General features: G+C 34.6%; 5 protein-coding genes and 1 non-coding gene across 11 annotated transcripts; 3 read left to right on the top strand and 3 right to left on the bottom strand.

Annotated features, from left to right (window-relative positions):
• Nucleotides 1-4,131: 4,131 nt before the first annotated feature.
• On the bottom strand, nucleotides 4,132-17,189 carry LOC128209132 (sorting nexin-6-like). Its single transcript, XM_052913012.1, has 14 exons — nucleotides 17,129-17,189; nucleotides 16,983-17,030; nucleotides 12,566-12,670; nucleotides 11,285-11,395; nucleotides 10,888-11,009; nucleotides 10,002-10,125; nucleotides 9,479-9,574; nucleotides 8,787-8,892; nucleotides 8,312-8,387; nucleotides 7,889-7,928; nucleotides 7,350-7,532; nucleotides 6,969-7,032; nucleotides 5,890-5,975; nucleotides 4,132-4,810 (listed from the first exon to the last, which is right to left on the bottom strand). Exons 1-14 carry the CDS (start codon nucleotides 17,132-17,134, stop codon nucleotides 4,754-4,756), a joined length of 1,224 nt encoding a protein of 407 aa, XP_052768972.1. The 5' UTR covers nucleotides 17,135-17,189; the 3' UTR covers nucleotides 4,132-4,753.
• A 157-nt stretch (nucleotides 17,190-17,346) lies between these two features.
• LOC128209133 (solute carrier family 35 member F6-like) lies at nucleotides 17,347-33,692 on the top strand. Its single transcript, XM_052913014.1, has 13 exons — nucleotides 17,347-17,473; nucleotides 17,597-17,667; nucleotides 18,156-18,223; nucleotides 18,770-18,834; nucleotides 21,333-21,394; nucleotides 21,978-22,057; nucleotides 22,643-22,781; nucleotides 23,757-23,851; nucleotides 26,154-26,198; nucleotides 26,497-26,677; nucleotides 27,291-27,373; nucleotides 27,661-27,703; nucleotides 28,072-33,692. The coding sequence occupies exons 1-13, from the start codon at nucleotides 17,352-17,354 to the stop codon at nucleotides 28,281-28,283; spliced, it is 1,266 nt and encodes a 421-aa protein (XP_052768974.1). The 5' UTR covers nucleotides 17,347-17,351; the 3' UTR covers nucleotides 28,284-33,692.
• A 75-nt stretch (nucleotides 33,693-33,767) lies between these two features.
• LOC128209134 (membrane progestin receptor beta-like) lies at nucleotides 33,768-37,782 on the bottom strand. The gene is made up of 2 exons (XM_052913015.1): nucleotides 37,653-37,782; nucleotides 33,768-35,149 (listed from the first exon to the last, which is right to left on the bottom strand). Exon 2 carries the CDS (start codon nucleotides 35,111-35,113, stop codon nucleotides 34,001-34,003), a length of 1,113 nt encoding a protein of 370 aa, XP_052768975.1. The 5' UTR covers nucleotides 35,114-35,149; nucleotides 37,653-37,782; the 3' UTR covers nucleotides 33,768-34,000.
• Nucleotides 37,783-45,766: 7,984 nt separating this feature from the next.
• Trnas-gcu (transfer RNA serine (anticodon GCU)) lies at nucleotides 45,767-45,848 on the bottom strand. Its single transcript has one exon. It is a non-coding gene; the product is annotated as a tRNA-Ser (tRNA).
• A 3,118-nt stretch (nucleotides 45,849-48,966) lies between these two features.
• Nucleotides 48,967-91,070, top strand: LOC128209131 (protein dispatched homolog 1-like). Of its 5 annotated transcripts, none has more exons than XM_052913009.1 (6): nucleotides 48,967-49,043; nucleotides 59,763-59,834; nucleotides 70,784-71,075; nucleotides 83,197-83,320; nucleotides 85,185-85,419; nucleotides 86,644-91,070. In XM_052913009.1, exons 3-6 carry the CDS (start codon nucleotides 71,068-71,070, stop codon nucleotides 89,532-89,534), a joined length of 3,258 nt encoding a protein of 1,085 aa, XP_052768969.1. In that variant the 5' UTR covers nucleotides 48,967-49,043; nucleotides 59,763-59,834; nucleotides 70,784-71,067; the 3' UTR covers nucleotides 89,535-91,070. The 5 variants fall into 5 exon arrangements, with proteins under 5 accessions (XP_052768969.1, XP_052768967.1, XP_052768968.1 ...); XM_052913007.1 differs by having other exon boundaries at nucleotides 48,979-49,043; nucleotides 59,763-59,839; XM_052913008.1 differs by lacking the exon at nucleotides 48,967-49,043 and adding an exon at nucleotides 59,201-59,269 and having other exon boundaries at nucleotides 59,763-59,839.
• A 2,100-nt stretch (nucleotides 91,071-93,170) lies between these two features.
• On the top strand, nucleotides 93,171-107,306 carry LOC128209378 (DNA mismatch repair protein Mlh3-like). Of its 2 annotated transcripts, none has more exons than XM_052913402.1 (14): nucleotides 93,171-93,263; nucleotides 93,795-94,063; nucleotides 94,259-94,437; nucleotides 94,637-97,771; nucleotides 98,033-98,082; nucleotides 98,530-98,637; nucleotides 100,787-100,859; nucleotides 101,281-101,352; nucleotides 102,000-102,128; nucleotides 102,466-102,575; nucleotides 102,868-102,891; nucleotides 105,928-106,006; nucleotides 106,542-106,696; nucleotides 107,037-107,306. In XM_052913402.1, exons 2-14 carry the CDS (start codon nucleotides 93,846-93,848, stop codon nucleotides 107,094-107,096), a joined length of 4,392 nt encoding a protein of 1,463 aa, XP_052769362.1. In that variant the 5' UTR covers nucleotides 93,171-93,263; nucleotides 93,795-93,845; the 3' UTR covers nucleotides 107,097-107,306. The 2 variants fall into 2 exon arrangements, with proteins under 2 accessions (XP_052769362.1, XP_052769361.1); XM_052913401.1 differs by lacking the exon at nucleotides 93,171-93,263 and adding an exon at nucleotides 93,591-93,613 and having other exon boundaries at nucleotides 93,803-94,063.
• Nucleotides 107,307-111,950: the final 4,644 nt, after the last annotated feature.

The following is a 111,950-nucleotide window of genomic DNA, read 5'->3' as shown; positions in this document are numbered from 1 at the left end:
CTTTTAATCTCTGATATACTGACCAACATTATCCTTGACCTTTTACACACTGGTTAACAGTATCATTGACCTCTGACACATTAACTTAACAGTCTCCCTGGCCTCTGACCCACAGTATCCATGGCCTCTGGCCCACAGTATCTCTGACCTCTGACCCACAGACCCACAGTAGCCCTGACCTCTGGCACACAGACCCACAGTAGCCCTGACCTTCGACACATTGATGACTATAACAAAGCTGATTACCTTCAATGTCTAATGATGTTCCCTATTGTTTTCATACCAAAATGTTGCAATGTTGAGTTCAACCTGTTCCTTAAAAGCCCGAAATTGTCATATCCTGATCAAGTGCATATTCTGATTAAGTCATATGATTCATGGTCAATCTACATATGTACCATAAATGCAAGCTGTGTGCATTATTCTAAAATGATGTCTAATTTATAATAATAGTGAGTATGTGAAACATTACTTGTATGGGTATGTGTACATGTTGGCTATTTTGTGCACTATGTAATGGTACATTTTAAAAAACATGTACGATAGCATGTGGACAATGATTGACAAAAGTATCGGCCCATACACAAGTGGAAGTTTTAAGTGACTTTTCGCAAATAACTTAAACTTTACATGTACATCTAGCTACACATTGTGTTTCTATACCTCTCTATTATTTTTTGAAGGATTTATACTTCACTAACTCTACTCTTCCATTTCTTACGTCATATTCAAAATTAATAATGACCAAACTAAAGCTTTTGTCTGTAAAAATTCAAACAATGTCAAGTCTGCTGCTGTTGAACAAAAGTAATATGCAACAGTTCTGAGAAAGGTTGTTGAAGTATTCATGAATATGGAAATAGTATTGTTTCATTTGTATTGTTCTTAATTTGTTGAAACTGGATGGCTCTGTCAGACAAGGTCCTTCATACAACACGTAGAATCATCAAGTTGCATTTGTGCTTAATTATTTTTAGCTCTCCTTATGCATGGACATGTTTGAAATAGCACATAAAGACCAATGTAAATTAATTTTGTCAAATGTGTGACCTTGACCTTAAAACTAGACACTGGTCATGCTCTTAGCTCACTGTCTTCTTAAATGAACATTTGCACCAAATGATTTTTATACCTCCCAATGTATGGCAAATTTTCTGACATGACAAGCAAACATACAAAAAAAATTAACATTGACCCTTAAATTGACCTTGACCTTTGACCTACAGATATCACATAACACGCTGTCTTCTCATTGTGAATGGTTGTGCCAATCTATGTTAAAACCCCCAACGCATGGCTAAGTAACAGACTGGACAAGCCAAAATTGAACTCAAGGTTTTTCATGGAAGTTATTATACCCAAAATGTATGACCATGTTACAGTCCATACAAGCCGAAATACAAAGGATTTATACAAGAGCATTGCCAGTATTTGAACTGCTATTTCTACTAGTGCCTATTTAACCGTGACTATTGTCAACAATAGCAACAATTAAACCAAGACTGCTGTTAATGAAGCCAGTGACAATTAAATTGAGACTGCTGTCAATGAAGCCAGTACAATTAAATTGAGACTGCTGTCAATGAAGCCAGTGACAATTAAATTGAGACTGTTGTCAATGTATAGTGACAATTAAACTAAGACTGCTGTCAATGAAGCTAGTGACAATTGAACCAAGACTGCTGTCAATGAAGCTAGTGACAATTAAATTGAGACTGCTTTCAATGAAGCCAGTGACAATTAAATTGAGACTGCTGTTAATGAATAGTGACAATTAAACCAAGACTGCTGCCAATGAAACTAGTGACAATTAAATTGAGACTGCTGTCAATGAATAGTGACATTAAACCAAGACTGCTGCCAATGAAACTAGTGACAATTAAACCAAGACTGCTGTCAATGAAGCTAGTGACAATTGAACCAAGACTGCTGTCAATGAAGCCAGTGACAATTGAACCAAGACTGCTGTCAATGAAGCCAGTGACAATTAAACCAAGACTGCTGTCAATGAAGCTAGTGACAATTGAACCAAGACTGCTGTCAATGAAGCAAGCGACAATTAAACCAAGACTGCTGTCAATGAAGCTAGCAACAATTAAACCAAGACTGCTGTCAATGAAGCTAGCGACAATTAAACCAAGACTGCTGTCAATGAAGCTAGCGACAATTAAACCAAGACTGCTGTCAATGAAGCTAGCAACAATTAAACCAAGACTGCTGTTAATGAAGCGAGTAACAATTAAATTGAGACTGCTGTCAATGAAGCTTGTGACAATTAAACCAAGACTACTATCAATGAAGCAATTGAGAATTAAACCAAGACTGCTGTCAATGAAGCCAGTGACAATTAAATTGAGACTGCTGTCAATGAAGCAAGTGACAATTAAACCAAGACTACTATCAATGAAGCAATTGAGAATTTAACCAAGACTGCTGTCAATGAAGCTGGTGACAATTAAATTGAAACTGCTGTCAATGAAGCAAGTGACAATTAAACCAAGACTACCATCAATGAAGCAATTGAGAATTAAAGCAAGACTGCTGTCAATGAAGCAAGTGACAATTAAAGCAAGAGTGCTGTCAATGAAGCAAATGACAATTAATTTGAGACTGCTGTCAATGAAGCTTGTGACAATTAAATTGAGACTGCTGTCAATAAATAGTGACAATTAAACTGAGACTGCTGTCAATAAAGCTGGTGACAATTAAATCGAGACTGCTGTCAATGAAGCTAGTGACAATTGAACCAAGACTGTTGTCAATGAAGCTAGTGCCAATTAAACCAAGACTGCTGTCAATGAGGCAATTGAGAATTAAACCAAGGCTGCTGTCAATGAAGCTGGTGACAATTAATCCAAGCCTACTGTCAATGAAGCAATTGAGAATTAAACCAAGGCTGCTGTCAATGAAGCAAGTGACAATTAATCCAAACCTACTGTCAATGAAGCAATTGAGAATTAAACCAAGGCTGCTGTCAATAAAGCTGGTGACAATTAAATCTAGACTGCTGTCAATCAATAGTGACAATTAAACTGAGACTGCTGTCAATAAATAGTGACAATTAAATCGAGACTGCTGTCAATGAATAGGGACAATTAAAACGAGACTGCTCTCAATGAATAGTCACAATTAAACCGAGACTGCTGTCAAAGAATAGTGACAATTTAACCTAGACTGCTGTCAATAAATTGTGACAATTAAACCAAGACTGCTGTCAAAGAATAGTGACAATTAAACCGAGACTGCTGTCAATAAATTGTGACAATTAAACCGATCTGCTGTCAATGAGTAGTGACATAGAGAAATTGAGACTGCTGTAAGCGAAAAGTGACAAACTGCGGCTGTTGTTTCCATACATAGGCTGTTTTTCCAAAGCATTTCTTTTTAGGTTGTTGTTTTCTTCCAGAAAGAAGGACACACACAAGTTGTATCACAAAGTTTTTTTATTAATTTCTGTACCTATTAACTTTGCACAGAAAAGTAATACATGTATATAAATATACCAATAAAATATTTCTTATGCCATGTCCTTAAGAAGCATAATGAATCAAAATTACAATGATCCTTCTTACAGAGACACAGCTTTCATATTTGAATTAAAATAAACATACATACAAAATGATTTAAATATAATAATACATTTTAACAAATGTTTTAAATAGAACACTTAAATCTCGATGAACACTGAAATAATAAGTTTCTTACAAATTGAACATTTATATAACTTAAAGGTTATTTCTATTTTAAACTGATAGTGTTCTAAAATCTATTAACATTCCATACCATCACAAAATGAGTTAAAATGATAATATTTAACATTTCATACAAGTGTATGTAAAGAAAATGCAGCCTCATTATGAATTACTCAACTACTATTTATTAAATGCAAAGCATGATTAATTGTGATGTGATTTTAAAAACACATACATGGTTATGATGGTATATAAAAGATGGTCCCATTCTAAAAAATACCTTTCACAAGGTCCCTTATTCATTTTTTACAGTGTACCAAAATATTCTGAACAGTGATGTATGATGTTTAAATATCGAAGTAGAATGCAAAGAAAAGAATAATTAAAAAAACAACAAACATGTAGAATGCAAAGAAAAGAATAATTAAAAAAAACAACAAACATAGCACTTTGTTTATTTATGGAAATGTATTTCAAAAAAGAAAACAATATATGTCACTATTTATAAATATTGCACTTAAAAAACAACTCAAAAGTGCTATTCATTTGATCACTCTCCTTTATTTTAAAATCTAACCTCACCGTCATTGTAAGCTTAGCATATGAATCGTATGCAAATCAATTGAAAGATGTTATAATGTTAATGAAACTACACACACAAGTGTTGCACTGCAATTCAATTTCAATTTCTTTTTTTCTTTTTTGCAAGAAATAACCTTTAGTAATGTGATAGAGTGATCATTAATAATAACATGTTTCTTCTCAACAAACATATCAGCTAACAAACAAATCTCATTAACCACATATTCTCAACTGTAATCTAATCTGCTTTAGATTGATTAACTTTGCAAAGGCATATTATTCACAATTGTTTCTAGAAATAGGTTAGCTCACAATATTAAAACTAAGCAAAACATCAATTTACCGATCTATGAAGATATCACTGATTAAATCTAAAAACTCAACAAAAACACACACAAAATTGAAACATTCTACAGTAAATGATGAGTGTGTTGACAATGTTCTTGAAGAATGTTGATGCAGGTGAGCTAACTGGCTGGCTATTCCATGTCCTCCTTCAGAGCTGCTATGCAACTGCTGTACAACTGCTGCTGGGCCTAGGATAAGATGATTCAAAAATTAAATAAGACTACAGCTATCACAGATTGTGATTAACATCCCCAAACACTGCCCCCTTAGGAAATGGCAGTGAAATATTTAGAAATCCCACCTAAAATTGACATAGTTGTGGATAGTGTTATGATTATTGTACACTGCATTTCATCTTATTGTGCTTGACCATTAAGTAGAGTTTAATTTGATTTCATCCAGACTTTGTCCAGAATACTTATGCTGCGGACAAGGAAATTAAAAAAGGGCAATAACTCTATAATTATCTAAAAAAGAGTTATAATTCATGCGCAATGCACTTCCTCTGATTGTACTTTATCATTGTATGAAGATTTATTAAATTCAATGTAGCAGTTTCAAGTTATGCTCCGGACAATAAAAAAATAAAAAAGGGCAATTACTCTGTATTTTAGTAAAATTTGGTAAAATAGAGTTATGGTTCTTGTTAAATGCACTTCTTCTCTTTGAGCTTAACCATTGTGTGAAGTTTTAATAAATTCCATGGTAGTTTTCAAGTTATGCTGCCGACAAGATCAAAATAACAAGGGCAATAACTCTGTAATTGACTAAAATAGAGTTTTGGTTATTGTACACTGCACTTCCTCCTTCTGTACTTTACTACTGTATGTTGTTTTAATACATTCTATTCTTAAGACAACAAAAATCTCAACAAAGGGCAATACATCTGTATTTGGCTAACATAGAGTTATGGTTCTTGTTCTATGCACTTCTACTTTTTGTGATTAATGCATTATTTGAAGTTAATTTAGATTCAATCCGGTCGTTTTCAAGTTATGCTCTGGACAAGAAAAAGTATCACTGTAAAAAGCCTTAAATACAGTAACCTTTCTTGTACGCTGCACTCTATGTTCTATGATTGCATGAAATTTTGTTTTCAAATTATGCTCCAGACAATTAAGATTGCAGAAGACCGACTGTTAGGTTGATTTCTTAACGTCTCTTATAAACCTGCTGTTGAAAAAGTAGAGAGCACAACGGCATATAAAAATTAGCAGTCGAAATAGTCTAAATTTCCATAAATATTAATGTATCTAGTAAAACTAACCTTTGCATGTTTCAGTTCTAATTCTACTAAATCCACGAAGTTCTTCTTAAAGTATGCTATCCTTCTCTGTTTGAACTCTGTTAATTCTGTAAGAGAAAAAAACTTTATGTTGGAATTTTATCACAAATCTTAAATCGTATCACATAAACTATAGTCCAATGCTAATTACGTTATACCAAATAATTACAGAATAATTATGCATAATGTTAAGAGTTATACCACACAATGTTAAAATTATATCACACAACCCAGGCAATATCTCCTAGTCCAGTGGCTTAATCTCATTAGATCGCAGTTGGTGGCTGCTCTATTAAGTATGACACCCCGAACCAGAGCTAGGTCATCAACAGATGATTTAACACCCCACTGCTTTCGCATGGGATGGATCAAGTGTGGGTTTGTTGGTCGTTTAATAGCATTGTTTATATTACTTTTCAGAATAGGGAATAAACTGGTAATCTAGGCTGTATTGGTTCATGTTTAATGGAAATAATTGTGAAATGTAGTTTTTGAAAACTGGGTAACAAAATTGTATAATTACTTTAATGAGATAACAGACATAAAATCGGAAAAAATACTTAATTGGGAGAAAAAATATGGCTAGAAAGCTGCAGAAACAATAAGTTTTGTTCCAAGCTGGGTCGTACAAAAAAAAATAGCAATAAAACTATTAAAGCCAGGCCAATAAATTCAGATCAGCCCTTAAAGGGAAAACATTTCATACTTCATTTTAGGCCTAATGTGTTAATTTGTAGAGTTGAAATATTTTATTATATACTCATATATTTAAAAAGAAAACAAGAACAGTTGAACCACTTTGGTAGAAATACTGCAGATCACATGTGTATCCATGAACCTTCCAGAGCAGTTAAGATTTGAAAGTAAACAAAAAATGACCCATAATGTCATGAATATTCTAAATGCATCATATTACCAACAAAGAGGAGGTTGATAGGTAATGTAAAAAGTTCTTCATTTTTTTTTTTAATGAATTTAAAACAAATTAGTGTTATGATCCCTTCAAACACTTTTGAATGCATCCAGTTTTAAAAAAAGGTATATAAACAAATAACATGTACCTTTCTTGGCCATTTCTGATATTTTCTCAAACTTCTCACAGCAACTTTGTTGTTGACTCTCAGCCTAGTGAAGATAAAATATTCATGCATGTACATGTACATAATATACATCGTATACAGGATTATTCTTACTAATTCAGAATGCTGAATAAACTCCATCAAATAAATAGTTTAAAAACCACACATGTACCGGTTTATTACAATTATTTTCTTTAGTTTGAAATATTTTCAAACTTTTATAATCACTCATATAAAATAGTAGCTGCCTATATTGTACATAAATTGTAAAAAGAAATCAAAGCCACATGAAATCAAGTCTCCCATCATTATTAGTTTCAAACTTTATCAGCAATTTATCCCAATCAGTAGACTAAGACTTACTGTAGGAACATCTTTGTTCTTTGTTCTAGCCTTCTCCAGGTTCTTGTTTGCGTTCTCATAGTCGGCAAGTGAGCGCGTCCGTCTGTACAGAAGGTCCTTGGCCGCCTCCGAATCCCGCATGTAGTACCGTACTGTATCACTCAGCTTGAGGTCCTCGTCTGACGCAACACGGCCTTCTAGCTTCTGTAATGGGAGGTCAAATTTAAATGTCAAGAGTGTAATGTTTAAAAGAGAGGGTATAACTCTTTAAGATAGCTAAGTTTTAACACATGCCACTCAACTTGCAGACCCCACATAATTCTCTTGCTTTTGTAACAGGAGGCCAAATTTGAGTTTTTTGAGTTTATAACAGAATTACACTTTTCTTGAAAGACAACGTGTACATAAATCAACCAAAAGCTTTCAATTATATCCAATGACTCAAATGACTCCCTTTCTGTACACTACTGGACATGTTTTATGTATGTGAAAATATAATCTCTAATATACTGAAAATGAATATTTTGATAGACAAATTTACACACATGTTATCAACTTACCCTTGCTTTTTCTAATGCCTCTGCTAATTTTGTAAATACTCTGAAAATACAACAAAGTGAGACTTATGAAAATGGCTGACCTTGTTTAAAAAGCATATGCAATTTCATCAATTTGCTTTTAAAATGCATATGCATTTTCCTAAATTTGCATTAAAGTTCATACCTAATTCAGGCCCATTCATATCATATAGAAGAATAAACAATGGCACCTTTATAGAGGATTCTAATATTTTTCTGTTGATTTTTTTCAGTTGATTAAGGACATATCTTAACATTCATTAAAGCCTTAGCTAAATACCTTGATACACCATGATTGTATTGTCGCTGGTAAATGTGTTTTTTGAGGCTATGACAATACCTCTTCTTGTTTCAAACAGACAAGCTATATCATAATATCAGGTGAAAAAAGACAGCAACACTTACTTATCTAGTTCTGTGTTTTCTATTGTGGCCAGCTGTACAAAGCCTGAGGAAATCTGAATGTAGTTGTCTGCAACATCTGTAAAATATGATTTTACACTATTATTATTTACATGTGTACTATTAAAAGTTCAAAGGTAATATCTTCTATGTTTTTGAGGTATAGAAAATATCCACCTTTTGAATGCACAATAATACCAACAACACCAATGACAGGAACAACACCAGCACAATGACCACCTCTGGTCTTGTTTGTTTAAAAGAAAACAACAACAAATAATGTGAAACTATTTTGAACAAGACTTTTCACAAACACTGTTGGTATTTAAGCATATCTGTCAAGTCACATGCATTTATCACTTGTGCTGATTGTGAAGTCAGAATTCGGCTCTTATCCTGACCCTCAGAAACCTCATTCAGTTTTAATACTCCTCTTTGTTTACGCACAGAAACAGTATGTGTAAGTAAAGAGTCTCACTCTTATGAGCCTTCGTCATCTTATCAGACTTTTGAGTGCAGTCTTTGATCTTGTTGTGGTAAGCCACCAGGAATGTTTTCTCATTCTCGAAAAAGTCATCCACATCCTGAAACAAAGAAATATTGGAAGTAAAGTCAGATTTACTAACATCACATTAGTCCGATTGTTCAAAACTTTGCTCAGAATAACAACATTGTTAATGTCATTGTTGTTAACTTTCAAATCTTTACTGCTCTGGAAGTTTAATGGATTCACTTGTAATCTGCAGTATTTGTAGCAAGTTTATAGACAATTGTTTCAGCAGGTCTTGTTTTATTTTAATATATGAGTAAATCATTAGAAAATCACTTTTTAAAGTTAACAAAGCTGTCGTTAACCATGTTGTTAACTGTAACAAAGTTCTAAACAATCGACTCAATGATGAACATGAAACATTAGCTCTAGAGAGTTTTATATTGACAAACATAAAAACAGTTTTAAAATCTGCTCTATACATGTGATTAAGAACCATTTTTAATAAATGAATAGATGAAAACCAATAATGAACGTCACCAAATTTCTGAGCAGGGATCAAACCTGGCACTAATCAAGAGTCTGATAAACTAACCACTCTGCCATCACCATTGATTATCATATATCCACACAGTGTTAATCTGTTATCTCAACGTCGTCAGGATCTAAAGTGTGATTACCTTTTGGCTGGATAACAGCACTTCATCGGCAGATTTTGTGATGCTCTTGAAAAATCCACCAAGCTTTTCCTTCTTTGACCTGGTCTTTGCATTGAGCTAAAAAAAATCAGTAGATGTTTGATTAGGTGATTAGATTAGTAGTATGTTTTAGATACTGTAAAAATTACCTGGGCTAATTTTGCAATCGCCTGCTTTTCTGAACAAATTCCCATGGGGAGGTCTCAAGAAATATGGCATGCGTGTTAATGTCATGGGACTATTAATTTCATTTGTTTCTATTTATGTAAAATGAACCCATATAATGACAATTTAAAACATTCATGATAATACCTTTTTCAGCAAGTCATGGTACAAATAAACTATACACGATGCAGATGGTTAAACTTTCTGCCTTTCTACCTAGAATATCTTCTCCAAATACAAGCAGGATATTCATTCCAAAATTTTATTAAACCCCTGCAAATTTAGAAATCAACATTAATTTTATTTATAAACATTTTGTTTATATTCTTGTACAACTTACATCTTGATCATAGCTCAAAAACACCTCAAAGTTGACGTCTCCTCTCAGAGCAGGATGGGCAGCTATCCTCTGGAGGAACACTTCATGCATAGCCACAGTCTTCTTGAATGTAGCCAGGTATTCTCTGGAATGTCATGCAAATGTATTATTTGTATATAACCAAAGAAAAGCGATAGCAAATAAGTTGTCAAATGGAAGCTTTCATAAATGTTATGTCATCATATATAAGGTGTTGTGGGGGATCCATAGTCTATTGTTCTAGTGGTAAGAAACTTTACATCAACCCAGGGGTCAGAGGTTTGATCTCGTGTCCCACCACCAAAAATACTAACAGTCCTCTGGGAGGGATGTTAAATGGGGGTACCGTGTGACAGAGCTATACACTGGCAAACTTAAGAACAAGGGGTAGCTATAACTTTCACTGGGGCCAAGACCCATGTATAGTCCAGTGGCTCCATAATATAATTGTAAACCCCAATAATCCCCCCCAAACCACAGGGGACAAAGGAGTGCTGACCAGTTGCCAATGTTCATCTGCTGTTGTTTAATTCAGTCAAACAAGGAACATAACTCAAAGTTAAAAGGTCAGAGTTGTGGCCCTTAAAGTTACTAAACATATGGTCAGAGTTGTGGCCCTTTAAGTTACTAAACATATAAGTCTCTGGCAAAACATGTAACCAACTTTCATCTGAATATTTTTAATGTTTAACAGTCCAGGTTATACATGTATATTGCATGCGCAATGACACAAACCTTGACTTTTTCTCTTTTAAAAACAAACTAGATAGAAATGCGCTCTGTGAAGAATTATTTCTGGATAACATGACTCATCTTTGCAATCAATTTTTAAAAATAAGAAGGACTAAGTTAAACCACAGAGACTCACGCCTCTAATTCCTGTTTCATCTTGGTGAACTCCTCCTTTGTCATTGTACCCTCCCCTTCTCCCAGCTTCTGTAGCTTCTCCCGCGATGCATCAAAGTCTGGACGGGGTGGGGCAGGCGGAATCTGTAGAAAATGTAAAAACTTATCATTCCAAAGATAAAACTTAATAACAAATTACTTCATTAAAGAATACTTGCAATATGTTCAGATTATTTGGATGCTTAAATTATCGTTAAGTTCAACCTGCCCTTACATATAAAAATCTGATAAAACTCATGCACAAGTTATCTCTATAAGAAATGAGAAAATAAAATATGTTGAGTTTTCACTAAATCTCAACTAATTCTATTTATTACACTTATATGACTCATAAGACTGGGTACATCAGAAATACTCACAATAATTCCAGCATATTCTGGGTTCTCTACGTATCTATCATGAAGCCAGAGAAACTCTTCATGCTGCCGAACAACAGAGAACTCAGTCTCCTTGAACTGCTGCAGTGAGGTCTGGAAAAAAGAAAAACACCGTAATGTAGCCATAGCTGCCATAAATCAAAATCAATATTTTGAAAAGGGCTTAAGGCTTTACTCTAGAATTAAATGCATGGCTGATTTTTAATGTGTCTTCCTGTACTAAGCCACTATGTGTTACTTTATACAGCCCAAACTCGCTATGTCGACGTTGGATATCTCGACTTTCTGGTTGTGTCGACTTTTTTCTCCAGTCCCGATTTTATTCCTTCTTATTCTATATAAAATAAATCTGCTTGAGTCGATTTTTCTCTCTCGATTTGTTCACTATGTTGACCTCATAATTCAGTCCTTGTGGTCAAATTTCACACATTTTCCTTGTTTCTTATGTTGAACTGTAGATTGAGTTGTAGGTGCGAAAATATTTATGACAGTTTGCGGCATTACTGTGCGTGTCAAAAAAACAAACTGTCATAATTGGAGGTTTATTGGTAAATGTAAATAATTAAAGTTGTTTGTTATGTTTTTGATTAAATAACCATTTATTGCTCAAGCTATTCATTGAACTGTACAAGGACGCCGATGACATCTTCGGAAAGTTCGACAGAATTGAAATTACGTGACAAAGAAATTTCTCTATACTGCATGTACAAAACAAACAGTCATAACTAATGCACTATTTTAATTTGTTGTCGTATGTGCTATACTGTTTTCTTACAATGTACAAGTGTATGTAATTGTGGTTTTATATCTGTTCTGTGTAATCAATAAACGTGAATTTAATAAATTTGACACAAATAATTCATTTTTTTTCCCTTTATGTTTCAATAATACGTTTGCTGTTTTCACGACTGTAACAATAGCGTTCAATTGAAGAAGTCGGATGGCGGGCATAAATCAAACTCAAATGTGTTTGGATTGGTGATATTTTTTGTAATTTGTTTGTGTCGATTGTTCGTTATCTCGACTTTTTTCCCTAGGTCCCGACAAAGTCGACATAACGAGGTTTGACTGTAGTAGAGTCTAACTAAGATCATGCAAGAATAAACCAGTCAAATGCCATTCATATCATAGCTAGTTTTCATTTATATTTTTCTACATGCAATGTTTTCAATTTAAATCATTTATCACCATTTTTCTAACCAAACATTGCGTGACAACAATTGATAACTAACATTAATACATTAAACACGCAAGTTAACTCACCTTTGTGTGTACAGTGAACTTGACCTTGTCCCTCTCGCTTAGAGCATCAGATATGTCAACAGCCAGGCTCCCATCTAGCGACAGGTCAACAGTGTCAGAACGCCCCTGAAAAGTTTCATAGATAAGTTCTCATTGTGCTCTTCCTTTTATAAAATATAATATAATATAATATAAGTACCTGTAGATTCATTGTTCGTTCCAATAATATAATGAACATATTACCCAGCCCAGAAAAGGATTTGGTGCTTAAATACCCAGCCTAGTCATGAATATCTCTGATGATAGCCACAACATATACAGTGTTAACTATTTTTAAAGTTTCATTTTAAGTACTTAAATACAATGATAAGCGTAGTCAGTGGATGATTTAAGTTAAACGCTTTTCATGGTACAATATTTTGATGAGAGGATGTTTGTTTTAGAGATGCAGTGATTTGGGAAACTTGAGGACGAATTTCAACCAGCAGGGAAGAATGTAACGACCTGTTCTTTTCATCAATTAAAACACAAAATTCATAGTTAATGTATCGTCTGTTCTGTGAACTGTATGTAAAGGTTTATATGTGTGACATATATAAGTTGTCATCCAGTTTATGTGAGCGAATTATTTAAGCTGTCTAAGCTTAATTGAGGGCGCTCTTGACTAACCATCAATTTACCGGAGCTAATTTTCCCAGCATTTCACTGATGCTATGACCATCGTATAAGACAGATGAATATAAAGTTGAGAAAAATACGCTAAAAAATTTATTCTCACAAGGGAATATTGAGCTGCCAGTATGTTTTATTATAATTATTACTATTCATTTTTTGTTTGTTTCATTACTTTTATTCATTTTTCAATTAGTATTCTTGAAATATGTAAATTATTAGTTTCTGAAAGATATATGACATGTTGTCATTTATTTGCAGGCTTTCTGTTTTACTACATCTACCCAAAATAAAACTACCGACCCGTAAGTGGCTTTCTCAGAACACTATACCCCAGTTAGCAAAATCATTAAAAAAAAAATTTGTATCAACCATGTTGTGCCCTTTTAAAAGCAGCTGAAAAAACATCTGAGGTTGTTAAGCCGGTATATAGTCTATATAAAAAGACACAAATGAGTCATTTTACGACTTTTGTATAGGCAGACTTGTGTGGCATTAATCACTGCCAATAATTTAGTGGTGAATGCAGCCAGGTGCGTAGCTTACTGTACTCAAATACACAGTTGTGTAATGAAATTTTGACAGGTCAAAGTTTTTGTCATACCTAAAACCCCGAATTTGAAATACCCCCTCCCACACCTACCCCCAAGGCATTGATCTGTTAATCCCATATTGGCCCAAGCTGGCAGCACAGCAAATTTCAACACTGCCATTGGTCCTCATTCAAAGGTTAAATTGATATAAATCACTTTATCATGGACCTATAAACCATGGATTGGCAACTCTCATCTGTGTTAATGCGATAATCTCAAACTCACGCGTGCAGTGGGATTTCACTCCGAGATCTTACAGTGTGGTCATTTTCAAGACGTCCGACATCAGCCGAATATATACATGTAGGAAAACAAAAATTAAAATTGACTCAAATGTGCGGTACTTTCATTTGAGTTGATAATAGTCCAATTGAATCTGATTAAAATCACAGTTATTAATTATAATTAAATCTATAACAAACAAGGCATAATTAGCAGAGTTTGCGGAAATAACCGAAGATCGCCGTAAATCACCGATCAGAGATTAGGCGGAATTTTCGGATATTTGCCGAGTGCGCGCTAAAGATTGTGGGTAAATTATTATTTCTTATTGTTTCACCGACATGGGCCAGTTGCCAGTCCATGGTTTATAGGTCCATGACTTTATCAACCCTTTCGCTAAATGTTTCTTCAAGAAAACAACATTTAAAGTGACACTCTTATTCAAAATCAACACATACATATGCATAACAAACATAAATTTTGAGTGATAAACCTTTGACTACTTACTAAATAATGCATTTATGGAAAATATTAATTACTGATAACAAGATGGAAACCGTGAATTTAATATTTAATAGCGTAAAGCGCAAAAATATTGAATGATTGGTGAATGCTAAAAGATTAACTGTGGTCTGCTATAGTCTCATAAGCTAGAAATACCGTGATTTATGCTCATTTCTTTCAAAGTAAACTCGGTATCCTTTGTTTTCGACATTTATTCATCCATTTTGGACTATTAAAACAATAATATTTATTATTATACTAAATTTTATTTGGGAGTAAGAGTGCATCTTTAAATAAAAACAAGAGCTGTCACAGTATGTGACGAATGCCCCCGAATGTGACATTGACCTACGAACAAGGTCAGTACATGAAAAGTTGATCTTGCCTTTACGTGTCAAATACATATGGCAAGTTATTTTAAATTGCCTCTGAACATAAAAAAATACCACCCATACTTGACAACCTACACTGTTATGTCCTTATATTCAGAATTCCCTTGTGAATAAACACTTAGTGTATCTTTCACCTTAGAGGTAGGGACATGGGTCTTGCACACGACACGTCGTCTTCATATGTGGAACACATGTAGCAAGTGATTTTAAAATCTGTCCATACAACCCTGACACGACAACCTATACTCTATGTCCTTATATGCAGCACTCCATTGTGAATAAACACTAAGTGTGACCTTGACCTTTGAGGTAGGGACACGGTTCTTGCACACCACACGTCGTCTTGGTATGTGGAACACATGTGGCAAGTTATTTTAAAATCTGTCCATACAAGAGAAAGTTACAGCCCGGACACGACAACCTATACTCTATGTCCTTATATGCAGCACTCCATTGTAAATAAACACTAAGTGTGACCTTGACCTTTGAGGTAGGGACACGGGTCCTGCACGCAACACGTTGTCTTTGTATGTGGAACACATTTGGCAAGTTATTTTAAAATCTGTCCATACAAGGGAAAGTTACAGCCCTGACACGACAACCTATACTCTATGTCCTTATATGCAGCACTCCATTGTGAATAAACACTAAGTGTGACCTTGACCTTTGAGGTAGGGACACGGGTTTTGCACGCGACACGTCATCTTGGTATGTGGTACACATGTGGCAAGTTATTTTAAAATCTGTCCATACAAGGGAAAGTTACAGAGCCGGACGGCCGGACAGATGGTGCGATTTTAATATGCCCACCTTCGGGGGGCATAATAAACATACATGCCATATCCCCCGGCGGGAGGAAAAATCCCCCGGAATTTCGATCCATCCCCCGGTCTCCCGGCGGGAGATAAAAATCCCCCGGAATTTAATTTTTTTTTTTTTTTTTTTTTTTTAAATTTTACATCAGGCAATAATGACAAAGTGAAACCACAGTATGTGAGTGAAACTCTCCAAAAGGAAACTTTTACAACAAGTGATCAATTAATTTGTAGTAATTATCAAAGGCAAAGAAATATTACTCTTTTGGAAGGAAGAAATTAATAATATTTATTCTATTCTCTTATTGTCTGAAAGTCATCAAAGCTGATAGAATTAAGCACAATTTTTTTAGAAGACTTTGGAGAAAGGTAAATTTAATTTAATTGTCTCGAAAACATATCTTTCCAATGATATATTTTGTTCTGCAAGTGCATTACAGTATGACATGACAGTGTATCATAAAAATATGATAAATCATGACATAAAATAATTCTGTATAATGAAAAAGTTTAGTGGTTTTCAAAGCAAACTATATGTGAATACATTTTTCATACTTGCGTCTAAAAATACTTTAAAATTTCGCCAACTTAGACCTGCTAAAAAAATCCCCCTGAATACAACCAAAATCCCCCTAAATTTTCAGCCTTTTGAACAAATTCCCCTGAATGGTCTCCAGAAAATATGGCATGTATGAATAAATGTCTTATATATATGAAATAACCGACAGGTGATAATGATAAATCAGTTGATTTCCTGCAATAATGTTTACCTACATGTTGTAACAAATGAATATCTGTTTAAAAACTGTCAATTGATAAAACATACTGATTATCGGCAGGGTTAAATTGTGTTTCTGTGTATATGTTTCTGTGTGTTTTAAAACAAGTTATTGCTGTTTGTGAAATTAAAATGGAATATAACCTAACATTATACTTGGTATTCCCAGCCCGATTCCAGGATTTGATGTAAGAGGGGGCTTAACTTACGGGTAACCTTTTAAAAATGTGCCCCTCCCTCAGAATTAATATTTATGTGGCTAGTCCTGAACAATATTAAATCATGAAATATGCATACATTCTTCAAGTTAAACTTATGTCTATTTTAATGCCAAATGGTTTTTAGACGATTTAATGTAATGTTATCATGGCAATTTATTGAAATATCATTATTAATGATCATGAACTGATGGACTGTCAAAAATGACATGTAGAAATATTGACATCCTGTTGTTGAAAGTACCTTGCTGTCGTCGCCTGCAAGTAGGTCAGGACTCTCTTCCATACCGGTCTGAAATAGAAAAACAATGTCGAGCAGTTGAAGTAACAATTGAATAAGCAACACACCATTTACAAATTATTTCCGGAAGAAAAATATAATACACCCACCATCATGGCTGCAGGTATCACGTGATCAAAACTAACAAATGCAAAGCTAGTATGTGTTGTAAGGAATTTGTTTCGAATAACCAATGTCATCAAACAACTGTATATAAGACATTTGAGTATAAGTACATTTTTTCTTAAAACTTATATTTAAGATTCTCATACGCATTTAACTTGTCTTGTGGACTGAAAATACCCAATATACTTGTTTCAATATATGAGTCACATGACTTTGTCACATGACATCAAAATGGCAGCACTCAGCTGTCTGCAAATATTACTCATGATTGGAATGCTTGTAACTGGAAGCATCAACACACTAAGTAAAAAGGCACAAAATGACTGCAAGTAAGAAATTATCATTTCAAATTTAGACTTGAATATCAAAAAGTCTTGTTGGAGCTTGGTGTCATTTTTTGGTATTCATATTTATATATTTGTACCACTGTAAATTTATTTCTTATCTTGCAGAGTGAAAGGATATAAGTCTGATGAACATAGCTTTGATCATCCATGGTTTCAAACATGGATAATGTTCATTGGTAAGTTTTGTAAACGATAATTTACACTTTTCACCCGGCACCTGAAAAGTAAAAACACGGCCCATTTCCCCGGCTATCCCCGGTATACCCCTGGACCTGGGGGGGGGGGGGGGTGTTACAATTGACTGGTGCATAATGTCTTCAAGTAACGTAAGAGCCCTTATAAATAGCAGTATAACGAGTATGATGTTATTTCATTGGTACCATTTTGGACAGTGTTTTCTTTGTTTTCATTTATCAATACTTTAAAGGCCATATCGGAATGGTAACCAAGTATGAGGACAAGTATGAGGAGGCTTTACCATGCCATAAGAAGCACTATTGCATAAAATTAAATTACAATGATATTCATCTGTACACTTGCTACTGTGGTTATTTAATGCTGACCTTGTCAATATGGCAGAAAACAGTAACTGCAACTGATACTCTTTAATTTCAATAACTCTGTAAGTGGGTCCAGTAACTATTACTTTGCTTGACCCCTATAGGCGAGTCACTCTGCCTGCTGGGCCTCTGTATCCACCGACGGAGAGAGTTACAAGCCTACAGAAAGCTGGTAAGAACAGTTCATTTAACACTGTTAGACCTATTTTTTATTGTTGAAAGACCACACCAAATTGATGTTTCAATTGACAGATTTACAGCATCTATACTACATTTATATTATAAAAAGAGAAAACTCCGAATGGTAGACATATCTGAATGCCAAAGCAATGTTGCAACAAAACATTGTTCAACATTTTCATCATGAGTATTAAGTGTATACGAGTAGGGGAAGAAGCCTTTTTTCACAAATGAGAAAATCTTTCACTTTCTTGCTCCTATTTTTGTTGGCCAAAATCTCTAGAACAAGAAATTAAGTTGGTGCCGCCTAAGGATGTTCTTAAAAATTCTCACATCCTATTCAAAATTTCTGCTTTATAAACAACAGTCCAAACTGTACTCAACAACATTCATGTAACAACATGTCGAGAACAGAAGTGTTTGTTTTTTATTATGGACGTGATCTGTTATTTTAAGAGTAATTCTTATACTATGAATTTCTGCTAAAAGATTCCCCTTAACATCTAGGCAATGTTTCATTTTGACCATTCATTTCCAGGTTACTGAGAATGAGTCTTTGATGGTTCAGACAGCCACAGATATAACTCCACCTGTGCATGCAAGGTACATATACGATGTTGTTCGCTGACTCAATACCTGAACCATAGAAATTTGGAAACAGTTAAATGTGCTTGAATTGATGCACAAAATTTATGTATAAGTTTCACCTATTATTGTTTTTGAACTTTTAAAGTGATTTCTAAGCATGAAAGTGAGACTTACTTTGCCTGTATATAGACATAGTACTTCAGCCTATCATTCATGTTTTTATGTTGACAAAGGACTTCAGCATATTGTACTTGTTTGCATGTTTTCTGATTATGGCAGGCTATCCTTCTTCTTTGTATCTTGACAAAGAAATGCAGCGTACCATTGTTTAAAAATTTTCACAAAGAACTTAAGCCTATTGTCTTTGTTTGTATGTTTGCTAATTATTGCAGCCGATCAATCTTGTTAACCAGGTTTTCACATAGTGAAACCTGGTTATTAGAATGGCGAACGTCATTGTTCGGGCGGGTGGGCGGGCGGGCGTTCGGGCAGGCGGCGTCAAACTCACCTATGAAACTGAATAACTTTAGAAAGGATTGACATATCTTGACCAAACTTGGTCTATAGAAAGAGTTTATGGATACCTTTCATGGGATTGCGTTTGGGGTCAAGGTCAAGGCCACTGTTACTAAAAATAGAAAAACGGTTCAAACTGAATAACTTTAGTTAGGGATGACATATCTTGACTAAACTTGGTCTATAGGAAGAGTTTATGGAGACCTTTCATGGGATTGTGTTTGGGGTCCCTAGGGTCAAGGTCACTGATACTAAAAATAGAAAAAAGGTTGAAACTGAATAACTTTGATTAGGGATGACATATCTTGACTCAACTTGGTCAACAGGAAGAGTTTATGGAGACCTTTCATAGGATTGCATTGAGGATCCCTAGGGTCAAGGTCACTGTTACTAAAAATAGAAAAACGGTTGAAACTGAATAACTTTGATAAGGGTTGACCTATCTTGACCAAACTTGGTCAATAGGAAGTGTTTATGGAGACCTTTCATGGGATTGCGTTTGGGGTCCCTTTGGTCAAGGTCAAGGTCACTGTTACTAAAAATAGAAAAAAGGTTGAAACTGAATAACTTTGATTAGGGATGACATATCTTGACTCAACTTGGTCAACAGGAAGAGTTTATGGAGACCTTTCATGGGATTGCGTTAAGGATCCCTAGGGTCAAGGTCATGGTCACTTTTACTAAAAATAGAAAAACGGTTGAAACTGAATAACTTTAGTTAGGGTTGACCTATCTTGACCAAACTTGGTCAATAGGAAGAGTTTATGGATTCCTTTCATGGGATTGCGTTTGGGGTCCCTAGGGTCAAGGTCAAGGTCACTGTTACTGAAAATAGAAAAACAGTTGAAACTGAATAACTTTAGGAAGGGATGACATATCTTGACTAAGCTTGGTCTATAGGAAGAGTTTATGGAGACCTTTCATGGGATTGCGTTTGGGGTCCCTAGGGTCAAGGTCAAGGTCACTGTTACTTAAAATAGAAAAACGGGGTAAACTGAATAACTTTAGTAAGGGTTGACCTATCTTGACCAAACTTGGTCTATAAAAGAGTTTATGGCTACCTTTCATGGGATTGTGATTGGGGTCCCTAGGTTCAAGGTCAAGGTGACTGTTACTAAAAATAGAAAAACGGTTGAAACTAAATAACTTTAGTTTGGGAATACATATCTTGACTAAACTTGGTGTACAGGAAGAGTTTATAGATACCTTTCATGGGATTGCGTTTGGGGTCCCTAGGGTCAAGGTCAAGGTCACTGTTACTAAAAATAGAAAAACGGTTGAAACTAAATAACTTTAGTTAGGGTTGACATATCTTGACCAAACTTGGTCTATAGGAAGAGTTTATAGATTCCTTTCATGGGATTGCATTTCGGGTCCCTAGGGTCAAGGTCACTGTTACTAAAAATAGAAAAATGGTTAAAACTGAATGTCTTTAGTTAGGGTTGACATTTCTTGACCAAACTTGGTCTATAGGAAGAGTTTATGGATACTTTCATGGGATTGCGTTTTGGGGTCCCTAGATTCAAGGTCAAGGTCACTGTTACTAAAAATAGAAAAATGGTTAAAACTGTATGTCTTTAGTAAGGGTTGACCTATCTTGACCAAACTTGGTCTATAGAAAGAGTTTATGGCTACCTTTCATGGGATTGCGATTGGGGTCCCTAGGTTTAAGGTCAAGGTGACTCTTACTAAAAATAGAAAAACGGTTGAAACTAAATAACTTGAGTTTGGGAATACATATCTTGACTAAACTTGGTGTACAGGAAGAGTTTATAGATACATTTCATGGGATTGCGTTTGGGGTCCCTAGGGTCAAGGTCACTGTTGCTAAAAATAGAAAAACAGACACAGGCTGAAGTTCTTTTGTCAATCATTAAAAACCTGGTTTCGTCGCATTGCGGCGTTTCTTGTTTGTATGTTGAGTTACAGCAGCTATCCTTCTCCTTTGTGTCTTAAGAAAGAATTGCTGCCTATCAATCTTGTTTGTATGTTGACAGAATACTGCAACCTATCATTCTTGTGCCCACCTTGTGTGACTTGGTTGGAACATCATTGGCAGGTCGGTTTTTACTTTGATTAATGTGCCACATAAAATCTTGATTTACCTGCCTTATCAACTGTGTTTAATCCTATATTACAAACAAATATTCCTTCAACCATATGACAAAATAAAGGAGATCAGTATAGGTTGATGCCAAAACAAAACAACATTTATTAGGGCTAATATTTTTTTCATCCCTACATAAATAATATGCTTTTTTATCATTTAAGTCAAATGAGTTAAACATAATAATGCATTAAAAACCAAGAAATGACTGCATCAATCTATATTTTTTCCTTTTTTAATACTTGAGTTTCTTGTAATATGATTATTCTGTGATTAAAGCTTGTCTTACTAGTAAAACTCTTAGTCGAGTGTGTGTTTCATGACTGAGGATTTGGAACTGAATATAGCTCATGAAGTTTGCTCTTTGATAAAATCTTTTGTATAAACGTGAGCACCCCACACAATGGAAATGTTTCTGTGATACAACTCTGTTGCATGGTACACTAGCCTAATTGTTTGTAAACATTCATGTTTTTACTGTTAAAGGTCTGGTGTATTTTGACACACAAGTCTAAAACGTCAATGTGTTTCGCAGGTATTGGTCTGCTGTATGTTGATGCCTCTGTGTGGCAGATGTTGAGGGGATCCATCATTATATTTGCAGGAATACTCTCAGTAAGTTATGAAGCACTGCTGTATCTTACAAAGCTCCTTTAAAGACTGAACAAATTACTTCTAAAGGTCGAGGTATTGTCATAGCACTGTGGTCAAAAGGGTGCAAAACCTTAAACCATTTTACCATAACTAAGATATTCAAACTTAACAAACCAACTACATAATAGTATATTCAAAATGAATGATGATATCAATATCATGTTGGGGTTCTTTTGTTATCAATATATCCGTGTTGTATATTAAAGTGTTACATATTGATTAGCATTCACATAAATCTGCAAAACATAAGGGTGAGAGTTGTCTAGTGGTATAGGTGTCCACCTCTAACCAAAGAGGTTAGGGATTTGATTCCCATCAACATGTTATATCATTTTGATTTACATCCTTCCTTCGATTATTGATGTCGTAAATAAGAAAAAATTTATCATTAAAGTTGCAATGCGATTGTATTTTAGAAAGTAATTCTTCCTGAAGTTTATGCTAAAATGGAGTCAATAGCTAGGAATGATATTGGTAATGGTCGGGCTTGTTACATGTATGATTGGCTGAATAGATAATAACATGTTACGATTGGTTGATTTGCAGAAAATCTTCCTGAAGCGTAAACTAAAGTGGAGTCACTGGCTTGGAATGATGTTGGTCATGGTCGGGCTTGTTCTGGTTGGCTGCTCCAGTGTCTTCAAGAACCAGAACCACAAAACTAACGGGGGAAAGGCACTGATTGGTAACGTTGTAGTCATGTAATTGACCAAAAATGTGATAACAAACTTTACAGTATTTATAGATATGTGTATAAATAATTCTACTAGAGCTAGATCATGCATATTGTTTGCAGATTTTAAACTTCAATCTTATTTGTCAAATGTTAATATAGTAAAATATAGGACTGCTTTAACGAGAATAAGAGTATCTGCACATAGATTAGAAATAGAAACGGTAGATGGCACAAACCAGTAGCAATACCACACTGTGATAGAAAATGTTTTGCATGTAATTTACTTGAAGACGAATTTCATTTTATTCTTGAATGTCAACTGTATAAAGAACTAAGAAAGCAATACTTGAAAACATATTATTATACTGCACCGAATATACCTAAATTTATTACTGTAAATTATTTAAATCGCAAAATGTAACTGTAAACAGAAACCTTGCCATTTATGTGTATAAGGCAATGGAATTAAGAGAAAGATATTTATTGTATTACGGGTAATTTTATTTGTTAACATTAACTACTTCTCGCTTAAATGTAAGTTTATTGATGATATATTATTTGGTCGCATGATTTGATGTATCTATAATTTTGATCAGTTGCTTATATGAATGTTTTGGACCTTGACTATGTTTAGAAACATGTTTCGTAATTATATTATGTATACGCATGGGCATTTTTGTCTAGATGTATTTGGAAATAAACTGTAAACTGCATTAAAGCTGCATTTGCACAGATTTACTGTTTTGGCAACTTTTTTGTCTTGGAATGACCCAGTTATTTTTGTAAATACGGTATATGAAAACCAATATATGATATAAGACTGCTAACAGAATGCAGTTCTTATATTAATGTTAAAAAATAAATGATTTATGTGCTACAAACGCTTTAAGAAACGTTCAATCCGTGGATTCTCTGCAACAGATTCAAATAAACTGAAAAAGGGCCTGACTTGTAAAACATAAAGTAGAAAATGTTCTGTTCCAGGTATTCTGCTGATCCTTGGAAGCCAGATAGTGAGTGCCAGCCAGATGGTGATAGAGGAAACATTCCTGAAGGGCAGATGTCTGCATCCTCTACATGTATGTGAACCTATTGGCTGTATGTATTTTAAAGTATAGTGGTGGAGGGATAGTGGTGATTTTACAATAACCCTATTGGTAATCTTTCAGTGAAATATAATTGATATATCACTGTTTTAAAACAGTGAAATATTTTTTATGCCCCTAAGGTGGGCATATTAAAATCGCACCGTCCGTCCGTCCGTCCGTCCGTCCATCCGTCCGTGTGTCCGGCTCAATAACTCATGTCTGGGCTGTAACTTTCCCTTGAATGGACAGATTTTAAAATAACTTGCCACATGTGTTCGGCATACCAAGAGGACGTGTCGCGTGCAAGACCCGTGTCCCTACCTCTAAGGTCAAGGTCACACTTAGTGTTTATTCACAATGGAATGCTGCATATAAGGACATAGAGTATAGGTTGTCGTGTCCGGGCTGTAACTTTCCTTTGTATGGACAGATTTTAAAATAACTTGCCACATGTGTTCGACATACCAAGACAACATGTCGCGTGCAAGAACCGTGTCCCTACCTCTAAGGTCAAGGTCACACTTAGTGTTTATTCACAATGGAATGCTGCATATAAGGACATGGAGTATAGGTTGTCGTGTCCGGGCTGTTACTTTCCCTTGTATGGACAGATTTTAAAATAAATTGCCACATGTGTTGGACATACCAAAACGACATGTTGCGAGCAAGAACCGTGTCCCTTCCTTTAAGGTCAAGGTCACACTTAGGTGTTTATTCACAATGGAATGCTGCATATAAGGACATAGAGTATAGGTTGTCGTGTCCGGGCTGTAACTTTCCCTTGTATGGACAGATTTTAAAATAACTTGCCACATGTGTTTGACATACCAAGACGACGTGTCGCGTGCAAGAACCGTGTCCCTACCTCTAAGGTCAAGGTCACACTTAGGTGTTTATTCACAATGGAATGCTGCATATAAGGACATAGAGTATAGGTTGTCGTGTCCGGGCTGTTACTTTCCCTTGTATGGACAGATTTTAAAATAACTTGCCACATGTGTTTGACATACCAAGACGACGTGTCGCGTGCAAGAACCGTGTCCCTACCTCGAAGGTCAAGGTCACACTTAGGTGTTTATTCACAATGGAATGCTGCATATAAGGACATAGAGTATAGGTTGTCGTGTCCGGGCTGTAACTTTTTCTTGTATGGACAGATTTTAAAATAACTTGCCACATGTGTTCGACATACCAAGACGACCTGTCACGTGCAAGACCCATGTCCCTACCTCTGAGGCGAAAGATACACTTAGTGATTATTCACAATGGAATGCTGAATATAAGGACATAAGAAAGTAGGTTGTCAAGTATGGGTGGTATTTTTTATGTTCAGAGGCAATTTAAAATAACTTGCCATATGTATTTGTTTGATCTTTAACTTTTCATGTACTGACCTTGTTCATAGGTCAATGTCACATTCGGGGGCATTCGTCACATACTGTGACAGCTCTTGTTTGATATTATTCTCTACTTTGAAATGTTGTCCCATTTCGCTTTTTAAAATCAGTCAGCTGGTGGACAGCTGGGACAAAATATAGCTTGACGTATTATATGAACGACATCACTTCTGAAATTACATAGTGTCACCCATATCTGTTTTGCTTTTCAGAAAACACAATGTCATTTCAAATGAGTTTTAAGGCAATTAAGCATTACTAAAAATGTAAAGAGAAATTGTTTGTTTCAGTTAAATATTGATTATAGAGGAGTTCCTATGTCCAGGATTAACCCTGATGTCAGGATTGAGAGTTTTTAACATATGATATTGTAAAGTTGTAAATATTGTATTTGCTGGACATTTGCATCAAAAACAATAGGAAATACCTTGAAATAAACATAAATGACTTTGGAAACAACATTTATGTTGAATTTAAATATGTTGCTTTAATTCCCTTAGGGTAAACCCCATCACAGATAAGTCACATGATGTGATATAACTTTGAGCAGTGTGCATTAAAAAGTGTTACTAAACATTGAAACATAATTAAAGATTTAATTTTGGGATTTTATGATATTCCGAAAAAAACATAACTTATTTTTAAAAAACAAACAAAAAACTATTGGTCTTTGAGTAAGAATGTTATTTCAATTACTCACACAATTCAGGGTTTAATATACCTGTGCAAAAAAAAAGATGCATTGTGTGTTTGCGGTATGGATCTCAAAATCTGAACCTCAGGTAACACAGAAAGTCCCTTTACCAGCTTCAGCATGTGCTCTTGTACCATTTACATGCAACAGATATTATATTCCTTGTGATGTACATTAATAATTAAACCATTATCCTTTTCAGGTTGTTGGACTGGAAGGATCGTTTGGTGTTGTGTTAATGTCTCTGGTGAGCGTTTTATGTAAACGTACGTGTATCAGTTTCAAATTAAGGCTCTTTAGGTTATATAACGAATTTTAGCATATATTCTCTGGAGCTCTTTTACATTAATAATAGAAAAAGTGAACACACTTGAAAACATTTTGGCAATTAAGATGGAAAAATCTGCTTTGACATTATCTGGATAAGACCCAGGATCATATGAGTCAATTAATTCTTATTAGAAATATTTCAAGATATTAAACTGTTCAACAGTAAAGTCTGAACTACCTGGTATCTTATCATAGTTTAACTACAATTCTTTCAGGTTGTGTTACCAGCTATGTATTTCATCCCGGGATCAGACGTACAAGACAAGTATGAGAACAGTGTTGACGCTCTATACCAGATCTCCAATTCTCCGAGACTCCTCCTCTTTTGTCTCTTCTATCTCAGCTCTATAGCATTCTACAACTACTTCGGCTTGGCTGTCACTAGATCTCTCACTGGTAAATATGATTGTGTAACAATATGCTGTAAGTCAGGTGGTGTCAATTTTGTCAAGTTTGAGCGTCAGGATAGCATATTTTAGATCAATTAGCATTTCAAAATTCTCACTTCCCTGTTTTTAAGAATAACTTGTCTCCATCTTTAATGCACTCTTTTCTCATCAGTGCATTTGTTTTTGTGATGCCTGCAAAGCATGGCTGACACATAAGTATGACTTTGTACAGCAGCAATGTAGTCAGCTGCAGCTTCATTGTGGGCTGTGTTGATGTTACCTTTTCCTTGTTGATCATTTATTTTCAAAAGACTTAATGTAGAGTCTTCACATTGATCATGGTCAAAAGATGACGCCTATCGGATTTTAGCAATTTTTAATGTCTTATACCTTTTTTTATTAAATCTGTGATGAATCCAAGCCCTGAACCAAAGTTTCAAATTCTTCACCAAAAGCTCTGGCGATCTCTTTCTTTTTTGTCATTAAAGCTTTTGCATTCCAAATTTTCTATCACCACTGTAAAGCCTGTTCTCTCAAGTTTGAAAAAGTGCAAATCAAAAGAATTTGTTCACTTTCCAAATGGCAGCTAATACTAATACATTCAATATTTTCAATTTCAGCTGTCCATAGGACGTTGATAGATGCCTGTCGAACTATCATGGTTTGGGGACTTGATATGCTAATATATTATGCACTGGACAAGGTTGGATGTTATATGACATCTTTGTTTATAAATATAAAAAAGATAATATTTTGCTATAGCAAGCAGCCATTCAGAAACACAATTATGATTAGAATAGAATGATCTAGATGCAACTAAAACATCCTGTTCATAACTTAAAAATGTGTGATCAGTGGTTTGCATTAAATGTTCAGGGATTCATCTTAAAAGATAATAAAATACAATTATACAAAAATCTGGTGATGTAGCCTTCATTGTTTAAATTAATATTCTGTGTAATAAATCCACACACTTCTTGTTAATTTCAGAATTTTGGAGAACCATTCGATAAGACATATGGATTATTGCAAAGTAAGTGCATATACAACTTTTTTATTATGGTATGAAATAATCACCATTTGGAGGTTATAATTAATTACGTTTATTTTAACAGCATTTTATTAATAATGGTAGTGCAACCGTTATTGAAAAATGTCAATCCAAAAATATGGTTTAGTGGTTAGCTTGTAGCCCTCAATTTAGCCAACTCCTACACAATGGTGACTAGAAGAAAACACATTGTGATTCACCGTGGCAAGTCCTTTTGCGGCCTGGGGTAGGAGGAAGGGGCGGTGGAGCTTTTGATGGGTCTCCCAATCACCACTTTACCTGTGCAATTTGCCCCTAATGTTAAGGCATAATTGAGATTTATATGAAATATTTCATGTTTATTTTTTCAGTTGATGGTTTCTTGTTTTTACTGATTGGAACTGGTCTTTATAATCAATTATTGGACTTGAGAAACTTTGTGCCATGTTGTGTTTTCCCCTCTGAAGAGCTCCAGAATGTGTCACATGACCCTGGTCGCCATAGCAACATACAAGATGTCAGCTTCAGTGAAGAGGAAGTAAGTGATGATGAGAATACGAGACTTTTGAAAGGAAAACGATGAAACTATCTTGTGATGTATTCATAAGCGTGAGATTATGTCATTATCCCATTTAAGTATACCTGTTATATCATAACTTAAGCTTAATAAAATTTCATTGTGTAACTTAGTGTCATTAAGTGAACTAAAGAAATAGACAATAATGAGATTTCATGTAATGTGTCATGGCTTGAGAGCTCTGTGTAAGACAGTTCATCTTATATGGAAATAAAATGAGCTGTTCTTTTTGTTACACTAACTCATTGATGTATATAATTATTAAATACTCAAACTGAAAGTGGGCAATCTTCTGACTGAGCATATCTTTATTACATGCATAAGAGCCATTACATCGTTAAAAGCCTGGGATTGAGACCAAGAACAATGATAAAAATGTTTTTTTTTGTATTATGTCACAAGATTTTAACTTAGATTTTAAGTCTTATTTCTTAACCTTATTATGTTTAGCTTTTACAGTATTTCAAATTTTGTATGAACAAGTTTAAAGAGTTGCGGTTAGTAAACTTAAGTGTTTAGGGGATTAGGGTTAACATAAAAAATATCAAGACATGGTTAGTCTTTTCATTGCCCCTACATGTTTTTTGGTAATCCTTAGTTGCCTTTCTCCACGTAATATTTTGTTTAGTTTTTACATTGTTAGCATGTTTTGTGAATGGGTAATTGATATTTGTATGACATGTGTATGCTGTCTGTATGTATGTCTCTTGTTTGTTTAAATTTTTTATACAAATAGTATCATCATGATCATTTAAATGGTTTAAATTTATATCATAACATAACATAACATAAAGTTTATTCTGATGTAAGCATGTACAGCTTATTATCAATAATTTTTAGCTCCACTGGCCGAAGGCCATGGAGCTTATGTCGTCACAGATTGTCCGTCGTGAGTGCGTGCGTGCGTGCGTGCGTAAACTTTTACTTTAAACGACATCTCCTCTGAAACTGATAAGCGGATTTTGACAAAACTTCACAGGAATGTTCCTTTGGTGGTCCTTTACCAAAATTGCTCAAATGGTTCCGGTCCATTGCACAATATGGCCGCCAGAGCTAAAAATAGCAAAATCTTTAAACGACATCTCCTCTGAAACGGTTCGGCAGATTTTGATGAAACTTGACAGTAATGTTCCTTGGGTGGTCCTTTATTAAAATTGCTCAAATGGTTCTGGTCCATTGCACAATATGGCCGCCACAGCTAAAAATAGCAAAATCTTTAAACGACATCTCCTCTGAAACGGATAGGCAGATTTTGATGAAACTTGACAGAATTGTTCCTTGGGTGGTCCTTAACCAAAATTGCTCAAATGGTTCCGGTCCGCTGCACAACATGGCTGCCAGGGCAAAAAAATAGAAAAACCTATAAAGAACATCTTCTCAGAAACCGATGATCAGATTTTGATGAAACTTAACAGAAATGTTCCTTGGATGGTCCTTTATCAAATTTGCTTCAATGGTTTCGGTCCACTGCACAAGATGGCCCCCAGAGTTAAAAATAGAAAAACCTTTAAACGACTTCTCCTCAGAAACCGATGATCGTATTGCAATGAAACTTGACAGAAATGTTACTTGGGTAGTCCTTAACCAAAATAGCCCAAACAGTTCTGGTCCACTGCACAACATGGCAGCCAGAGCTAAGAATAGAAAAAAACGTTAAACTACATCTTCTCAGAAACCGATGATCAGATTTTGATGAAACTTTACATAAATGTTCCTTGGGTGGTCATTAACCAAAATTTGTTAAATGGTTCCAGTCCACTGCACACCATGGCTGCCAGAGCTAAAAAATTAAAAAAAACTTTATACGACTTGTCGTCGAAACCGATGACCTTTTTTCGATAAAACTTGACAGAAATGTTTGTTTGGTGCTCCTTTACTCAAATTGCCCAAATCATTTCGGTCCTCTGCACAACATGGCAGCCAGAGCTATTAAAGTAAAAAAAATTTTTAAATAACTTCTCCTCAAAAATTGATGATTGTATTTCTATGAAACTTGACGAAAATGTTCGTTAGGTGGTCTTTGCTTGAACCTTTTGGCCAGTGGAGCACAGGCACTGATGTGCCTCTTGTTCAATAGTGCCATTAAACAGGATCACAATCCTACTACAGTAAAACTGCGATCGCTCGAGGTCGCCATGGACCGAGCCAAAACTTCGAGGGAACCGATGTTTCGAACGACCCGATTTTCAATTTTTCCAGTTTGATCTGAAATATCTTTCAGTGTATTTTATTTAAGTTTGAAGTCGTCAAACAGACTGTTTACTAAGACACCGATTATGTGTTGCGTTGTGGAAATCGCTAATATGTTCAAAGGTTGACGTAAACTTAATGTAAAACGCAAAAGAAAAAACAATAAATGAATAAATAGAAATGTTTATTTTAACAAAAAAGCTCATTTTCGTAACAAGCAACATTTGAATGACAGTACATATTGTGGCATTAGTCAGATTTAAGTTTCGCAAAATCAAGGATTGTTGATTGGCGCATCTTGTCGGTTTCGCGAAACTGTTCAATCGTAATGTGACGTGACAGCGTACAGAGCGTCTGAAGATCACGGTCAGCATCGGCAGTGAATTCAAAGAACCTTCTGACCACATCTAAAGCGTTAACTTCTCGTCATTAACTTCTCCTAATTATCGGTCATGCGTTAACAGTGAAAAACGGTTTTTCACACCTTATCAAATTGCCTTTCAACTGTCATTGCAATTTTTTACAACTTGCGAAAATGTTAACACCTAGCAATTGTTTATTTATTTTGGAACTTGCGTTCGGGAAAAAGTGTGAAATTATGTCCTCGAGGGAGCCATAAGGTTTTGTGCACGATTTGTGTACTTGGGACCGAGGATATTGCTCGACATAATTAGGTTTCGATGCAGCGTGGGTATATTTTATATGAAAATAGAAGGACAAAAGTTCGGGACTAAGCTCCGACCTCGAGGGAACGCCGGTTCTCGAACGAACGCTTGTTTGAGGGAACGCAGTTTCACTGTATATGTTTGTGCTGCTGGTCTTGTCCCAGCATTTTATTGCATTATTGTTATACATACATGTAAATGTGTGTTTTAATACTACTTAAAACATGAGTCTTCACAGGATTGCCATTTTTTTATTTGAAACAATAGCAGGTCTTTCTCTGCCTCTCCTCTAGTGATTTAGAAATTATTTTCTGTTTTTACCAGTGCAATAAGAATTGCATGTAAAGCTCAAATGTGAACCATACGAATACCAGAGTTGATAGCGTCTAAATGTTATGACTTTGTTTGTGGGTTCTGTTTATTTGATGCTATTTAAAAAACGATGTCAGGCCACAATTAAAAAATAATTATCACACCAAAATTAACTTTTGAATGAGTGTATTTACAAAAAGTAACAATAAAAATCAATGTGTTGTAAAAAGCACTGCCAGGATGTCTTTAACTTAATGAGTTTTTCTGCATTATGTCATTTTTGCTTGTGGCCTGCCTTTGGCAGATTGCTTCACATTTAGTTAATTTTCACTTTATTCCACACTTTTGAATTTTGAAATGTCATCAGATGTGTATTGTTGGGTGCTGTTAACGCCTGCTTACTTAAGAATATTAACATTCCACAGTACTTTTCTGTAGAAAAGGAGTTTTTTATTTTAGGATTATCGCATTTGTTCATGCTGTTCAAACGTGAAAGGCCACACAAGCATATTCCATGAAATCATCATCAGTCCTTATATCTTGTGATTATTGTTTGTTAAAATTAAAAATAAGTAATGTCTTCTGCATCTGACTTTTTATTTGTAAAAAAGGTTATCAACAATATATGTTTATATAAAACATAAGCAATTAAATGGGTATGATAACAAATAATAACTTTGAATACCATATGTGAAATGACATTAAATGACATAACTGCTAATCCAATCAGATCACAATAAAGAAATAGAAATCATGTCAGAGCTTCTTGCAGCTTGTACAATATTTTATTTCTGTACAATGAAGCAGTATTTACTATATATACACTATTAATGTTTTCATGCGATTACTGTCAGGTTCATTTATTTATGGCCTGCCTACTTACTTGTTTAAACTAAACACTAACTATAACTTAAATTTTCTTCTTAAGTCTACTTTTCTTTTTAAGGCTTGAAATTACTGTTTCTGCAAACCATTGCTCTGACTGGTAGTTCGGTCAATTACCCATTACAGGGCTCATGTGTTTTGTTTATTACATTACAGTCATGATCTTGCACAACATAAGTGTTTTTAGAACAGATAATTACACTTACTTCATTAAAGGGGCTGGACACCAGATGGTCCTACAATCAACAAATACATAATTTCCACAAAACAACAAAACAAGCCTAGAATTGTCAATACGAGCTAGTGTGTGGCTGATAATAAATCTTTTTACATGATTTAAAGGATATTTTTTTGCTGTCTCAGCTGAGTTTAGCCATTTAGAAATAGTGCATAATGGTTTCCCATACATATTTAACCTGGGAAAGTCACATGATTAGTACAGATACATATGCCCCAATGCTATTTTGAAATGAACAGGGATTTACGTGGTACACAAAAAGAAAATTTTGATTTGGTAAAATACGCAAAAACTGCAAAAGATACAGTCATGTGATGTAAGCAATGTGATACATCAGTAAGTAAGATTCAATGCGTTGTACACAGCGATATCAATTTTGTGTAAGTTTTTGACAATTTCTTTTTTCTTGCAATTATATCATCTGGTGTCTAGTCCCTTTAATTTCAATATGAGTATATACATGTATTGAGAACAGTTAATTGTGATAGGAATAGTTGATTAAAATCAACAATATGATTTCTAATTCTTTGAAATCATGTAAATCAAAAGATATGTTTCAAGGATGAGGTTGTGCACTAGTATAATTATGCTTGGTGAAATATCTATTTACTTTGTCATTAACATTCAATTAGTAAACACTTGTTTGTTTATGCATAAACTCATTTAAGAGTAATTGGGAAATAATTGAAGTGAACCAGTTGTAAATTGTTTTCAAATGATTATTACTTAAAAGTTGTAAATTATATAAACTTGAAAATTATATAGTTATGCAGTTTCAACCAGTTTGTTATCATGATTATTTTCTAAATAAAATGTTTTATTTTGTTTTATAAATATGGACTTTTCATCTTGATACTGATCTTGTAAGACAAGCAATTAAAACCCAAGCCTTTATCCACATAGATGTCAAGGTCAAGTCTCTTTCATAAATAAATAAAAATAACTTGATAGCAAAAAAAGGTTGAGGAACTGCTCAAACATAACGATGTGTTCTCAATCGTTTTACGTTTAATGGTTGTTATTTAAATATCACAAAACAATCTCATAAACCATGAGAAAATGCGCTTTTAAAAAGATTTGAATCATTCTGTGCTGTAATGTGGTAAAAAGAGTTGAGATCGAAAACTGACTTAAGTATTTTCTTGAAATTTTTGCCCGAGCCTCATCATACCAAGACATTGACCAAATCGATGTATAGAATGTGACTATTTATACAATATTCATAATTAATAATACTTAGATATGACATAGAAACACTTGTTGGGTGCATCTCAGACTATGAAAACGACAAATGCACACATATATGCATTACAGTCTTTGTGTATATATTAAAAACAACCTTTTTGTGAGTTTAAAATGATGAATAAATATTGATTATATTAACACCGGTACAATAATAAATAACCAAAGCCCACAAAACATTATAAGAACGATTACTCCTTCTTTGAATCATGTGCTAGTCTTTCTGCCTCGTGCTCCGCCTTAGCAACAGCACGTTTCACGCGTCTGAGACATCCGGGTACCTGCCTGGTCAGATACCACAATGTAATTCCTTTCGCCACGTACAAGGTCACCATGGTGACGAGCACAAGCATTCCGTTAGGTTTGCTATGATCAATTATTCCTGACACGTGGTCATTATACATGCAGTCTAGTTGTAACACGTGGTTAATGACAATTAAAACGTGGAAAATCTGGTGTCCATGTCCAACGATGTCGAATTTCCCGGGCCATTTTTTCTCGGGCTGGTGAGCGGCAAATGCGAGCGCTTCAAGGACAAAGATGATCTGAATTGCCGTCAAATAGTTCAGTGACGCTATTGAGCATTGGTCGTCGTAGAAACAATCGGAATATCTGGGAAGAAATGGAGCAGCATTTATAGTTGCCTGCATGCCCATACCAATTATAAACATGTACTTCCTGTTCAAGTTGTGGGGATCATGTCCGTACCAAAGCTTTGCTACACAGAGATTGACGAAGTTCAAATATGAGGAGACAAACAGCAAGGTTATATAGAACGGTTCCATCACGTGGTAAAATGCCTCGTCACTCGATCCATAGATCCCGGAAATGCCCGAACCAAAGCTGCAAATAGTTGCTCCAATATAGTCAGTCATGAACGCTACAAAGTGAATGTAGCAGGATTTTGAGTGTAGCAGATGGACCATGGCACTGGTGAACAGACCGACAATACACGTAGTTCCGAACAGCAGCAACGTGGTCAGCACGTGGTCGACATTGAAAGTAAATTCGTTAACGTAGCCATACATTTTGTGAAGAATTATAAAACAGCCAATCAGATGTGTCCAAACGTTGACAGTCTCGTTGTGGAATTGAAACAGACTGAAGAGATAGTACTTCCATGGGCGATGTAGCAGACGATACCCGGAAAGTATGGCGGGCTCGTGCAGGACGTACGGCACGTGTTCAACCGAAAGTGTGGGTTGAAGTTTCGTCTGCCAGGGGACTCCGGCGAGCACCTGCTGAATAAGTTTTTTTAAGTCCATCGTCGGCATCTTTTTCATGGAATTGATTTTTTTGTTCATTTAACTGTTAGCAGTTCATCATACCTGAAAAGCTTCCTGGAATAAAGGATTACATAGTGACATAAAACCAACCAATCGGAGAGTATTTCTACCACTGACATAACAAATTATATATCCAAAAATGAGATTTACAATATTTATAAACATGGCCAACTTTGGAGCTTATCACACAGTGGCTTGATGACAAAGGCTCATTAAAGTCACAATAAAAAAATTCAACTAGCCAAAATTATATTTTATACATACTTGAAAAAAACAACCTATACTGTAATATGAAACATATATGTTTCATATTACAGTATAGGGTTTGTTTTTTTTTCAAATCTCATTTTATGTTTATAGCAATGTATTATATTGATGATATACATGTTCAAGTATGTATAAAATATAATTTTGGCTAGTTGAATTTTTTTATTGTGACTTTAATGAGCCTTTGTCATCAAGCCACTGTGGCTTATCAGGGTAACGACGGTCTCTATCGATTTCGCATCTCAGTGCAATAGTAGCGTTAAGATACGCTAGTTTAGCACTAATTTATCTACCGGACGTAGTGTAAGATTAGGCAGATAAGAAATACAGAATTTATGAGGGTCATAAAGTTGACCCGTCCTTTTATTTTAAGTTGCGATAGAAAATTTCAGTTTTGGACGATTTTAGATATAGCCATAATTAGGTAGAGCTGTTTTATAGGGAAACGTTAGTTGATAAAGTACTGAAATGACATATCATCTCTGATAAACTTAATTCTTTTACATATTATATTCCGTGTCTTTAGTCTATAATTGATCGTTTATCAAGACATTAAATTGGGGCCATTTCCACATCTTTATTTTAACAGTTTGGTATTTTTTTGTAATAAAGTAACACAAAATTGGGTGTGAAATTTCGGATAGGAACAGCTAAAATAAAATATTAACTGCAGTTGCTATCATTTAGTACATTGTACCTGTGTTTAACGATACAAGTAAAAAAACATGTCATTAATGTTGTATTGACAAGTATACCCTTATATTCCAAACAACACGTTGATTTAAAGGCACTTTGACGTTATGAAATCCTATTGCACTCATTACTAAAAATATGCTAAAAAAATCCATGTTTACAAGACAGTTCTTGCCTAATCAAAATAATTATATTTACGCTAAATTTATAAACATGTTCGGTTAAGTGCAAAATGGTAGACCAAAATGTTTACCATTAAGAATTAGAACTTAAGCATTACCAATGAACATGTGGACTCGATGTAGATATATAAATTATTTTCTTTGAATACCCTTATTTATTATGTTTCATAGCCCATATGTATTTCCAAAATTGCCAAAGAAACTTGAAACATTAGTATTTTATAAGAAAAGTGTTACGTTTTAACTGTCTGTTATAGTGATTGCTATTAAAAATGGGAATAATTTTTGCTTAATATATTAGTTTCTTTTTAACACAAAAATAGTAAATGACATTTCTTAACTACAAATGTAAATGAATAATCGAGTATCATATATAATTTCAACTAAATAATAATGATAAAAGGGAAAAATCAGAAATAGTTATGGAATAATTGTATTGCTCTAAATAGCCAACTTCGTTGCACATGTCATACCCAGTGTCATAACCTTGGCGATGGATTAATTCTATCCTACTGTGAATACGCCGCGGGGTGGGCCATAAAACCATTATCGTACAGTTGAATACACAATTTCTGGGCATCGATTTTCTACAAATTTTACATAAATGTTCAAAAAGGACCAAAATATATTTAAAAGTTCATTATTTCGAAAAGTGCATTTGAAAGAGAAAACAAATCTGCATCGTAATCCGCTGAAGCTTAGCGATCGGATGACTATAATAACTTTAAATAGCAAAACAATATTTAGCTCCTTCTTATTTCAATGTAACTTTTAATGACCAACAAAACCCTTAAAAAAGACCAAAATGTAAAAATCATACAATTAATACAAAAGCATCATCTTCAAGGGCAAGAATTATCCTAACATATATGTAGGAAGTATGTTGATCTGTTGAAAGACTAAGTCGTGAGAACTGTTTTACCATATTTTCCCTATATAACTCTATAGGCGCTATCGATTCAGCGGATTTCTCCAAAGTTGGCAATGATAATTTTATGAGTATACACTTTATTTTACATATAGATGAATTTAATATAATTATTTATGATCAAAGTGTATTAACAATAAAAAGAAACCCGTTCGACATCAAGTCATCTAATTAAGTTGTTATGACATTTTAATACGTCTGTTTTAAACAAAAATGTGCACGTCTACAACGAGAGATATTATATTGATATTATTATATAACTTTATTCCACCGTTCACTCCTGGGTATGGAATATGTTATTATATTGACATGTTTAAACCAACGTCCACGAGTTTACAAAATATTTACATTGTCATCGTTATTACTATACCGTTTAATATTGAATACTCTTACATCAATTTATATGAGTAAAATATTAACATTGTTTTATTATTTTAATCACTTGTAATTGATATAATAATAAAACAACTTAAATAAAACAACTTACCTTAAAAGTTGGTAATTTTCAAGCCTGACTGGCAATGCTCTATATCATCGTTGACTGAGTCAGTTTATGTGTGACACATGATTTTAAATCGAAAACATGCAATCATAGTGTTCACATAAATAAGTATGTTTATACTATGAAAAGTCTTTATAGCAGTTATGCGAATATATCTTGATGGAAAGATGTTCAATTATATGGAGTAATCAATATTCATTCAGTCCTTGAGAAGCGACCAGCCCAATGTTTATCAGTCTTGTTTTGGATATAAACTGGATTCGGTAAATATGATCTGGCGGTGAACAGACTATCTGTACAGATCTATTGAAAACCTTCCTTTTTCAACTGATCTACTTCCACGGTTCCATTATTCAGCACTTTGTATTAGCCTATATAAGAAACCTTTCTGTATATTGTACTGTACTGTGTGATTGCGAGGCATTCACGTACATTTTTTTCTGAATGATTAAGTTCAGTTATCGAAAAAGAATGGAATATATTACGCAGAAAATTAGCACTCTTCTAGAAGTTTAGTTCAAGCACTCCGTCGTACACTAAGGAGTATCACTGGGTCACAGTTCAAAAGTACATGGAACGAACAAAATGGCAGTAAAATCGTCGCATCGAAGGCCAAAAAAATGGGTATATGTTGCTGATCATGAATTACGGATTTGCAGAACAAGCGCAGAGTATCCACACAATATCACAATACTGTGAAGTTTGATTGGAATGAATTCCTGCTTTAGTGTCATTTGACCTGTAAAACTGAGTGACGTTAGCTGACCTACAATATCTTTAATTTTCCTTCAGATATATCAAAGGGTCACTCCTACCTACGAGCATATATTTATATAGACATTTCGAGATTTTCTGACATTGTCAATCTGCAATAATTCAAGTTATTTTATGCGTAAGTGTTGGTAGGAGTGACCCCTTCGATAAATCTGAAGATCTTTTTATAGGTCAAATGTCACTTTATTTCACCAAAGCAGGAGTACATTCCAATCAAACAACTTTGCACAGTTTACTTACGTGCTTCTTTTCTCTGAGGTTTTCTTCGTTTAGGTCTAATTAATACTCGTTACAGATTGTACTTATTTTAGTACATTGTATAAACACGTCTTTTATTTGGGTATTAATAAAATGCTGACTGTTTATTTTCTTCTTTTTTTTGTCTCAGGTACAGAGTATATATTTCTTAACGCAAAAAAATGGTCACAACGCTCAATTGATAAGCGTCACAGAGCAGTTGAACTCTGTCCGCATTATTGGCGCCGCACTGAAGTGCGCGCCTATTATGGAATGGGAATTTATTTTAGTTAGTGGTAGGAGCGGTTTTTAAGTTAATTGACAGTTGGGTTTTACTGTTATTTTATTATGATTAAATAGTGCAAATGGATGGCGATTGCATGGGTGTTAAAATGCTATTTATGGTTGAATAGATTGTCTTCAATTTATCTTCAAAACATTATATCGGAAGAACAACAAATAAGTTTAATAACTGTTCCCGCTTCGTTTACGTTTTCCGATTGGTTACCTGTAATATCATGTGCCGGAAATGTAAACATTCGGAGGAGTTCCGAATGAAATGTAAAATGTGTGGACCGGTAATTATGTGAATGGGAATAATTATGTTTTATGTTGTTTTGTTATGTTTACTGCATCAATAAACCATGAGGTAAGCTGTTTTCTTTAATTTAATCGATATTGGAATAAAATGTTCACCTAACTTTATTTGTTAATGTGTTGAAGGTAACATTAGTAAACTTTTATTACGATTGCCCCCGAGTTGTTTTATTTTTAGAACACTACACATATCCGGATGTTGCTATTTTAAGAACCAGAAGGTAATTCCCCGCTATTCATAGGTCAATAATGGAATTTCTACATCGTCGATTAATAGTTGGAAACTCGGTGAAGTTTTCTCATGAATATACGTTTAAAATAAGTAAACACTGAAATGTTCACCCTTGGAGGCCATAAATCTATGGGTTAAATTGGCCTCTCTGAGATAAGGAATGCTGATACATGAATGCATGTCCACTTTACATTTCAGAGTTGCAGAGTTAAATTAGAAAGGCAAACAGGGTCTACAAAAATCACATAACTATTTGATGTCTTTTTAATTAGTGTAAATGTTAAATGTATGAACACAATTTACAGCAATAAACTGAACATCCCATGAATTAGTTTCTTGGGTATAATGAGCAACATTTAATTGAACATGCATGGTAATATTGAAAGATAAAGAACATCAGCATGCATACATTTTTTCATGATACATTTTATTATAAAAGAGACTCATTCAAAAAACTTTTTGCATTGGTTTTAAGTTATTTGATTAACTAGTAAGAACAGACCTTAATCAGTCCAGCAGACACATTTTTATTAAATTTTGTAAATCGTATTGCAAAACAGTTCGTTAAATTGTTATACTGTACATATTTTAACTCACTAAGCTGAATCATGCGCTGTTTCAATCACGAGGCCATTTTTTTCCTAATTCACTTTTACAAGGGATGGATTTTCAATTAGATTCATCTTATTCAAGCCTGAACAAGTACCTTTACTTTAAGTTTGTTGAAACGAATATATATTTGCATCATTATAATATGTAGATGATGAATTGTAGTTAAACTACTGTAAATACATTATGTTACTTTTAAATGCTACAAACTAGTGTATAAAATTCAGTGTCATGTGAACATGTTAAGTCTCATATCACGATATTGTCAGCAGGATGGCCGTCCGTTTTCCCTCTTCGAGGTGTCATTTTTTTCTGAAAATATAAAAAAGTATAATAAGTATAAATAAAAATGATTAGCATATCACTTCATGGTTAAGAAATATTGATCTTCTTACGTATACATATGTACAGGCCTGTAGCTATGCCGAGGCAAACCACTGCAGCTACCTGGGTGACAATATTCAAAGCAACCGAAATTAAAATGAATATTATATGCATATAACATGTATAATGTGTAGTAAGAATTGCACGGAACTCACTAGAATGATTGTTTATCACATATTTATATTTCTAAACCTATATCCAACGTACATTTTGGTAGATTTTATGTTATTTTAATCGGCAATTCGTTGTCGATGGGTGTTTAATAAATGTTTATACATATATGTCTGCTGCTCATGATTCTCAAAGTCTGAATAAAAAGTTCACGTGAATGCCAATTTACTATGTTAATGAAATGAATTCAGCTAAGCAATCTTGAGGTAGTTCGAAAGGCAAACTGCCTAATTTTCTTTGCATATACATTTTATAAAGGCATTATTATTATGCTTTTAAAACTGAATACCTAGGCGTTGAAGAAGCCTGTGGCCTGAGTTTTCGCCTACATCCTCTCTGTGGTGTTTCATCCTGTCTTCTTTTGCCACCTTTCTTCAGTCTAAGGGCTAGCTCTTCAGGGTCTGTCACCACGCATTCTCCGATACTGTTCACGTGCGTGTCTGGACCAAGATCAAATTCTGTGACTCCTGTATCGGTTTCAACAAGACTGTCAGAAAGTAGAAAATTTGGCATTTGTTTTGAATGGTCACCAGTAGTCAAATAGTTCTCTAAGAGACATTGGACATTCTTAGACATGTTTTCAATGGCACTTATTGGTGGCATCCAAAGCTGTGGGTTTCTGTAATCTTCAAACGACTTTGCATTCAATGGCAGAATCGACAACTGCCTAACTCCATCATATGTAAAGTCTTTCGGTGTCAACTTTTTAGATTTTAAAACTTTCAGTTTCATTCATTTCTGAACTCCGGAAATCAAGGCGTTAGAGTTGTTGTTTTACTGTCTTCTTTCGAGATTCTTCTCTTTTTCACGTTCTGTTTTAGTCTCATTTGCAAGTTTTTAAGCTTAAATATAAAAATCTAAGATCTTATATTTTGTAAGCAGTCTTATATAACTGGTTTCCATGGATTACCGCAAAAATTGGCTCGTTCGAAGACAAAAAATAAAAAAAAGGTTGTCAAAACGGTAAAGAGAGTGCAGCTTTAAAAGTACTAGATGATAATACATCTATTTTATTATGATATAACATGTATTGTAATATATATAATTAAACAAAACTTTTTATCCTGATTCCAAAATGAAAATAAAATCACATTTACATTCTTAATTTGACTTTTCACTTTCTAGAATCCTGAATAAATGGCCATTAATTGTTGAGGTGCTTCAATTTGTACAAGAGACTTGGGAGAGAGAAAACAAGCTATTGTGTTTACTTCGAGCAGTGGTCAGCCCAGCAGGGGAGGACGATTTATGACCACAGAACTGTTAACTATGATTAGCTATACTGATAAGCAACAGCTCATTTTGAGCACATTTTGGAGTAACTGAGTTAGACTGAGCATGGAACTGGGATATTCGTATCAAAGGGCTATTCATGTAAGTATCCTTGAGTAGTTGTGTACGTTTATGTGTTCAAAAATGTTTGTTTTTTAATTTATCTTTGGAATTCTTAAATCATTCTTATTTGCTAAATGTTAAGACAGCGTTTTAAAAATAATATTTCTACATGTACTATAAATATACATGTTACATACATGTACTTTACATCTACTTACAATGCACCAGTCAATTGTAACCACGGCCCCCCAGGTCCGAGGAATAGCTGGGACTTTGACTTTCGGTCCAGCCAACCCCGGGTAAAATCCTCGTCCTGCGGGGACGAACTGATGGTCAAATCCTCGCCATATGCCCCCGTACCCCAGGGAGCCTAGGTAAGGCATATTCCCTGCTATATTTTGCTCAAAGACAAAACCACCGCACTCACCCGGCACTGCGAGGCCACCTGAAAGGTAAAAACACAGCCCATTTCCCCGGCTATCCCCAGACCTGGGGGGGGGGGGGCATGGTTACAATTGACTGGTGCATTATGTACAAGGTACATATTTTTAAATGTACTTATGTACATCGTTTATGTATATGATATGAGTATGTAATCTTTTATTTGATTGTTTTATCTTAGAACAATATTAGACTCAAAAATACCCATTATTTGTTTTACTTTACAAACTGCATATTTTCAAAATAAACCTGTATTAAAAGATGTACATGATATGGTTTCGGACTGGAAGCCACGACAGCTTGGACACAATCGACATTCATTTGCTTGGTGTAGGTCTCGTTGAACGCCATACTGTTGTGAATCATTATCACCCATATGTACAACAACTACACATTTGTGCCTACCAACCCTTACTCTTGGCTAAATTGGATATTAGTGCAGAATGTATAATTAATACATGTGCATTTGTATTTTACGGTTGTAATTTCTGTTGGTTGATAATCAGAAGTCTAATTTTTTTCAGGCAGGAAAATGACTGAATATTACTATTATATGAAGAATTCCAGTCTGCATTAAATATTTTGTTGGATCATTGAGACAGATTTGACATCCATGTCTATCCACAAGGCAGTCACATCTGATAGAGATGATGTGAGTATTTCATATAAAACATATTTAAGTTGGTGTTTGTTGTTTCATAAACTCACTGTATTCAATAATCCAGTGGTGGTGGTGGTGGTGGTGGTGATGGTGGTGGTGATTTTTATTGATAAATTTAGTAATTTTCCTTATATCATATACATTTATGTATCAGCTTATTGTTGTTGTTTTTAAATCATGTTGAGAAATAGTAAACTGTTTATATTTTATTTTGTATATGTATGGCAGTATTATTATCTATACAAATTAGTTACAACGTACTTTTTTTCTTTTACAGCTCTAAACATTCTAGATGGGTGAAGAACCTGAAGGGGCATGAAAACCAAATCAACATTGACTCAGCATTGAGTAATTATCATCTGTGCACACACTACAAGTACAAACGCATGGGAACAAACCAAACTTCAAATGTTGAAGAGTGAAGAATTATTGTGAAAAATTCTAAATGTTAGAATACCATTGACTAAATAAAACAAATAGACATCGATTACCAACAGAGACTGTTTACATGTTATAATATTTAAAAGACATTAGTTGAGAACTTTCACTCTGACATTTTTGGAGGGGCATTACCGCCTACTTAGTGTTCCTGTTTCTTAACATATTTTAACTTAAAAGTGCATTCATTGTTTTTAAATCTGAATTCTGAGTTAGTATCATAAGTAAAATTCATTTATTTGAATGATTACATTTTATGAATAAGTCCAATTAAGCTTTATCAATTTTTACAAGAAAAAGGTTGATTTTTAAGCATTTTATTAGTTATAAAAATGTATAGTTACATAACATTATGTGTATTTTCTTCAAAACTGAATGGTAAACTATCATAAATTGTCTTTTAAATTGTTCATTAGACATCATAGAAAATATTTAAAATGATTTCAGCAGGTTTTCTTATTATTAACTATTTTTTATGAATTTATAAAACTGCTATATATTTTCAAACATCAAAATACTGCTCTGTTCCAAAGACTCACAAGATCAATCAAAATTATTTTTTTCCATGTGTATCAATAATATGTTCGGTTGAACTTAATTTTTCTGTTAACTGAAGTTTATTTTACCAGAAACTGTTGGGTTATTTCATAATCTCTGATAATGTAAAAAATCTTCAAAATTTGGATAAAAGTCCCATAGTGTACCATGATAATAACTATGTTGTCGGTAAAAGCTTGATAAAAGTGTGTATTACATATACTTAAATTCAGTTTAATTAATTATGGCATTTAAGGATTTGTGATTTCATATTAGATTTCCTGTTATATTGAGCTTTGTCAATTTTTGTTGTTGTTTTGTATTATGTACAATTACTACTTCTATTTCCCAACTTTTGTCTCATTTGTCAAATTGAATTGTTACATATTTAAGTGAAAAAACACACACACACTATTTTTAACGATACTCCTAAATAAGACTTATCACAATTAATATTATTGTATTATTGTTTTGATTTTTTTTTTAAATGGGTTGATAGATGTCAACAACAATGTTTTTAATGAAGGATCTTGAGTTCAATTTGCTAATAAGAATGAACATAAAACATGGTATTTCTGCCTTGTGATACTATAGTAGACCACAGTAAATCATTTAGCAATCACCAATCATTTCATATTTGCCATTCTTTCTGCTATTATAAACAGGGTCACAAGCTTGTTATAAGTAACAATATTTAGTATAAAGTAGTTATTGTTTTATCATTCAATTTGATGTGTGTTATAAATACAATTATATGTATTGATTTCAAATAAGAGTTTCACTTTAAAGATGCTCATTTAAAGATAATGAACAGACACACAAAAACTAGACACATTTGATACTAATTATATGAATGATTATTGTTTAGGTGACCTCTGATTTGATTTGGAGATATTCATAAATGGGTGTTACTCTTTATTGTCTTCAGTTTCTTATACATTTAAGGATTTTTATAATTGCTTTTCTGGTATATATTACAATGTGATTTAATGCAAATGAAAACACAAAACACCTTTTTCTTGACCAGAGCATTACTTTAAAACTACTTATGGTATTGAAATAAAACTTGGTATATGGGTAGGTGGCAATGACAAAAAGTACAGTGCACAAGCACCCTAATTCTGTCGTGTTCATTAATGTACCCCATCCCTAATGAAATGTTCAACTTGAAACTCTTCAATTTCAATGCTTTTGCCTATGTTGTCAAGCAGAATACTACAAATATTTTGAGAATTTCATAGATGCGGTTCAATGCACCATAATATGCTTGTTGGCCTTGACATTCCTTGTTTTTCAACATATAACAAATGCATTTAAACTATTAAACGGCGCCCTTTGATGCTTTGCATCAATGGTCTTTCTTGTAACTAAGTGAATGAGAGACGACAAGCCAAATGTTTACTAGTATCGGTCTTATTTCACTGGAGTTATTTTATTCAACGCATAATGACCCATCGAAAATAGAATGCGTACAATACCACAGATCTTGAACTCATTTCGCAGTAAAATTCTCCAATACATGTACAGTACGTACCGAAACGTCTTAACTTGTACCATTAACAATAACAATACGTAAAGAAGGAAATACTATCAAAATCAGTAAGACCCTTCTCCCGGTCAAAACATATGCTTCTGTCCTAAATCATTTGCATTATTTATTTTAAAAAGGGAGAAAAATATTTGCGACGAGGATGGGATTCGAACCCACGCGGGGAGACCCCAATGGATTAGCAGTCCATCGCCTTAACCACTCGGCCACCTCGTCGGCTGCGCATTTGTGGATGTTTATAGTACATAAGCATTGATTGGTATGTAGCGTCCCTACTTCTTTTACTTCTTTTAGTTAAATCGAATGTTTAATTAAATATTAGCCTGGATTGCCTCCCATGCATCTGTTAAAAGCATCATGTTGAAAAAGACACAATTATTATTATGTTTTCTTTTAATGTTTACCGACTGATCAAGCATTTGTGTAAATAAATATTAGAGAAAGAAAAATAATAAGCACTTTAGTGCTATTTTCTTATCATGATGAATTTGATTTTGAAAGGAATTTTGAGATACATGGTTATTGAAAATCGTACATTTAAAAAGTATGCCAGTTAATGTTGCAATCTCAATTTACTAAGTTTAGTTGTTTTTCTGTGCAACCAATACAAAGGTAAAGAAACACAAACAAAAACACATTTTAAATACCAAACACGGGGTATAATTATTAACAAATTATTGATTTGACCATCATTTATTTATCAAAACGATATGATTAAAAAATATTAATCATTGAATTAATACAGAACGGATCACGCATGGTATTTTTGGGTATGTCTACCGGAATTTCCTTAAGTCAATGTAGTTTTTGCATTTTATTAGCTCTATTATGGAATTGTTGTAAAATTGCACAAATACCTACAAAGGACCTAGATTTATTTTCACTATTAAGAATAGAGTTTCTTAATTATTCAATACGGTGGCTATCGTGGCTTTTTCTGATTTTTCTGATTCTGAATATCCATTTTTTGGTTGCATCAGAGGTACCCTTTGACTTGAGCGGACCTGTTTATTCTTCACAAAGCACTGGCCGCGAGGGAAAACGACAATGCATAGTGACGAGGTGACCATCCATTTCTAAGAGAAACAACCCGCGCATCTGTCCAATTTCGGAAATGGGTTCTGTCTTATTGTGTTGGATAAATACAGTCATACAACATAAGTTGATATAATGTCATGTCTACATATCAATGTGCATCTTAAAGTTCCCTTGTTATTATAAATGTTTAATAATATTTCTGTCTTTATCATTCAATACTATGATTTACTTTTTCAGGCTGTACTAGCATCTACATGTAATTATAGAAGTGCCTCTCGCTTGGGTTGCCTGAGTTAAGACGTTTAATCTCCCATATTCCGTGGAAATAAAAGGAATATTTCAACTGAAAACAGTCCAATGGATTTCCGAGCTGACATAACAAGCAATTGGAATCAACATCCACTTGCATCAAAGGTTGACTTGTTGTGCCAGGCAATGCTGCTGCTGCTGCTGCTGCTGCTGGATGATGATGATGATGATGATGATGATGATGATGATGATGATGATGATGATGATGATGATGATGATGATGATGGTGAAACCATTATTTCTACCCAAAAAGCTAACGAATAGTGCAACGGGTACGTGGACACCATTTTAAAGGTGTTTTGCAAAGCTCAGTTATTATTACCCTATTGTATCGAACTATAGGAGGTGTAACATTAAATGCAATCGGGGCATTTTAATGGAAACTACAGGGACAAGCCAATTATACAAGAGACTCACACCATCACAAAACAATACAGATAATCTACACATACATTCATAAAAGACTTCCGTCTTCGAAGAAACGGGGGTATATTGCTTTGCACTTGTCGGGCGGCCTGTCGGTAGACCAAACCTTGTCCGATGGATAACTAAAGTATTGACTTTGAGGTCAAAGGTCACGGTCGTGGTGACATTGGACAAAAAAAGTCCGATTGATAACTAAAATGTTTGGTCCTACGGTCCTCAAACGTAGCAGGGAAGTTGATCAAGACCAGCTATGACCTATACTGATTTTGAGATCAGTAGGTCAAATGTCACATTCAAGGTGATCTTAAACAGAAAAAGGCTTGTCCAATTGATAAATATAGTATGCTTGGTCCTACGTTCCTCAAACATGTTTGGACATGACCAGCATATGACCCCTATTTATATTGAGGTCAGTAGGTCCTTTATGGTGATCTTGAACACAAAAAGCTTGTCTGATTGATATATAAAGTATGCTTGGTCTTATGTTTTAGTAGGGAAGTTGGTCATGGCCAGGATATGACTCCTATTGATTTATATGCCAGAAGGTCAAATGACACGGTCGCGGTGACCTTAAACAATAAAAAAAAACTTGTCCGATAGCTAGAATATCATTGGTCATACAGTCCTCAAATTTGGAAAGAGGCTTATCATAACCATAAGATGACTATTCATTTTAGGTCAGTATGTCAAAGGTCATGGTGACCTTGGACACACAAAAAAACTTTTCCGATGGATAACTAGAGTGTTTTATCCTATGGTCCTCAATCTTCGAAGAGAGGTTTGTCATTACAAGCAGGTGATTGATTGAGAGGTCAAAACGTTTACGGCCGGTTATGGTGACACTGAACACAAAAAAATGTTTTGTCATACAGTCATCAAACTTGATAGGGAGGTTAACCAGCAAATAGCCCCGGCTATTTAAATAAGTTTGGGTCGACATTTTATGCTCCAACAGCACTCACTAAACAAAAAAGTTGGATATGGAAATATACGGTTATATTGCCATGACAACATACATATACTTAACAAATATTTTAAGAGCTGTTAATGATTGTGTTGCATATGAACGTGTCAAGAAATCACAAATGTGTGTTATTTACACTCATATATGATTGTACAAAGGTAAATAATGAGATACTTATCCTGCACAATCTTGATACCCATGTATGCACTTGAGATAAGTAAACGTTTATAACTCAAATTTGCAACACGGTAATTACTGTTTGGTAAGTGGGTGGGGGTTTAACATGATTTTTTTCATTTGTTGGTGTCCTTCGGGTTCCCTGGGAAAAGTTGTAAGATTCGTCTCCTGTTCATCATTACTGTTAAAGATTTAGCCACTATAATTTTTTTTTTTAATATTTTGGACACTTTTATATTTTCATGTAACGCAACCACTCTGCAAAAAAACACAATGATTACTGTTTAGTAAAAGGATGTGGTATTTTAACATCCTATTTGTGTTCAAAATGTCCAAGTTAAACTTAACAGTTTAACACAAAAATGCGAAAACCATGGATCACTGTTTATAAATCAGCTAACACGATATGATTAGATCCTCTTGTGGAAATTTTTAAACCGGTTTAACATTATCTGGCCGATGTTCGATGAAGTACCGATTCCGGAAATGAACGACTGGTAAATGAAATTTAATTATTAAATATTTGTAGTGAATTGAATTAATTTGCCAAAATCACTATTTTCAATTAGGCGTGCGGATAACAGTTTGGGTATTTCCATTCAGTTTAGTCTAAATGTACCTGTCAAGAAAATGAACAGATTTTAAGCATAAAAAATAAGTACAACTCTGAACATTGCGATTAAATTGATAATAATAAATAATAAACTAAAGTTAGATCCTATTGGAATAGGTGAATTAAAACACCCTAAGATGAAATGCTTCACTGAGTCTGTCTCTGTTAGCCACAATCATACATGCTTGGGGATCTGTCTTTGTATTTGGACATCCATATAGCATTCAACACAAACAAATATGGAATAGCTACAATAATCATTATTATAATGAGCGATCAGGGATTCTAACTTATTTATCTTTACATATTTTATGTCTTGAGTCTGCCATAGTTAAAATTTTTTGTCAAAGACTCGTTGACAGCCATTTACTTGGACTAATAAATGAGGTCCCTTGATCCTTAGGATGCCAATTTTTAAGAAGGGACACTAGTCTAAAATATTAGACGTGTTATACGGGATTCTTCCAATCCCTAACGCCTAAACAGGAATGTGCAAAAAACAGGGGTGTTTTAAAAATATTGAAATTGTTTTAAGTAAAGTATTTTATGGTTGAAATTGATCATAAAGAGTTATATTCATATTTTACCATGTAAGTGAAATGCTATTTTGCACTAAACAAGCATTTAATGCATTTAAACAAGTTGTTTACCTTTCCAATAAAACGAAAGTTGACTGACACAGAAAACAATTATGTGAAGGGGAACAACTCAATACAATCGTAATAACTCGGCCTCCTCCGACAAAGCATCGAGATAGACCTCGTTATACAATCGTAACAACTCGGCCATGGCCGAAATGTTCCGAGCGATTTAAAACTGTGCCCTGAAGCCTTGCTGGTGCCCTTCATGTACATATCGTTATGTTTTGACAGAATGAAATGAAGAAAAGCCGTCAAACTCATAATTATAAGTTGGATATTTATTTTTTGTGTACGGAACTAATATAAAATAACATTATCTGGTAATATTTCTTGTTTTTATGATATTTAATAGACGCTATATGCTTTAACCCGGAATCCTGATCGGAACAACTACCCTCTTTTGATACTAAACAATTTGTACGTGAAGGATTTGCCATATCAAAAATCTAAAAAAAATCCGTCAACGTACAATTATTTGGACTAGAAGGGACACCACAACTTTTGGCAAGCTATTCTGTTGGGACTCTTAGATTTTGGGCAAATATTAGAAAGGAAAAAGAAATTTCACTAATGTTTAATTAATATTACTTGACAGTGGGAATAAAAATAATTTGCAAAGTAATAAACATGGCGCTTCTCAAGTGAGCTCACTGTGTGCATCGGATTTGTAAAATTAAATGTTTAATAAACTGTTTCGCATAAAATGCTAAAACTGCTCTAATGAACTTCCATACTATTGTTTACATCATATATCATACCCCACCCCACCCAACAACCTGAATTTGAAAAATAAAATTGCAAGAAAACTTTCAGAATCATGGAAAGAATACCTTTAAAATAATACTAACACTAACTGACTTCAAATGCTATATGAAGTTAGTGACTCTTGATCATTGGGCCATGAACCAATTCCAATGTTGTCTGTGCAATGGTGGTGAACTTTGCTGTGATTGCTATGAAAGTTGGCTTGCATCAGGATTAATTAGGATCGGTTGTCCAAAGTTCACCTCAATAACAGGTTCGCTTTGAAATGTTTGTCTATGCCAGGCCCTTGCATTACCATTGCGCTCATTGTGTCAGGAACCCGTGGGCCTCTGTTGGACAAGTGTTTGGCTCAGTTCACTACGGCCAGCGTCTCGGTTGACGTTTGCCAACAGAGTCCAACTAAGGCAATCTCTGTACAACTAAATCAACATTGGTAAATGTTGGTCCAAATATCATAGTGTGAACCAAGCTTTACTCCATGATGGTAAACCTCATAACTTGAATGTACTGACTAGCACTTGTCCATCTTTTCATGCCTATTAGATTTCAATTTTGTTTTCAATGTTTTTTCCAGAAATAAAAAAAAAGCCAACAGGACCATATTGTGTCTGATATCAATGTTAACTTTGAATAGCATTAGATAGGTTTAATTGTTACCTGCTAAAAAATTCTGCACTGCATTCACCATTGAATGAATGACAATGGTTATGGATGCCACAAGTCTGCAAGTACTAAAATTCGTCAAAAGTCTCCTGGAGGCTTTATATGAACTAGTTTGCCAAAACAAAAAATGTATATAAGACTCTCATGGCTGCTATTTATATGTACCATGTCTAGTGTCACCAAATGAACAGTTCTGGAATTTATGTGACTTTGAGAGATCTATATGTATGCCAATGTGGCTTCTCTGCTGAATTATGGGTTACATATAAATTGAAAATTACTTATTTAAAAGGTAATAAGTTTTGTCTCATTATTGTCATTTTGTTGTGTTTATCAGTCTGATTTTTTTTTCACAAGCATTTTGACAAAAAAAAAAATCAAAAATTGTTCTGATTGGCTTTGATTTTAATGGCAAAAGATAATTGCCTCTTCTAACATGCTCATCAATAAGTAGAGTGAAAAAAAATGTACTAAGAACCTTTGTGCATTCAATCTGCCCATTTTTACACTATTTATAGCCCCTTTTCCAAATGTTACCATGCCAGTTTCGCAGCCGCAGTAAGTAACAAAAAATTGTTTATTGGCTGTTTTTTTCAAAATTTAATATCGGGAATTTTCAGTTCGCATTTGGGACATAAGGATATGTTTTATCATTGGGAATAAGCTGAGTTTCAGCCCCTAATTCGTTACAAAGACATCGCATTTTGATAGCAATGTTCATGCTTGTTTAAGTGAGATTTTATACAGATTGAGTGAACAAAATATTTTGATGTGCATGATAAATAAAATTTGTAACTCAATAAGAAAATGTTTTTATTTTATGCATAACACTAACAGTAATTGAAAGTTCAAGTTACAGCCAGGGCTTCTTAATAAGGACAATTTGTTAGTAACAGCTATTTGATAATCGTGTCATTTGATTGTTTTTTTGCCCCAGCTGTATGAGCAATGATGTTTGTTTTGGACAGCAGGACAGTCTAAATTTTCACAGCCAAAAAGTATAATCAAAATGTTTAGATAAGTGATATATCTTTTATATGTTACCAACTAGAAATATACATAATACATTTAAATCCCAAGATAGAGGTTTCTCAATGAATTCACTCACATTTTGGGCTTGTCTGTTTTTCAAACAAAATTAATCTGAATATTGTGATAATAAGCCTTCAGGTGTCAATGTTGTGAGTGTGCAAAAACTGTAACCATGGCCGTAACTGAAAACCGTCAAAAGATATTCAAATTAAACTTCATACACCAAGTGACATGTTGCCAAAGACAATAAGCATATATGTAGCAAAGCCCACAATCATTTTATTTAGACTTTTTAAAACAAACAAGCTAAATTTCTAACTCTAAGGCATCACAACTTTGTAACAAGTTATTTGAAAGATAGTCCATATATTTGGCAAGCCTAGACAACATTAAACCAGCACAAAACTTGCAGTCATGTGCTAGTTACACCCACTTGGCCTGTAACTCTGGCTGTATATAAGTGTACATTAAGTATCACATTTAATGGTTTGATGGTATCAAAGGGGGACAACTATTTGCCCAGTTTGTTATAGGCACCTGCAGAAATTTAAATGTTGAGGGAAATTTATTTACTGATAAACTGTTTTATGAAATTCACATGAGATTTTGTACTGTTACACTCTTTTAATAGTTTGATAATGCTAAACTTTTGGATAACAAGGGAATTAACTCTGGCTATATTATTCATGGTGTTTTTTTGCCTGATCAAATAAGAAAAGAATCATCAATAGCCTTAATTTTGACTAAATAGACTAGTTTTTAGCTCTACTGGCCTTTTCTACTGGCCAAAACCCAGAAGAGCTTATGCGATGGTAATGTGTACGTAGTATGTGCGTCTGTATACAATTTCTTGTTAACGGGATATAGTCTTCAGTTTTAATTGTATCTCGATGGAACTTGTACAGTATTTAGATATCAATTAGAGCTTGGTTTCTTTCGAAAACCAGCCATATCCGCCCATGAATGCCTAGCTTATGGGCCTTGAAAGTTTTAAAGAAATGCTTTCTATTTTTAGCCAGGTATGCATGAGCGAATTCTATTTTTAGCCAAGTTTACATGTACATGTAAATTCAAGTCTAGAATTAAGGGAGACAATTTGCAAGTCTAGGATTAAAAGAGACAATTTGCTTTTTGCTTCTGCAGTTGTTTTTGTGAATTACTCTGCCTTGTTCTTGTTGAAAGCCCAAAGGCCATTTTTTAGCTTTAAGTTCTGTAGTTTGCGCATTCATCTTAACAAAATTGGTTGTGAATGTTTGTTTAAGTTATGCACCTGGTGTCATAACTGGCCACGCCCAGGGTTCACAGGTTTGGTAAACATAAATCTGGAAAGGTTTGAAAATCTTTTTGTGTGTTCGTGCATCCATCTCAGCAGAATTGATTGTGAATGTTTGTTCAAATTGATTAATGTTGTCCTAGGATGCCTTTGACTTTGACCTTTTGACCAACTTTTTTAACTTTTAAAACTACAGAGTACAGTTTTGAAAGCATTTCTTTTTGTCAGATGACTTTTACCTGGCACATATTAAAATAGTTCATGCAACTAATCTGCTAACAATACTTTCTGGGCTCAGATGTTAAAGGTGCAACGTTTTCAGGTAACCCAAACCCAAAACATAAACTATATGTCTGTTGCCTTTTACCCATACAAATTATACATACATGCTCTGGATTGATATGACCACAAAAGCCATGCCAGTAGAGCATAGGCCCTTTTGGGCCTCTTGTTTATGATTAATGCAGTTACTGTATCTTGTGACTTGTATAATATGTATATACATCAATATCCAGTTATATAGCTGTGAACATCTTGAAATAATACACTGTAATACACTTACAATAAATTATGATTTATAAGATCAAAGAAGCTTTAATGCCAGTGTCAATCTTTAAGAATAGATATTTAATGGCATTGAATAGATGTTTCCAGGAAATACAAGCAAAGCTATAAGGAAGTGCATCAGAATCTACTTAAAGCTATTCTTAGTAAATCTTTCAGCCCATGGGGATTTTAAATTGTTATACATTCTTCTTGGAGTTGGTAAGGGAAGGATCGGTGGAGTGTGGGTGGAAACCGTCTCTGCGCAGATCAATAGCACACAGTTTATTTTACACTTGACATCTCTGACAAGTAATAAATGGGAACCAATTTTGCAATGTTAGTCTTACCACACGATTGTTGCTACATTTAAGGAAGTGGGATTCTTCTGTAATATGTTTTTATATTTTAGTTGGTATAAGCCAACATTTTAACTCTGATGGTCTTGAATTGCATGCAATTGCGAAACATGTGGTACTGAATGCATCATGAAATTAATTTCTTTTGATTGAGTGCCTAAGCTATATTTAGACTTGGTGTGTCAGACATGAAAAATGATGGTTTCCGCGAAATCCATTTTGTTGTTTCGGTCAGATGAATCTAATGAATGATTGCTATTCTGGGTAATAGTTTCCAAATAAGGAAATGTGCTGTTTCTGGAATCATTCCATCATTAAAAATATGAGACAATTGATTTTGAAGTAACATATTGTCTCAAATCACTACATCTACGTAGATGAGGCGTGTTCCCATGCGAAAATATGTTCTTTTATTATAGGTTATAGTTATTGTATTACATTTATAAAACAATATGTGTGAGAGTGTTTCAGTGGTATAGGTGTTCGCCCCTTAGACAAGAGTATGTGGGATCGCTACCCACCAAGGTTTCTTTACCAGAACAAAAAAGGAAACAGACTCAAGAGTGAGTCATATTAGCTTTGAGCTGTTTTAGCAATTGATCTCCATAAATTGTAATAAATAAATTGTAACAATCAATTTTCATAGAGTGTGACAGCAAGCAAAGGAATAAGTTTGTTTAATGTGTCATACATGAACTATAACCAGCTTATAGTTTATGCTTGAAACTGTTAAGTTGATCATTAAGTATGACGTCACTGCCCTGTATATAAATTGAATCGGACCAATAACCAAAATAGAGTGAAGGAAATGCTTGACTCTGAATAGTCTGTTGCAATGGGATGAACTGAAATGTTCTTTATTTTGATGCTATGAAGAACAAGGTACGCCAGTGTTTATTTCTATTGTCCTTGCGACAGTTATTCCTATCGGGACTTTTTACTCATGTAGTAGTAATAACTTGTGGACAAACAATGTATGAGGTTAATGTCAGATTTGGCCATGGAACCAGTTGATATGTTGATGTTGCTTGATGCCCAAATATGGCATTAAACCAACCTGTTGTCAAGTACAGTTTAGTTGATTCACAAGTTGGCAAGTCAAGTATTTATTTGTTTTGCAAGTTGTCAAGTCCAGTCATGTGAAATACACTTTATTTGTCTAATCAAGTACTTGATTTGTTTCACAAGTTATCACGTCAACTACAATGTATTTGTGTCACGTACGAAGCCAAAGTCTCAGGCAACAGATCCCTTCAGAGAAAAGCATGCTCAACCCTGAAGGGGTTGACTTAAGTCTTTATATACACATATTCTCCATTCACACACGCAGATCTGGTTATGCCAATTTGCATATAACCTGAAGTACACCAACTTACTACGAACGCACTTCCGCCTACAGCGGAATGTTACATTTGTTTCACAAATTGTCAAGTCAAGTAAAAAAAAAATGCTTTATCATGGCTTCACAGATGTATGGTCAAGTTATGTTAAATTCACTATTTGTTTGAACTTTTATAGTATCAATAGTTTTTAAGACAAGTACACTTTATGGTTTCACAGTTTTCAAGTCAAGTCAAGTTCACTTGATTTGTTTCACAAGTTGTGAAATACAGTCTAGTACACTATTTTTACACAAGTTGTCAAGTCAAGCACACTTAAATTGTTTCACAAGATGTCTATAGTCAAGTCCATATTTTGCTATTGCTTTATTCCTTATGGCACTAAGCCCACAAGTTATTAAGTGAAGTGAAGTGAAGAATTCTTGTTTCTGAGGCCAGCGCTTGATGGGGAAACATTGCGTTTCTGCTCACTTCCTGTTCTAAGAAGTTCTTGGAGCTTGGTGACATTGAAAGGCACATCAGGTTGAGGAAGTTCAAGATCATTTTTCTTGCCAAACTTTATGCTGGTGAATTTTGTCAACAGTTTCAAGATGCTTTGCAGATTTAGTTTTGACTGGGGTGGTTGGGAATAACAATACAACATAAATATATTGAATGCATTTTCGCAGGCTTAGTTCAACACTGTTATAACAGTTTTACGCTTACCCCTCAGTTTGTTCTTTTGCCTTATATGGTTGACATATATATTTATATGAAGAACATCTGTGTTAGAATTAAGATCTTGTCTGTGTCAGCTTGACAGGAAAAACATGAAATAAGATATATTGGTAATTATATTTGGGAAAAAATGAAATCAATCTTAGCAACAGAAGAAATAATGTGGCCTAAAGATGATTGAGTCTCTCTCTCTGTCAATGTATGTATTGTATGGGAAGGAAATGATAAGAATTTCTTTGACAGACTGATGACATCCCCTTTTTTTCGGGCATTCTTTTGTGAAAAGGTCTTTTTCTCTGTACTCACTTTGTTTGATGAACCTTTTAATTGGTCATATTATGTTCTAATTTATGCCAAAACATTGAAAACCTCCTTTTCTGCAGTTAAAAAAATCTAATGCCAATAAAGTGTCCACTGTGGCTGAAACTCTTCACTTTTTTGTATGCGGTTTTCGTGGCTTTTAAGGAATAAGGATGGTACGTGGCCTAATGCCGAAACTCAAAATTCGCATTGTTCAGTATCCAGACAAGTAAAATAATTCTGATATATTGTTTGTAACATAGGATTCGAGTAGAAAATGAAGGATTTTTTGGAATGCAAGATGAAGGCAGGGTTACACCATCTCCACTCACATGCTACCTTGGTTGATTTTTAGTCACCTATAATACCAAAAAGATATATTGTTGTCAGAAAAATTGTGTACATATGTATAAAGGAATATTTAAAACCATGAAAATTGTAGCCCAATAGCAGTTAATTCATTGAAATGTTATTAAAATGTTTCGGTTGACCAACCTGTTTCAAAAATTGTGTTTATATCCCAAACATTTGCCAATGGGGTAACTGCCCCTGGGGTATTTTAAGTGGTTACACTATTGAGAAAAATGAATATTTTTAATAAAATTCCAATAGTTTGTGTTGAAAAGCACATTAAACAATTAAAGGGACTATACACCATATTGGCACCCAAAAAAGTTTTTTCTGTAATGAATCTCAGGATAATTATTTAATAAAATGTTTTACTCGTTGATATCATAATTGTAAAATAATACTAAAATGTAAAAAAAAATTGGGTTGGAGACCAGGTTCGAACCGTTGTCGACAAAATTGCAGTCCAGTGTTGATCCACTGTGCTATGAAGGCTTACCCTAACCGGTTTGAATATTTAAGCTATATACCTAACTTGGTAATATCACATGATAACATCGACTTAAGCCAATCACGCATAAGGAATGAATTTTAAGGTATACATACTTAGTAATCTTTTTTAATGGAAAAATACAAAAAAAACTGCGAAAAAAAAATTAATGGTAAACTATGTGTTTATAGTTTCTTCAGTTAGTAAGTTTCAATGCATTGTACACATCGATACCAAGTTTATGTCAGTTTTGGACAATTTTCTTTTTTTCCGCTATTTCATCATACAGAGTGCAGCCCCTTTAAATGATAAAGCCATTAATATTGCAAATATATGATAAAATAGTTGCGGTTATTTCAGGAAATAATAAAGAAATATGTGTGTCTTTCAAAAAAATAATAGTCATACAGTCAGTAAGCAAATTTGCCCCAAGGGTTAATCTCGTCATATCAAGGTGACATAAGATCTTTACAAATGTAAGTGGTAAATTTGTAACTCTTAGGAAAGGAACAGCTGGCGACAAGTTTTTTTGCTGTTTTCAACTTTAATACTGGCTTCAATTTAGTTCTTACAAATATAAAGCCTCCCTTGCCCAGTGATTGGTAAAGGTGTCTGCCTATGAAGTGGGAGGTGGAAGGTTGGAACACCAACAGGCTTGTTCTGGTAGGTTGCCGGCCAGCACACTCAAATAATTAAGAGGGGGCTGGCACTATAATTAACAAACACTGACCTTACTTTTGTTGCAAAATAACGAATATGTGACACTAGAATGATATTAATTTACAACTTGAATCATTCAGGACCTTGTTCTGTTTTTCCTACTTTAATTGTCATCCACTTAGCAGTTAACGATCAGCCATACCAGTGGACATCATTGGATGTGAGTGCAGTGTGGTTTTGAGCCCGTTAGCCTAGATTGCAAGATATGTGATTATCATAGCTTCCTGGGAAAGTGCTGGCATTTGAATGTATTTCCATACAAAACACATTTGCAAGAGTAGGGATGTATTTTGGGCTCTAGAATTGAGTTGTGCTTGCATAATTAACCTGAAGAGTCTTAATGTCTTCTTTGACCTATTTAAAGCATGAGCCAATGCTGGAAGGAAAGAAACACTAAAAAAGCAATTTCTTCTATAATAACTTGATTAGAATTGTTAATTTCTGAGATTGGAAATTCATGCTGCCTGTCATGTCAAGAAGTTTTAGAACATTGGTGGAATTTAAGAGAATTTTCTAATTATTCTACATGTACTTGCAAGAAGACTAGTGAGCTGGGGTTTGTGTCATTGAAAATGCAATTAAAGTTGCAATTGTTTCTGTTGGAATCTTGGCGAGATCAAGTCGTGTATCATCATCAATACTGGCTCTTATAGCTGTCTCTGTAAGTTGTTTTTCTGAGAAGAAATCCAGAGAATCATTCTGATACTGCAAGACTTCGCACAATTTATTATCGATCCTGCCCTCACAGGAAGACAGGGGCTTTAATACAAGACTTGCTTGTCGACTTGACACTGTTCTCAGATTATTTTGAACTAATTGTAGATGACTTTTCAGTGAGTGTTAAGCTGTGAAGAATTTATTCATTTGTAAAGGCGTAGAGAATTAGCAATACTCGGAGGACTATCTGTCTGTATTTCAAGTAGGTATTTTGTAAAAACAAATGTAATACTTTAAGGAACACTAATGTAGTTTATGTGAGGTAGTAGCTAGATTAATGAAATGAATGTTAAATGTATATTTTGCAAATACAGAGCAGCTTAAATTATGTTGATGGTCGTTTTCAAACCAAAGACTTTCTTTTTACAAGATAATGATTCTTAATTAAACTGGCAACATATTTGTTCCTTGTGTTGTTTCATGCTTTGATGATGACTTGTAACAATTCATTTATTTAATGGCTAGCCCAATTGATTGATGAACAATTATTTATACATGTATAATAACGCTCATAATTTATGTTTAAAAAATAAACCTGTCTTATGTTTCAGTTAATCATATATCTAAATGGTTCTAATGAATATATAGAACATTCATCATAGAAATGACTTGTGCAGTATAATAAATGATAGGTGTCTTTTATTCAGTATTCAGTTTCAGAGGTGTTTTAAACAGTCAATTGGTCATCATTTCAGATTTCGGTGTAAATGCAAAAGGACAGTGTTGTCTTCAAAAAGGAAGAAATGGAGATAAAGGCAAGGCTATAGGTAGGGTAAGTCATTATATTAGATACACTTTATAGTCTAAAAAGCTCATTTGAAGTTATACTTTATATACATGACCTGAAGTAAAATCTGACTGATTAAGGATGGGCGGAGTTAGCGTAACATTGTTTGATACATTGTCAAAATCTGACACAACAAGTGTGTATCAATGAATGCCAAAGATACCCTTGATAGTTGAAATTCTTATATGACTTCTGAGCAAAAATCTGTCTACATGTTGAACCATGTGCCTCTAAAACAAGGTAGTAGTTTAGTTCTGGTTACTGGGCTTGTCCCTGTAGTGTCCATTATATATCCAGTACTGAGGTCATGAGAAATGCGTCATTTATTAGGCATAAACCAGAGATCCCATGGGCCACAGGCAGACAAATACAACCTTTTCACAAACCGGAGTACGTAGCATAATCAAATGGTCTATTAGCTGGTTTCTGTTGCTGGAGGTTGCTGGTTTAAACAAGTGCCAGGACATTAGTTATAGTTGTTAAAAGATGAAGTATAATAGCCTACAGGTAAATTACCCTTTAGTCTGAAGCTTGGCAAGAAAAGATGAGATTAAACTCAGCAATAATAAACATGGGTAATGTTGACTTTTTAAAATAAGGCCATACCTTTATAATGATTTATCTACAGTGAGCAAAAAAAGGAATAAAAAAAACAATTTTACCCTTTTGCTTAATAACTTGAGCGAGTGAAAGCGAAAACATCTATTGCTGTACATAAAATGATATTACTAAATAAACATAATTCACCCTTTTAAGTGTAAGTTAGAGGAAATACCCCACAAGGTATTCATGTTATAGACCTGTTTCTGTCTTTCAGAAGTTGTCACAAACACGATTTAACATGATTTGTATTGCTTATGAAACAAGGAAGCTTTGTTTATCATTTTTTGTCTAGTTTTTTTTGGGGCGAAAAGTAGGAGCAGTCGCTGAAAAATAATGAAAATATTTTTATTGCATTTTTATGAAAAATAGGTGGAGTAAATCTGGAGAACAAACATTAAAACTGCACTCTCACAGATTGAATGTTTTGACAACTTTTTAATTTTTTGTCTTGGAACGAGCCAATTTTTGCGAAAATCTATAAAAACCAGGTATATAAGACTGCTGACAAAAAATCAGATAGCAGTTTTTATATATAAGTTCAAAAATTGATATTTTATGCATTTTTCTTAAACCGTTAATAACGGTTTAAGCCATAAAACATTAATTTTTGAACGGAAATATGAAAATCTACGATCTGATTTTTTGTCAGCAATCTTATATCATTGGTTTGCAGATATTTACGCAAAAATTTGCTCTTTCCAAGACAAAAAATACAAAAGTTGTTAAAATGGTTAATCTGTGAGAGTGCAGCTTTAATATGGTGTGGCCTAAGTGACATCAAATAAGTCCTCTTTATCTTCTGTTTGTATTTCAATTTAACTTTTACCTTCACACCTTATTTTTAGCATAACACACAAAAATATGAAATCTTTTCATACAAAACTCAGTGTATGAGTTTCTGGTGATATGAGAACTGCATTTCTAGTCTTGTGCATGCTGTGGTATTTCTTCATGTTTTGTCTGACATACATTATTAAAAGCTTAAGACATAACATTATAAAACTAGAATAATTTGAACTTACAACTATGATCTATTATAGATTTGACAGGCCTCTGTTTGAATGCATATAGTTTTGGATACTTGTAAGAAGCCTGGTTTTAATCAAAAGCTTAATTAAATTAATGTAATATCAGTATTTACTTGAAAATCAAGAACTGGTACAAGACAGAAAACAGAGAGGAGATTTCGACCACCTGTCCGGTAATGAAGAAGGCATGAAACAAGAGTTGCCAGTTAGTTCTGAGACCTATTCCTGTAGAGCTACACAATAAGATGCCAGTATTTCCCTAACAGAGCAGTCATGAAATCACTTCAGGGGTCTTTTAACATGAAGCAATAAGGTTTATAATGCTTGCACTTTTGAAATGTACTTTTAGTCCAGAGGCAAGCTGTACTGTTAATGAGATGATATCAAGGTTTCCTAGTATTTGTTGTGAACTACTACTCTAGATATGTGAGAGTCATAAAGTTAATATGTAATGAATTTTTATTTTCATTGTTAAAATGTTTCACAGTTACACTCATATGTCAAGGTTGTTTTTTTGTGTGTGTTTTTTTTGCGATATTCAGTCTCAAGGGATACAGCTCTTTATTGAAATTTTGAAGAAATGCAGTTTTACTGATTTATTTTTTTAAATTCATAATTATTATGGCAAGTAGGTTAGGGATTAGATTTATTTTATCAAAAAATCAGGGGCATTGTCACTTTGGAGAGTTTTTTTGGTTATTTTTAGAAATATTTAATTTTCCTACATATTATGCCCCCGAAGGTGGGCATATTAAAATCGCACCGTCCGTCGGTCCGTCCGTCCGTCCGTCCGTCCGTCCGTCCGTCCGTCCGGCTCTGTAACTTTCCCTTGTATGGACAGATTTTAAAATAACTTGCCACATGTGTTCCACATACCAAGACGACGTGTGGCATGCAAGACTCGTGTCCCTATCTCAAAGGTCAAGGTCACACTTAGTGTTTATTCACAATGGAGTGCTGCATATAAGGACATAGAGTATAGGTTGTCGTGTCCGGGCTGTAACTTTCTCTTGTATGGACAGATTTTAAAATAGCTTGCCACATGTGTACCACATACCAAGACGACGTGTCGCGTGCAAGACCCGTGTCCCTACCTCAAAGGTCAAGGTCACACTTGGTGTTTATTCACCATAGAGTGCTGCATATAAGCATAGAGTATAGGTTGTCGTGTCCGGGCTGTAACTTTCCCTTGTATGGACAGATTTTAAAATAACTTGCCACATGTGTTCCACATACCAAGACGACGTGTCGCGTGCAAGAACCGTGTCCCTACCTCAAAGGTCAAGGTCACACTTAGTGTTTATTCACAATGGAGTGCTGCATATAAGCATAGAGTATAGGTTGTCGTGTCCGGGCTGAACTTTCCCTTGTATGGACAGATTTTAAAATAACTTGCCACATGTGTTCCACATACCAAGACGACGTGTCGCGTGCAAGACCCGTGTCCTTACCTCAAAGGTCAAGGTCACACTTAGTGTTTATTCACAATGGAGTGCTGCATATAAGGACATAGAGTATAGGTTGTCGTGTCTGGGCTGTAACTTTCCCTTGTATGGACAGATTTTAAAATAACTTGCCAAATGTGTTCCACATACCAAGACGACGTGTCGCGTGCAAGACCCGTGTCCCTACCTCAAAGGTCAAGGTCACACTTAGTGTTTATTCACAATGGAGTGCTGCATACAAGGACATAGGGTATAGGTTGTCGTGTCTGGGCTGTAACTTTCCCTTGTAAGGACAGATTTTAAAATAACTTGCTACATGTGTTCCACATACGAAGACGACGTGTCCTGTGCAAGACCCATGTCCCTACCTCTAAGGTGAAAGATACACTAAGTGTTTATTTACAAGGGAATTCTGAATATAAGGACATAACAGTGTAGGTTGTCAAGTATGGGTGGTATTTTTTTATGTTCAGAGGAAATTTAAAATAACTTGCCATATGTATTTGACACATAAAGGCAAGATCAACTTTTCATGTACTGACCTTGTTCGTAGGTCAATGTCACATTCGGGGGCATTCGTCACATACTGTGACAGCTCTTGTTTTTTATTTTATTATCATATTATAAAATAAATTTCATGTCTCAATTTATTACCTGCATATGTTGTGCATTATTTTCAGAAAAGTTATACATTTGATAACAACAAATCAGCGACTAATGTGCCTTTAATATAGAGAAAATATTAATGAGGATTCAAACCTTTGCTTGCCTCAGTTTTCCTCAGAACATAGTCCACTGGGCCATGGAAGACCCATCCATTTCCAGGGCTTTTAATGAAACATATAAACTAAACATATTATTGGGGAGGAATTTGTGAACGTTGAGACTTTTTAATTGCCAACATTTAAATGTTTTGGGTTTTTTGCTACTAAGGTGCATGTGATTGAATAATACTTAGATAGATCAAAGCTATTTGTTTTGTCAACCCCTTTTTCTAGCTATCAGGTGGTAGGGTAATAAGTAGTTTTTAGATGCTTTATATTCAACTTGAATGATACATCACAACCATTTGGGCTGGTTTAATAAAGTAAGCATGGAGTCCTCCACACACATTAACCAGCCCAACTGAGTTCATACTCTGATATTATGACATAAGCCCCGCAATTCAAGTCTTAACCAATTTTTATTTTTTTCAAGAAAAGTCTCATTTCCTATGAAGGGCCAATCCAGGATTTGATATTAGAGAAGGCAAACTTTTGGGGCCCACTTTGGAACAGTCCCCCCCTTCCCCAGGAGCCCCCAAACTAGACAGTTAACATGTCCACAGGGTTTTTGGGGGTCTTGCCCTTAAAAATTTGGGCTAATTTTAGTCTAACAAGGTACCTTATGTTTTCTTGAACAGTTTTAGGTGTGTGTGTGGGGGAGGGGGGGGGGGCATTAGCAGGGTGTGCCAAAACCTGAATCCGCTTGTGCTATGATTAATACCACTATACTTGCCATTAGAAAGAAGTACTCTCATACCTAATAGCAGTTAAGACAAGAAGACTCATTGTTCAAAACACTTGAAAGTAATTGCTTGTGTAATAGTACAAACAGGAAGGGCCGAATGTTTAATAACAAGGACAGTTATTGTCACTTGAGGATGTCCAAGGATGGTTTATATGACAAAGGCGTGAAGACAAGTGTCTAAGGAGCAGTTTTACTTGGTGTTACAAGCTTGTTGGAGCAGAACATGAACATCAATCCCGTTTCATAGCTATACTAGGTTGGGTTATCGGCTAGTGTATTGTTCAGCCCTGTGTGAAGTGACGGAATGCTGTAAATGTGTGAGGATGAATATTTTTTCTTTATTTTTTAACTATTTATGGATGATATGCAGGTAATGTTATTGTGCCTAAGATTTACTCTCTTGAATTGAGTAATGTTTTACCAATATTATCCAATTTTTTTTGGCAAAAACATCCTATTAACCTTAAATCGGCTAAGTGTTTGAGATTATATCATGTCTTCTGACCCAGCTTAATCTGCTGATTCACCTGATTAAAATCAATACCTGCTAACTGCTGATGAACTGATATAAATATAAGGCAGATTCGAAATATACAACCAATCCATTGGACCAAGCATAATTTGAAACACTTAACATTGTCGAGGTTTTTTATTTTTACACTACCATGGAATCATGCATCTTTGCAAAAAACACGTTGCCGCTGAGATTGCGTCATTGCCGTAAATTGTTGGGAAATAACTTTTATGACCCCGCAAAGGAAATTATTGAGATAAGCAAGAAATAATTATTTCTTATTGAGAAGATAATCGTTTTTAGCTGGACTATTCGAAGAATAGGTGGGCTATACTACTCGTGTCGGCGTTGGCGTCGGCCTCCGGTTAAAGTTTTAGGGCAATTTGGGATTTTCACTTATAAGTCCAATACCCTACATTCAATTGACTTAATACTTCACACAGTTGTTCAGGGCCATCACATGATGAGGTTAGATAACTCCATAATATTCTTTACACAGATTATGGCCCCTGATTGACTATGGAACTTAGGTTAAAGTTTTAGGGCAAGTTGGAATATTTATTTATTACTTCTATATCCTTTGTTCAATTGACTTAATACTTCACACAGTTGTTCAGGACCATCCCACAATGAGGTTACATAACACTCCATATTATCCTAAATACAAGTTATGGCCCCTGATTGACTTAGGTTAAAGTTTTAGGGAAAGTTGGGATTTTCACTTAAAACTCCAATACCTTTCATTCAATTAACTTAATGCTTCACACAGATGTTCAGAGCCATCACATAATGAGGTTAGATAACTCTATATTATCTTTTATACAAATTATGGCCCCTGATTGACTATGGAACTTAGGTTAAAGTTTTAGGTTCATTAAATGCACTTAATAAAATTCAAAAGTATATACGACCATCTTACAACAAGAAACATAACTCCGTTTTAAGCCTAAATACAAATTATGGCCCTTGAATTTTTTTATTATTTTTTTTGATTTCCTTTGAAAGACATATTTGTATATTCTTAACCACATTTTCATAATGGGAAATTAAGTTATTTGAATGACATGCGTCATTGTTTGGGCGGGCTGGTGGGAGGGCAGCATCAAAGTCACCTTATGTATCAAATAATTTTAGTTAGGTTTGACATAAAGAGACCAAACTTGGTATTTTTATACGTTATTGTATTCAAAGTCAAAGCGGCGTAGTCGAGCACGCTGTCTTACGATGGCTCTTGTTATCCTTATGTTTGTTGTTAGTTGCATAAAATTCTTACCAGAGATTTATTTGTATATGTGTGTGCCAAATAAATATTGTTTTCACTTGTTAATAATAGACATTGATATATTGCCTGTATTTCATCATAAAACAGCCTACGTTTTATACCATTCAGAACTATGACCTCTGACGACGTGAGCGTGATCAAATCAATGTTAGGGTATAAATAAATGAGATTTATTATTGGTGGTTAAAAATAGCGAATTTCCACAGAAAATAAGGCAAAAAGGTCTTTGACCATGGGCTTTGAACTTCGTTTGAACGAGTGTTTGACCCAAGCCACTTTCATTCATGTTCTCCTGAAAATGTCTCAATAGTTAGAGTGGTTTTTTTTTAGGTGTAATGTATTTATCAATGTTTATGCTTTATCAATTTCAAGTATAAGTATATTGGGTAGGGGTAAGTATATTGAAAAGAATAGCCTTTGGTAAATTGAAAACAGCTACCTTAATTACCATTATTTAAAACTTTGCAGTGCCGTGTATGGCATTGGGCGCGGGGGGATGCGGGCAAAATTATAGTTATGAACATGGCGGCCCATATTGTTATATTGTTGGGTTTCGTGAAAAATAGTTTAAACCGAAAACCGAAAGTTGTGGTGCATAGCAAAAATTGGTAGTGATTGTTTTATTATTTTTAAGTCAATTTAATATATATTGAGGATTTTAAATGTAAATAAATAAATAAGTACATCTATGTTTCTGTTAATCAAAAATAAAAGTTTTCAGGAAAATAGGAATCTTTTGTGTTAGGAATCTGGAAAGCAATTACACATATTTCCATGATACAGCTATCTCAAAAATAAAAGTATATATATATATATAATATATACTGGATATATTACTACTGAAAAAATTAGTTTCAATGAAAGATGGACGCATTTTATTGCTTTGACTGAAAATATCAGGGATGTGATTTGTCCGCGGAATTCCGCGGATCTAATGGCCCCAGGGACCCCCCCCCCAAAAAAAATAAAATAAAAAAAAATGGTAAATGAAAATTTTTTTTTTTTTTTTAGCTGATTAAAAAAGATACTAGTGCGCTTTTGGTTGTTAGAGTTGATATTCCAGTTTGCTTCAAATTTAAAGTCAGAAGAACCCTCAAAAGAGCTTCTAAAAAGCCAGTTTTTCTTCTACGGCAGTGTGCTTTTGACCCTAAAAGTGCTCCAAGAATCCATGGCCGAAATGGTTTCAGCCCTCCAGCTGCCAGGTCAATTACATCCCTGAAATATGTTGATTTTATAGGCTGGTATTCCGTGTGCATTCTGTCCCCTTACGCTATCTGTGTTGGCTGTCTGCGTAAACTACGTAAAGACAAACCAGTTCAATACTGTTGGATCAATTCTATGTGTCCACATTCACCTGGGAACCATGTGCCTGTTTTAGTGGGCACATATTGGCTCGTAAAATATACAGAAACTGTAGGAAAAATGTATTTTATGAACATTAAATAAAATAAATTGCAGAAAATCGTTGTCATAAAGTAAAACCTACGGAGAATGAAACTTCTTAATATATCTTTGCTCAATGTTAACAATTTTCTAAATGGAAATGAAACAGTAAATAAAGTCTATTTCGTGATTTCTTATCAGACTTTTGTAACTGAAAATGTTGAATACATTTGCGGTTATTGAAATGAATGACTAATTATCAGATATGATATTTTTTCTTAGAGATATGATTTTCTGTATTCTTGTGATGGACAGTCATGGACACCATTGGTTACTGTTTTAAAATGCTAAAACAGATGATGGATAAAGACAGCGGAGGTGGACAAATGCAGTGCACATGGAATACTGGCCATGAAACACATGCAACAGTCTTGCCAATGGACTTGTGTATGAAGCAGGCCAAGATTATCTGTGAAGTATACTCATCAGATTGAAAATTCAATGGTTTTGTTATGATAGCTATAAATCATGAAGTGGAGAAAAAAAAAGAGAAAAGCTGGGAGAGAGCTTTTTGGCAAGCTGAAACCAGTTGATCATAGCTTGATACAACATGGTAGATAGGTGTGTTGTTGTTTAGTTTGTATGTACACAGCCAGCTGTTTTTGACCCAAGGGCTTACTGGATTGCATTATCTGCCTGTTTCATCCAAGATTCACAAGCTCACTTTCTGCAAATTGAAACAGAACTTGCCGAGCCTATATTCCTCCTGGTGAATGTTCATGTTTTCTATTGAACTGGTTTAAGAAACCTTACCTCTCTGCCTCCAGCCAAACAGCATGCTCAAATTCATAACATGTGATGATTAGCCATTTATTTGATCAGAATTGTAATTTTCAAAGGCTTCTCCCTTTTCTCAGAATAGATGAACATAAAATTATCTCCTTCTGAAGCATATGAAATGCATGTTGTTAAAGAAAAACATTCCTGAACAATGCAAAAGAAATCTCAAGAAATCCATCTGAAGTTGATTATGTGCAATTGCATCATTCTGCACCATTCAGCAAGTATTTATGGTACATTTTTGAGGTATGTGAAATGCTGGTTGTTTTTCCTAGTATCAAACACATTGTCTGTCACTGCAAATCTGTTTTTCTCTGTTTAATTGATAGATAGCACAACTGTAAACCTTTTATATAGGTCAATAGCATCAAAATTTTATATCACATAATAGCATCAACCTTGTATAATTATCAGCCCATCTGTAAACCTTTGATATAAGTCAATGGCATCAGCATTTTATATCACATAATATCATCAACATTATATAATTATGTGCCCATCTGTAAACCTATGATACATGTCAACAGCATCAACATTTTATATCACATAATAGCATCAACCTTGTATAATTATCAGCCCATCTGTAAACCATTGATATAAGTCAATGGCATCAGCATTTTATATCACATAATAGCATCAACATTGTATAATTCTGTGCCCATCTGTAAACCTTTGATATAAGTCAATAACATCATCATTTTATATCACATAATAGCATCAACATTGTATAATTCTGTGCCCATTTGTAAACCTTTGATATAAGTCAATAGCATCACATTTTATATCACATAATAGCATCAACATTTTATAATTATGTGCCCATTTGTAAACCTTTGATATTATGTCAATGAAATGAACATTTTATATTCCATAATAGCATTAACATTGTATGAGTATATGCCAATCTTTAAACCCTGATAATAGCCAATAGCATCAACATTGTATATCAGCCTATATCATCAATGTTTTTTAATTAGGTATATGCCCATCTGTATCCCTTTGATATCAGCAGATATCACAATCAACATGTGTCTTTTTCCCTATAAAAACAGATACCATAATCAACATGTGTCTGTTTCTCTCTGAAAACAGATATCACAATCAACATGTGTCTGTTTCTCTCTGAAAACAGATATCACAATCAACATGTGTCTGTTTCTCTCTAAAAACAGATATCACAATCATCATGCGTCTGTTTCTCTCTGAAAACAGATACCACAATCAGCATGTGTCTGTTTCACTCTGTTTTTCACAATCAACATGTGTCTGTTTCTCTCTAAAAACAGATATCACAATCATCATGCGTCTGTTTCTCTCTGAAAACAGATATCACAATCATTATGTGTCTGTTTCTCTCTGAAAACAGATATCACAATCATTATGTGTCTGTTTCTCTCTGAAAACAGATATCACAATCATTATGTGTCTGTTTCTCTCTGAAAACAGATATCACAATCATTATGTGTCTGTTTCTCTCTGAAAACAGATATCACAATCATTATGTGTCTGTTTCTCTCTGAAAACAGATATCACAATCAACATGTGTCGGTTTATCTGTGAAAACAGATATCACAATCAGCATGTGTCTGTTTCTGTATGAAAACCTATTCACATCTTAGCAACATCTTAGCATCAATCATTGTCTGTGCCATCAGCATGGCACATTGTACCTTTGCATGTCTGTATACCACAAATTAATTAGCATTTCATAAGGAAATTCATTTTTGGGAGTGACTATAAGTCATGATAAGCCGCAAGAAAAGAACATTTGAACCTTTTTGATTCATTTTCTGTGAAAGCTACATATAATGCATCAAATGATAGTTTCTACCAACAGCAAAAATTATGTGATCATTGGCCTCACCTTTTTGCAATTATAGCAACTGCTGTAATAAATTACTTGACAGTGTCTTACATTCTGTGGATTAATCCTGAAATCCAGATTAAGAGTGTTTAACTTCAGACTATTGTACGGTTGTAAAAAATGTTTTTTGCTCATCAAACTTTTGCCTTAAAAACTGTAGGGAATACCGTGAAATGAATATAATTGACTTTGGAAACAATTTCTAAAGGGTCCCTTCACCCTGCTTTGGGCATGATTCCTTAATATTCAAACAGACCTCCGACTATTTTTCAGAGTTGACGATTATTAACAGTTAGACTCCCTGATTTCAGATTACCAGCAGTCCAAATGGAAGCAGCTGTAATTATGCAAATAAATGCATTACAAAGAAAGAAATCGAGATAAATAACACCTCATTAATATTTGTCCTTCATATGTTTCATTAATATTTATACTGAGTTGTTGTTTTTGTATTTTTTCAGGATGTAAATGAAGACACGACAGTAGATTTCTAGTTCTGCCGATGTTGATGGACTAGAATTTTCCTGTTTTCCACATCTCCATATTCAGCAAACTTTATTTAAGTGATCGTTGTATCAAGAGATAGACCCAGTGACATTTATGCATGTTATTATGTGTTAATATTTGAAGAAAGTTCATTATTTCACGATTTGGACAGCATTGAAAACATAACAACGTGTTGCAAGAATTTTGAAGTGGACATGACAAGTATAGTGTTTGGTGGGTGACATGAAGTGTTGGCATAATGTGGTGGTAAGTATGGTTAAGTTTCTATTACCGTATTATATCATGCATAGGACGCACTTTTTTACCCCCAATTCTCGTCTTAAAAATTGCCTGCGTCCTTTCTATGCTATTAGAATTTCATCTGTTTTTTTCCAAGTCCATTTCAGGTCGAAAATATCGGACCGGGGAAGAACGCGGTAATAGTAAGTATCTGTACTGCGTCACCGAAAAGAACAACTGACGTAGGTAAAATCACGCAAGTGAACACACGCAGAAATATATTGAATGTTTACTTTAAAATGATTTATTGAGAAATAAATTGAAAAAAACATGAGTGTTTACTTTTTTATAAAAGGGACGCTACTCACAAAATCTCGATGTCACTTTAACTGGATTGAGTTATAACGGTAACGGAAATCGGGAAAGGAGGTAAATATCAATTAATCGTTGTTTATGATTTTAATGTTTCGATATTTTACAAAACATTTTGTATGTAACTGTTCTAAAAAATTGATAAAGGAATGTGCATAACGTTAAGTAACATTATTATCACTATCAAATCTTTTCAAATGTGCGAAGGTGTGAAAAACACCCGCTGTCTGTCATTAGAAAAACATCAATAGAACAAACTATTGTGATGGTAATACCTTATGGTTGTTTGTTCGCACTTTACCCGATGTGCCTTCCGCTGGCAAGGCTAATTAACGACACTTAATTATGCCGACATGCTTTAATCCGCACAGCGACAAGCCTTATCAAAACAATCATCAGTTTTGTTGCGATTGCAACGGTTGCAACTGTTGACTGTCATTCAGAAGGCATGTCGAGACTATTGCAACGGTTGCAACGGTTGACTGTCAGTCGGGACTATTACGGCATTTGTGTAAGTCTTATAATATGCGTAAATGTTCTCAAAATGTCAAGACATATATCATTGTTGTGAACGCTAAATTACCAAAATACGACGATAATTATCGAAATACACAAGACAGTTATCAAAATATGCCTCATATACAATTTTTTGTTTGTTTTTTTACTTCAATATATATGTTATAAATACTTGACCAACCTCAATTTTTCGGCTCCGATTTTGACATTTTTCCGCTGCGTCCTATCTTATATATTAAGGGTTTTTACCCGTTTTCTCAACTATTTTTTTGCCTGCGTCCTATCTATGCTAGCGTCCTATACATGATATAGTACGGTAGTCATATGAGCAATTAAAAGATATGTTGACTTTTGATGTAATCTTTCAAGTTTTTCTGGTACTATGTGATGGAGATATCAATTGATATATTCTTATTAAGAAAACTTAAAAAAAATATACTACAACAGACAAACTGCATTGACTTTATAAAACGATTATCGAGTACAATCGATAAACCCTCACTGACAATGTCATGTGGGCAACAATCTATAGTGGTTGTCCAAAATTGATGTCACTCATGTTACTTCTGGTAATAATATGGTGTTTTTTTAAATGTGGTAAAAATCTAGTAAACGCTGATAAAATCAAGTGAATGTAAACACTTTTGCTCAAATCATTACAAATTTTCCTCAAATAAGAAATTTGAGTTTAATTCTTTATAAATTTCATAAAACCTTTTGCAATAATCTTTCACCATGTTGTAGTGGGTGCAGTTCTATGTGCAAATCCCACAGAGCCCAGCTCTAGGCATTCTGTTCGGGAAACCTTTTTTGAACAGGTTATTGAAGGTTAATTATAACTATTAAATATGCTTTTATATGGATACAATGCTGACGATAACTTACTTGTTGCAATGTGCATCATTTTGTATGTGTTTTGTGGTAATGTTTTTTCATTATTTAAGACAGTAATAGGTTAAACCATTTAAATGATCATGATGATACTATATGTATAAAGAATGTTTTGACAAACAATATTATGAACTTTCGATCATTGTCGGATAGTATATTGAAAAGCTTGGTCCGATTTGATTCAGTTATCAATAGCAAATACTAACCGGTACTGGTTAAAGTAACCCTGTAAAGACAATTGCAACACATGCAAATCAAGTAGTCGAAAAACAAACACAATAACATTGGTTTCTTTGAAACATTCTTTATAATGTTTATGAATATAACATTCTGATACAATACTGATAACCCAATTGTTGGCTGATATGTTTTACTTTTTCTTTCTTGTAAAAAGCTCTTGACAAGATACCCAAATATATCCATGATGTTTGCACTTTCTTGGAACATTGTTGGCCAATTCAAGCAAATGAAGACTGTCCCCAGAGGGATGGAAAGAAATGTCAGAGGGCAATAGCATCATATAACTCTTCTTTCCAATATTCTGGCAATAACTTAGGCTTTTCTCACCTCATTGTCTTTCATGGATACGGAATATATCACTTCAAAGTCTGAAATCTTCTCTTGGCAAGATATTTCCTTTCATTTTCAGACATATTATATTGGAAGGGAATTGGTCAAGTGATAGCATACAAGCCAAAAAAAAGACTGCATGATAAGAAATTTGTCTAAAATAGTATCATAATTATGTTTAACTTTTAAACATAATTATAACTTAATGCTGGCTTTTTACCTAAAGGGTAAAAATAAGAAGAGAGCTGCATTCTGTCTTTTGTTTGGTAGAACACTTCTGCTTTTGCTAAGAGCAGCATTGGTAAAATTCTGACTTTATAGAATTATATATAAAAGGCTTAAGACTGTCAAATATTACTTTTGTTTTGATTAAAATTAATACATTTGAATGATAAATAAATACAAACTTTACATACATGTATATGGGATTTTAAACCTAGTATTTCTTCAATTAAACACAATTCCTATCATCATTTTCTGTCAAATTCCTATTGTAAAAAAATCAGCCCAATACAATGGGCATGTTTTACCCATAGCATCCTGTCTCTTCTTTTTATAAGCCAGGACATATTACAGTTTCACCTTGGTGGACAGTTTGTCAAGTCTGGTGTTTGATCAATAACTTTAGAAGCATTTGTCCAATCATCACAAATTTTTGTTAGAATATGTATGGGCGTAAGACCTTGGACACATCAGCCATATCGCTGAAGTCACTTAAGAGTTATCACCCTTTAAATATAGAAATTGCCTGAATTCTTAATTCCGTCCTGTCTGAATAATAAATTCAGAAGCTTTCGTCCAATCATCACAAAATTTGGTCAGAATGTTTATGTGCAAAATATCTCAGTTAAGTTCAATAACCAGCCATGTTCCCTCAGTCACTCCCAGAGTTATCACCCTTGACTGGGCAGGAACTGTATTTACAGTGTATGTTGTCTTAATTTGGCTATTTACAGCATTAGTTATCACCAAACTTGATTTCCTAAAAATAGGACAGGGGTATTTTGTGACAGTTGTCACTCCTATTAAAACTTCTTAATCTAATTTTATAGTCATCCATGCCTGTTTCTCCAAAACTTTTCTTAAACTTAAAGTGTAGGAATAGTCAAGCGTGCTGTCTCTGTGACAGTTCTTGTTTAAAACTTTTGATATACCTCAATTTTGCTTGGCTATTTATTTCAGAGAAAACGTAGGTAGTGTAATTAAGTTGGTACTGTCATTATACCCCCACAAACAAAGTTTTAGGGGGTATATAGGAGTGAGCTTGTCGGTCGGTCTGTCTGTCGGTCGGTCGGTCTGTCGGTTTTCATGGTTTCCGGATGATAACTCATGAAAGGCTAGACAGATTTGAACAATTTTTGGTACACAGGTGTAACATCAGAAGATACAGGTCAAGTTCGATATTGGGGCTGGTGAGGCCAAGGTCAAGGTCACTGTTACTAAAAATAGAAAAACGGTTTCCGGACGATAACTCATGAAAGGCTAGACAGATTTGAACAATTTTTGGTACACAGGTGTAACATCAGAAGATACAGTTTGGTACACAGGTGTAACATCAGAAGATATAGGTCAAGTTTGATATTGGGGCTGGTGGGGCCAAGGTCAAGGTCATTGTTACTAAAAATAGAAAAACGGTTTCCGGACGATAACTCATGAAAGGCTTGACAGATTTGAACAATTTTTGGTACACAGGTGTAACATCAAAAGATACAGGTCAAGTTCGATATTGGGGCTGGTGGGGCCACAGTCAAGGTCACTGTTACTAAAAATAGAAAAACGGTTTCCGGACGATAAATCATGAAAGGCTTGACAGATTTGAACAATTTTTGGTACACTGGTGTAACATCAGAAGATACAGGTCAAGTTCGATATTGGGGCTGGTGGGGCCAAGGTCAAGGTCACTGTTACTAAAAATAGAAAAACGGTTTCCGGACGATAACTCATGAAAGGCTAGACAGATTTGAACAATTTTTGGTACACAGGTGTAACCAGGGTTCGAATTTAGCACTCCCACACTCGCAAAATGCGAGCCAAAATTGAAAAAATGCGAGTTGAATTTAAAGACACTCGCAAAAATTTGCGTGTTCAAAATTTGCAGAAAATATGCAATCCTCGAAATAGATATGAACATAATCAGTGATCGATTCCTACACAATAGATATAAAACTAATTCTAGAAATGCCTTCTTTCGTTTTCCGATAATCACACAGAAAATGATGACGTAGATAAACGTTATGCAGGGACTCGTTACTATGTGGCAGGTACTCGTTAAAATGTCTTTTTGTAGACTGGTCTTTCGTTTCCATTTTTGGTGGCGGTATTTAGCGATAATCGTATCGAGACACAGTTTGTATAATGATGACAAGCAAAAGGATAAGTTTTTTAACGCGAGTTGCTTTTAAAATCGCTGACGGCTGATGGCAATGATCAATCAGTTCCAAAAAAAGAAGCAAAAATGAAATAATCCGTCTGTTAAAACTGTTTCGATGTGGAAGAGGGAGTTGAACATATAATTAACCCTTAACACAGATGACGAAAGGAACGTTTTCAAAATATTTTGCACAGACCAATACTTGCCTGATCAGACTCAGTACGTAATGCCAGTGTTATGATGATATCGTTTAATGTACAATTACATGATCATTCAGTAAAACAATTACACTATACCTTAAACCACTGTTTTACATACAATATATACTTTTTGCAAGCAAACACAATGGTTTGCCTTTAAAAAATGCGAGTGAGTGTCTGATTTTGCGAGTTGAAAATTTAAGCACTTGCAACAATTTGCGAGTATCAAAAAAAGTTAAATTCGACCCCTGTGTAACATCAGAAGATACAGGTCAAGTTCGATATTGGGGCTGGTGGGGCCAAGGTCAAGGTCACTGTTACTAAAAATAGAAAAACGGTTTCCGGACGATAACTCATGAAAGGCTAGTTTTTCTTGTCAGCGGTGTAACTTCTAAATTACTCATCAGATTTAGATAAAACAATACATGCATGATAAAAGAAGATGCAGTGTGCAGTAACCTTGGAGTTACTCTTTTCAAAGGAATGGTTTGTCATTCCTGTGTCCAGGCGGCATTTGGGGGTATTCGTCACTCCTGTGACAGCTCCAGTTGTTATTGTTCTGGCATATTTAACATGAAAGAGGGCGTACCTATATTGTATGTGGTATTTAGGGGCTTTGTTAAGGAGTACTCAGGATTTAAGAGGATGGTTGTTGCGGTACCTCAAAACTTGGCATTTATTCAGTAGGCAGACACTCAAAATAGTTATGCAGAATTCAGGTAGAAAATGAAGGAGTCTTTGGTATGCACGTTGGCAGGGGGATTACACCCTCATGAAACATGAATAATTTCTTATTTGATGTAGTGTTATAAAAATTCTATACCCTACTCCTACTTGTATTGTTTTTAAGTATGATTCGGAACAGTTATTCATACCGGCGCTTTAGTGCATGGTAAGACCACATACCGTAAATGTCATATTAAACGTGCATGTTGCATGTCTTTTTGAGAAACGTGCAAGCTAAAAAAGAACCTTTTTTCCCTATTCTGCAACTTTTTAAAATCTGCTAAATTTGAGTAAAACATAAAATACCAATCAGTATCTGCTGCATCGTAGCTGTATACACACCCTACAGTGTAAACCAATAAAATGGTCCACTGAACACATGGCTTTAATATATCAATGCACATCTTTCGGAAAGAACGAAGAAAGACTTTTATCGCACCTGACATTGTATACAATAAGGTATGGTCTTTCCTAATATTCATGACATCAGCAGTTGTTCTCAAATGGGAACCTCAGGGGCGTCTAATAGGGCATGCACGATTAATAGGAACTTTATGGTAATTCAGTTCATTTGGTACGCCTTATTTTGTTATAATTATTCTGCTACATTTAAATGCATATTTCTGGCTCTGCATACATACCTTTAAAATTATCTAGTTCCTCATCCTGTTTTTGTCTTACCACAGTGAATATTTTCAGTAATGATGATAATAATTTCTGGAATTGGAAAAAAAAAAGATAATAAAACTCACTGAGATGACAATATTACAAATTGAAGGGAAAAAAAAAGCCTATTAAGGCCTAAAAAAAAAATGTCTGTTTCCTGTAACATGCTGAAAACAAGATGGGTCGGTAGGTAGGTTTTTTTTTTTTTTTTTTTTTAAATTCTTGTATCAAAATGTCAGAATGATCCAATATTTATGTTTATTGCAGGTGAATTCTTTCAAAAAGAAACCAGTGTGATATATACATGTTGATTCAAACTTTCTGCCTTAAATAAGCTAAAACTACTAGCTTAGTGAATGTCTGCATGATAGGCGACCCTGTACTTATTTAGTCTTATTTGTTCTATTTATAAGGCCATGGTTGGTCCTGGAATTGTGGCGACTGTCTTTATCGTGACTGTGACAGACAGCAGCAATATTCTTTCCGATTTCTTGGAACTATTTGACATGAGGACATTTCTGGTTGATTAGAACAGATAAGGTGGCAGTCATTTGGTTTTTGTACTTGTTTATCTTGAGTAGTACTAGAATTAATTTGCGGAAGAAAAACTGATTGCAAAACATATGTATGATTTATCTGTCTTTGGTTTAGCATTATTGTGTAGCGGTTAAAAAAATTGTGGCTAATTATTTTAAAATTATCTAAGAAAATTGAATTATGTATGTTTAATGTCTGTTATCAGTGTTAACATAAATCAGAAATGACTAGAATATAGGAGACAACAGTGAACAGCAATTTTGTAGGAATAAAAATAGCAAGAAAACGTGCTGTCTACAAAGTTTGATGTTTTTGTCAGCGGAAATCTGAAGGGAGATGATTGGAAGGAGATATCTACCTGTGTCTGAGAAAAGACTATCATTAAGTACACAGATTGACTGGCAGATGCTTATAGGGGGATGACTCATTCTGAGTTACGTTCTGTGAAGCTGCGCATTAAATATGTTCTAGTTTCAAATCTGTTGAACACCATTCAAAAGTTTAATAGGTACGCAATAGTTAGTGCAGTATTTTTGCCATAATTTCATAATAATTTTGTTAATATCTCAAACAATTTTAACCATTGTTGTAGTTTTTGAGTCGATTCCATAGTACATGTATAGTTTAGATTAATTTCAATTTATTTTGATTTCTTGTTGTAGGCATATAGGCACTTTAGGTATATAAGTTTAGCCCATAGACTCTGATTTGTTGCAGGTTTTTTTTTCATATCTATGTCTTGTGGGAATTATTGTGAAAATGTCAGGATTTGCCAAGTTTTCAGTTTTACAACTGCGCCGAGCATATGCCAATTTAATGGTAAATAGTTTAGCATAATAATGAACTCTTTTAGTGTCGGTATGTGTGAAGTTTCTATACCAGCCAGTATAGTTCTTTTGGTCAATGCTTTTCCTTGTTTTCATTGAAAATACTGTTTCAGAAATACTCTGCCAGCCCTGCAATAACTTACCTGTGTTTCTGAATTAAAACAGAAGCTTTCCTGTGGCGAAGTTCATTTAAAATTTGGGGCAATTATCTGCTGGGTCATTTTCATGTTGCTGGGAATTGGTTGTAACTATTTTTAGTATCAATTTATGTTGTTTTGGCAGTTTGGCTGAAAATTGATTATGCTATTTTTAGTTCTAACAATCTAAAAGAAAAGTCACGGCAGTAAGAATTTGGACGTTCCCCTGTTCTTTTGATTTTCTTATTAAAAATGTGTTCTTTTGCAATTTATCTAAAACGTGTTCTGCAATTGATGTTGTGATTGGTGACTACATGTATGTTCTAGTATGGTTGATTGGAGGATTAGTGTTTTAAATGGACCACTGTGGCACTATTTGTAAAGAACTTCAGCAGAGGTGATCAAATTTCAAGATGCACCAGTAAACAATTGGGAAAACATAGATGTTATTTTTTGGATAAAATGTGCAGGTACTGTGTCTGTTTTTCATACCAATCCTGTGTCTGTTTTTCATACGGTACTGATCTTGTGTCTCTTTTTTCATACCAATAATTAGGTTCCATTGTAATCAGGGATTTTATATAATTAATCATGAATAACAATGGTATTAATGATAATGTTGTCAGTGATGATGATGACGATAATGATGATGATGATGGTGATGATAATGATGTTAATCTTGAACATCTTGATAAACTGCTTGTTTTGAAAATGAATTTGAAATTACAATTCCTTTGCTCCGAGACAAACAGGAAATAATGTGCAAATAGGAATTTTTGAGGAATATATTAGGAAATGAATTGATCTTGAATTATTACAATCCTCCCACACATAATTATGTTGTTTCTCTGTTTTATTTTTAACAATGTCTTGGGATTTAGAAGATCATGACATTTGATTTAGAATCAGACAGCAATTTAATGTGGTGCTGCCTGTACAAAATAAACTGCCTGGTTATGAGCCGGAAACCAGGCGTCAAAATCAAACTAAAACCAGTGTCTTTGAAATTTCGGGAGTTGATTGTCTGAGATAAATTTATTACAGTATTTGCTTTATTTATTTATTTTTTTTGCAATATGGCATAAAAAAAAAGTAATAAAAAATATCCATAATGCAACATTTCGGACTAAAACTTGTTAAAATTTTCGAGGGGGGAGTACCCCCAAACCCCCCTGCCTACATTTTAAACTTTTGATAGATTTCAGTTCTGAGGGAGGGACAAAAGTCAAAAGGTAACGCCCCTAAGTTGAGCCCTCTCTTTAGTCAAACTGTGGATATTTCACGTTGAACAAAATGCTTGTTACAAACAAATGCTTCAATTAAGACCTCTATTGTTACCGGTAATAATAGACAATATTATATAGACGATATTACAAGAGTGGACATTCAATATGGAATTTATTGAACGATTTTTCTAAAATTGACAAAAAAGAATCTTAGATACTGTGACATTTAATTTATATCATAAATACTTATTTGATGCTTTACAGCACTAAAAAAAAACGCACAGAAAAAGAGGGCACACATTTTTAATTCATATGAAATTCATCCGTACACATCATGACATGATGTCACATTCAAGTCATATATCAAATATGACATTATTTTTCATTGTGGAATCATTCTTTATGACATAAAATTATTTCAAAATGTCGCAAAAAATATACTTTTTTTGCCTCTTTTTTATTTACTGAAGACTTGGATTTACTAAATTTTGTTCAAATGAGTGCCTGCTCTAATTGCTGTATGATGTCTGAGTTGTCAAATAACTAAATGTTTTTGGTAGTAGTTCAAACAAATGTATCTCAAATGATCTGTATTTCACCATGTTGTGAGCAATGTTTTTTAAAAAAGAAAAGTTTCAGATATTTATATGAAACATATTACTTAATACCATAATATGCAGATGTGTAGCATTTTAATAAGGCCCAAAAATCTGTCTGAACTGTTTGTTGAGGTATGCCCTCGATGGACGGAGAAAACACATACGAGTGTTCCATTCACTGCTCTTCTTGAAATTAATATTTAATTTAGGGAGCATTTTTTAGACCGTATAACATCTAATGCTTAATGCCTTAGAGGATGTGTGATATTATCGATAAACTGTTATATTTTGATATGGAAAAAAAGTGATATATGTATTGATACATATGGGAAATCATATTTTCTTTTGTGTTATATGATATTATTTCCTTTTAGCCATTTTGGATGCATTTTAACATTTTCTGAAACTCACTACTCACAGCTACAATCATTGAGATTATGGTTACAATGTACAAAATAATCAATGTGTATTTCATGAGTGATTAGGGTAATAGTTCAACTTTTCATCAATTTAAGATGGTGGTCATTATGTTTAGGTTAGTTTTTAGAGTAATTTCTTTGTGAATAAGTAACCTAAGGGAGAGCGACCATGGTTTCTTATTCATCAAGAAATCAATGAATAAATTCTTACAGACATAGTGTCAGCCCCTCCCATATATTGCATCAGCTTTAATAATGCTGTGTGCCTGTCAAAAAGACAAGTCAATCACTGCATGTCACCCCCCCCCCACACACACACACCTCCCCCTCAAGATATTGTGCTGTCATTTTAATCAGTGTGCACTAAAGTAAGGTCTTTGCATATGCAAACAGTGAGGCGTGACTTTATGCGCATGTGCAGTTATAGCAATTTACTTGTTCATGAGAAGTTGTCTTCAGCAACTAGTAGCAATTCTTCACAAGTAAGAAAATTATCATTTTAAAAATATTGTGCCCCTAATGCCCCATCACACTATACCACGTTCCCTCTACGTCCTCAAAAATCTGGCAGGACACATTCAGAACTTGGTCAACGTAGAAGGAACACAGCAGAAACCCATAAGGACGTGGTATGGTCTGGACATGAAAAAAGAGAGCAGACATTGAACATGTTAAAAAAAAAAATGTAGCGAGGACGTGGTTGAACCAGGATGTAGTAAGAACTTAATAAGAACGTATTAATGACGACATGGACGTATTGACAGTGTAACTAAAACCTAGAAGGAACTTGATTGACGTAGGACAAGCGTGGTACTGGATGGGAAATATTGAATGGTTTTCTCATCGTTTTCCCTATGTTGTCATTGTGTTCTTGCTACGTCAATGAACTCCTCACCACTACCTCTCCACACTTTTACTACCACTATGGTACGTTTGTGCCACATTGTAGAAGTCCTCATTCTTTTGTTAATTCTTTCTTTCGGTGCTTAACATTGTCTTAGACACGTTTGTAATAGGTTCTTATAACATTCTGTCAGGTTCTGAACAGTGATCATGTATAAATATGGGATTCAACTCCCCCATAACTTCATTTAATACCAACACTAGACATGAATGAAAAATAGGCCAGTTATAAATAGACCATGGTAATTCCATTTCGATCACATTTACAAATACATTAAAGTCATTAGAATGTAATGACGATGTGATATGCACTTGGTAAGTGCGTGGTGCAATATCTTCCTGGTCACAGTAAGAACGTACAAAGAACACATTGGACTATGGACGTAGTATGAACTTAGGTAAAGCTTTTTTTTTTTTTTTGACCACTTCCTCGCTGCGTTCGTCAATATTGCCAGGATGAAGAGTAGTCTTCATGGTCTTCGTCTCGTGTGATAGGGGTATAAATGGCGGAAAATGTAGGGCAAACACTAAATTATTATTGTGAACAAACCTGGGCCATATCAAGGCTGCAAAGCCAGCAGGGATCATCAGAATAAATTACTTATATATTAAATTTATATAATAAATGATGATACATGTATGAGCATGAACACTGCATTAATTGCCAAGCATTAGCTATTTTATTTTAATTGATATATATCAAGATACAAATTATGATAAGCTGAAATATCGTTGTATATCGTGATACGTTTTTGCCAATAAAACCAATCCCTTTTAAAGTTATATATTCTGTTTTCATAGTTTAGAGCAGACAATATGAATATTACTGAGTTGCAACTAATTGCAGTAAACATCTCTTCTTTCGTACATCATTAGTTTCTCATTTTAAAACAAAAAACAGGTAATTATTCACAGCCTTTTTGAATCTTCTATAGCGTTATTTTAATTTGAATTCTCCGGGAACATATTTTTCGTATCAAGCTGCTTACAGATTTTATCATGTAAACTTACTTTTTGCATACATTATAGATCACGGTCTTCTTTGCAAAGGATTGCATTTTTGTATATTATTAAATGATTATTTTACCATTTGTTTTTACTTTAAATCGCTATATAGGTGTAGACTGTGACCCGGTGGCGTCATAATACTATTTTTGATTTTTATTTGACGTTCTTGTGTGTTTTCAGCTATGCCCGAGTGTTAGCCCACTACCCGTATGTGGTGTTGACTGCTGTCCTGTTGGTCTCTGTCACCTGTCTCATAGTAACTGTTACCATCGGCAACAGACCAAACTTTGAGGAGCCAATGGCTGTAAGTATGAATAATCCAGTTTTAATTGAGGGAGGAAGTTTGATTTTCTTTTATCGAGTACATCTTTTTCCTTCGGGTATATTTTTTAACTACTCAAAAGAGCCAATTTATTGTACTGGTTTTGTGTCGTATAAAGTCTCTCAAAAAAGCTTATCTTTACTGGAATCTTACATATTCATGTTTGGCAGTCAGTGAACCACATTGCTGTATAATGATCCATAAAGTTCCTATACATTTGTACTTAACAACAGCTTCCTTTGTCTACCCTTGTCTTCCCTAGGAGTTCCCACCATCTTCATTATTCTGAATAGGTTTCTATGACAACCCATATTACAATTAAATAATGTACTGGTAGACTTTTAGAATTAATGGCTTGACAGTAAGAAGTATTGTGTGTAAAATTGTTAACTAGGTCAGGACAACTCTTTTGCTTCTGAAGAAAAATGGAAAGAAGTGGTTGTATAACATAATTAATATTGTGGGTGAAATTGTGAACTAGATCAAGACAAGATATTTTGCTTCTCAAGAAAAACTGGAGAAAATGGTAAAAATCATTGGTTGTATAACATAATTAATAAGTGTGTAAAAGGCAAGCTTTCTTTCTTTATCATCAGTCCTTGTTAAGGTTTGTTAAAGTTTGCTGAAACTTTGTGGAAAAATGTCGTAGAAAACACACTTTTGTTCATTACACCAAAAACCGTGTGCAGCATTGTTTACTGACGTCCTAAAACGCAGTAATTATTAAATCAATATTGATGTCAAATAGTCCCTCTTAAAATCACGTTTTTATGATTATTTATTTTCAATTTTAATTAAAAGTCTTGCATACTTATATATTTGATTGCGCTTTATTGAGATGGCATTATATACTTTGAATAAACCATACAATTAAAGAAATAAAAAGTGGCGCGTTGTTGCCCGTGTCTTATCTTACATGGGGGGTGAAAGACGTTTTTTTTCCAGCACCGGTCACATGACCGGAAACACGTCAGGTGTGCAAGAAAAGATATTACACACATACATAAATTGTCATGAACACTGAAATTCATATCATACTAATTTAATTAGTCCTGTTAAATTAAATCAAGATAAACATTTAAATTTAGCAAAAGGTTTTTTTACTTCATTTTCAATCATTTGCATTTCATATTAAATTGTTAGGTTGCCTTAATATCTTTGAAAATGATAGAAAGGCTGTTGTTGGCTTTTTTCTTTTAAAGTGATACTTGTATTTATAATCAATAAGACAAAGATAAATTTGAGTGATTATTAACCTTTAATTAGTTACTGAATAATATATTTATGGAAAATATCCTGAAAACAAGATTGTAAACGTGTCTTTAATAGCTTAAAAGGCACAAATATAAAATGACTGGTGGATCCTAAATGATTTATGGTTCTGGTAAAAGAAGTGTCAAAATTAATTATTACTTTTACTTTGAATATCCTTGAACCACTTTCCAGATCTGTTCTGGATTTCACAGGAGAAATTTCCTTGGTGATTGGTTTGTGACAACTAGAGTCACAAAACGTTCCTGATTCCAAACCTGTTATCATTTTATTTTTGACTTAAAATCAGAAAAGTCTATTAACAAATCATCTTAATTTTCTGTTGGTAATGCCAAATTAATTTTCCCAATTTCTATCAAACATAATGGGTTGTAATATTTCCTGCAGATTATAAAGATAAGATACCATACAAAATGAAATTTTCAGGAAAAAAACACCCTGGGCTTCACTCAACTAAAATGAGTTCTGATTTTTGATAATTGTGTTGTCAGCAATATAAAAAAAAAGGTTTATATTGGGTCGTTGACCTTATTTAATAGTTTCTTAAATTCTGTGTTGATTTATATTTTTGCAGGGCTTTGAGCCAAGGGGTACAGAAATCAGCAATCGTTTGACAGCCTACAGCAACCTTGTGGATGACCCTAATGTTTCCCCTCAGCCCCAGAAGGCTGTTATACAGACAGCAAACAATCAGCTCACCTACATGGACTTACGGCTTCCTCCAGGAAATAGGTCATCACCTGCCACATATCAACACAGGAGGTCAAAACGTCGGAAGTGGCGGAAGCCTTTCTTTTGCGATGTGCCAGGTCCGTCCTTATCTTGTTATGGACTTTCAGTCGGCTTTTATAAATAAAATTAGAGTCTTTCTTCTGCGATATGTCAGGGTTGTCTTCACTGTGACATTTCATTTTTAACTTTCGGAACACAACTATTATATATTACATTAGCAGACTTTCTCTCTGTCTGACAGGTTGGACATTTTTCAGATATTACTGGAGTTACGAGATGACATTTCAGTTCATTAGTCTGGTATTATAGTAATGCTCTTAAACAAGGAAGAAATGGATTCTCTACATCTCCTCAATTCTGACCTAGTTAGGGTATTACAGGTCCTTTACCGTTACATTTTTTATAGATACTTGAAATTCAGAGGCTGAACTTGAATGTTGATACTGTTTTTTGAGTATATTTCAAAATATAAAGAAAGTTGCATTTTATGTCATTATTTTAGTATGAACTTTGTTATTTGTTACAAAGTTTTGCTCATTTAACATTTAGAATTTGTTACAGTATTATTTTTGGTTTGACTATTATGGCTTCTCCAGAGGTGACATATCCAATTCCATGTAATTCTAGTTTTGTGAAGATTTGACTATATTATCTTTTTAGTGGTTCTCAATATACTGGCTTAAAGCTTATAATCGATATATAAATGTCATGCCTTTTAAGAACATATGATGGCTTCTGTTATTTGGACTGACATTTACCAACAAATTGTTGGCGTGCTGATGTGGAATCCTTAGAACACTCGAAACATTCTTGAAAAGTGTACTTTTCATCATTTTGATGGTGATAGAAAACTGACGCAGTGTCTCGTTTATATCTTGACCAATATTGAAGATAAAGTATATAATATTGATTTTATAGCTTCAGATGGCCCATTGTTTCAAGCTAGTATAGGATATAGAGGATATGACATGATTGGGTCATTCAATATGAATTTTATTTCACCACTTCTCTGAAATAAACAATCCTTAAGCCAATTTTTAATAATTTTAGTGAACGAGTTTAATTAATTTTGTTTTCAATGACCATGAATGTGATATTCTATTTATATGTTAAATACAAATTTGATGATTTATAGGGCTAAGTTTAAATTATAATTTTGCTATGATATAAAATGCACAATTTAGACGAGCTTTTATGTCATGTCAAGAGTTATCATATTATTTTTATATTATTCTAAAGGCATTATGTTATTACATGATAATGATTTCATTACTAAATAATATTGATTTAAAAAATTTCAGATGGCCAATGGATCAAGTTAGTCTACCATTCCCACAGAAAGACTGATCTCTTCACACTCCAAAACATACAGAACATGTGTGCATTAGAGGAACGCTACATCACTTCCAACCCAATTTACACGAGAAACTGCCTCCGCGAGGCAGACAATACAAACTGCTGCAGAACTCTGTCGCTCGGAAACTACATAACCTTGCTCACAGACAAACCCTCTTGCTCAAACCTCACGGAAGACGATGTACGGAGTGTGAAAAACCTCATCGAAATGTGTGTGGGTTTTTACAAAAACTTTTCATTGACAGAGAGCTGCGACTGGAGGCATTCCCCTCTAGGGGACTCATTTCACCGAAAATGTAAAGAAATTCCGAAAAGTTGTCAGAAATACAACGCAGTTTATAACATTATGCATTTTATCTCTGATCATTCATTCCAAAGACAAGACCAGAAACTCAGATACTCTGTGTCTTTTTTACCTATATCATTCCAGTCATTAACAAATAGAAAGGTTGATGAGGCAATTTCCTTGTACTTAGATTTAGAGGCAAACGTTGAACCAGTGGGTGATATTGAGATTGCTGGTGCTGATTTTGGGATAAAGGATCATTTATTTCATCATTATTTAACCAAAGATAGTAAATGGATTGTTATAGGAGGTGTTATTATATTTTTTGTTGTTTGGACTTTCACTGGTTCTATTTTTGTAACTGTTATGACGTTTATGTCGATGTTTTGGTCTCTAGAGTTAGCATATTTTTTATATGTTTTTGTTTTTGAGATTACTTTTTTCCCATACATGAATCTTGTTACTGTTTTACTTGTTATCGCAATAGGAGCAGATGATGTTTTTGTGTACTCAAAAATATGGCACCTAGCTAAGAGAGAAAGAAACAATGGAACTTTAGAAAAGTTAGTTTCCGATACGTTAAAAAACGCAACCATGTCAATGTTTGTTACGAGCTTAACAACTGCTGGTGCTCTTTTTGCAAATGTTGTTAGTCCAATTACATCCATCAAGTGTTTTAGTATATATGCTGGTACTGCTATTTTGTGTAATCTTGTTTTAATGGTAACTTGGACACCCGCCGCTATTGTTGCTGAGGAAAAATGGTGCAATTTTTGTTTTATAAACAGTCCCAAAATTTATAAAAAGATACATGAGTATTACAGGTTATTTTTTGAACTTTTATTGCCAAAGTTTGTGTTACGTTTACGCTTTATATGGATTTTGTTATTAGGTGCTATAGGAATATTGAGCGGAATCGCCGTATTTCATCACCCAAAGTTAAGATTGCCTACCTCCTTCCACTTTCAAATGTTCCGTAACGACCACCTGATGGAAATGTATGATCAGCATTTACGGGAAAACTTCTGGTTCGAAAAAGCGGTAGGAGAACGCCGTCCATTGATGCCCATTACCATAGTGTGGGGCATAGAAAAATCAGACAATGGAGACAGATTGAATCCCTATGACAAAGGTTTCGTCACTTTTGAAGACTCATTCAATCCCTCTAGCCCCAGATCTCAGATTTGGCTCAGACAATTTTGTTTTAAATTGCGGGAATCAGGGTTTTATCAACGAGTTACCCCATTTGAGATTCCTAACTGCTACATTGAACACTTTACATTGTTTATGAGACAACCATGTACTGTGGAGGAACCTGTTTGCTGCCAGAGAACTAACTTTCCTTTTCCAGAAAAGATATTCAGTCATTGTATAGAAAAGTACATTCCACTTGCTATGAAAGACTACACTTTCTTTTGGACAAAGTATACGCCAGGATTAAAATTTGTTGGGAATAAAGTTAAAGCTTTGGTAGTACAGTTTTCCTCCAATCTTACATACACATATGATTATAAAACAATGGAGACCTTTTATGTACGAATGAATAAATGGGTTCATGAGCAGATGGAAGGTGCCCCAGAAGGCTTGGATAAAGGATGGTTTATAAGTGAATTCCAGTTCTATAGTATACAGAAAAGTTTAGCGGAGGGTTTGCCCGTTGCTTTTGGTATTTCTATTCTTGTTGCTACTCTTGTTACATTCTTTACATCTCTAAATGTTTTGCTTACTTTGTATGCTATGGTAACTATAACATTCATAATGATGACAACAACTGCCTGCTTAGTCCTGCTGGACTGGGAACTGAATGTGTTGGAGTCTGTCATAATTACAGTATCCGTTGGCTTATCAATTGACTTTACCTTGCATTACGGGGTTGCATATAGACTTGCCCCAGACCTAGATCGTAAAAACCGGGCCTACTGTTCATTGGTCAGGGTGGGTAGTGTTATTTGTATGGCAGCCCTTACAACGTTCCTCGCTGGCCTGTGTATGGTGCCATCTGTCACGCTTGTGTACCAGAAGTTTGGGATATTTCTGATGCTGGTCATCAGTATTAGCTGGGTGTACTCCACATTCTTTTTCCAGTCGCTGCTCAATGTTATCGGTCCCCAGAGCGGGTTTGGTCAGTTCCACTGGCCGTCGCTCGATTGTTGCTCAATGTCCTCGCAGAGTCACGTTGATCGCACTGTCTACACAATGTCAGAGTCCACTATGTCCACCTCAAGTTCCGGTTATCACTACCATCCCAGCATAGACACAAATGCCACTGAACATGACTACCTATCTGAGCGCTCTGATTCTCACCCGAACACCCCGCATCATTACAGGACTAGGCCAGGCAGGAACTACGCGAGGCCAAAAAGTGAGAGTTTGAGTCCAGATAACCAGTTTGAGCGTAAACTGTTAAACGGGGATGATAAAAACAGCAGTGGGGATAGGACCAGTGGTAACAGCACACTGGAGAGGGCTGGCAAGACTATTTGTGGAGTAGTGATGGATATTCAGGATGAAGAAAATGATGAAGCTGAAAAACAAAGCACTGCAGTATGATGTATACATTTATGAACCAAGTTAACAAATGAATGCATTATCGATCCTTTAAGAAGTCCATTTTGAACATTTTTGTATATGCATTTATGTATTTGCCTGTTCATATTCAAACAAGCATTATATGACTTTCCATCACCTTTTCATATTGAAGTGAGTGTATCATGATATCAGTGCTAATATTATTGTTTTTAGAGCCATTTGTTTTAAATGTATTATTTTTGTATTTTTTCATAACATCTAAACTTGTAAATCTATGTGACATGACAAGGTTGTATTTACCATCACCCCATTAACACTCATTATTCATTATTTTTTTAAATGGGGATCTTTAATTAACAAAGGGCAGTAACTTTCATTAAGTTTTACTCCAAGCTACCTCAGTGATATTTCTTTGACAAAACTGCTATGAAATCCTGCTACCGGTAGTGATATTATACATATGGTATTACTTCTTTACCTTAGGGCTACCAATGTTATAAGCAATATATTATTTTGTGAAATACATACAAAAATCTTTTTTTCAGGTGAAATTCTTAGGAACTTGTTATTGATAATTTTGTTTAAGCGGTTGTTAGTATGAAAGGCACCGGACCACAATTTCACAAAAATACTCAAGTCAAATTTAAATCTCAACTCATTTTACCACATCTAAGATAGTATGATGAAAATCTTGTATGTTTTTACTCTTTTTAGATATGTATTTTCTCATAAAATGTGTCAATAAAATCCTTTATGTCACTTATTTAAAGAAAATTGAATATAGTGTTTTTGAGTATGGTGTTTGGTTAAAAAAATGGTTGTACTCAATTACATTTTTTGCTGGTGAATATTTTTTCATAAGAAACATGACCAAATATTTATTGAACATATTCTGTTGGAGAATGTGCTTTAAAGAGTAAAAACGTGATTTTGAATAACTTTTGATGTTATGTGGTAACATGAAGCGAGTCTGAGTTTGAGATCTTACTTTGGTATTTTCGTGATAATGGGATCTGTCATTGAAGTTTGACAAATTCGACTGACCAGATTGATGGTAAAGAAAAAACAATATCTGCAGGGTTTTAGAAAACCATGTTTTTAAAAAGACAATTAGCAGCAAAAAAGGGACAGGGTGCTAAGAGTAAAAAGGGCACATTTAATCCAGCTGTGAAGAACTTTCAAAACCCCAAAATAGTATGCATTTACAATCTTAATATCCGTTATAATTAAACAATAGAAATATTTGACAGTCTGAAGCATTTGATTCAATTAAATTAATTAATTTCTGAGGGCAGAATGGTTGTATGAAAAAATGATAGGGGGCCGCAACCGTATATTACTCGAGCTGAAACCATATATTAGTCTTATATAACATAAGTGATTTTGAAGACTGAATCTCATTTGAAAGAAGCCATTATGTTTTTATTTAGTACATATTTTTTTTGGAATAGTAATTTATTGTTTTGGATTCATACTGAGTTTGTGTAACATCAATCACCATGAGCCATGTGCAATGTTTCAAGTTATCATGACTAATAAAATAAAATGAGAATTACATTTATGTACTTATTTGTATTTATTTGTTTTATTATGATGATGATGATGATGATGATGATGATGATGATGATGATGATGATAATGATGGATGATGATGCGGTGGTGGTGGTGGTGGTGGTTGTGGTGGTGGTGGTGGTGGTGGTGATGATGATGATGATGATGATGATGATGATGATGATGATGATGTAAATAATACTTTAATATCACTACAAAGTATTGAGTCCTATGAAACACCAAAACCCAATTAACATCTTAACATCTAAACGTATCCAACAAAAACAACATTTCATGTTCTCATGTGTAAACCTCCACTCCAAAATCAAACAACAATATCCTTCATCTAAGCAGCCTCTCGCAAAACATAAGAATAAGAATACAATCAAAAGATCAGTCAATGTTCTTATTATTAACTGCCGATCAATTGTAAACAAAAGAATGAATATGAAAACCTAATTGACTCCACCAACCTGCTCTAGTCATTGGAACCGAATCCCAGCCGGCTCAAACCAAAACACTAAGACAATTTCACAATTTCATAGAGGCCGGTTTGGTCAATCTGGTGGTGGTATATTCATTGCTATCAGAAATAATACAGTTGCCCCAAAAAATAAAAGATATTCTTCAGACTGCGAAGATTTATGGATAAAAAATTAAACGTATTTGGTATCAAATCTCATCTCATGAACTTGACTAGCACACATGTAGTTGAGATAAATTCCCAAAATCAACAAGATTTAACCTCTGTTGCCCCCTTACCTAAACAGAATTCTGTACACCAAGACGACATTGCAAAAGCAACTACATGTACATCCTGAATGAGCAATTCCAGACAGTGTTTAGCCTAAAGACTCCCAAAAGTCTTAGGTCCCTTTGTAACATTTAACTGCAAGACAGCATTGACACAGGCACACCCCAAAGTGCAGTGCCAGACACAACAGTCACAACCAAAGGGGCTGAGAAGCTTCACTCAAACTTAAATCATCACAAATCATCCTGAACAATCTTTGGATACACTTTTACCCATTTTGAAGCATCTTTTGACTCTGGATCTCTAAACCAAATTTGGAAGGATGCAAATGTGGCTTCTGTCTACAAAAAGGCTGAGCGTTCAGTCCCTGCTACTACAGCCCCATTTCACTTACGTGCAAAACATTAGAACACAGAAGCATATCCTCTATCTCAAAACACATTTATACTAAGCTCAATGCCTTCTATGAGCTCCAACATGGCTTCAGAGAAAAATGTTTCAGGGAAAAGTGCTCTTGTGAATCCCAGCTCCTTATGCTGGTTGACGATCTTATTTTACTTGACTTTAGCAAGGCTTTTGACAAAGTCACTAACGAGAAACATGCCCTGAAACTACATGGCTATGACATCAGAGGCTTTGCTCTAAAACGGATCAGAGGGTTTCTTGACATCGGCATCAGACTGTTGTTGTTTACCGGTCTTTATTAAAATCCATACCAGTCTCATCTGGAGTCCCCAAGGGATATCTAAACTGAGGCCACTAATCTTTTTAGCCTTCAGTAATGACCTTCCTCAGAATGGATCAGACATGCATTTGGATATTACAACTCCTCTTACAAACTTGTATCTGCCACCAACAAATACTCTTTATTTCCAAGAGATGTCTTCCCTTAGAGCAGTTCAATCAGACTGTTATAAGTGTTGTTTCTTCGACAACCCCTCCCAACATTTGAATTTTAGGCTGTTTTTGTCGGAATTCGGTTTAAAAGTATGCAGAACGGAATGTGGCTCATTTGAGTAACGCTAATTATTGGCTTGTTATTAGCAAGGATTTGAGTAATGCGGACTCCCAATTGGTGTCTTGGTTGCTGTGCCATATTATATTCAGGATCAAACAATACACTTAACGAGGTGCTAAGTGCACCATTCACCACCTCGTTAACTGATGGTATATGACCAATTGCTTTCTTGACGGTTACGAATTGACTAACAGAATGGTAACGAAATAACCAAGATTCAGCGGATACGCAATAGAAAGGTTACGAAATACCCAGGTCCTATATAGACAGATACACTACCTATTATCAGGTTGGATGTAGCCTTCGATTATACGGCGTCATTTTTTCTATTGTGCTTACTTCAAGTATTGCTCAATAAGTTGCGAAGTTGCTGAGTCTGCGTTTGGCTTTAGCGGACTCATCTCGGACATTTCAAAAATGTATTAAGGTATGTTAAAATATGACGTCTTAGTGTTTTACCGCTCCCTACAAATTCTTTTTTAAAAATTATGTAATAAGCATTTGTGAAGTGTTGATAGGCATTATTAGCAATAACTAGTGACTTTACTCTTTATTGAAGTACTTTCTAGACTTGCTTAAATTCTGGATTTTATATAATATTAAAGCAGGGCATGGTAAAAAATTGATGGTAAGCATTAGTGGAAGAATTTGAACTTGTTCATCCAAACAGTATTGAAAAACTACTAGACCATTTTATTATTATTATTGTATCTTTCCAAAGTAGGTGGAAGTTCATTCATGGTGTAACATTCCGCTGATGGCTGAAGTGTGTTCATGGTACATTGATGTACTTGGTTGGTATAGTAATATGCAAATTGGTATATCCAGTTCTCCATGTGGAAGTTAAGGGTCTATACTGTAATACATATAAAACCCATTCAGGGTTGAGCATGCTTTTCTCTGAAGGGATCTGTTGCATGTTAGGCCTCGCATGTTACATTATAAATTACTTTTATAGTTTTCAAGATGCAGATCTGATGTGCAGCCAGGAGATAATACTTGTGAAAAGATGAAGATTGCATTGCTCCCTAGAGAAGTGCAGTCGTACATTAGGACAGGGGTTGCTATCACGAGTGTGAGCCAGTGTGTTGAGGAATTGGTGCTGAACTCCCTGGATGCAGGAGCCTCCTGTGTCGCTGTCAGGCTTGATCTTAACTGCTTCAAGGTTCAGGTGGTGGACAATGGGTTGGGCATCTCCAGTGACCAGCTTAACATTCTGGGCAATAGGTTGGTTGCATAATTATGTGCATGTTAGTCTCGCTTACTTCACTTACTTAATTGCATCAGCATTCCCTAGACTCACCCTTAAAATGATTGAGTTCTAGGTTATATAGACATTGCAATGCATTACCGCTTTTTTGAAAATTGGCCTTTGGCACTTGCATATATTTATGTTCATCTTAACTTTCACTTGTCCACCAGATTCTGCACCAGTAAGTGTCATGGTCTAGGTGATCTGGAGAACCTGACCCACTATGGATACCGTGGGGAGGCGCTGGCCAGTATTCGGGACAGCTGTAGCATCCTGGAGGTCACCACTCGCTCCAGCCACTCCGCACACACATACTGTAAACTCTTCCAGGAAGGGAAGCAGATGACAGGTGAATAAGTGCTGTTGTCCAGTTGACAAAGTGATAAGCCCAGTGATCAAAATCATAAATTTAATCAATAAGCCATTATCTGGATTCTTCTTGGGTTAAAAAAATGTAACAAGCCCTATATTAAATGTGAAATTTAAATGTCAAAAAAGTTTCAAAAGGGTAATTTTGATGATTGTTCACAGTGATGTTTTTCTTTCAGTGACTCAGTCCACTGTGAACAGGCCAAGCAAGGGGACCACAGTGACTGTACATGAGTTGTTCCGCAACTTCCCTGTGCGCCAGAAATCTCTCAACAAGGTGTACGAGCTTGAGAGGGTTCGAGAAATCCTGGAGAGCATTGCTTTGATCAGGCCAAATATATCACTCACACTACGCAATGACAGTTCAGGCAATATTATCTTCCAGACAAGGAAATGTGTGGACACTGTAGCTGTTTTCTCACAACTGTATAGCCCTGGAAAAGCCAAAATGCTGGTCACTGTGAATGGTTCTAGTGGAAGTTTTGCTGTGACTGGATATCTTGGTCGTGAAGGACACTCAAGGAAAAACCTTCAATTTGTGTATGTAAATGATAGATTAGTGAAGAAAACTAGAATTCATAAGCTTGTTGGACAGACTATGCTGAGCTTGCACACCCTGAAACCTAAATACAAACTTCCATCAGATTCCCCAGAAATCGCAAAAGAGCATCAGTATGTATTCAAAAGTCCTCCCAAATTTTCTGATGTATACCCAGTGTTTATTATGCAAATAAGGTGCCCAGTGTCTGTGTATGATATCACATTTGAGCCAGCTAAAACCATGGTTGAGTTTAAGGATTGGGACTCAGTGCTTGCCTGTGTGGAAACCTTGACAAAACAGTTCATTAAGGAACAAAATGGATTGATTGCAGCTGCTAAAAGTGAGGTTTCAATGGAAGAAGAAAATGATAGTCAGAACGTAGACTCTAAAACTGTTAATGAATCAAACAAAGAACAACCTGCAGTTATCTCGGCTGAAAACTTGACTGATGTGCTGCTATCTAAAACAGCAAAACGACCAAACAAATTTGATATTACAGACACTGACAGTGATCAATTCAAAACTCCACTTGCAACAAATGGACAGCGTCCACTTTGTAAAGAAGCTTTCGGTCTAGGGCAGCGCAATATTGGTGCTGAGACAGATACTGATATTGATTCAACACAGGAGATTTTATCACAGCCTGAAGGCTCAATGTCATTTGAATTAGATGGCAAAAAGAAATATGCAACGAAATGTACCTCAAATGTTTTCAACAAAAATGCATATGATGAAAATGAATTAAATAAGAAACAAATTGCTACAAAAGAAAAACAGAAACTCCCCGATCTTCCTGTGTGCAGTTTATCACGCTTTAAGCAATCAATAGGAAAGTTTCCTAGCAAGCATTCTGCTGCAAGTATTGATGAAAGCCTGAAAAGATTGCACAGAATTATTCCCCAGGTCTTGAAGCCAGGTACAAAGAGATTCAACAGCTCTCTACAGAGGTTCCGAAGAATAGTTGAGACAAAAGATGCTGTTACTGAAAATCCAGAAAATAAATATATCTCACTGGGTGAAAGGACTGATGTTCACCCTATGCAAGAAAGGTTTTGGTCAAGAATTGTCCATTCGAACAAGTCTTCAAAAAAAACGACATTACCAGGAAAACACAAGATATTGCCAGATGAACACTCAACAGTTCCAGAGAAAATCTCAAACCATGATGTTCAAAGTACATCAAATACCATCAGTGATGAAGAAAATACTCCCACAGCTGCAAGGCCAATTATGACTAAACCTTTATTGTCAAATGAACAGACTTCATTTTCTTACATTCCATGCTACTCTAGCGACAATAAATTGATAGACCAAAGCAAGGGTGAAGTAGAACCAGAATATACTGCTGTTAAACTGAACACACCAAAAATAAGTGTCGCCAGTGCTATAGAAATCTTAAATATGAAAGATAAACAATTAAATGAAATTGATCACCACAACAATGAATTTTGTAGAAGCTCTCAATCCGCCTATGAACTTCCTGATCAAATGGAGGGTAGTCATGGTCGGAAAAGGGCCTTTGAATTTAACCTAGCTGGAGAAAAAGTAGCTGAAAAAGTTTGTAAGATTTCTGATTCAGATGCTGATAACTGTGATCAAGATTTGTGCAATAGGTCTACCATTCCCATTTGTATAAGTAACTGTGATTCGAAGTTGGAAGACGGCATTCAAACAAAGATTGACATGTATAGTAACAATACCAATGATGAAAACATAATGCATATGGAAGAAATTGCCTGTACCCAGAGTTTTGTTCCACAATTAACTGATATAAATGAAACTGATGAGCTAGACCCCAACAATGAAAGGAATGTTTTGAAAACTTCAGAATCATATGGATTTTCACCAATCAAAAACACAGATAATGTGGAAATAAAATCACCTGGAAATGTTTCCACTGGCTTTTCACCTATTTCTGAAAGTGCCTTTATTGAAGATCAGGTTAAAAGAAATGAAAGTGAAAGTAATGATGTATATGCTTTCAGTGAGTCACATGTTGAGCATGTCTCTGAAGATGACAACAAAAAGGCAGCTAATGCTACTGAAAAATTTGCAAATTCTGAATCTGAAAACCATACCTGTGAGTCTGTCAGTTTAACTCAGCTTCTGCACAAAATTTCTGACCAGGAATGTGATGGTGTGGGTCCGCATGATTTTGAAATTTCAGGTAGCCTCCACCAAATTGGAGAGAAATTTACATTTAGTGACATCTTTGACAAATCTCAAGCAAGTGTGAATTCAACAAGTGATTCTATAAACGATCTTATTTGTGATAAAATTGACAAGTATATGGAAGATGAATTTTCACAGAACGATGTAAGTGAAAGAACTGTCAATGAGCTGGAGATTTCTACTGAAACTTCTCTTGTCTTCTCTGAAGCTGACTGGGAAGGTGGGGCTGTGTCCATGGAAACAGCAACTAATTCTAACAATTATGCTGGTTGTGATGGCGCTGAAAACAAAAGAATAAATACCAGAAATGAAAATAGCTATTCTACTGGAACATCTGGCAAAGAGCATGGCTGTGTTGAAAATGAGACAAAGAGTCATCAGTCATCAAATGAAGAAAATGTAGTAGAAACAAATATGAGAAAGCTTCATTCTGTAACAGGGCAAGGTCTTACCAGGGAAGAAGACTGCAGTGCTATAGAAACATCTGGATCCTCCTACAGTGTCTGTTGTGACGGAAACTCCAGTCGAAATGGTGACATGGCAGATGAAAACTTTGCAACTAGCACAGGAGGAAGAAATGAGTGGAAATGGGAGGCGAATGGTAATTATGTTACAAGTTACAAATTCATGAATTGCCTAAAAGTATTTTCTTGTAAATCTTCAAGGTCATCTCCTTTTAGATTTGATAGCATCGTAAGCTTATATTTTTAGGTGGGATAACACAGAAGAACTCCGCTAAAACTGATGATAGATAATTCAACATTGATTACAATATAAAAATGCTCATTATTTTATTACTCGTAGTAGTACAACTGATAATTGTGTAAATTATATTAGTATGTGAACATTTATTTTTTAACAGAGATGGAAGCAGCTGGCAGTTTGTTGAAGAATTTAGAAAAAGTCATGAAGGTATGCCATTTTTATTGTATTTTCACATAGCGTGTCAACTGCTATGTAAAAATACACTATACTTTTATAGTACCAGTAGATGTTTTCATATGTTCTAAAATATGTATACAAACTTTACAGTCCATTCAATATAAAATAATAGGGGTAAACCCGAACTTTTGATATGGCCTAATGATACGCACCAGTTTTGAAGTAATCAAATGCTGAGAAGAAAATGAAAAACAGTTGAAGGTACATTGTAGCAAGGTTAAAGATGAAACTTATTCTTTATATTTATATAAACCTAACATACAAAAAGAAACAGAAATGAATGTGAAAAAAGTAGTTTGGGTATGAGAAGCTCTACCTCACCCATGTCTTTTTTCATGAAACAACTAAATTGGCCAGAGCTGATTATATTCCTCAAACTGCTGAAGTTTCTGATGATGAAGTTTTTCATTTCTTTAGGGCAGTTTGCACGTGCCAATACCAGACTTCTCGTACCTGAGGCCCGGCGAGTCAGTGCAGAACCTGAATACCTGCACCTTCAACAAAGCCAGCCTGAAAAATGTCAAGGTCATAACCTCTTAACAATCTGCAAAATTACCAAAGGTCAGATATCCTAAAGATACCACAACTCCACTGGACTTACATTTACTTTAATAAATATTTTAAAGCAATTTTAGTCCAGTGGACTCGTGGGTTTGAAAGACAGTGTTTAATAACTATGAAACCAATAGTCAGTCACCATATATACATTTGTGAACAGGACCAATTTTCTTTGTGTGGAAATGCTACCATTTACTCACAAATGAACTTCTTTACTTCCGCAGTCTTTGAAAATAGTCTATGAACTATTCTATTAAGGTTTGAGAGTGTGAATTTTACAGGCAGACTTATAGAAACATGTTATGTTCTGAAGATTGGTTAACTTTACCTTGTCCTTTATTATCCCCCGCCAAATCGAAGGTTTTGGGAGGGGGACATTGTTTGTGTGTTGTCCGTCATTCCGTCCGTCCGTCCATCCGGTACCATATCTTGGTAGGCATTGATCAGAAAATGTTCAAATTTAGTCAGAATGTTCCCCTTGATCAAATCTCGACCACTTGTAAAAGTGGGTCACATGGGGTCAAAAACTAGGTCAAATCTTAGAAAAATCTTTGGAACATACTAGAGGCATTATACATATTCAAATATTCATGAAACTTAATCAGAATGTTTTCCTTGATGGAATCATGGACTTATTTAAAATTGGGTCACATATGATCGAAAATTAGGTCACTAGGTTAAATCTTAGAATTTTTTTGTCCTTAATGGAAATGATTGGTCGGATTATGTTCAAACTTAGTCATGATGTACCCCTTGATATAAAATGGACTGTTTGTAAAAGTGTGGCACATGGGGTCAAAAACTAGGTCATTAGGTCAAATCTTAAAAGATCTTTGAAACACATTAGAGGCATTATGTATGGTCTAATATTCATGAAACTTGACCAGAATGTTTTCCTTGATGAAGTCTTGGACATGTTTGCAACTGGGTCTCATGTTGTAAAAGATTAGGTCACTAGAACAAATCTTTCAAAAATATTGTCCGAAACTATTTTATTGTGGTGATTGGTCGGATTATGTTCAAACATGTTCAGAATGTTCTCTAGGGTGAAATTTCGACTGCGTTTTTAAAGTGGGTCAAAAACAAGGTCAATAGGTCAAATGGCGTCAGAAACCAGGTCAGTAGGTGAAATCTTTGAAAAATTATGTTACGAACCAAACATTGTATTGAATAGTCAGTTATGTTCAAATTTGGTCAGATTGTTTGCCTTTATGAAATCGTACAAGAGTTTTAAAATTGGTCTCATGGGGTCAAAATCTAGGCCACTAGGTCATATCTTACAGAAATATTGGGAACACTTTAGATGCAATACATCTGCTCTTATTTCCATGAAACTTAATCAGAATGTTTGCTTCAATGAAATCTTGGAATAGTTTGAAACAAGTAGGTCATGTGGGGTCATGAAACTTGATCAGAATGTTTGCCTTGATGAAATCTTAGATTAGTTTGGAACTGGGTAACATGGAGTCATAAACTAGATTTCTTGGTCAATTCTAAGTGCTACATTACAATATTTTTTTTTATTTTAAACAGTTGCAATCAAACTCATATATATATATTTCACTAACAATTGATTTCCTTACCTTGACATAGCCCAATCAGGCGGGGTATATCAATTCAACGAATTTGCTTGTTCACAATGTTTTGGTTTTGATAAAAAAAGGGCGGTTCAAAATTTGCAACATCATTATGTGATCATCAGAAAGAAACAACAACTTGCTCAATTTGTGAAAAATTGCAAAAATTAAGCCCCCTTTAAAAATTAAAGCAGTCTCAGAGTAAAGGAAAGAAGATCATTTTAGTTATGAAGGACTTATTGTCCCATGTTATTTGCACCTTTCACAATTATGTTTTTCATTTCATGGCTGTGTTCTTAATGTTACATGTTACTAGTAATGGTATACGGTATAGTTTGATTTTCAAGTCATTTATATTTTACCTTGCCAATTTAAGTACTGATGTGGGTCTTGACCCGAAGTGATTGTATCTACACAAACGTGAATCTGTCTGGCGATGTCTTTGTGGAGGAATGAGCTTGAACAATAAAATAGAAAACTGTCTTATACATATTATTGTATGTAGCCAGATTTAACTGATTGTACATTTTTTTTATCAGGTGCTTGGTCAGCTGGACAACAAGTTTATTGCGTGTGTGTTTACTGCAGCCCTAGATCAGACTGGCGATGCAGGTACATAAGGTTGTGGCCGTTAAATTGTGGCAGTCAAAATTGTAACAAACTCGCAAGGCCTGAAGAAGTACAATGTGTGGAGGACTTGCTCAATGTCTGAATTATAAATAGCAGGGCTTGTTTAAAACCAAGTACTGGTAGTAATGTTGGTAGTGTTGAATAATTTTAAGATGCGTCAATTTAAGTCTAAAGTCTTCTTTGATTATAAATCATTTGATTGGATCGATGTTATGTGAGACCTGTCTTGTGCTGTGGGTGAAACTTGATCACCCTGAGGAAACCTACTTTTTAGCTTGGTGACCAAAAAACTCATATATGCCGAGGAAATCAAACACAGGACACATCGATGAGAAGCATGTATGCTAACCAAGTAACTTACTTAACAACCTAACAATTGTGTCAATGCGTATATGTGATACAGGAACGGAGATGCTGGTGCTGGTGGACCAACATGCTGCCCATGAAAGAATCAGGCTGGAGCTCCTCACTGAAGGTAACAGTCAAGAATTTTTTAAGTTCTTTAGCAGCCGCTTCCATCTCTGTAACACAATAAATGTTCACATACTAATATTACACACTTACCAATTTCCTCGAGTTATTAAACTTCTGAAAAAATTTTTTAGCACAACTATTCAAAGAATAAGGAGATCAATACTACTCACCCTAGCGTCTGCTTCGGCGTCAAACCTTGGTTAAGGTTTTGAATGTAAACACATTTAAGTCAACATCTCAGCAATCATGTATTGCATTGAAACTTTCGACATGTGTCCAAATTCAACCTACTTAATTCATGAAGTCAGACAAACATTATTTTGAATATAGCATAAATAATGGGCCTTTATAACTCGACTTTACTTTATTCAAACAAGTATGATAACTTTGCCCCTTTATTTTTTTACTTAGAAATTCTGGTTAAGGTTTTGTATGGCATCTAATTTTACGGTGATCCATGCATGTTTCACTAAACTTAGCAATACTTGAACTTAAAAGTGGGGTGATAATCAAGCTTACTGTCTTGTGATAATACACATAAAAAAATCAGATATCTTTCCTCAAATCTTGAAGGAGATCAAGATCTTGACTTCTTTGCCTTTCATCAGGCTTGGTAATCACATTTATTTATTATTTTATTCATATCAGGTGCGTACCTGCACGGTGAGAAGGGGGGACAGCTGTTGTCGTACAAGGTGCCTTCCCCCAGACAGCTCACCTTCACAGAGAATGAGACCAGAAATGTTCTAGCCTTCCAGGAAGAGTTTACTAGGCTCGGTAATGATCAGTACATGTATTTAGAATTACAGATAAATAAAGGTGCTAATTTGAAAGTATTATGTATTAAATGTACTATTTTACAACTAGGAAGAGCACCTCATGCGTATACCAATGCATGTCTTTCAGTCAAACAAGGGGAACAACTAAAAAATATTAAAGCCAGAGCTATGGGTCTTACTACATAGTTGACTCATAAACTGAGGTTCTTTGCTGGCTCTCCCTATCCAAAAGATCACATCATGTCAAATATTTTCCTTGCCAATGTGAAGTCTAACTGAAAACTTGATGGTATGATAAACAAAGAGAATCTCAAACATCATTGATATCCCTGCAGGTATAGTGGTAGAGAAGGAAAGCCCTTGCACAGTTCTGGTCACTTCCGTCCCTGACTGCCTCGTACAGAAGACTGCCACAGCTGACAAAATCTACTGGAACACCATTAAGGTAAATTTCTTTCATCTTTTAGTATAAAATGTTAATAAATATGAGAAAAGTTTTGCTAGACATACGCTCCAAAATTAAAGTGTAATACTATTTCATCTTTATTCATACTAGCACATCATAAAGATGGTGCCTACTTTAATTTCATCACAGAAATATATTCAAATTTTGTATTCTGAGGCCTGCTTTAAAATGCATATAAAATCTTTCATTGTACTTGTCCTTTTTATAATTCTAAAATTTAATTTTCATCATACTCACTATTTACTTACGAATCACTGATTGTTTATTTCAGGTGTTGATACTAGAACACATTGGAGTAAGTTGTTGTTGTACATGTATATGATAAATTGCCCAAAAAAAGTTGAAAATTTTGAAACATTTAAACCAAGAATTTTCTTTGACTGAGGTATTGTTATAGCCTCTGTGTTTCCTGCAGAAGTGTCATGCAAAACATTAAATGTAAAAGAACAAGAGATGTTTGTCAAACATTATGCCCCCTGAGCGCCAAGTTGCCAGAAATATTTGGACAATTGAATGAAATATGCATGGACTGAAATGACAGCTGATTTGTCATTGGATGCATATGAGGCAGGTCATCTACTGGTCATACCTAATCTTCATGTCAAGTTTGATGACCATAGGTCCGGGAATTGTTGAGTTATCACTCGGACAAGCTTTGGTCTTCCAACAGACCGACCGACATGTGCAAAGCAATTATATAACCCCTCTGCTTCGAAGGGGGGCATAATTAAACTAGATGTTCACTGAAAACTGATACTTCAACTCATGCATTTAGTGACATATAAATTTCTACTGTCTACTATATAAGAAAATAAAATATGGACAATCAGAAAACCTTTTTTCAGCTTACAGTCACACTGACCTTGACCTTTGACCCACTGACCTCAAAATCAATAGGGTTCATCTGCTGGTCATGACCAATAAGCCTACCTAGTATGAGGTCCCTGGGTCAAAGCGTTCTCAAGTTATTGATCGGAAACCGTTTTTCATGTTAAGGTCACACTGACCTTGACCTTTGACCTCAAAATCAATAGGGTTCATCTGCTGGTCATGACCAATACACCTACCAAGTATGAGGTTCCTGGGTCAAAGCGTTCTCAAGTTATTGATCGGAAACCGTTTTTCATGTAAAGGTCACACTGACCTTGACCTTTGACCCACTGACCTCAAAATCAATAGGGTTCATCTGCTGGTCATGACCAATAAGCCTACCTAGTATGAGGTCCCTGGGTCAAAGCGTTCTCAAGTTATTGATCGGAAACCGTTTTTCATGTTAAGGTCACACTGACCTTGACCTTTGACCCACTGACCTCAAAATCAATAGGGTTCATCTGCTGGTCATGACCAATACACCTACCAAGTATGAGGTTCCTGGGTCAAAGCGTTCTCAAGTTATTGATCGGAAACCGTTTTTCATGTAAAGGTCACACTGACCTTGACCTTTGACCCACTGACCTCAAAATCAATAGGGTTCATCTGCTGGTGATGACCAATACACATACCAAGTATGAGGTCCCTCGGTCAAAGCGTTCTCAAGTTATTGATCGGAAACCATTTGGTATTCCGACCGACCGACCGACAGACAGACAGACCGACCGACCGACCGACATGTGCAAAACAATATACCCCACTTTTTTCAAAAGGGGGCATAAAAATATACACATGAAACTTGATACACATGTTAAGCAAAAATCATAACTCTTGTTTATAAATAGAATAATAGTAATAGCACGAAGTGCTCAAGGTGAGCTATTGTGATCGGTCTCTGTACGGCGTCTTAGTCCGGCGTCCATCCGTCCGTCCGTCAACAATTGCTTAAAAAACTTCTCTTCTGAAACTACTAGGCCAAATTCAATGAAAATTCACAAGAAGCTTCCTTGGGTGACCATCTACAAAAAATACAACAAGGAGTCACAATTGATCAACAAAAACAACAACAACAAAATGGCTGTCTTCCTATTTGCTTTAAAAAACATCTCCTCTGAAATTACTGCTCTAAATTCAATGAAACTTTACAGGAAGCTTCCTTGGATAACCCTCTACAAAAATACAAGGGGTCACGATTGATCAACAACAACAACAACAGCAACAACAACAAAATGGCCAACTTCCTATTTTGCTATAAAAAACATCTCCTCTAAAACTACCTGTCCAAATTCAATTAAACTTTACAGAAAGCTTACTTGGGTGACCCTCTACAAAATTACACCAAAGGTCATGATTGATCAACAACAACAACAACCAAATGGCCAAAATGTTAAAATCTGATAGTTTTGTAAAGTTTACTCATGAAGCATGGGCAGCAAGTCTTGCTATATGGTCTGGGATTTTGTTGGAGATTCCACTTCTTTCTATTTCTAGTAACAAGGGAATAGATTTTAAATGTTAAGTGTTCAACATAGTCACCTAAAGGTAATTATTGTTCATTTTTTGGATTCATAGATTCAAATAATTATTATACACTTTATTCTTTAGAAGAAATTTCATTTTTACTTAATAATAAATTTATTAATCAGACTTTTCCATTGAAGTTCATGTAGATTATTCTACAATCTTATCTTCTGTGTGGATAGTGGATAAGCCTTTATGCATTTAAAGAAAAAAATGGTTTTGAGCATGTGAAGGAAGGTGATGTTTACATATATATATATATGGAAAAAGCAATGATGTTAGTGGAAGGTGCTGAATGTTTTCTGATATTTGACTATTAGAGCTTAAGGCAGTTTATTGATTTTATTGGATGGAAAACTGTTTGTTGTTTGTGTATCTATACTAAAAGTTCTTTCAGTGTGCAAGCAATTTAACATAGTTTTGTCAGTATGAAGGCAATTGAATAAAGTCCTGTGTGTGCAGGCAATTGAACAAAGACCTGTCAGTATGCAGACAACTGAAAAAAGTCTTGTCAGTGTGCAGGTATCTGTACCAAGTGCTGTCAGTGTGCAGTCAATTATTAAGTCCTGTCAGTGTGCAGGCAACTAAACGAAATCCTGTTAGTGTGCAGATATGATAATCAAATTCTGTCAGTGTGCAGTCAATCATCAAGTCCGGTCAGTGTGCAGGCAAATGAGCGAAATCCTGTCAGTGTGCAGTCAATCACCAAGTCCTGTCAGTGTGCAGGAAACTGTGACAAGTCCTGTCAGTGTGCAGGCAACTGTGACAAGTCCTGTCATTGATTATCCAGGCAACATGTTTGACCAGTATGTTTTTCAATATTCTTTGAGAACAAATATCAAGCTATATTGATTACAAAGGTTAAACTCTTTTACTCAGGTGAGCGATTTAGTGCCAATATGGCCCTCTTGTTAAGCTTGTTTATATTTCATTGTTCTAGGTGTTCATGTTAACAAGAGGGGCCCAAAGCATCGTACCCCAAACAATCAACAAGGTTCTCTGCTCCCAGGCTTGCCATGGTAACCCAATACACAGTTTCCACAATTATACTTGACTAAAATTTGTTCTCAACATAAAGATGCTTTTAAAACATGAACATTTCATATTATTTTTTTCAAAACTGATCATTTAAATGCACCTCAAGCATGTATTCGTGTAGGAAGGACTATAAAATTAGTGTGTCAGTAAAAACTGTTATTAACTTGTCTATTCTATGAGAAAAATGACAATATACTGGCATAGCCTTGGTGTTGCTGTCAGTGTCAAAGTAAACACTTTTTAAAACATTTGTCACATTTCAAGAACTACTGAAGATATTTGCAAGGAACTTTGAATTTGATTTATCAGCGACAATATGCACCTTATGTTTATATTTATTACGGCCCAAAACTATGATGGTCTTCTATGGCATTGAAACGGATTATTTTTGCAGTTGAATTCAACCAAATTATGAATACTAGTACATGTACATTGGCTTTTTCTCAAGGATTATTTTCTTTCTAAGTTGAATTTAGCCAAATTATGATTGCATGTACATTGTCTGATCTTTAACAGGTGCCATAAAGTTTGGTGACAGCCTGACATTAACAGAGTGCCATCAGTTGATTGGGGACCTGTCCCACTGCGACTTGCCCTTCCAGTGTGCCCATGGGCGACCCTCGGTGGTACCCCTCCTGCCTATGGACAGCCTCAACACAATGCCAGCTCAGGTACCTTGTTAATCCTGAATAAAATTGTTTTTGTAATTATGCCAAACAGTATGAGACATCAGCAGGCCCCAGGTCCCTTACAACAGGATCAAATCTAAGCCCACTTTCTGTATGATTTTCTTTATTAAAGAGTTTCGAGTCTTTAAAGATTTTTTTTGAAAGATAATCATGATAAAAATGTTTTTTTTGTGATACAAGTTAAAGTGTGATTTCTTTATGACTTCTTGATAACATTAAAAACATTGATAAAATATTCTGAACATTTATGGTCATTCATCATTCATTATGTAATCCTTTTTTGTTTTTCTTTTCCTTCAAATATTGTTCTGTATCTTTTTAGCCAAGAAGGAAGCCGAATCTTTCAAAACTGAGGACAAGGATTGCTCCCACTCAGGATTAATACTTGAAATATGTGTTTTATGATGAGAAATCTGGGAAGTAATGAATGACATTTTTTCTGTGATAAACATATTCATTTATATGTCCATTTAATTTTCCTGTGATATATTTATTTATGAGTACAGTTGTTATTGCTTATTTTAATAAAGACTAGTTTTGAATGTTTATATGTTTTCTAAGTGTTACAGAAATATAATTAAATAAATTTACAAGAAAGTTCGAAAACAGTTTGTAATTGCTTGTATGCAACTCAATTCCATGTTAAAAGATTGCGTTGCCTGTTATGCGTGCCATTTGAGTTCAAATGGGCCTTAAACCGCCATAAATCTATGAAACGGCAACAAACAGGAGTCAAATTTACTCCAGTTCAAAAGCAAGGGATCTAAATCAAATTAAATTAGTATGTGCATGCACAGTAAGGTAACTGCACCATAAAGAAGGAACCATGTTCATAGAAGCTTAGTTTATAAAACCTTATATATATATATAATTTTATTATGATATATGGCCTCCGGCCCAATCATTTACATAAACATATATATTTAAATCAATACAACAGGTGTGACAGGTCATGAAAATTATGCAATTCAATATTCATTATTCATAACGTAATATAGATATTATAGATTGGTTCTATTTTACAAACATATCAGTGTAAGTACATAGACATATTTAACAATGTGCATCATTTCTTATAATTCAACACATATGAAGGTAATATTGATATACTATGCGTAAAATGGCAAGAAGTTTTATCAATCTCATATGCTGATATATCATTCAATTCATGATTAATACACTATGCACAATGACATAAATATATGCCTATACATAATAATCATGGAAATAATTATTTCGTAGTTTAAAAGCATGGTATACAAACATAGCGGTATTTCTTATAATTAGCTCATTTCTACTTGACATCAAATTATAAAATCTTTGCAATGTTGGAAACTCATGATACATGCTAGATATGTATTTAACACGTAATTTAGAATAAAGGGGGCACACAAGAAGGAAATGAAATTCATCCTCGACAATACATTCACAATATGGACAATATCTATAGTCTCTATCTATTTCATAATGCCTCCCCTTTTCAATCATAAGATTGTGACAAGAACTTCTAAATCTTGCATAGCAGATTCTGACCTTTACAATATCAATAACATGTACATATAATGCAACTTCAAAGGTATCTTTGTAATTTGCAAAATGAAATAACTTGCTATTCGAGAATATCCTTTCTCTCCAAGTTTGCACATATTGGTCTTTTAGCCTTTGAACATATTGATGCAAGAAAACTTTCTCATTTGCAACAGATTGGCATTCCCATATATATCCAAAACCATTTATATACAAATGTTTTCTAACATGTGTCACCCATGATTCAATGCCCAAGTTATCATAATACAAAAGCATATTATAGCATTTCCTAACATATCTGTCATTATTTAAATTCAGGATTCTAATCCAATATTTCAAACATCTCTTGGCAGACATAATAAACATAGGAAATCTCCCAAGATCAGCTAATATAGCATCATTGCAAGCACTGGGTGGGACTTTTAAATATCTTTTACAAGCAGTAACATGTACAGATTCAATACATTGCATATGTTTTAGTCCCCACAGCTCTGATCCATATAATAGAATAGGACTTATTTTAGTATCAAATATTTTATAGTACATCGAGTAAGGCACATAACACAAATTCTGCAGAGAAACATAGATATGATTTAGTACACGTCTTGCCTTAAGGGCAACAGATTCTGACATTTTATACATTGACAATCTACTTGTAAAATAAACACCAACATACGTAAAACCATTTACAACTTCTATACATCTGCTATTGTACACCCATTTCTCACTTCTGGCGATTCTACCACTATTTTTAAAAACAACAACTTTTGATTTATCAATATTAACAGTTAGCTTCATTTCTAGACAATATTTATGCAGTAAATTAATTTGCTTTTGTAACCCACTTATCGTATCCGACAGTAGAGCTATGTCATCAGCAAACATCAATAAGAATATCTCTGTATAATCCGGAAAAAGTTGAATACCTCTGACATCATTATTAGACATAAATACAGATAACTCATTTATGAACATACAGAATAAAACAGGACTAAGACTGCAACCCTGACGTAGACCAACAGGGCATGTGAATACATATGAACATCCTTCATCCGTTTTAAGTTTTAACATAAGCTTTAACAGAAGAATATATAGCATTAATAGCATTGTACAAATTTCCCTTTACACCATTCTGGCTAATAACATCATACAATTTTTGTCTAATAACTGAATCAAATGCCTTTTGAAAATCAATAAAGGCGACATACAAAGATTTCTTTCGGACATATAGTTGTTTACTTATTAAAGATAACATAGTAAATGCATTGTCAATTGTACTATAATTGGTTCTAAACCCTGCTTGTGACTCACATAATTTACTGTACATATCAACATAAAATGTCAGACGTGCAGTTAAAATTGATATATATATTTTACTCAACACATCAATGAGTGCAATACCTCGAAAGTTATTAGTATTGTACTTATCTCCCTTTTTATAAACAGGTATAATAATTGTTTCTGTCCATGCTGTTGGGAATGTACCCGTAGTGAATATTCTATTAAAAAGATTAACAATAAATGGAAGCAGCGGTTTAATACCATATATTAAATGTCTTGGCTTCAAATTTCCACCAACTGCCTTATCAGCCTTAAGATGTTTCACACTTTCTAATATTTCAATGTCAGTAATAGGGGAATTAAAAATATAGTCTGTAATATCGTCAACACTGTCATCTGGTTGGCGTTCTCCCATCGGTTCTGCGTTGCTGCTCGAGTCGGTAGAAGAAAATAACTGTTTGAAATGTTCATACCATATATCTAAGGAAATATTAGAACTGTCAACATAGCAATTGTTAGATAATTTCTTAATTTCACCCCAAAACAATTTAGAGTTATTAATATTCTGCTGCAATTCCTTGGTGTAATTCCTCTCATACTGATATCGTTTTCGCCTACATAGTAGCTTATAAGCTTTTTTCTTATTGGTATATTCTACGAGACTAATTTGGCTTTTATTAAGTCTAAAAGCGCGTAGGAACTTTCTAGTTGTTTTCTTAGCTTTGTGACATTCATTGTCCTTATAAGGACCATTAAAATATAACAAAAAAACATCAGGCCCCGATTTCTCGAAACTTCTTAAGCCTGTTAGAACAAGATTAAGCTTAATCCATTATATTTGTCTTTCAATATTTTGCAATAATATTTACCTCTTTAGGAGTTTTTTTACTTTAAATTGGAAATATCTTGATGCTAAACCACAATAAACAATTTTTCATTTATCAAAATCATATTTAAATATGTATTTTGGCTAATTGAAATAAATAACTAAAGCCTGTTTATATTAAAAAAGTTTCGAGAAATTTGGACCAGACCTGTTTGCATTTTCACCTCCATGAAAAAATTGTAATGGGAGCTTTGAGTAAATTTTTCAAATAGGGAATGAGGAATCGTGTTAAAAAAGATTTCAGTGTATAAAATCATCAGCTAGGCAATACATGAATCAAACTTATATATGCGCATCTTCACTTCATACCAAAGTTACTGTTCAAAGCGTGTAGAAGGAATAACTTCTTACATTATGACATTTCTGTGTGTAAGAAAACCCCAAGGACAAACGGGTTACTCCATGAAAAACCAGCAGATAGGATTCATTTGTAAAAGTTTAATGAAATTACACAAGACATAATTATAATACATAAACCATAAGAATCCGTCCAATGCACCATCAGTTTAAGGAAATCAATTACAGACAATTTAAGGAAATTGCCATTACTTGTGACAGCAAAAGATTGTGACCAAATTTGGTAAAGGTTGGATAATAAATGGTCACTTAGGCCAGATGCTGAACAATTACAGGACCACTGTGTAAGAATGGCCTGGTGGTGTAGATGTCTGCCTCTCACCGAAGAGGTCATGGGTTTGATTCCTACAAGCAGAACATTTCTTGGCCTTCAAAAAGAGACACCTGTACTGGTTTCAAAACGGACAGCTTCGGTTGATACCATTTTTATACGCCTCGTTTCCAAAGTGGAGTCTACATAGGAACACGTCTGTCCTTTCAGATTTTGTCCGGTCCATATCTTTCTCATTCATGGTATGGTGGGATTTAAAAAAATGTTTGGCAGAAGTGACCACCATACTATGAGGATGTGGCGCGCACAGTAACATTGACCTAATCTTCAAGGTCACAGCAAGCATCTGAATTTAGTATATAAGCTACATGTATATAAACCTTAATGATAATATTTAGTGTCTGGGGTAAATCGTTTTCATTCATGGTTGAGTTTTAAAATTGTGTGGCAGAAGTGACCATCAAAACATGAGAATGTGTCAGGCAGAAGACCGCTGTCCCTACCTTCAAGTTCAAGGTCACAGCAACATTCTGAACTTGTTCAAATGGGCAAATAAAATGTCATCACATGAAACTATAAATTTAGAATAATTTCTGGCAACTTTAGAACCATTGACCTCATTGCCTGTAATTTTGATATATTTCTATCATCAGAGCATTACTCTGCAAGTTATTGCGCGAACAATTACTGCATGTCTATATTTACTTACACAAAACAGTTAAGTTTGTACGTTGATTTATTACATAAGTGATAATAAATGTATTATTTAAAACTATATATTTGTATATACAAATTCACCTGTAAATAAAACAATGGTATATAAAAGTATTCATGATCAAAATCTGAGGAAACCATAGACCTGAGTTGTTCTTCCATGAGACACTAATAAAACATGCTTAAGATTCTGGAGAGCA

The sequence above is a fragment of the Mya arenaria genome, chromosome 11, assembly GCF_026914265.1.
Source record: "Mya arenaria isolate MELC-2E11 chromosome 11, ASM2691426v1".
Classification (NCBI taxonomy): Eukaryota; Metazoa; Mollusca; class Bivalvia; order Myida; family Myidae; genus Mya; species Mya arenaria.
The sequence above is the reverse complement of the archived record's forward strand: the minus strand, read 5'-3'. Positions and strand labels throughout refer to the sequence as shown.

Excerpts from the sequence above, each read along its gene's own strand:
- LOC128209134 (XM_052913015.1), bottom strand. The coding sequence starts at position 35,113 with ATGAACAAAAAAATCAATTCCATGAAAAAGATGCCGACGATGGACTTA.
- LOC128209133 (XM_052913014.1), top strand. The coding sequence starts at position 17,352 with ATGACTTTGTCACATGACATCAAAATGGCAGCACTCAGCTGTCTGCAA. Across the intron at positions 17,474-17,596 it reads AAGGCACAAAATGACTGCAA|AGTGAAAGGATATAAGTCTG; the intron begins GTAAGAAATTAT and ends CTTATCTTGCAG. Across the intron at positions 17,668-18,155 it reads AACATGGATAATGTTCATTG|GCGAGTCACTCTGCCTGCTG; the intron begins GTAAGTTTTGTA and ends TGACCCCTATAG.
- LOC128209132 (XM_052913012.1), bottom strand. Across the intron at positions 11,396-12,565 it reads AGTTCACTGTACACACAAAG|ACCTCACTGCAGCAGTTCAA; the intron begins GTGAGTTAACTT and ends TCTTTTTTCCAG. Across the intron at positions 7,929-8,311 it reads GAAAACACAGAACTAGATAA|AGTATTTACAAAATTAGCAG; the intron begins GTAAGTGTTGCT and ends TTGTATTTTCAG.
- LOC128209131 (XM_052913009.1), top strand. Across the intron at positions 83,321-85,184 it reads ACTTTGAGGAGCCAATGGCT|GGCTTTGAGCCAAGGGGTAC; the intron begins GTAAGTATGAAT and ends ATATTTTTGCAG. Across the intron at positions 85,420-86,643 it reads TTTCTTTTGCGATGTGCCAG|ATGGCCAATGGATCAAGTTA; the intron begins GTCCGTCCTTAT and ends AAAAAATTTCAG.
- LOC128209378 (XM_052913402.1), top strand. The coding sequence starts at position 93,846 with ATGAAGATTGCATTGCTCCCTAGAGAAGTGCAGTCGTACATTAGGACA. Across the intron at positions 98,083-98,529 it reads ATTTAGAAAAAGTCATGAAG|GGCAGTTTGCACGTGCCAAT; the intron begins GTATGCCATTTT and ends TCATTTCTTTAG. Across the intron at positions 101,353-101,999 it reads GCTGGAGCTCCTCACTGAAG|GTGCGTACCTGCACGGTGAG; the intron begins GTAACAGTCAAG and ends TATTCATATCAG.